At 33.8% G+C, this 143,028-nt stretch overlaps 15 protein-coding genes, 1 long non-coding RNA gene and 1 pseudogene across 19 annotated transcripts in view; 11 read left to right on the forward strand and 6 right to left on the reverse strand.

Annotated features, from left to right (window-relative positions):
* Window positions 1–597, forward strand: part of LOC146931798 (vascular-related unknown protein 1-like) — a 1,807-nt gene extending 1,210 nt beyond the window's left edge. For both annotated transcript variants that reach the window (XM_085703375.1, XM_085703376.1), the window contains one exon: window positions 318–597. In XM_085703375.1, the coding sequence (XP_085559501.1) occupies window positions 318–419 (102 nt within the window). In that variant the 3' untranslated portion in view covers window positions 420–597. The remainder of the gene's footprint in view (window positions 1–317) is intronic.
* A 10,928-nt stretch (window positions 598–11,525) lies between these two features.
* ETFALPHA (electron transfer flavoprotein alpha) lies at window positions 11,526–16,523 on the reverse strand. Its single transcript, XM_085703391.1, has 8 exons — window positions 16,417–16,523; window positions 16,118–16,303; window positions 15,115–15,326; window positions 13,675–13,838; window positions 13,261–13,416; window positions 12,775–12,827; window positions 11,850–11,990; window positions 11,526–11,735 (listed from the first exon to the last, which is right to left on the reverse strand). The coding sequence occupies exons 1-8, from the start codon at window positions 16,495–16,497 to the stop codon at window positions 11,658–11,660; spliced, it is 1,071 nt and encodes a 356-aa protein (XP_085559517.1). The 5' UTR covers window positions 16,498–16,523; the 3' UTR covers window positions 11,526–11,657.
* Window positions 16,524–18,396: 1,873 nt separating this feature from the next.
* Window positions 18,397–27,485, forward strand: LOC146931800 (protein disulfide-isomerase 5-4-like). Its single transcript, XM_085703392.1, has 15 exons — window positions 18,397–18,601; window positions 19,077–19,167; window positions 19,280–19,374; window positions 20,137–20,194; window positions 20,318–20,502; window positions 20,635–20,692; window positions 21,147–21,187; window positions 21,301–21,375; window positions 22,509–22,565; window positions 24,989–25,055; window positions 25,163–25,297; window positions 25,650–25,871; window positions 26,818–26,970; window positions 27,062–27,139; window positions 27,250–27,485. Exons 1-15 carry the CDS (start codon window positions 18,561–18,563, stop codon window positions 27,325–27,327), a joined length of 1,434 nt encoding a protein of 477 aa, XP_085559518.1. The 5' UTR covers window positions 18,397–18,560; the 3' UTR covers window positions 27,328–27,485.
* A 412-nt stretch (window positions 27,486–27,897) lies between these two features.
* On the reverse strand, window positions 27,898–28,963 carry LOC146931801 (early nodulin-like protein 9). The gene is made up of 2 exons (XM_085703393.1): window positions 28,709–28,963; window positions 27,898–28,601 (listed from the first exon to the last, which is right to left on the reverse strand). Exons 1-2 carry the CDS (start codon window positions 28,902–28,904, stop codon window positions 28,135–28,137), a joined length of 663 nt encoding a protein of 220 aa, XP_085559519.1. The 5' UTR covers window positions 28,905–28,963; the 3' UTR covers window positions 27,898–28,134.
* A 1,541-nt stretch (window positions 28,964–30,504) lies between these two features.
* LOC146931802 (uncharacterized) lies at window positions 30,505–32,221 on the forward strand. Its single transcript, XR_015006819.1, has 2 exons — window positions 30,505–30,783; window positions 30,968–32,221. It is a non-coding gene; the product is annotated as an uncharacterized LOC146931802 (long non-coding RNA).
* Window positions 32,222–33,479: 1,258 nt separating this feature from the next.
* LOC146931803 (rab GTPase-activating protein 22-like) lies at window positions 33,480–37,677 on the forward strand. Its single transcript, XM_085703394.1, has 10 exons — window positions 33,480–33,839; window positions 34,481–34,576; window positions 34,774–34,877; window positions 35,011–35,264; window positions 35,414–35,536; window positions 35,692–35,780; window positions 36,050–36,155; window positions 36,337–36,434; window positions 36,743–36,997; window positions 37,107–37,677. The coding sequence occupies exons 1-10, from the start codon at window positions 33,750–33,752 to the stop codon at window positions 37,206–37,208; spliced, it is 1,317 nt and encodes a 438-aa protein (XP_085559520.1). The 5' UTR covers window positions 33,480–33,749; the 3' UTR covers window positions 37,209–37,677.
* LOC146931804 (small ribosomal subunit protein uS13m-like) lies at window positions 37,653–39,870 on the reverse strand. Its single transcript, XM_085703395.1, has 4 exons — window positions 39,614–39,870; window positions 38,662–38,773; window positions 38,226–38,459; window positions 37,653–38,121 (listed from the first exon to the last, which is right to left on the reverse strand). The coding sequence occupies exons 2-4, from the start codon at window positions 38,719–38,721 to the stop codon at window positions 37,969–37,971; spliced, it is 447 nt and encodes a 148-aa protein (XP_085559521.1). The 5' UTR covers window positions 38,722–38,773; window positions 39,614–39,870; the 3' UTR covers window positions 37,653–37,968.
* A 3,572-nt stretch (window positions 39,871–43,442) lies between these two features.
* LOC146931805 (thiamine thiazole synthase, chloroplastic-like) lies at window positions 43,443–46,243 on the reverse strand. The gene is made up of 3 exons (XM_085703397.1): window positions 45,793–46,243; window positions 44,334–44,822; window positions 43,443–43,756 (listed from the first exon to the last, which is right to left on the reverse strand). Exons 1-3 carry the CDS (start codon window positions 46,198–46,200, stop codon window positions 43,601–43,603), a joined length of 1,053 nt encoding a protein of 350 aa, XP_085559523.1. The 5' UTR covers window positions 46,201–46,243; the 3' UTR covers window positions 43,443–43,600.
* Window positions 46,244–53,353: 7,110 nt separating this feature from the next.
* Window positions 53,354–56,457, forward strand: LOC146931806 (uncharacterized). Its single transcript, XM_085703398.1, has 4 exons — window positions 53,354–53,556; window positions 53,645–53,744; window positions 55,434–55,616; window positions 56,134–56,457. Exons 1-4 carry the CDS (start codon window positions 53,402–53,404, stop codon window positions 56,254–56,256), a joined length of 561 nt encoding a protein of 186 aa, XP_085559524.1. The 5' UTR covers window positions 53,354–53,401; the 3' UTR covers window positions 56,257–56,457.
* Window positions 56,458–58,254: 1,797 nt separating this feature from the next.
* Window positions 58,255–59,246, reverse strand: LOC146931807 (small ribosomal subunit protein eS28z/eS28y pseudogene; annotated as a pseudogene). 2 transcript variants are annotated; one of them, XR_015006820.1, is made up of 2 exons: window positions 59,193–59,246; window positions 58,255–58,626 (listed from the first exon to the last, which is right to left on the reverse strand). The product of XR_015006820.1 is annotated as a small ribosomal subunit protein eS28z/eS28y pseudogene, transcript variant X1 (transcript). The 2 variants fall into 2 exon arrangements; XR_015006821.1 differs by having other exon boundaries at window positions 59,188–59,246.
* A 1,707-nt stretch (window positions 59,247–60,953) lies between these two features.
* LOC146931808 (putative multidrug resistance protein) lies at window positions 60,954–66,359 on the forward strand. The gene is made up of 7 exons (XM_085703377.1): window positions 60,954–61,545; window positions 61,686–61,740; window positions 61,892–62,079; window positions 62,478–62,935; window positions 63,089–63,629; window positions 63,784–65,744; window positions 65,847–66,359. Exons 1-7 carry the CDS (start codon window positions 61,366–61,368, stop codon window positions 66,217–66,219), a joined length of 3,756 nt encoding a protein of 1,251 aa, XP_085559503.1. The 5' UTR covers window positions 60,954–61,365; the 3' UTR covers window positions 66,220–66,359.
* Window positions 66,360–66,444: 85 nt separating this feature from the next.
* On the reverse strand, window positions 66,445–67,431 carry LOC146931809 (protein NDR1-like). The gene has a single exon (XM_085703378.1). The coding sequence runs from the start codon at window positions 67,278–67,280 to the stop codon at window positions 66,603–66,605; it is 678 nt and encodes a 225-aa protein (XP_085559504.1). The 5' UTR covers window positions 67,281–67,431; the 3' UTR covers window positions 66,445–66,602.
* A 2,508-nt stretch (window positions 67,432–69,939) lies between these two features.
* On the forward strand, window positions 69,940–75,674 carry LOC146931810 (pentatricopeptide repeat-containing protein At4g04790, mitochondrial-like). The gene is made up of 5 exons (XM_085703399.1): window positions 69,940–70,543; window positions 71,021–71,191; window positions 71,876–71,940; window positions 72,950–73,057; window positions 75,408–75,674. The coding sequence occupies exons 1-5, from the start codon at window positions 70,069–70,071 to the stop codon at window positions 75,588–75,590; spliced, it is 1,002 nt and encodes a 333-aa protein (XP_085559525.1). The 5' UTR covers window positions 69,940–70,068; the 3' UTR covers window positions 75,591–75,674.
* Window positions 75,675–78,351: 2,677 nt separating this feature from the next.
* On the forward strand, window positions 78,352–83,409 carry LOC146931811 (mitochondrial 15S rRNA processing factor ppr3-like). The gene is made up of 4 exons (XM_085703400.1): window positions 78,352–78,586; window positions 79,875–79,994; window positions 81,049–81,144; window positions 83,096–83,409. Exons 1-4 carry the CDS (start codon window positions 78,458–78,460, stop codon window positions 83,114–83,116), a joined length of 366 nt encoding a protein of 121 aa, XP_085559526.1. The 5' UTR covers window positions 78,352–78,457; the 3' UTR covers window positions 83,117–83,409.
* Window positions 83,410–84,432: 1,023 nt separating this feature from the next.
* Window positions 84,433–88,086, forward strand: LOC146931812 (pentatricopeptide repeat-containing protein At4g04790, mitochondrial-like). The gene is made up of 5 exons (XM_085707699.1): window positions 84,433–84,452; window positions 84,560–85,119; window positions 85,505–85,685; window positions 86,475–86,563; window positions 87,893–88,086. Exons 1-5 carry the CDS (start codon window positions 84,433–84,435, stop codon window positions 88,084–88,086), a joined length of 1,044 nt encoding a protein of 347 aa, XP_085563825.1.
* Window positions 87,422–107,526, forward strand: LOC146931813 (pentatricopeptide repeat-containing protein At4g04790, mitochondrial-like). The gene is made up of 9 exons (XM_085703401.1): window positions 87,422–87,752; window positions 87,893–88,497; window positions 88,879–89,058; window positions 89,947–90,011; window positions 91,027–91,134; window positions 92,171–92,269; window positions 93,062–93,181; window positions 106,241–106,333; window positions 107,188–107,526. Exons 2-9 carry the CDS (start codon window positions 88,248–88,250, stop codon window positions 107,206–107,208), a joined length of 936 nt encoding a protein of 311 aa, XP_085559527.1. The 5' UTR covers window positions 87,422–87,752; window positions 87,893–88,247; the 3' UTR covers window positions 107,209–107,526.
* Window positions 107,527–108,224: 698 nt separating this feature from the next.
* On the forward strand, window positions 108,225–121,441 carry LOC146931814 (uncharacterized). Its single transcript, XM_085703402.1, has 3 exons — window positions 108,225–108,906; window positions 120,113–120,242; window positions 120,886–121,441. Exons 1-3 carry the CDS (start codon window positions 108,225–108,227, stop codon window positions 121,382–121,384), a joined length of 1,311 nt encoding a protein of 436 aa, XP_085559528.1. The 3' UTR covers window positions 121,385–121,441.
* The last annotated feature ends 21,587 nt before the right edge of the window (window positions 121,442–143,028 follow it).

A 143,028-nucleotide genomic window follows, 5' to 3' on the forward strand; every position in this document is an offset into this window, starting at 1 on the left:
TCTATAATTATAAGGCTTCCAAGTGCTATTTTTTCAAAGAAAGTTTTACTTTTCTCTATTCGGAAAGGGAAGGAAAATGCAGAAGAATTACATAAAGTTATGATTTAATAACTAACTAATTTTCATTCATTTTCCACTTTTCATTATCATTCTTTTGACCCTCCCTAGTGGTGTGTGTGTGTGTGTGTATATATATATATATATATATATATATATATAGTAATGTTTCACATGCATGTTTGGTTATTGAAATGTATATATGATTTGTGCATTTCCAACTAACAAGTTATGACATTATGTAAGTTTTTTGTATGTAGGAGAAAGGCAATACCTCAGGACAAAAAGAATCGAGTTTAAATGGGAAGGATAGTGACTGCACAGAACTAAAGAAGATAGGTGTCTGTGTAGTTCCTTTGTGAATGGTAGCAAAGCATCTAGGTTAAGTTGTTTATTTTTTTATTTTATTTTTTGTTAAACGTATATATATACTTCTCAAGAGGATCCATAATTTCTAGACATTATAGTCCCATGAGTATTTGTTTCCTCATGACATGTCATTGACCATTATTCTCAAAAACTTAATTAAGCTTGTATGGATTTTTTTTTTTTTTTTAAGAAAGAGCTTGTATGGATTTAATTGGTATGCAAGTAAAGATTTTTAACACAATCAATTAATTATAGTCATTGGATTGTTAAAAATTTGATTTTAATTAAAGCTATTTTAAAAGTAATATATACGATGGTTGTGATTAATTTTTTTAACTTAAAGTGTATCAAAATTAAACCATGAATATATGAGTGTGCGCGATATGAGTGTGCGCGAATGTTTTTATTTTATTTTTTTATTATATCATGCATCATTAGATTAGTGCACAGAAGGTCCCGTGAGCATAGCTCAGTTGCTAGGACAATGCATTATTATATACAGGGGCCGGGGTTCGAACCCCGGACAACCTACTTATTCACCTTGTAAGGTGAATTCTAGCCACTAGGCTACCTGACCAAAAAAAAAGATTAGTGCACAAAAGTAATCATTAATAATGCGCAATATAATTTTTTTCATAAGCAAAAATAAATACATATAACTAGGAACGTACTACATTTAGATTAAGTGGGATCCGAGGGAACCAACATGGTGTTGGGAAATTTAGGAACATGACCCTTAGGCTTTGTTTGCGAGTTGGGCTTTAGAGGGGAGGGGAAGGGAAGGAAAGGCTTATGGAGTGGTAAACTCTTGTTTGCGAGTTTTAAAAAAACAAGGGAAAGGTTTTGAGGGGTTTTGAAGGGCTTCAGTTGTCCCATTTTAAAGTTCCCCCAAATTGGGGGGTTTTGGAGGGTTAAACATACAAATTGACAATTTTGCCCTCATAATAATTCAAAATTCCAATTTTAGACATTACTGAATTATTACAATCCTTTTCAAAAACAACTTATTCAAAACAACTTATTTATACAAAACAACTTATTACGACCTCTTTTTCAAAAACCACTTATTCAAAAGAGATCGTATTAAGATGTTTTGCATAAATAAGTTGTTTTGAATAAGCTGTTTTTTTAAAAGAGGTCGTAATAGGCTGTTTTGCATAAATAAGCTGTTTTGAATAAGTTATTTTTTAAAAAAAGATCGTAATAATGTGTTTTTCATAAGATAAGCTGTTTTGAATAAGGTGTTTTTTTAAAAAGAGACCGTAATAAATTGTTTTTAAAAAGTGATTGTAATAAGATTTTTTTTTTATAAATAAGTTGTTTTTTAAAAATAGATCGTAATAATTTGTTTTTCATGAGATAAGCTGTTTTGAATAAATTAGAAGATAAATTACAAAATATAACACAATGTATTGATTGTAAGAGGAAAAAGGGTAAAATAGTAAAATTATAACATAAGCCCTCCATCTCCTTTCCTTGTTGGTTTATTAACTCCCAAACAAGGGGAAGGTTTTCCCTCCTTTCTCCTTTCCCTCCCTTTCCTCCCCTTCCCCTCCTTAACCTTTCCTTTCCTTCCCCTCAAAACTCGCAAACAAAGCCTTATGATACATTGGGATAAAAAAAAAAAATGGACGTCTTCTCGTCGATTTGATGATTAGTCTCATATAGTAGTTTTAGTGTGTCTAAGTCGCATTGATACATTGAGCATATATTGGGATCAGAGGTCTAATTGATGGGAGACAAAACTTCTAATTAAATATGTGTTCTATTTAATATGAGAAAAATAAATCTAAAACATTTGATACATTGTTGACATGCATGAAGATTAACGTTGTGTAATAAAAATTATTTAAAACGTTAATTTTGATACACATTAATAATGTATTAAATAATTTTATATTTATTTAAAGATTTATATATGCGATATAAAATTTCAATTTAACAGTAAAATTTGGAAAATATATATTTAGTAAAACATTATTTAACGATTTAACACTGATGTAATGTCACATACTTATGTCACTGTTAGAAGAGAAAAAAAATGGGTATTTTTAAAATAATAAAATGATATTGCTTGTATTTTTATATGTGTGTGCTTAAATAGCATGCTCAAATTTATTCCAAAAAAAAAAAAAAAAGTGTGCTCAAATGATTGTGATCAAGCAAGTATTTTTTTCCTATGCATATATAAGAATTAGGACATACTGCCTATGTAGGAAAGCGGAGAAGAAACATTTATTATATTGATTTTTTTGTATTAACCATCTAGTTCATATGCAAAAGGGGTCATAATAATTTAGAGTTCGGTCGCAAAATAAATAAAGTTTGACCAAAAATTCAAATTTTCCTAAATGATTTGATTTTTGATGGACTCATTAACCACTTAAGTTTAATTTTATTAATTTTACACATTGAGAGATTGTCTAATATGAACCCCAATTCAACGGTCGATGCTTTTATTTTTGGTAAGTTTTAATAAAGTATTATTTTGTTTTTATTTTTTACTATTAAAAATGGTAAAGGTTTACCTTTGACATTTTTTAGATATTGATATTAGACACACTGATCCAATCCAATCAATAGCGAATTCAGAATCAGCATATTCTGAAGATTGCAACATCGATTAAAGCTGCAAAAGGATTGTTTTGTTACTTAAATACCAATGAAATTGAATGCGTTTCATGGCGCCGTTTAGGGTAGGAGACTTGAATAGGTCTCCCACGGTAGGAGACTTTACAAAAGACTGATTTTTTTTTTTGTATTAACAAAAATGACTTGTGTCATCATTAAATTGATGAAGTTCATTGATCTTACCATAATCCCTCCATACTAGAATTTTTTCACACTTTCTTCAACCTCTCGACCAAAACAACAAACCCAAAAGAAAAAAAACACATTTTCTTCTCTTTCCATTCTCTCCTCTCTTCCGTCGCTGGAGACATCCTCCGTCCCACCCTCCGCCACTTTCGTTCACCTCTCCCTCCCTTTCTCTTTCCCTTACCTCCATCCCCATCACCGTGTTTTCCATCCTTTCCTCAAATCTCACCCCCATCGCAGCCGCTCGCTCCCCCGTCCACAACCACCATCGTCCTCGTCATCGTCGTCCTCAACCCCGTCGAAATCTGCCGCCCCTCCAAATATCAGTTCCGCCGTTGTAATATTCCTTTGATTTGGGTAGATCTACAAGAAAGAGAGGTGGAAGGAGGCAAAGACGGCGACAACACCTTCATGTCGTCTTATATTTTATTTTAATAATATAAGAATGGGAATAGGAAATGAAATTATGGAGGAATCTCAAAGTTAAGCGCTGCATCAAGACCATGACTCAATATTTAATGAATTTAAAGAAATTTTTGCAGTAGTACATATATGCGTCCTAATCTCTTGCAACTAAGGTGGAATAATAGTAGCACATAGATTATCATGCTCAACCACTTGTTGCTCTTCTCACTGTAATTTAATGGAGAACAATTAACCTTAAGCTTTATGGTGCCTTCAGAAAATTATTAAGAACAATGATTGAAGATTAAAAATCCAAAATAATAAGAACCATGATCTGTAACTAACACATTACATTTAGAGATTGTTGTTATTGGTGGTGGTGGTGGGCGAGTAAGCAGACACGAACAGGGAGGGGGTAGAGAGAAGGATGATGGAACATGATGTAAAAAAAAATCTAGTATTAAGAGAGTATGATAATACTATGGTCTTCAAAAAATATCAAGTACATCCAATGGTTGTCATCCATTTTACAAACAACAAAAAAAAAGTCATGTCTCCTATGGTAGGAGACCTAAAGAGGTCGCCTACCGTAGCCTTTGCCTGCGTTTCATATCATCTTTGAAGGAAAGTGCGGTTTAGTAGTACTGTGGAAACGTGGCATTTAGGGTGGGTGAGGGAAAGACACTACAAGAATTTTGGTTATTATTGGCCAACTAAATCCCACAGTAATGAATTAAATCCCTCAGTAATACACATTACTGGGGGCTTTTGTGACAAAAACGGTCCCTCAGTAATACTGGCGCAGTAATGTTACTGACGGAATATTCCCTCAGTAGTGTTAGGGAAGATTTGAGGAAGCAATACTGAGGGATTTTTCGCTCAGTAATTACTGACGGAATAATCTGCCAACTACGATCATCCATACCTGTAATGCATATAACATGGTCAATATAAAATAAAGATCACTAAAAAGTTTTAATTTCTACTTTTTTTAATTTATTTTTGAAATTGTTTCAATTGCTAAAAAGTTTTAATTTTTAAAATAAATTCACACACATACAAATTGAAGGAGTCAATAAATTATAAAATAAAATTTTACAAAATGTCTTTTTTAGAGTCAAGTTACAGTGATAACACTTTTTAAAATAATCACAATAATAACACTAAAATATTTTTTCCTAAATTAACTATATATACTAAAAAATTACAATTATTAAAAAAGTTTTAATTACTACTTTTTTTAATTTATTTTCGAAATTGTTAAAATTTTTAAAATAAATTCACACACATACAAATTGATGGAGTCAATAAATTATAAAATAAAATTTTACAGAATGTCATTTTTAGAGTCAAGTTACAGTGATAGCACTTCTTAAAAAAATAACAATAATAACACTAAAATATTTTTTCCTAAATTAAATATATATATACTAAAAAATTACAATTATTAAAAAAAATAAATTGTACAATTTTAATTTGACTACTAACCTTGTGTCAATTAGCTAGAGTCTGACTTTAAGCATTGCTCCCATCAACACCAATAAAAAGTGAAATGTATAGAATATCAACTATATAAAAATTTAAAATCTGTCAATATTACAATAATTAAGAAAATAAATTCAATACATCTAACATTAATAAAAAAATAGAAGTCTTTACCTTGAAGAGAAAAAAATTGTGTGGAAAAAGATGAAGAAATTTAGTAAGATTGTAGAGAATTGTTTTAGGAAGATATGTTTGTGTTGAATGAGATCGAGAGCTTCTGTGAAGGAGTACATCCAGTTGGAAAAAATAAATCTGCATAGCATTACTGGCGGATTTTATTCATTACTGACGGATTCGTTTATTAATGACAACCGACCATTACTGACGGATAAGCGAATTAATGACGGATTAATTGCTTCATTACTGGCGGAATTTGTGCATTACCGAAGGATTCGAATGCAACGTTATTACTGGCGGATATGGTGCATTACTGGCGGAATATTTAATTCGTTATACTATTACTGGCGGATTTATATCCCTCAGTAACACAAAGGCACATTATTGGCGGATCTATTGCATTAGTGGCGGAATATTTAATCCGTTATAATATTACTGTCGGACTTATATCCCTCAGTAACGCAAAGGCATGTGCTTTTACATTATTGGCGGAATATTTCCGCCAGTAATACATCTTAGGTTCTTTATTGATATTACTGGCGGATTTATCCGTCAGTAACGTTATTGAGGGTTTTTTTAATATTACTGAAGGTTTATTCCGCCAGTAATTACTGAGGGCCTAAATCCCCCAGTAATGCAATTTTGAATTGGTTAGTAATATTGGGAATTCTTGTAGTGAGAGTTTCCCATTATGGGAAAATAATTTTTAACTATTGGATCAAATGAAGAACACACTCTTATCATACTCCTTCACCACTAGATTACTTTTACACTCTCTTCCACCCTCTCTCTTTCATGTCCCCAGTTACCCACCACCACTATCACCACCACCACCAAAACACATTGTGTTCTTCAACCCAGACTACAATTGACTCACCACCACTAAATCACAATTATGGTCGGTCAACAGTTTTTTTTTTAACATTGTCTTCAACCTTTAGTAAAAAAAAAAAAATGTCTGCAAAGTTATTCATGTTCGAATCAATATTTTAACAGTTCTTGGTTTTTTAATTTTGTTTTCTACTTCATGTGAGATGTTATTCATCAATATCCAGATTTGCAAATTAACAAGGGTAATATTATGGACTTTTTGTGATGAATTTTTTTATAAGAAATCATGGGACTGTGTCATATTTGATGGTGGTGGTTGTGATTCGTGCTGGTTCCAAAGGTTGCAGCAACAACCACTGTTTAGCTTGCCAACGATTAACGCCGAGACAACCAGAACCACAACTTTTTTCCAACGGCGAGTACCAATTTTTTCAGATCTGGAATTTTTCACTAGGACGAGGAGGGTTGGAGTTGACGACGACGAGGGGAGTCGACGGCGAGGCCGAGGAAGGAGGTGTTAGTTTGATGAGGTGGTGGTGGGTCTATTGGTGTCTCAAGATTGAAGAAAGTGACACAAAATATATGGTGTGGACAGCCTGGAGTAAGATCAGTGTTCTGTTTTAATCTAATGGTTGAAAAATACTTTCCCATGATGGAAAACTCTTTCCCTCACCCACCCTAAATGCCACCCTGTGGAAATTGGAATGCATGCACATCAATCCAAAAGCAATAAGCAATAAGCACATGGAAATAAGTGTCTGGTGCTGCACAGATATTGATTTTAAATAAACTGATGAATATGTTAGATTGTTAGCTTACTCTATGTTTTAAAATAGGGTAGGGTTAACTTGTGCCCTTAGAGCACATGTTAAGAAACCTAAAAGAAGAAAGATTCTCTAAAATTTTGTGCATTTAAATGATTAAAAAGTTAAATATTAAATGCAATGCACAAATTCCAATAAATTTTTTCTATATTTGAATCATTAACTTGTGCCTTGAGGGCACAAGTTAACATTTCCCTTTAAAATACTAGGGTTTTGGAGTAAATAGGCAATTATCTATCAAAATTATAAGTTTTGTCAATTACCCTTTGATGATAACAACACTTCAATTATTTCTCTGAAATTCTACAATGTTAAGCAATTTACCTCCTCCATCAAATTCTTATGTTAGTCAATATGACGTTTTGAAAAATATCCATGAAATTTTGCACTTATGTGCAAAATGCCCCTTGCACTTATGTGCAGATACCCCTGAAGTTTTGCTTATAGAGCGCACAGTCGTGATTGTGCTTCAACTTTTGAAATTCTAATACTCCATCCGTTTCAAAATGAGTGTCGCTTTAGCAAAAATAATTTGTTTCAAAATGAATGTCATTCTCACTTTTCAATGTACTATTAATTACTTTTTTCCAATAGTACCCTTAATTATTACTATCCACACAACTTCCAAAGTATCATTTTGTACTTTAATTTATAATGATGACAAATGCACCAATAACTAGCGAGGTTATTTTAGTAAAAGTATCGTATCTTTGGACAACATTATTTCATTCCTTAATCTGTGTGCAATTGGCTAAAGCGACACTCATTTTAAAACGGAGAGAGTATTTTAAGATGTGCACTACTCAGACGGCATGCACAGCCTGTGCTACTGCTTTATGACTTTTTCGTTGAATTTTCTTCTCTTTCTTGTCTCTTTATCCTTGCTCTTGATCCAGGTACATTGGCACTTTGTCCTTGCTTTTGGTCATTTTACACGTATTAAGATATGTAATTAATTTCGTATAAAAAAAATTATAAGGTGTTTTACAAAATTGTCCATAATAAATGGTATAAGAAATATAAATTTGAGAATTGAAGGAAATTCAACGAAAAAAAGATATTGAAAAAATCAACCATTTTTATCCACTTAACGCGGTATTTGGCCTTTCCTTTTCCTTATCCATGTTTCAACCAAAGTCCAACCTCTCTCTCCTACTAATAATAAGAAAATATTGGAAGAAATTTGGAGAATATGTATAATATAGAATATATAACACAAAGATTTAGAGACATAATGTATAATACTCCATCTAATCTCTATTAGAAGTAAAAAAAATATTTTTCTTGATTTATTAAATAAATAATGTATTTGAACCATATTATAGATCAAATACATCATTTATTCAATTTATCTAAAAAGTTGTTTTTTTGTTTGTGTTAGTGATCAAAGAGAGTATTTACTTGTAACCAAAATTAAACTATATGTCTGGTAAGTAGGTAGGTGACACAACTTTATTTTTTTTGAGTGAGGCAGTGGTGGATCTCTTTAGGGACAGGTAGGGGCCATGGCATCCCCCAGATTTTCCTTACATACTATATTAGTTGTATCATATCAATTAGATTTCAACTGTTGCAGTGGAAAGGGGGTGGCGTAAATTGCTAAAGGTCTCTGATTCTACACTTCCACATCTTCTTTTTACATATTATTGTTACTTTTGAAATCGTTTAATATATATTCCATAGAAGTTTGGCACCCCCAACAAATTAATTCAAGATCCGTCACTAAAGCGAGGAGAGGTGACATCACAACTTATGAAGGCATTTCCAAGCTAGCATGAAGTAGGGAAAATTGAATGAAACGTACTTTTTTTTTTAAGAAATCAAAATGAGATATATTACTACCAGCATATTATATTTTCGGCATAAGATGTGTCGGAGAAAATACCTAAAAGATACAACACAAGTTCACAAAATAAAAATAGGTTAGCCAATACTCGCACAAAAAAAAGGTTTTGGCACCAAAATTATGAAAATTGTGAAGAAAAGTACCGAATTTGGCTTTATACCACTAGAAAGAAAGAAGTTTAATTTTCTCCACAAGCTGCTGAAAAGGAGAATTTTGAGAACCACGAAACAATCTATCATTTCTTTCCTTCCAAATCACCCAATTGCTAGCAAACCAAATCAAGTGCATAAAGGAGCACCTTGATTTGGCATAAGGTGAAGAAATACCAAACTGATGAAAAAGATCCAATATGTTAGATGGATAGCAGAATGAACACAAAGCCTAGTTCTTATTAATAATTTGGCAAATGCTAACATGTGCCCCAAGGGCACATGCTAAATGTTTTAAAAGTTCTTATTAATAATTAAGTTCTTGCTAACCAATGTCCTATGATATTTGTTAAGAAATTTATAGGTAGAAATTTTGTCTTAAAAATATAAGATATTATTTTTTATTAAGTAATGATTATATCGATTTTTTATATAAAAAAATAATAATATTTATTTTAGATGTTTAGCCAATCGCCAATACTCCTAAAACACTCTTTAGCATTCTTCTAACAAGTAAAGGCAATTGGCCAAACTGATATGGTCTATGCATATGTAACTAACTTTTTAAGCTGTAGTTAGCTAGTTTAGTGTAATTTTCAAAATGATTAGAAACTTTTGATGGAGAAAGTTGGCATTATTAAAGAGCATATTTTTGAATTGTGATATAGTCCGTCACTGCCTTCATTTAGCCATGCTTTTAGCTTACTCTATAGCTAATATATTAGTCATGCCTATATTTAATTAAGTATAGAGAGAGAGAGACTAAACAGATGAGATGACCCTATTAGAAAAAATTCACGAACTTAATGATATTTTTTAGGAATTTTAGGGATCGATGGTGAGTGCTGATGACTTTGTGATCCGTTCGAATTTTCATTGTACTTTTTCAACTGTTCAGTTTATTTGTGTTTAAGATCCGTATATAGGAATTAAAAAAAAAAATACTCATTAATATTTTTTTGTTCTTAAATATGTCATTGCTTCATGCAATTTCACCATATTTTAGCATTAATCCATGTATTTTTTTTTTACGTTAATCCCTGCATTTTGATTTTTTTTTTATCAATTGTTTCTTTTAAATAGGATCGAAGGGTGTAAATAAATTTAAATGAACATATAATAAACTTTTAAAACTATAAGTAAATAGTAATAGTTGTAGAAAAATGCTAACTTGTGTATTTAAAACACGAGTTAAAAAACTAAGTGTTTTATTGAGACTTGTAAATTTGGTGTTTTGAAAGTTTAATTTTTTTTAAGGTAAAATAAAGTATATTAATACCAACAAAAAAATCCTATTGACATAAAGAGTGCAAAAATTTATTTTTTTAATACAAAATGTCTTTTAATTCCTATTTTAGTTTCTTAATTTGTATCATAAGAGTACAAGTTAACATGGTCTATAATTATACTACATAATTTTAAATTGGGTTATATAAGATTTTGGTCCCTATAAATATAGCGAATTTTATTTTTTGTCCTCATAAAAAAAAGTGACATGTTTCGGTCCCTATGAAATTTTTTAGCAAGTAGCTTTAGTCCATATTAAATTAATTTTTTTGTAATTATGCTTTAACTTTTAAAATTTTCAATGAATATTATAAGACACTCTTTTACAAAAAACTATAATTTTTTAATTTCTAATGATTAAATATGAATTTTTGAAACGTTAAAATTTTAAGATAAAAGTAATGAAAATTTTGATCTAAAAATGAAATTTTGAGCTCATTTTTTGTGGAGGAAATTATTATAATGTTTTAAGGTAAAAAATCGTTAAAAAATTTAAGAGTTTAAACATAATTAAACAAATTTTAATTTAACAGGGACTAAAACTACGTGTTAATTTTTTTATAGGACCAAAATATGTCATTTTTTATGAGGATTAAAAACGAAATTGACTATTTTTATAGGGACCAAAAACTTATTTTGCATGCATTTGTGTGATTGGTCATTAATAGTTAATATATGACAATAATCAATGGTTGGCTCCTCAAAAAAAATCAACGGTTGCATTATGAAAATTCATTGTTTATAATGAGTTAATTAAACAGAATAAATCTCGGTTAGAGTTGTTCCTGAAAATCAGCATATGTATTCTCTATATATAGACACACAGTAGTAGAATAATTAGGAATCCATCCGGTACGAGTTAGGAATTCTTGTATCTATATAGTTGTTTTTAATTTGACAAATTATTGCATAGCTGTTAGCAGCCACAAAAGGGCAGTATCTTGTTTTCATTTAAATGAATTAGGTCACAAAGGGCAGTATCTTGTTTTCATTTAAATGAATTAGGTCACAGTTAAGAACTCCATAGAGGTACATATGACAATTCTTTTTAATGCTTATATGCCTGTCATGCTCAAGAGAATCATTCAGTTTTAGAAAAAGTTAATTTAATGAGAGCAATTTAGAGAGGGTAAAAAAAAGTGAAATGGCATAAAGTGATTTGATTTTATTCTTATTTATGCTTATATATGTGTCATGCTCAAGTGGTTTGATATTATTTTTTGAAGAAATTAAAAGTTTTTTACCCACTGTAGTAATAATGCAAAATGAGCCTTCTGGTAGTATAATGTTCCACTTATAGACTTCATTTTCTTCTACTTTTTCAGGTAAACAAATGCTATTGAGAAATTGTAATTCAAAGGATGATACATTAAGCAACTGTTACACTATAAACATATGCATGCACACATTTTATTTTTTCTCAGGAAGCTTTTCCAACAACTCTGGTAGCACCTCGAATAAATCTCCTACGAGTCCATAATCAGCAACCTATAATTCAGCATATCACATGAGGCAAAACTGTTTCAGGATTGCTCATGGCAAATAAAGTAGAAGCTGGACTTCAATAAATAGCCTTTTCAGTTTAAACCAAAAAGCAATTACCTGAAATATAGGAGCATCGGCATCGTTGTTCACAGCAACAATGACTTTGGAATCCCTCATCCCTGCTATATGTTGAATAGCTCCAGATACACCAAAAGCCATATAGAGTTCGGGAGCAACAATCTTTCCAGTTTGTCCAACCTTCATATCCAATTTGAAAATAGGAAACACGAATGTGAGAATAAAACTAGGCCAAGAACTAAAATGGAATTGAAGTGGCTATTGAAACTCAATATAAACCCAAATATAATGCATATTCAAATCCCTCAAATGATATGCCATTGCACGAACTTTAAGTATCTAGTCAGGAAAGCAGGAAAATATAGTTTCAACCAAGATAGCAGCTTAAAATATCTTATCTAGAAGGGATGTCTGACAAAATGGTTGGAATTGTGGGCTGTGGCCACTAAATCCGAGGGCCATAAATTCAAGTTGATGAATCAAATTAACCTCTAGCACAAGGCTACCTAATATAGATCCATACATCATATCCAACCCTTCCTCAGACCCCATACATAGCGATTGGACTAGGCTGCCGTTTTAATTTTCCAAATTACAAAACTTGCTAAAAGAATGAAAGGAAACATTAATGATTTGCATAATGCCATGCTGTACTTGACAGAAAATTAACTATATCAGTATATGTTCAGCTTTAATGTGTTTAATATTCCCAAAGTGATAATTGACCAGTAATTATCTATTCCTCTTTGTTCCACACAGATGTTTTTCTTTTTCCGACTTTTATGTTTTTAATTATCTTAACTTCCAAAGTATTTCTTATTTTGACAGAGCAGTGTGACAAATGACAATTAGCAGCATAATCATGGGAGAAACGGAGTACACCAGTAGCCAGGGATGTAAAAAGTCTAGTCCAGAGTGAGTTTCATGGGGTGGTTAATTTTGAATTTGAAAGGAAGTAAAATACCTGGAGATCATTAGCAACAAATCCTGCATCAACAGCAGCACGAGTAGCACCAACTGAACAAAGGAGATAATGAAGTTAGCAGATTTTACTTGATTCATAAAACAAACAATATGATACGGAAGCAATGACAATGAAACATGCTATCATGTGTTAAGGCATGGAATTATATATTAAAATATATTGTCATGCTAGCAAGTGCCCTAAGGGCATTGTTTAAGGAACCCACAAAAAGAAACTTTGTCTTGAAAATACAAGTCAAACACATGTAAAGTCATAATTACACAATTTTCAATGTAAAAGTTACTACTTTAAATTGCTTAAACAATGCCCTAAGGGCACTTGTTAGCATTTTCCTTAAAATGTTCTCCATGCCATCAATGAACTGGAATTTAAATTGGGGAACCTATTGTGAATCCAGTAAAAAAGAAATAACAAATCTCTGGCTATATAAATAAGCATCATAATAGCATAAATTAACAATAATACCAGCAGCACCAAGTTTCTTGGCTAGATTTTCAATCAACTTAAAGTTCTCAGCACTCTTTAGTGCTCGACCACCAGTAACTACAATTCGTGCATTCCCAAGGTCTGGTCCTTCGTCATCCCGAGAAGTTTGAGATATATACCTAGACTTGTCCAGATCTGCCAAAATAATGAAGACTTTAAGTTTGTTTTGCCACTTGCAATTGTTCACATATTCAAGTCTGAAGGGGAAGTAATCGATCAAATCGATGTAAATAACTAAGGATAATTATCCCTGATACAGATGATCCATTGATCTTTGTAGCATCAAACCAGGATCTATAGTCAACAGATAAATAAGGACACAAGCATTTCCTACTTGTGTTTTCAATTTGCCCAAAAACAAATTGTCAATGCACAAGAAAAAGATAAACAGACCTTCGTCAAAGGTTGAAAGATCAACCTGAGATATGGAAGCCTTATCAGATTTTGAGTCAACAGGCTTCTGAGAAACAGGAAAAGAAGTGGACCTAATTGTTAATATACAAGGACTGGCACCAGTATATCGGACTGTACAAAGTGCATTTCCTGCATATATTGGCCTGTGTGAAATTAAAATATAAATTTTTTCAGTCAGACAAAGAACCCAACATTTATATTTCATAAGCAGGCTCGTAATAAAAAACTCAAATACGAGAAGCAAAACATGCTGCACCAGTCAGCTGCCAAAACAATAAAATTAAAAAACTAAAAAGACGTCCCTACTTTGTTAGCCAACTTTTTAGCTCTATAAATATGCCTTAACACATGCAAAGTTATTCATTTTAATACTATCCCATTAGCTATGGAGGTGAAATTAACGGTAGAACAAATAAGCAAGTTACAAGGGCATCTGCTTGTGAAAGTCTAAACGGTTATGGTGTCTTATTTTAGTCAATCAATGTACATTAGATTCTCGTTTTTTTCTACTCATTATTTATTAAGACTTAAGTTTGGAATGCAAAGATCGTCTACTATATACATGAACCAAATTTACGGTGTATCACTTCAGTCCTCACCTAAGTCACAACTCATGAGTTCGAAATCGGCCTGATGTTTTGTATCAAGATCTAGAAGCTAGCTATGGCAAATACATCCCGATAGCAATACCTACCCTAAGTTTGACGGATAGGTCCTCAAACAGTCCAGGTTTACAGGTTTTTCATTTGTCTACCTCAGAATCCAGATTAATATCAGATCAAGTGTCATACTTTGTTTTTAAATAGCTATTACAAATACTAAAGAAATTACTAACATAGTTGACTATTGAGCTAAACTAAAGCTTATCATACTAAAATTGTGGGCGAGTGGAATACACCTAGATTTATAGTTGCGCTGCTGCATTTCTATTATTTTTATGCAAATATTTTTTCAAGGATTCATAATACATGACAACAATGAAGATTAAGAAAATGATAAAGACAGAATCTTGATTATATAATAGACTAACAAGAATGCTAAATGATAAAACTGTATCTTTTCTTCGGAGACACAGTCCAAAGGGAGTGAGATTTTCCATGAATCTATAATACGTATGTGACAGTTGCAAAGCAAGAGATAGATGGAACAGAAGCAGTATGTCTCCTTCATAACAATAGCCTAATCGCTAAACAGTCAATAACTCACAGAATAACAATACCAAACAGAGGGTCTTGTCAAATAGGCTAACAAACACAGCACAGAATTTGCTCAGTAAAGATAACAATTCCATGTCCAATCATGACTATGTAATAATGACCAGTGTCGAATTGTGCAATACATAATTATTATTTTTTATTAAAACAAAACAAATAGAGAACATGAAAAAAAGAGTGCCTCACAAAAATAAAGTTAACGCACCTTATAAAAGTATGAGAATCAGATATTCCTGTAACATCAGTAACTGGAGAAACATCTAAAAGAGCAGCAGCACGCGGCATGACATTTTTCCCAAAAGAATTTGAAGCTGCAATTATATGAGAGTAACCACCTCTTTGCTGAACCAAATGGACTAGTTTAGCCCAGGGTTCTGCCAATGGGTTCTTGAATGTATCTGAATCCGCCACGAGCACCTACACCACAAGCAGCATACCCAAGTAAACTATCAAAACTCCCAAATTTAAATCTCCCTTCCAACACATATCTGCACAGATACAATCTCCACCCCTTTCTCAACTTACATTTTCTTTTCCTCTTTTTATCATTTCAAGTTCAAAACAAAAGTTCAATCATTTTGAGCACATTAGCAACTATATCCAATAAAAACAGAATAATAACTAACATAATAATTTACCAAAAAAACAACATCAGCAATAATAATAATAAACTTCAGTATTATTTTAATTTATGGTGTTAACCCTCTGGTTCCTAGGGGAAGGGGCTCCTGATAATCTGGATTTCGGTTGTGAGGTAAGTATTGCCCGACAAAGAATTGTTCCACTCAGGAATTGAACTCGATTCTCCTGAACGATTCGTCCTTTGGTGGAGCTCATTAACCAACCGAGCCCAATTGCTTGGTTAATAAACCTCAGTATTAGAAATCAACGAATCTAAAGTCAAATCAATGTATCAACTTCCCCATCCAGCTCCCTTACAATCATGTCTTCACAAATTCACTCATTTGGGACATCAGTGATCGTTCAATCAAGATCAAACGGTCCAGATTCAAACTTGGTATTTTAAAATTATAAAACAAAAAATGAAATCTACATTTTTTTTTTGTGTGAATGCAGGAAATTTCCGACTGCACTGAATCCAATTTAAATCAAGTAACTAAAGTTGTTTATGTTCTAATAAGCCTAAGAATTGCATGGTTCCAGAGCATATAAGTAAGTAACTGAAAGAGGTGAAGTGAGTGAGTAACCTGAGAGATGGAAGGGTGGGAGGAAGCAGCGTTCGAAGCAGCTTGATGAAGAGAAGGACCAGAGCCAGCTAAGAGAAGAGAAACAGAAGAGTCATTGTTAGGAAGACACGTGGCGGCGTGGAGTGCGGAGAGAGAAGGAGGTTTGATGGCACCGTTATCGTGCTCCGCGATGACAAGAGTGCTACCCTACACTACATCGATCCAATTCAGCAACAACGACAAAGTGGAATGATATAAAGAAATTGAGAGAGTGAATGAATTATTATTATTATTATTATTATTATTATTATTATTATTACGTTTCGAGAAGTGGAAAAGGATGGATGTAAGAAGAAGGTGCGTTTCTTAATTGCTCCTCTGAGGATCATGCGAGTCGCCATTGTATTGTATTTCTCTTCGGAATGCTGGTTGGTGGTGATGATGCTGATTCTTCAGTTTAAGAATTAGAAAATGATGATGAGAACAAAAAAGATGATAGGGACAGTGACGTGTTCCTGTGTGTAATAATCTATCTTAATCTTAATTTCCATTTGCGACTTGCGAGTAGGCAGCTGCCATGGCATGTGATGCTGCCTCCGTGTGCGTGAATAGTCGTGTTTCACACGGAATTTTTTTATTTAGATGCACTAGATTTGATTTTTTTTTTTATTTTTTTACAGGGCCTTTCAATTGGCATAATGGTTTTTTTCAAAAGCTAAATTTAGTGATAATGAGTTTTTGTTCAAGACAATGAAAATAAAGTTACAAAGCATGGGTGGGTGGATAAAGTTTCTCTACAAAATCCTAAAATAAAAAGTTAAACTTGTCTCCATGAAGAGCTACTAATGGTATCTAATGACAGTAATAAACTTTTGACTTCCAACACCATTCATAAAAGCAAGTAAGGCGAAGCTTTCATCTTACTGAAACCTCATCTCCACGATAAAAAATCAAACCCTCCACTACAACAACATCATGAACACCATACCTCTCCACGACAACCTCAATCAAAACTTCAACCCCTAAAGCTAAACAAAAATCTCAGCCATAACAACAAAACAATGTATGAAGGCGACGACACCACCCCTACCTAAACAAACTCAATCCTCCCGCACAATGGAGCCAAAGTTGAAACATGCAGGCACAACAGATGTAGCGACGAAAAACCATCAACCATCCATAAAAACCTCTATATCCAACACAGAAACACGAGATCTAACAATGGATCAGACTAAATTGTTGCCACCACGTAGCAAACGAATAAAATTGTCGTTCAGAACCACGAAGCAAACCAAGATCCACAAAACAAACCGCCACAAAGAAATAGGAAGGGATGGTTCTTTCATTGCATTGATAGAAGTCTAACTAGAAAAAGATCTCTCTATAACTTTGAGAAGAGAATCGTTGTTTTGACCTCGACAATGAGACGCGTCAACACCGATTGAAAACAAACCGTAATAAACCTCAATATGTTATTTTTTGGAGGGAATTTTGAAGAAGATAGTTTATTTTTCTTTTTCAAATTAAGCGGAAAATAAAAATGACATATCAGAATATATTATTTTCAATTTTTCTAAAAAAATGTATTTTCAAATTATTTGTACAAACATCAATATGGTAAAAATTCGTTACGATGACGGTTGTTGTAGAGTAATTAAATACCGATTAATTTGATTTTTTTTAATAATATATGATATTTTGAAATTTTTTAATTAAATACAGATTAGTTAACAATATTTTTTTGAACAAAAAGGTATTATTAAAATATTAAATATATTTGCAAGAATTACAAACTCAAAAAGATTTTTTATTCTATTCAAATTTAAAGAGATGCTAAAAACAATATTTATTTTTGACATAAATTTATTTTTTCTTGATTGGAAAGTATTATTATTTTCTATTATAAACCACCATAATCATAGTCTTTCAATTTTGTAACAAAAAAAAATTAGAGTCTTTTCCTCTAGCAAACTACTCCAATGTATTCTTACGATTTAAGATATTTGGCCGCTATGAAAATAATCTAAATCAATCTTTAAGTTATTCAACGACTTATGTTAGACCTCATGATCTTTTTATCGACAACTAGACTTAAACATAATCCTTAATTGATGATTTTGTAGATCGAAATGGAATTATTTTCTAAACAAAAAGTCATTTTACCAAATCCTCTCATCACTGTATGAAAACAATTTATTTTCTAGATTAAAAAAATAATATTTAGCTGTAATAAATAAATATCTTTTAAGAGTAGTTTTTATTTATTTTTGTAATATTCTATTTACCTCAACAACAAAAAAAGAGAGAGAATAATCAGAACATTTTCGTGAGAGAGAGAGAGAGAGGGGGAAGAGAAGAAACGGAAACAGTAATAAGCTACAGCTGAAGGAAGAAGAGGTAGCTACTTGCGTTGGATCTACAATCTCAATTTCAATCAATCTCCGTTACTTTCTTCTTCGCCACCATGCTTTCTGCTAGCAAACTCAAATCCGTTGATTTTTACAGGTTACAACAATTTTCATTTTCGTTTCATCTCTTTCTATTTACCCTTCCCAACTCGCACATTTGAACCTCAATTACTTTTGAATTTTGCTTCTAGTTGTTTTATGCTTTGATCATGCATGAATTTGATCGTTTTTTCCTTTCAAAGAGATTCGAATCGAAAATGCACACCGTAAGAAATAATCAACATAATATTTGGTGTTATAATAAGCATAATTGAAAGAACTGAAGCATAATGTGCAAATTCGACTCTCCTATTATGCTTTAATTTCAACATTTCAAGTTTTTTTGTTGTAAATTTTATCAAATAATTTTCTGAATACATTATTACACCGACATAACCATAGGGGATGTGAATTTTATGAATATTGAATAATTCAGGAATGCATGTGTATGTAACTCTTTTTTTTTTATATTTTTTTACCTTTTATAATACTATTGAAATGTAAATGTTGTTGTTGTTGACTTTTGTCAACAGAAAAATCCCAAGAGATTTGACCGAGGCGTCGTTGTCGGGAGCGGGATTATCCATATTGGCGGCTCTCGCCATGATGTTTTTGTTTGGAATGGTTAGTTGCTTTATAATAGTTAGATTATCGAATCGAACATAATACTATTGAGTCTTTTACTGCATTGGTTTTTAACTTTCATTTTGATATTTGTCTTGCAATCTTGTTTCAGGAACTTAATAATTATTTTGCGGTTACCACCTCTACATCGGTGATTGTTGACAAAAGTTCTGATGGTGACTTTTTGCGTATCGATTTCAATTTCAGGTAATAACGGAAATAGGTATTTGTCGTATTTGGTTAAATATGTTGTTTCTGGAAGGCCGTTAAAGTTCACGTGTTAACTATTAGTATTAATTAGTAATATATGCAAATTATTGGCGGGGTTTATGCTTTTCCTGAGTTTTGACTTACAACAGAAAATGCAAGCTTCTGTCACTTGTATTTACAAATTGATGCTATTGTTTTCAAGAATACAGAAATGTTCAATAAGGAATTGTAAAGACTAACTTGTTAGAAGATCAATGAGTTATTTGTTACAGCATTGGTTAATTGAATTCATTAAACAACATGCTTTGTAGTTTGACATTTTAGATGCTTGAAATACTCTTGTAGGAGGAAGAGAGGTTAAGAGTTGTCACACCTTTCACGCTCATTTTCAAACTGAGCATGGCTAGGCCTTTTATTGACACATGATCATTTTAGTATCGGATCGTTGTTGAAATTGGGAGTGGGGTGGGGATGTAAGCTAACAATATAATCATTAAAAGGCTGGGGGTTAATTTTGATACTTGACGTGTAGTGATGGTTTTTGAAATTGACATGACGGCCAAACATTGCCAAGGCTATGCCTTCATCAATTACCCTTCATCTGTTTTTCTAAAAGTTCCATCTCACTCCCAACTTATTCAGAACTTGTAGCTAATCCTAGTAATATTATCAGTATGTTGATTTTATATTGAAGTTCTTTATAAACTTTATATTCCTCTATTTCTTTTTTTTGGCTGATAGTGTCAACTTATCTTGTAGTTTTCCTGCACTCTCATGCGAGTTTGCATCGGTTGATGTGAGTGACGTGCTGGGAACAGTAAGTTTCTACTTTATTACTTTGTTTTCTTATTCATTTTATACTAACTTTTTATATTCTATTTTATCTCTTGTTCCCTGACGTTTTGGTATTAGTCCCTCATTTTTTACCTCTTACTTACAGAACAGGCTCAATATAACAAAAACGGTTCGTAAGTTTTCTATTGATTCAAAGTTAAGGCCCACTGGCTCCGAGTTTCATTCGGGAACGATTGCAAATGCTGTTAAGCATGACGATGAAGTAGACACAGACTTTGTTGAAGGTTCTTTGCCACTCACATCACAGCACTTTGATAAATATGTTCAGCTGTAAGTGGACCAAGATTCATATTGATTCATTTGATTTTTTAGTTATGCAATAGCTCATTTTATAGATTTTTTCCACTTGAAATACACGGTTGTTATGCACCTTTTACACCATTTTTAATGATCTTTTTGCAGGTTTCCAATCACAGTTGTAAATTTTTATGCACCATGGTGTTCCTGGTGCCAACGTTTGGTAATTATTTTATCCTATTTTTTTTTATCTTTTCTTTACTTCAGGAAATAAGGGTTCTACCTGATGTATTTGTTATTTCCTACATTGGCTTCTGTTTCTTTTTCATTGATGTCTTATTCTTCCTCAAAAGATATATCTCGTTTTAGTTACAAGCCTTGTAGCGGTGTCAAAGTCTAATTCAATTGTTTAGTGCATCCTCACCATCAGATACATTTCAGTAGTGATGCATTAGATTAAATGATGTATTGATATGTCATGCAAAGAGTGCTAATAGCTGCATATAATTGGTCCATTTAAGATTATTGGCAGTTGCTTTCATACAATTATTTTTTGAAGAAGCTGCTTTCATACAATAAATTAATTATGTAAAAGTTATTTTCTTCAATGAATGATGGTGTGATTGATGTATTTCTGTACTTGTTACATGGATTTATCATCTACTCTTTTGTTTCAGAAACCTTCATGGGAGAAGGCGGCTAAAATAATGAGAGAGAGGTACTTTATTACTAAGTCGTTGTTTCTCAGTCTTCTTGAAAATTCATTGTAGAATGTCTACCCTCACTCTGCTAATTCAATGTCCCACATGCGTATCATTACATTTTATTTAGATATGATCCAGAAATGGATGGGCGTATTCTTTTGGCAAAGGTAGATTGCACTCAAGAAGGTGATTTATGCAGGAGGTACTATTGCTGTTTTATTTACTGTTTTTCTTACTTGTGGTTTACTTAGTTTTCTACTTATCGGAATCACACATAGAGACAAATACAATGTTGCAAAGCTAAGCCTTGAAAATAAGTGCTTAGATACTGACGAACTTGGAATGGAGAAAGAAAAGGGTGAGATAGACTTGGTTATCTAAGTAGAAAAAGAAGGTAGAATAAAGTTGTGGAGTGTAAAAAAGGGGGATAACAGTCTTTTGAAGAGGAAATGTTGGACAGAACTCGAAAGGAATATGCGTGAGTGGGTTCTTTCCATATTTGGCCAGTGCAGCAGAATGATGTGTCATATCATCTATTAAGAAGTGGATTTGTCAATTTGACCCTTATAATAATTTGAGTCTTTTTCATCAATTTGTCTTGCTCGTCACTCATTAGGTATTACTAGATACTAAGGTTAGAACTTTGAACTGTCAAAGTGCATATATATGCTAGTAACATTGCAGGGATACTTATATAAAGAAGATGAAAACATGAGTAAAAATAAGGAGTTTGTTGATAAGAGTGTATTAAAGAATGTGTTGCTAGCATTTCTCTTCGCTCAAATGGAATGTCTTTTAAAAGAAATCCATCAATTGGGACAATTGAGAATAAATCTTTGGTTTTTATACCGTTAATTGGATCTACTAGAAATTGCATGTTATTGATTCCTTTAGATTCAAGGTTTAGTTTCTGTTTGTGTGCCATGTCTTGTCCTTCCAGACAAGAAATACGTAAATGATTTTATAATCATGTTAAGAATCTGAAATGTTCTAAAAGATTTCATGTTATAGGTTTTGTAGAGATTTTTAGCATAGTTTGGAAAAGAAAACAAATACTCCCTCCGGTCCTATTTACAAGAGACATTTCAGTCAACAAAAGTTGATGTATCTGGTCTAATTTTTTAACCAGATACATCAACTTTTGTTGACCCAAATTTTTCTTATATATAGGACCGGAGGGAGTATCAGACACTTTCTTCTGTTCTTGCTAAATTGAACATGGAACTTTCGTTATTATAATTTTGTTATTTTCTGTCTTGGTTTGTTGCATTTCCACGCACGCTTGCTATTGTCCATCTGATTCTTTTGCCATTGTTTCTCATTTTCAATGTCCAGGCATCACATACAAGGGTATCCGTCTATTCGCATCTTTCGGAAAGGAAGTGATGTCAGGTAATAATTTCTGCAAGTAAAATCATTTTTATTTGTCCGTATTTGATACAAATTTCATATTTACATTGAATATTTGAATCAAAAATCATGTGTAAGTGTTTATATTATGCATGTCTATTAGTTTATTGTTACTATACAATTTATACTGCATTAATATCATTGAAGTTATCCTTGTGTAAAAATCTTAATAAATATGTACTCATCTGCTTATCCCTTTTTGGATATTTATATACGTATTCAGTTATTTGATTATATTACATTTGCCACATGTGTAATGCCATAGGTTTTTTGCCTTTCACAAAATATGAGAGTGGACTTAAAACTCATCTAGAATGTGTGTAGGGTTAGAGGCCAAATTGAAATCTTGTTAGAATCAGAATCAAATTTATATATTTAATTATAAGGATTAGAATCATAATTTAGGATTTGAATTAGTAAATTATATCAACTAGCATTTATTGTATTTATTCTAAATGCTATCGACATAATTAAATATGTAAATCACTTTAGAGGAGCCATATCCATAAATGGATTTGGATCCTCCAAAGTGTAAAGTGAGCAAATCAAGGGTTGTTATTTAAATAAACTCATGATTTGTTATGATGTACCTACAATATCTACCTGATTTATTAATTAACGGCTGATATTATTCACTTTACACTCTAAAGTGAGTTCACTTTAGAGGAGCTGGATCAATTATAAATAGAGGTGAGTGTAGTCTGATTTAGACACAGAAATCACAAACTTAACATAGTATCAGAGCTATGTGACAATTGGGGTTCATTGAAGCCGCTGCCGGCTGCGAGCTCCCACGAGAGAAGTCTTCCGGAAAGATTTTATATTGTTCAGTGCTTCTGCAACTCGCTTCCGTGAGCCTCCTATAAAAACTTGTCTTCGGTTTTGTCTTCTTCCAGTCACTGTCATCGCCACAACCATTTTGGCTGTTACTGGCCAATACTGAAATATCTCCAGAGGATTTTCAACGAGAACCCCACCATCAGGAGCAGCATCTTGATCCCCCGATATACGAATCCTTGAAGTTGAACACAACATGCTCAGATTGGAAAGAAATATCTTGTATTGTTTTATTTCAATTGCTATGGAAATATCAACTTCTGGTGAAAATTCCTGAAGGAATAGTAAACTGAACAAGAAATATCCTCGTTTGATTATATTGGGACCTCTTATTTGCTCTTCTCAGGCAGTTGACGTTTCCGTCCTGCTGCATGCCTTCACCGTGCTTCATCTAGTGTTTCTCTTTCTTGTCGATGCGTTTTTCTCTGCATCCAGGTGTGATTCAACCAGCCCTGTCTTCTTCAATGGAATTTTTTTCCAATAACCACCATAGCTAGCTTCATAACCTCCGGTGAGTCCAGACGTCTTTGCTATAGCGACCTCCAGCAGCACTATAACTTTTTGGCCAAGGCTACAGCCCTGTTGTTTATATTTTCTCTATAGTACATCTTCCGATTGTAGCAAGCAGAAGGGGAGTGTTAGAATCAATCAATCAAAGCTGTGTAGTTTATTATAAGGATTTAAATCAGTAAATTATACTAACACTCCCTCCGTCCCTAATCTTTGGTCCTTTAAAATTTGGATACATATTAAGAAACATGTTAGATAAGTTTAGATCCTTTTACCCTTAATTCATTTAATGAAAGTAAAATTTATTTAATGCATGCTTTTGGTTTTTGTAAGGGTACTAAAGGAAAAACATCATTAATTGTATATTGGTTTTCTAAAAGAACCAAAGTTTTTTGAAAAAATAAAAAACTAAAAGGACCAAAGATTATGGACAGAGGGAGTAATATTATAATTTTATTCTATTTATTCTACATGCTATTGTAAATAGATGTGGGTGTGAGAATGAAAGTGATTGATTGAATTATGTGTGAAAGGTAATGAGAATTCTTCACTGGCATATGATGCAAGTGTCACAAAATCATTTTGTGAAATTGGATACAAGCAGATAAAAATGAATTTGATTAAACGTAGATTTGTTTTTCCGCTATTGACTGAAAAAGAATATAAAACTGGTGTATTCCTATAGCATTTTGTGGAAACTATTTCTGTATTATGGTGCTGCTGTGTTCCCAGTAGATCAGCTGAATATAGAGAAATAGTACTGGTAAGTAAAGCTAAGTTGGTGAAATTATCAGGATTCACTGCTTTGAACTTCTCAATTACCACTTTGAGCGTCTCATGAATCAATTACTAGGAGACAATGTCGATTCTTTTATAATGACTGGTTCTCTCCTATGTATATAGAGGTTTTTCAATTCCTATTCAATCATATTTGTTTGATATTTCATGTGAGTGTGTGCGTACGTCCTGAATTCTGCGCCATGTTGGAGGTGACTGGATTTTTGATTTTTTGCATTCGGTGAATAAAGCTAGTTTGTTGAATGCTTTTCCTATTTCAGAAGCGACCATGGACATCATGAACATGAGTCCTATTACGGAGACCGTGATACAGAAAGCCTAGTCAAGGTTCACAATATTTAGTTTTGAGTTAAAATAATTTGAATCAAATTTAACTTTACAGTAGACTGGTTAATGCTTTCCCATGTAATTTAACCTGACTTCTCCGTTTGCAGACCATGGAGACTTTAGTGGCATCTCTCCCAACAGGATCTCAACATCTAGCTTTGGAGGATAAATCCAATGGAACAAAAAGACCAGCACCGTCAACCGGTGGATGTAGAGTTGAGGGATATGTGCGTGTGAAAAAGGTAAACTCGGTTAAAGTTTATCCTTCAACCTTATGTTTTAGAAAAACTCTTCTGTTTTTTTAGTTTTCTGATGTGACTTGAATTAAGTGGTCTTATATTTCGCTGGAAGTAACTGATATAATTACTACTTTTTTTGTTTTTGTTTTTGTTCTGATGTTTGCTTCTAATAGAGACTTCAGCTGTTCCATTTAAAAAGTAGACACTTCATCTGTTAATACTAAAATCACTGGCTTATTAAAAAAAAAAACCAAATTCACTGAAAAAGAATAGGGGAAGTAACATTTCTAGGTTTTCCTCCTAGATTTTCAATATAATATGTTGAAAGAAATATAAAATGTTTAGGACATTGCAGGTTCCAGGAAGCTTGGTTGTCTCAGCTAGATCAGATGCACATTCATTTGATGCTTCTCAAATGAACATGTCACATGTCATCAACCATCTATCTTTTGGAAAAAAAGTGACACCTAGAGCCATGATTGATGTGAAGCATTGGATACCATACTTAGGTATCAACCATGACAGGCTGAATGGGCGGTCATTCATCAACACTCGTGATTTGGAAGGGAATGTTACTGTAAGTTTAATATTTTATATCAAAAAATTTGATAACTCAGTGCAAACTTCACTATTGGAATTTGTATGGTTGCTATAGAATGTTGGATTGCATATTTTTACGGGACAAGGTATGCTGATCACCATTTGCAAGATTAAGAAACTGCTGATAGCATAGATGTCCAGAGCCTGATGAAGTTTTTGTTCTATTTTTTTCTCTCCTTTCTTTCATTCTATAATGTCTTACCGTGTACCACTCAAACCATCATAAACTCGGTTGGGCCTTAATGGTCCTTCTCTTTAATCCTGTCAATCAGCCAAAAAACTATCTATCTCATCTGGAAAATCATTTTGGTACAAATTACAATGTGGAATGCTTATAGATTTTTACACTAACTTGTTCTCTGCTTATTAAAGTTTCCCTATGTTGTCAAGTTCCTCAACTGCTTCACTCTTTCACTTCACTAAGCATAAACATGGGATGAACATTTAAATGTCCACGTTAGAATTTTAAACGCGTTGACTTAGACATATCTACTACTCCAGACTTAAATATAAGCAAAAAAGTACATGTATTTTGTTCAAATGTGCACCAAGTACATGTACATTTAAGTCCAGAGGGAGTATTTTCTTGAAGTGTATCTGCTAATATCACTCTATAAATGTCCAATGTTTTCGGTCATTATTATCTGTATGCTCCCCTAATGTCCTTCTGAAGCACCCACCAAGGAGACAACCTACTGAAAGAAATCAATATGCAGTGGAGACAATCAAACTTAGTTCTTCACTCATTTGTTTTTCATTACTGTTACTATGTTATCTCCACTGAGATAACACAATACAACTTCTTGATACATTTTGTTGTCATTAGATGATCCCAATCATGTTTATTTTTATCTGTGTGGATATTGATATTTGAGATTTATTGTGACCATGTTATAATACAATAATCTAATATGTGTCTGCAGATAGAGCATTATATTCAGGTAGTTAAAACAGAGGTAATAACCAGAAAAGGTTATAAATTAATCGAAGAGTACGAGTACACAGCACACAGCAGTGTGGCACACAGTGTGAACATTCCTGTTGCAAGGTTCCATCTTGAGCTCTCCCCCATGCAGGTCAGAACATGGAAGTCATGGTTCAAATATATATACGGACAGTGTGTTTAGTAAATTTATTTTAGATTTACAATGTATGTTTTGTTATCAGGTCTTAATAACAGAAAACCAGAAGTCTTTTTCACATTTTATTACAAATGTCTGTGCTATCATTGGGGGTGTTTTCACGGTTAGTATTTTCTATTATTGATTCTAGATACTTTAGTTTTATCCTCTTTTTTTTTTTTTTTTTTTTGTTGATTATACTATTGTTAACAAGTCTATTTTTTGTGATTTCAGGTAGCTGGAATCCTTGACTCGATTCTGCATAACACCATTAAGGCAATGAAAAAAATTGAGATTGGCAAGAATTTTTGATAGATAGGCGAAAATTTTGTATAGCACAATGCTTCTAATTTTGTTATAACCCGTCCTTGGGAGTTATGTAGTACTTTGATTTATATAGATATGTTCTAAATCATACAAATGTACTTTTCTAGTTGATACTTCAGTAAAATGATAATCACAGTTTACAAGGATAAGGGTTTCAAAGTGCATAATGCACTGAACTGATAAGGTATATTGGCAAAAATCCGTACGTCAAGTCCATATTTTCCATCGCTCCATTGAATATATATATATATATATATATATATATATATATATATATATATATATATATATATATATATATATATTTTAAATTATCCATAGTCAATCTAGAATGAATATAAGAGCATTGTTATTTTGGTTAATATACTTCTCTATAATCTCCCCTCTTCCTCTCCCATTTCCACCCTTTCTTTCTTCCCATTCCCCCGCCATCCCTCTAATTCTCGCCCCTTTGCCCGCCTCCTTTATATATATAACATCCACCCATGGTTCTTTTCCCTCACTAGGCTTGAGGGATGGCAGAGAAAGTCATAAATCAAATGGAAAGTAAGACTATTTTCCGTAAAAAAATGGGTTTAATTCATTTCATTTTCACATGTAACATTTTTACATTATTGATCAAGCAGCACACAAAAGAGTACATAAATTATTGCCAACTTATTTTTCAATCTTCACAAACAAATATCAAACAGCATCCCAACTTTGAACCAAAGACTCAGTTCATACAGAACTCAAAATATAGGAAATAAAGAATAGAAAAAACAAACAAATAAATAAACAACACTCGAGCACTCATAGATACTTGGATAAAATTAGAGCTGAAGCCATGAAAGTTCCAACAGAGCCAGCTAGACTGACAAAGTTTGAAGCAGCACCATTACGAGGAGGATGATCATGATCACTAGTAGCCGTAGGAGGTGGTGTTTGGTTTGTGTCTGGAGGTGGAGATTGACCCTCTTGGTTAGAAGGAGCTGGTGAAGGAGGTGATGATTGTGGTGATGGTGGAGTAGCATTGCTTGTTTGGTTGGTGTTTGATGAATTATTGTTGCTTCTGTCAGACAGAACAATCACTGTTACCTTCTCATTTTTGAGACAGTTGTCTTTATTTCCACTGATGAAGAAATGAGGCCCTGATTGGTTGAGTTTAAAGACTGTGTGACCATCAGAGAATTTTGCAACAGGTGAACCAGTGTTGCAACTTGCATAATCTTCACTCTTTACATAAAGCACAGAGTCTTTGCCAGATTGGTAGTTGAACACTGCAGTAAGCATGTACAAAAATTATGTTTTCACTCTTTAGATATAATTGAAAACACTCCAAAAATTTAATGTGATATAAATAGAAGTAGATTAAAGAAGAACTTACCTAGGGAGTCCCCAACTTGAAAACGGCTCTTTTCTGCCCATTGATTAAAAGGATTGTTGGAATCACTTGGAACACTCCAACCCTTTTGGCCACCAACTATGAAATCATATGCAGCACTCTTATGAATCATTAGCATGAGACAAAACCAGCTCAAGGCATGGACTAATTTATTAGACCTTAAAATGAAGGTAGCCATTGAAATTTGAGGATAACAAATCAATTGAGAAAAATGCTGGAAATGTTAAAGCTAGAGTGGTGGAAAGAATTGAGGCATCATTGGAGTATTTGTATTGAAATTGTGCAAACCGTGGAAAGGAAGCTATTACAACTTTTTATTATTCTCCCTTCTGATTTGGTTTACTTTGATTCTTGTGCAAAGTATAAGATCACTTTCATTGTCTAGAGTGTGAGCTTTTTTGAATATTTTTATAACTTGGTATGTGGGTTTGTACTTTGCTTCATGTCATCAAGAATATTCATATCTTGTGATATGGGGCTAATTAATTCCATACACTCTTAATATGAATCATTTTTTTTTAAGTGGCGGCAATGTTGATTAATTACGTGTCTGCATTTTTTTTAGGCAAATATTACGTTAATAGTCAAATTTATTCATGTCTCAGCTCAACCACTTAAGCTGGGTCTTGGAGTTTAATTTGGACCTTTACTCAAATTATGCAAGCTTTTTTCTAACCTTCTTTTGAGAAGTTTTTTACTGTTAAGTTTTATCTCCTTTATGATGTAATCCTCTTTAGTATACTTCATCAACTTTTTTTCGGCAATGAATTTCACCAGATACACATTGACATATATAGCATATTAGCAGTACAAAAAATTTCCATGACTAATTAAAAGGCTTTGCATGTTTTGGATGCTTCATAAGTCTATTACAGATAATCGTTTCTCCTTAATATTGTCAAAAAAATAGAGGAATTAGAAAAAAGGATTAGTAACAACAACAATATAGTATACTAGTCCGGTAGTGTTGGTTTGAGAACCTTGAAGTGTGCTCCTATCAATGTCTCGTATACTATATAAGAATCAGTTAAATTTATGCGAGAGGAAAATAAACCAAATTCTTTTTGCAATATCTAATAAAAAATTGGGTTAATATATGATGTTCAATTCCACTTGTGTGGTTGCTCTTGCTCGATGTGATGATCCACCCCAATGTTTTAAGGCTCCTCGGTAGTCTCGACAATGGTATTAGAGTCTAAATTGACTTGGTGGGGGATAAAAATTTCGGAGAGTTTCACAGAGAGAATATTGATGTGTTAGATTTGAGTTATATTAGTCTTACATTTGACAGAAGAGTAGATGTTGGACAACATATAAGTGAAAAGATCCTTATACCTAAAACTTTAAAATTTTGAATGAAGATGTAATGTTTAGACTCATTTGTGTGCTTTCTCGCCCAATACGTTAATCCAACTCAATGTTTAAGACTCCCTCAAAAGTTATAAATTAAGGTTGAAAATAGGCTAAATGATTCAATAGTATGCAAGTGTCAAACATTTTTTTAACTAATTTAACTACAAAATCATCTAAAAAACATTTTAAACTTGCTAGATCGACATAATCGACATACTTATAACTAAATTAGTTTTTTTTTAGTGTTAAAATAAGAGTTAGGATCCGTTGACACCAGGTGTCAACGAATTCGTTGACACCAAATCTCAACCGTTGATTTTATTTAATCAAAGGATAATAATAAAGTCCACATTCTATTTACCGTGCATCTTTTTGCTGAATCACACACTAACAAAGACCATCTCTTCCACGGACGGTTCATTGCTACTGGTCACTTGAGATCGTCATCCACAAACTTAAAAGAATCAAATAAGTTCCACAACATTGGATCCTTTCAAACTTAAATTTTAACTTTCAAACTTTATAGATCAATAGATCTTACAAGAAAGCTCCCAAATATTGAATTTCAATACAATAATTGCCTCAGTGGTTGAATACACGTTGGAGAATTTTAGTCACAAATATATATGTGTTGATACCAATGGATTATAAAGATGATACGGAGGTAGGCACATGTGGGCTAGAGTAAATCGCAAAAGATAAGAGTAAGAAATTAGAATTTAGAAAAGCAAAATCGGCCATATCTTGATTGATTTATGAATTTATGCTTTCACTAGCATCATAATTTCTAGAAAATTGGAAACATGATCGTATCAATAGTGATAAAATTCATGAGTTTTGGTAAAATTGAACCCTCTAACCTAGATTGAATTGCTTCTGTGTGTGCAGAAAAATCCAGATTTCTTCTTTTAGATATTAATAAAGGTGATTCTGTTTCTGTAATTAAGAAGAAGATTGAAAGAAATGATACACAATAAATAGAAATGTGACATTATGAGAAATGCTAAACACAAACTCTCAAACACACGCCTCTCAACACACGCCCCTGTGTTGTGCCACGTCGTCGCTTTCACCGGTTCAACAGGTAAATGTATTTATTTATTTTATTTTATTTTTTTATATAATAAGTTGGTCACACTTTTCTAGATTGCAATAACTACTGCACTGGTTTATGACCTTGATGATTTTGTCGCCATTGATAGAGTCTTTTTACTTATGTAATCGATTCAATGGCTGCCTTCTGTAATTGGGACGATTGTTATTTCAAGAGGTACGAAATACATAGGAACATGCCGATAGGGATAAAACCCATTACAACAAGAATGAAAAGTGAGTGGCCATGGCAGCACCGTGACATCTGATGGTGAATGTTGTAGTGCTCTTACATGGCAGATCTGATTTTGAGTGTATGTGGTTTAGGGGTGGGTTCATGGTGGTTTAAGAGTTGAGTTGTGGTGTTTTGTTAAAGGGGGGTGTTGGCTGCAAATTCGAGATTGAGTAGTTTTTTATGGTGGTTTTAATTGAGAAAAATGGTGGTGGTGGTGGTGGTTGGAAGGGGGAGAAGACCATTATAAGGTGGTGGTTGAACTGGGTGTTGAAAAAAGACGATGAATTAGTTGTTTTTATTGGAGGTGAAACCAAGTTAAAAAAAAAGAAAAAACTAGTAAAAAGAACCGGTAGCCAAATAAATGTGAATGACGTGGCCCAATCAAAGGGAGTGTGACATAGAGAGTGTGTTTGAGAGTTTGACAATAGCATTTCTCGTGACATTATTATTACTCTTTGATTAAATAAAATCAACGGTTGAAATTTGGTGTCAGACTAACATATATAACGTTACTAGGGGAGCTGCACTGTTTGGCTTTTATGGTTGGGAAGACTTCGCAACAGGTCCTACGTAGATGCCCGGCAGCTTCAACAAGAGAGTGTGTTTGAGAGTTTGACAATAGCATTTCTCGTGACATTATTATTACCCTTTGATTAAATAAAATCAACGGTTGAAATTTGGTGTCAACGAATCCGTTGACACCCGGTATCAACGGATCCTGTCTCTTAAAGATTTAAGTATATTAGCTTTGTATTAAAGACTCAAATCTATAAATTTGTTTAGTGGTAAATGTTTGCAAAACTAACATTTTTTAAGTTTTTGATATAAAAAAAATACAAACATCATCCCACATGCGAAATGAGGTGCAAATATATTTGTTCTTGGTTCTTCCAAATTTTCAATATAATTTTCACTATAGATGATGTATTAGAAACGAAAATTAGGTAAAATCATAGGCACCAACAACTTATTTATAAACATTCTACCATACAAATGAATTGATAACTATTACCATTATCATAACGCTCATTCAAGTGGGGAATTTCAAATCCAAAACTTTTAGCATCACTAAACATAATTTTAATAATAAAATTAAAACAATAAATTTTAAATTGTGTTCATTAGAATATTAGTTTATTACAAGTTGTGGATTAGTTTTTTTTTTTTAGTGGTGCATGCATTAGTTCTTTCAATAAACATAGGTATGAGTTGTACACATGACTTTAAATTAATTAGATTAACATGTAAGATCGATCATCCAAAAAAACAATATTATATTTAAAAGGAAATTTTTAGGTGATGAAATATTTCATCTTCATGTAATGTATAATGTTGATTCGATAAAAACAAGAGAAAACAAACAACTGAAATTTTGAAGCACTAAACAATTTTCTTATTTTTTGTCGAACCGACCCCAATTAAATCATTTTTTTCAATCGCAAGAACAATTGATGTCGCTCATCGTAAGTGGAAGTTTATAGTATTATTTGTTCTTGAGATTGAAAAAATGATTTAATTGAGGTCGATTCGACAAAAATACTCTAGATGAGCGACATCAATTGTAGTAACAGTTTTAAACTATTATTAAACATTGATATATTGTACCATATGAGACACATCTACTCTAGATGTCACCAATCAAGTATATTTCTTCCAAAGGTTTGGCATATACTAGGTCTTTGTTATGTACCAGCTTTGCTTTCGTTGATATTTTTCTATTTTTAATCATTCAAATTCCAATCCATTCACCCTAAAAATTAGACCAATTATATCTTCATTGTTATCCACTCCCAATTTGCAAAAACAAAGACCGTTTCCTTAAATAAGTAAACGAAAAAGACTCTTATGATAAGTCAACATGCATGCAAAAATACACAAGTAAAAAACAAGAAAAAAAACAGAAAATTTAAAAAAGGTGAGAGAGAAAAAATAGAAATTGTGCAAGTTTACGCATTAAACGGCAAGTGTTTGTGTTCGTGAGGTTGTGAATCATTTTTGACAATCACCATTGTTAATCCACAAAAACCATTAATTTTAAAAATTATAAAATACAAAAACACTAATAAAAAACAAAATAATAAACTATTTTTTTTGTGGTTTTTGTTTTGTGGTTTTTGTTTGTTTTGTTTTGTTAGGCTTTGAAGCTTAGCCTACCCTATTGACCTTGGCTGGATACCCTTTGAAATCTTCATCAAAGATTTTAAGGAATTTTTTTTCCTGAGTTTGGTTGATCATTTCAAAGGGGTCCAGCTTCTAGGTGCTGGCTGTTAAAGATTTATAGAAGAATCATTGCCTCTAATTTTGCATAAAGATATTTTCTGAGAATTCTTTAGATTTTTTGGGATGTGGAGAGATCCTGGAGTTCCTGCTGATTCTTTCTATGAAACCCGCCCGGAATGCACCGATGTTCCCAAGTCTAGATTTAGGATCAAGGTATGTTTTTAATCCATGTTAAGAGTTTTGCATTTTGTGAGATATAGTCCGATAACGTGTTTATAAGTTGTGGACGGTTTTCTATTGACAAAATATGTACATGCAAGTTTAGTAATATGTTTGCATGTCTGTATTGGATTGAAGAAAATATATGTTTTTTTATGAACAATGTATATGTAAGAATGATGGATTATTATTTTTATTTTAAATGGAAACCTTATAGAAGGGTGAACAATGGTTCTAATCATGATGATGGTGTTTTATCATAATGAATAGAAATATCTATATTGTGCCAAATATCTTTGGCTTGTAACGAGTTTTGAATTAATTAATGAATGCCATTGAGTTTCACATTTGATCAATGAACCCCATTTGTGCCTACAAGAATCCATTATTAGAAGTTACAATATATAAACACAACCATACAAGTTTGTGATAGAACTTGATAAATATAATTCTTGTCATGTTTATATCTTATGCAAAAGTAAAAACCATATCACATACACTAATTTTACTCTGCACCCTAATGCAGCAATCGTATGCATTTAGCTGAAAAATTTGAGATTCCTTTAGATTTAAGGTCTTTGTAACATTAATATATAATGTTCATTAAATTTGAACTAGTTTTTGTTGTTCTGCAGGCTGGTAAAACACTAAGTGAAAGAAGGTGGCGTGCTGCATTCTCTCCGGAAGGGTATTTGGATATAGGCAGGACTCTAAGCCGAATCCACCGTGGGGTAACTGCATTTTCAATCATAAACTCTTGCTTTAATATGTTTCAAGATATAAACTTTGATCTTTCTTTCATACTTCATTTACATGTTAATTAGGTTCATAAAGAAACTTTATCTTGTGAATAAAAGTTGGTGTAATCTTTGTGTATCATGAAATCCTACTAATAATTTGTCTTACATTATTGAAATTTTCAAACCAGGGAATCCATCCATCAATTAGAGGAGAAGTTTGGGAATTTCTACTCGGTTGCTATGAACCCACGAGTACATTCGAGGAAAGAGAAGAGATAAGGCAGCGCCGAAGGTAATCTTTTTTCCTTTCATAACTCCTAATTACTATCACATTCTACTCTGCACCTTAAGATTGTTGTGTTTTACATTATAAATCTAATTGATCGTTAATTAGTTTGTTGTATAACTTCTTTCTATATTTTCAGGATGCAATATGCTGAATGGAAGGAAGAATGTCGCCAACTGTTTCCTCTTGTAGGAAGTGGTAGATTTATTACAGCACCTGTAGTTACCGACGATGGTGTACCGATTCAAGATCCATTGGTTCTGTTAGAAAATAATCCAGAAAATGGAGTGATTGTACCTCCTCAAGAAGTAGGTGCTCCAAGCCCTAATAATACAGCAAAGAAGGTGACAGACAAAAAAGTAATTCAATGGATGTTAACTTTACATCAAATAGGTCTGTGAAATATTTTTTAGTTCTCAATGCACTATAATAGGTATACTATTGGATGTTTTTCACATGAAGAAATGTAATATTCTATCATCATAAAATAATTCACATGGTGAATTATCTTATTTTCTTTTTCTTATATAAACACATTTCAGGTCTTGACGTGATTCGTACCGATAGGACACTGGTTTTTTATGAGAAGAAAGAGAATTTGTCAAAATTATGGGATATTCTTGCTGTTTATGCTAGGATAGATAATGATGTTGGCTATGGTCAAGGTTAGTCATTAGATATGTGATTCATTTGAATGTAAACCTTTGACTTATTCATAGATTAATTTTGATTATGACTCACTTGTAATCTTATGAGAAACTAAATGTAACCAGAATTTGAAACTAATGTAAATTTCTGGTTATCTTTTTATAATTTGCAGGAATGAGTGACCTATGCTCTCCTATGATAATACTGCTCGATGATGAAGCTGATGCTTTCTGGTGTTTCGAGCGTCTGATGCGTAGATTAGTAAGTTCTACTCTGTATGATTTATTTCATTATTAGTATGGTCTTAATCATGGTCAGTCTGAAATGATTTCTTGAAAAGCAAGAAATCCTCATGTTTTGTTATTGTTTCATTGTTTTTTACCCAACTTGAAGAATTTTCTAGTGTATTGGAATACAATAATGAGGGCACAAAATGCAAGATGTGTTTAAATGTTATTATTTGTATCTACAATTTTCACTAAATTTGACTTTCTCCTTGTTTCTTATGATCTTTATTGTGATTTTTAAAGCGAGGAAATTTCAGATGCACCAATAACAGTGTGGGGGTAGAGACTCAACTAAACAATTTGGCTTCAATTACCCAAGTAATTGATCCAAAACTTCATCAACATATAGGTATTTCCTTGAATTTGTTCTTCAATGTTATATCATATTGTTTTGACATTTAAAGGTTGAATATTTTCCTCCATATATTATGTTACATGCCTTTTTTGTATTCTGTAGCAAAAAATTTCATAACTTAATGTTCTTAAAAATGTAAAGTAACTATGAACTGTCTTTTAATGTTGGTGCACAGAGCATATTGGTGGAGGTGACTATCTGTTCGCTTTTCGGATGTTAATGGTTCTATTTCGTCGAGAATTCTCCTTCTGTGATTCATTGTACCTTTGGGAGGTTAGCTTAGCTTCTTTTCTACTAATTTTATTCTATCTCATTTCCCATGCAGATGAACATTGAGTCACATAGTAGAAAATGTGCCCTCAGTATGCATACATTGTCCAATTTTTATTATGCCATTTTCTTCATTGCTAATCATGGCACATTTTCTTCATTGCTAATCATGTCAATTTTTAATAAGAGTTTGCATAAATTAGAAACAGTTGGTTGAAATCAAATTTTTAACTTCCTTCATATATCAAGTTTTCCTCATTGGAAATAATTTATAGTGATTGTAATAACTAATTACTTGAAGTATTTAACAGATGATGTGGGCTCTAGAATATGATCCCAACATGTTTTGGATGTATGAAGAATCTGAAGAAACTGCTGAGGAATCTAAAGCAAGATTAAAGTCAATACGTCATTATGGAAAATTTGAGAGAGAGAATATGAGAAATGGAGCAAAGAATACAGAAGAACCTCCTCTTCCCATATCTATTTTCCTTGTTGCTAGTGTGTTGAAAGAAAAAAGTGCAACACTACTCCAGCAAGCACGAGGACTAGATGATGTCGTCAAGGTTTGTTGTCCACAAAAAAGTTCAACTTTGTTTCTTTTTTACTAAACAAAATCTAGCTTTCTTTGTTCATATATGGATTGACTTTGGCCATTGATTTAATACTTTTCAGATATTGAATGACACAAATGGAAATCTAGATGCCAAAAAAGCCTGTATGGCAGCGTTGAAACTTCACAAGAAATATATGAAAAAGATGCAACAGTCACGTTAATAGTATTTATATTCAGATAATGTGATCAGGTTGCAGAACATGAGTTTCCAATATAATTTTCTTTTGTTATCAATTCATTAGACGAGGAAATTGAAATCATTGCAGGCCAAGAAACCGTAGCCTTAAATATAGCATATGGCATTTTATTTTCCGTTGATCAAGAGATGTGTAACTTCCTGCATGGTGCCCTTTGTTTGGGGTAAACAATATTGGAGTTCCTCATAAAATTTGGATTGGGTTTTACAGAATTCAGAAAGGAATTCAGCCATCAAGTCTTAGATGAGCAGCAACTGATTTTGTATGTTATGTTCAAAATATTTTTCTTTTGTATATCTAAAATAACAAAAGTTGTGCATGAAGTTATTCTGCTCAACCATCTGTTCATACTTTGTAAAATATGTGATACGACAAAAAGGGTAAACAAAAAGGGAATAACCATCCGTGTCAAGGAAATTGATGTTGACTAGCATTTCTTGCCTTCAACATGATTTATTCTTTCTCGCGGTGAAGTGATATATGTAGCTGTCATTGATTGGTCGATTGAATAAATCAATTCTTTAACAAAATTCAAAATCCAGCAAGACAACATCAATACAGATACTAGAACTGACATTCTTGCAAAGCAATGATAAGCCAATAAGCATGAAAGGGTAAGTTAAATGTGTGTAGATTTGGCTAATGCAATCAAGTGCCTAACAAAACTTATTTGATAAGCTCAAATCAGAGCAGTAACACAACTCATCTGTTACTTGAGCAGCATTTATCTTGAACCTCCGTAAGTACGCATAGTCCTCCTAGTGCGGGCATTTGTATGAGTTCGTTGTCCCCGACAGGGTAAACTATCGGCATGCCTGATCCCTCTGTAGCATTGAATACCCACCAACCTTCCCACATCTCTCTGAACTAACTTTTTCTGAAAGAAAAAGAAAAAACAAAACAATCTCAGACATTATACATTATATTATGGAACAAAAATAGAAAAGGTGCAAAATCAAAATGTAAAGAAGATGAGAATACCAAATCATTTCCAATCAAGTACTTGGAAAGCAATTCGCGAAGAGAATATAGTTCTCTTTTGCTTAGGTCCTTCACATATTTGTTCTCAACTCCAAGCTCACACACAATGTGATGAGCTTTTCCACGGCCAATCCCATGAATACGCTGAAGAGCATACTCAAGCCGCTTGTTATCTGGAATCTCACCTCCCAGACCACCTCCAATGTTTATATTCCGCACTTGCACACCGCGAAACTGTACAAAACCAAAACAGTGCAACTATAATGATTTTTAATTGCAAAGCATGCGGAGATGCATTAATCCCTAAGTTGAAGCTAAGAAAGAAACAAAACCCTACACCACGCAAAGTCATAAAAGTGCAATTGAGGGGCATAATGTTCTAAAACAAAAAAGGACCGCAGTCACAAACCCATAATAATGAAAAGAGAAAACTCACGGATAAGTTTTGCCGAAGGCAGGCAGCTATATTGGAAAACATTCCAGCAGAGCCAAACATCTTGGAATCGGATGATTTGGAGGCGCGCTTAGTTAAAAACCGGAACTGGGGTCTGGCAGCACACAAACTTGAGAATCAATTATCAATCAAGTTTTCAAATAAATAAGAATTGGTAATACTATAAATACATCAACAACCAAGTTTTATCCTACTAAATGGGGTCGTCTACATGGATCAAGCAACGCCATAATGCTCTATCATATACCACATTTCTATCCAACTAATTAATCTCTAGATCTTTCTTAATAGTTTTTCTTATAGTTTCTCTAGATCTTCCTCCGCCTCTAGTGATTGATCTACTCTCTATACTACATAATCTACAGGTGTTCTCTTTACATGTCCAACCACCTAAGCCTAGTTTCCACCATTTTTCTACTATGGGTGCTACCCCAACTCTCTCTGTCTCTAATGTTGTCATTTCTAATCCAATCCCGTCTAATCTCACCACACATTCAACTCAACATCATCATCTCTGCTACGCTTAATTTATTTTATCTTTTAGGTTTGGAACAAAACTCTTTTAAAAACATATCAAGCTTAAGAAAAACCCACATTCAATTTTGAAACTATCACAACATTTCAAAATGATAGAAAACAAAAAATGCATAGATATGTGACACATTTTGAAGTAAAAACCGTTGTGGCATTTTATCAAACACATAATGTGCACAATTGAACTGTAAATAATAACAACACCCAAAGTCTCCTACTTATTCTATGTCTTAGATGAACAGGAAAAAAATTGAAATGCAAAAAAAAAAAAAAAGAATCTGTATAACAGTAACATTATACGGATCAATTTTAATTCATTATCAACGAAAAATCATTCATAACAGATAAAAAATAATGACTCTACTATATTCATGAAATTTAATGTAAAGATCTTTCTTACAGAATGGAGCGGTTTTTTGAGAGATGAAGCTTGTTGGGGTGTGAAGATGAATCGAACCTGTTTTGGTGAAAGAAATGGAAGAAGAGAAAGTGAATAAAGACGGAGAACAGAGAGGTTTTGGAAGATCTGTAGAAATGGGTCGGGTGAGTCGACCCGGTCCAAACCGGTCCACAGTGGAGTTTGGGTTGTAAATATCACGGTTTATAAAAATTTCTGACTCAATATTTGGCAAACCTAAAAATTTGATGATGAGATATGAAATCGTAAATGTTTTATGGCGATTTTATACCGTTTATAATCCAAAATGTTGTAGGACGTGTTAGAAGTTAAAATGGTGGGTCAAAAGTTTAGAAGTTCTAACTCAATTGGCAAATGCCGAAATTGCAAAGCTGAACGTTATGACTTGGATTCGAACCCATGACCTCACAGTTGTGTGTGAGTTTAATTTCAGTGGTTTACCACTTCATCTAAGACAAAAAAAAAATGATGGGTCAAAAAATATATTCATACATAGGGGGTTGGGTTGATGATGAGATGATTACCTGTGGGTCTATTTCTTAGTATTTTTTTTTTATTATATCATTTCACTTATTTTATTTTATATTACATAATTGATTACTTTTTGTTAAAAAGGAATAATTAATTTTTTTGTTTAAAAGAATGTTATTTTGTTTTTTGATTTCTGATGTTTACTTAAACATTAAGTATTGCGTATCTATAAAAACGCGATCATTGCATCCCAATTATGTATCAATTGAATGAATGAAATATATAGTGTTGGACGAAATTGAGAGATGAGGTGATTACTGATATTGCATGTCAATATGTTGTGTGCTAATCGTCTTGCTGCTAAGCAAGTGTTACCTTGTCGGAGTTTCAACTTCTCGGTTAGTTTCCACTTATTTGACTTTAATTTCATGTTGTTTAATTTAGTCTTGCTCTATAAGGGATTGTTCCAACCCTAAAATTAAACAAGTGAGTTTTATGCTTGTAGTGATCAAGTTTGTTTGGTAATTAAATTTGATAATTTCAATCACATTACAATTAAGCATGAAAGCTATAATTAATCAAAATTAGTGAAACTAACTGGAATATCCTAGCATCTCAACAAAGTGGAAAATAAACAAATTCACGAAAGAAATGCTAATATAGATTTAAATCAAAGCAAAGAAGTTAGAAATGGATAAAATCTTACTTTAATTTGTGAGAGTCAGAGAGGAAGAAAATAGAAAATCGGAGGGAGAAGAAGCGGCGACGAACAGAATGGTGACTGCCTGTTAGCCTGTAAATTTAACAGGCTCATTTAATATGGTCGACTAAACATTGTACCAATTTGTTGTGTTAACAATGTCGAAGATGAATTACGAATGATAGTGGCTAGACGGAGAAGGATTCCACATACCTATAGTCAGAGAGAAAGAGTGTTGGGTTGAGGGTGGGCCCTGTGTAATTTTCAACTAAACCGAGGGCATATTTGTAATATTCTCTTTGTAGGTAAAAAATAAATAAAAGTATCTCAAGCTCAAATTTGCGAATTACAAATTTGCCCCCACAACTGAAAGAAAGTGGGTCAAAATAAGGAGTAGTACTTTTTCAATCTATGATTAGGACCAAATGATAAAGGAGCTCCCCTGAATCCGAGTTATTAATCATTCTCTCCTGAAACTAAAGTGTTAACACAAAAGAAATATTTATTTTTAGAGGACTGACACCACCTCTAATAAAAGTTTCATTTTTGTATAAGGTCTCTTTAGTAAGATATCATTTTGAATTTATAGCTTGTGTCTTATAAGCTCATTTGATTAAAAAAAAACTTATTTGATAACATGCCACAAGCTTATAATTTAATTTTACTAGCTTGTAGCGTTTTTTATAAGCTAATTCAAGTTGTTTATAGCTTATAATCATTTATCTCAAGTTTATCCTTGTAATTTTAATTGAATTTTTTTTTAATATTCATTAAATATATCACTTTTATGTCATTTCATACTTAGTTCAACCGTTAATTTTACCAAAAATTACCAATTCAGTCAATTAGATTATTTGTTATCAGCTGCCTCCTATTTTGTACAAAATAGAGTAATAATGAACTTGGGGTTTGAGGTATGTCAACAATGGTTCAAGTATTTAATTCCACTCTTATTGAAAGTGGTGTGGTTTCTCTAAGAAGAAGCATTTTGGCTGACATTATATAATTTAGAGATTTAATATAATTGAAAATGCTAACTAGTGCCTTGTATTACTGGTTAAGGAAACCAATATATTTGAGATTTTAAATTGCGAACGCTACCAATTTCAAGTCAAGAAAGGGCGGTTTACTCAAATTTTTTGGATGGCCAAATCCTCCCTTTGTCCTGCAATATCAATATTTTCCCTGTAGTAATCTTTTTATGAGAACTCTGTAGCAAATTCCGTTTTAAAGGGTATGATTGTTGTGATATATGATCATTTTATAATTTTGCCTTCAATGGTATTAGTGCGCTCTCTTGGAATATCAGGGGAGGTAATAATTACAAGACTAATAATAATCATCCCACTTTTCTCATCATTATGGAAAATCATTCTTCTTTTGTTAACAATTTTTTTTTTTTGAGAAACTCATGGTTACAGTAAAGTAGTTGTTGTTGATGTTCAAGGCCATTCAGGGGGAGCATGGATTTTCAAGCAAGATGGGAACAATTTAAATGTGCAAGTGGACTGTGTAGGATATTCACAAAAATGCTATCATTTTCAGCATTTCTTGAAGTACTAACAAATGGTAATGTACAAGTCTCTATGCTAACTCTATTCCATCCACCTGGGCAAATTTTTGGCGATATCTTTCTAATTTGAATTCGAATATTTCCGATCCTTGGTTGCTGATTGGTGAATTCAATGAGATCATTGCTCTATGAGAACAAAGAGGGGGAAACTTTCATCAATTTAGAGTTGATGGCTTAATTTATGTTCTGGATAACTGTAATCTTATCGATCCTAACAGTGTTGGGGGGATTTTAGTTAGCACAGGAACTGTAGGAGATCATAGAAACATTGCTAAGAAATTAGATAGGGGAATGGCTAATTTGCTTTTGATGCGTAGTTTTTCTCATATTTGGCTAAGGAATCGATCACAGACCAAATGTGAAGGCCTTGATCAAGTGCTAGTATAGAGGAAAATGGTAGGAAACCCTATCTAGGATGCAGAAATATCCAGTTGGATAATTAAAGATAAATGTTGATAGCTCTCATAGTCGCAGTTTGGAAAGCAGACCGCATTTGTGAAAAGATTCTAATGTATGTTGAGTACAAGTAGTGTTCTTGGGGCAAAAGATCCGGGATTTTAGCCTAACTGTTTACACACACAGAGGGCTTGCTGCGCCTTGTTTTTTTTGGGTTTTAGTTGACTCCATTTTTTTTGTTGATAGACGATATGACAAAAGTCTAGAAACACACATACACACAAATGGAAAAGTTGAAGTTCGAACTCCGATCACGGCGTTTGGCTTAACAATTTTAGTATTTTCATGGGTTGAGCTAAGACTCGTGAAGAGTTGACTCAATCTTTGTATTGTTAAGCATTTCATTTATTAAATGATTGGGGGAATTCTGTCCCCCTAATAGGGGTGGCACTTTGGTGACATTAATGTCACCGTGCCATTGCATCTGGACCACATATTGTCATTGCCATTGCATCTGGACCACACAACACATCTAATGTCACCCAATGTGTGGTCTAGATTTAATGTCACCGTGACATTAATGTCACACAAGTATTTCCCCCTTAATAGTATTCCCTTTTCATTTAAAAACAATCATAAATATTAGTGGAGGAGAAAGAAATGCAAAGGAGTTGGCAAACACATTCATTCATATTAACGAGAAAAAAACTCATACAGAGTCACATCAAACTGCCCATAATCACTGCTAAAATACAACAAAGACAAAGTATTATTTCTGGCTACTAGCACTTCGATACTATTAACTAAATAGTTAATATGATAACAATAATTAAGCTTCTGCAATATCAGCAGAATCAGCAGCAGCTAGGACAAGCTCAGGGTGAACGTTTCCTGCATGATCAACAGCATTAGGAAGTCCCAGTGCTCTCAAGGCCAAATGAGCTGCCTTCTGTCCTGAAATCATCATTGCTCCAAATGTTGGACCCTGCAATTTCAACACCAAAACAGTTAATAATGGCCAATTGATATATGAAAACAAGGTATTTCAACTTCTAAAACACAAACAAAAACTTAACAAATAAACTTGAAGCTAGCGCATTACATGAATCTCAGTTGGTTCGAAATAATCCAAATGAAATAAAGTAATAATCAAAAGAAGAATTGCAGAAAGAACAAGAAAGATTCCATGAACAATTGAACATAAAATTAGCAGACTAGGACCACAACTTTTTGATAAAGAGAGTTGTCTCATTAGGTATGATTATGAATTCCTATTCAGTCCCACTTTGGGGTTGGACCCATCAGCATGATTTTGAATTCCTATTCAGTCACACTTTGGTGTTGGACCCATCATATCAGTATGACACTAGCCATATCAAAATGTCTCTTAATAAGTAAAGAAAATCCCAACACTTGATTAGTGGTATTTAACTATTTAAAAATTAAACGACCAAATAGCGCAAATGATTGGTGCGCAATGTGTGAGTGTTGTAAACTATATTGTACCGAGTTTGATTCCTACTAAAAAACACTATTTGAATATGAAAAGGTGAAAAATTTACCATTCTTGGAGCACCATCAATCTCAGCAACCTCCATGCCAGTAACAATCATTCCAGGAACAACCTCCCTAGTGAGCCTAACAATAGCATCCTCAGCAGTGTTCATGTCGAGGGCCTTCATTCCGGGCACGGTATCAATCAAACCAATACTCTTGAGCCTCTTCACACCAGTGGCTCCAAAAGGACCATCATGGCCACAAGAGCTAACCACAACTTTAGACTCCATAACATTTGGGTCCATGCAGGATTGTGTGTCATGGTTCATTGAAACCAAAGCCCAGTTAGTGACAACACCACCAACTCTTCCATTCTTCACTATCAAATCCTCAGCAGCTACAGCATTGAAAAGCTTCACGTTTGGCCTTGCTAGTAGCTTGCTCATGATTGTGGAAGTGAAGAGAGCAGCATGCTTGATCACTACATAGTCGTCCTGCTCGTCATACTCAATTTCAAGCTCGTCCAAGAAATGATGTGCTGGCTTACGCACAACCTGCATGACACACATCAATTCACACAATCAAATATCACTTTCACATAATCACATAATCTTGGTTTCAATTTCATCATATTGTTATTCAAACAGTTCATTTGCTCGTTTCTATATAAGTCCACAAGAAATATTGTTCATCCCTAGGAACTCATTGAATAAGTTAATCCGTGACCCTTTAAGTCTCATTCATTTGATCTCCGGTCTAACTTTTAAAACAATGGATAAAATCTAACGGCAAGTTCATCTTTCCTCTGTGATTAAAAGTAGTTAAAATTCAAACAAAATCAATAAACAACCTTTCAATCGCAAACCGTGACGGAGAATCAGAGGACAAATATGTAATTATAATTATTAGAGGAAATATGAACACGCCAATGGTCATCTATTTTTTTAAAACGTTGGTTTAATCCAACGAATTAGAATAAAAAAACATAGATAACCACTATCGTGTTCATTTTTCCTCTAGTAAATTATAATTAGATATCTGTCATCCGATTCTCAATCAAGGTCATGATTAAGGAATCCTTTAGTTGAAAAAACAAACAAAAAAAACCACTTTTTATTATTTTAATAGTGGTATTTTTCAGATTTTTAAAAAATCTTTTGCAAAAAAAAAAAACAGTAAAATGATAAACTGCTCCTGGTAGCTTTTTAAAAAATATGATAGTAAACAAAGGGATATTAACCTGAGTTTTTTTAAAGCCAAAACAAACACACTTATAAACTATTGAACAATTCAAATCATAAAAAGTCAAACCAGAGATCACGTAGATTTAATCCCTGATCTGACTTTTAAAACTTTTAAAACATCACATAAAACACAACAATACATATATCAAACGAATCACAACAAAAAGTCATATATGGCCACTAATATGTAGTAATAATAATTGTGCTATAAAATAAAATCAAAACTATTAGATCACAGTAAGAAAATCAAAAGAGAATAATTAATCATCATATATTATACCATTGCAGAGAAGAGTTGGCCGCCGAGCCAAGCACCACCACCAGGACTCACAGATTGCTCAATGATAGCGATCTTGACGTTAGGATTCTTGCTAAGCTCATAAGCACATGACAAACCAGCCGAACCAGCACCAACGATGACGACGTCGGTATCGGCATGTGTCACCATGTCCGTCATGTACCTACGAGTCATCTCACGTGCCACAATTGACTCCTTGATCGGAGCAAATTTGAAGGCGTTGAGATCATAGGAAGGTGGTGGTGAAGGTGCAGCTGATGCGGAAACGGAGACGGAGTGTTTTGGTTTGAAACCGAGGCTTAGGGTTTGGTTGAACGAAGAAGGTTTCTCTGTAAGAGAAGAAGGGGTTGAGAGGAAGGAGGAGGTAATGGTGGTTGAAGCTGAAGCCATTTTTGATGTGAAGATGAACTGAAGTGTGAGAGTTCAGTGGTGTGGTTTTGGTGATGGCATGGGTAGGTTATTTATTGGTGAAATTTGGAGAGAGAAATTTTGTTATTACAATTTTCTAGAAAAATGCATGAACGACACGTGGCACAATAGATTGGAAGCAAGCATCAGCACAGAAAATTATAGAATTGGATGGTTTGGATTGAATTTCATACCACCACGATGGAGATTATTTCATTGATAAAATTGATGATAAGATATGTTGGTTTCCCTTAAAAAAAATAGGGTTAAATATGTGATTCGTCCCTGCAAATAGGGCTCGCTTAAAATTTCGTCTCTGCAATCGTTAGTCTTTTTTTTGCCCCTACAAAGTTTAATCAGTTAAAAATTCGTCCCTTGACCCAGTTAATGACTGCCACGTCATCAAATTAACAAAATGGCAGGAGAATTGACGAAAATACCCCTGGCTTATTTTTTTTTCCTTCAAAAAAAAAAATCAGTTTTTTCCCGAAAATTTTTCAGTTTTAATTTTAACAGTTTTTTTTCGAAATTTTTTTTTACTTTTAATTATTTTTTCAGATTTTTTTAATTTAAAAAAGAATTTTCAAAATTTTGAAAAGAAAAAATTTTTGAAGGAAAAAAAATTAGCCCAGGGGTATTTTGGTCAATTCCCATGCCATTATGGTAATTTTGATGACGTGGCAGTCATTAACTGGGTCAAGGGATGAATTTTTAACTGATTAAACATTGCAGGGGCAAAAAAAAAGGATTAGCGATTGCAGGGACGAAATTTTAAGCGAGCCCTATTTGCAGGGACGAATCACATATTCAACCCAAAAAAATATTAAGTTGGTTTGATCACAAATTAACAATTATGTCATGTGCTTAAAGCCGATAATCTAGACGACAATCTATTGTGATCCGAATATTATTTGTTTACTCGTCAGTCTTAAATGTCGGAAACTTGAATGACAAGCTATACCGAAAACTATTTTTTAAGAATGAAATATTAATTTTATCATCATCTAAACTTACAATTTTTGAAAAATTGGCACATTAAATAGAAATCAAGTATCAGCATAGAAAATTAGGGAATTGGATGGATTGGGATAGAATTTCAAAATAAAATTAGTTGTTCGATCTAGATTTAAATGGTGATCATCTGCTTAAAACTGATAATAAAATTTGTTTGTTCAATCTCAAATAAATGGTTAATACTACTATTTAAAATTGCATAGAATTGAACGACAATCTACCGTGATTCATAAATTATTTACTCATATATTGCATATTAAGTGTGTAATATCTATTTATCTCATCTTATTTGTTATTTTAAAATATCAATGAAACATTAATTTTTATTAATGTCTTCTTATTTATCTCAAAATTTTTTTTTGATGGTGGTCAGGGATCGAACCCCGGGGCTTGCATATTTTATACATTGTCCATATCAACTAAGTCAAGTTCACGAGGACTTATTTATCTCAATTTAATATGACATCAAACATTTATTATTTAGAATAATTCACTTAGTGATATTTTATTAACTTTGAAAAATTGGAATTACTTTTTTAAAAAAAAAAAAATTGGATTTACTTGATTGATGGGTTTTAACTCTAGTCGAATTGTTTCCGCATTACTCGAGTTTGATTCCTAGTTAAAATAATCATCGATTAAACTTGATACTCATTTTTATTTAGATCCAAACTCATCGTCGAACTGAACTATTAAGAAAAAATAATTTTATAAAAAGGTTTAATTCTTTTTATACTTGTTTTTAATTAAATTGTGATAACATTTTCTATATTTGAAAAACTACTATAATAACGTTGAGATTTTGAACATACCAAATTGATGGGTCATCAGCCATCTGTTCTGGTCAATTGCTTATTCAATATTAGTTGTATTTGGCTCTATATAAAATATATAATAAAAAATAATTATGGATTTGTATATTTTTTTTTGTGGACAAGTTATGGATTTGTATATAACAACTCCTTTTTTTAGACATGTATTATATGGAAAAAGGATCTAAATATTTTTAGACATGTATTATATGGAAAAAGGATCTAAATATTTTTATATCCCTAAAAAAATTATATGATTTTATGGAAAAATGTTTTTATTTTTGTACATTGGTTATTTAGCCTTAATTATTGTATTTTTATATTGCACGTTGATTATTTAAGCATAATCATTCGTGTGGTTGAAAAGCAAGGAAATACTTTTTTTTGGTACAAGAAAAGAGAGATATACCTATTCGAACGAAATGAAATTTTATGAGACTTATAAGTTATAATGTAGTAATAGTATTCACAATTAGCAAACAATGTTCACTAATTTATGTTTGGATAGAGAATTTAGGAGGAGAAGAGAAAAGATGGCTTGTTTTGTCTTTTTTAATTTACGGATATTGTACAATTTTTTTAATAAAACTGAAATGACATCGTAATAAAACGATCATGTAATACTCCAATCACACTCAATTTACTCTAAAAAATAATTTTATATTGTCCGTAATTTAAAAAATAAATGTAAGATCTCCTTTCTCTTTTGCTTTTAAACCCTCGATTCAAACACATCTGACATGGTTTCCGCCAAACTTGGTAACATTTTCTAAAAGTAATCCACGAGAAGAACAGTGAGAGTATACAAAAAAATCACAAAAACACGAAAAGCAGCAACTCGGAGAAAATCAACAGAGGCAAAAAAATACCCCATATACAAGGTAAGGGAGGATATCACAAATAAAAGCCAGATTTTTTGTTTTAATCCTGCAAAACAATAATTACTTACCTTTATCAATCAATTTTGCCAAAGACTCTTCTTGTTGTCGAAAATAGTGAGAGTTTCGCTCTTTTCATATAACCCAAACCGACGTCATCCAAACAGTATGCATCGAAGTCCTATTTTTTTTTTTTGTGGAAATTCAACAAATAGTCAAAGTGCAAAGCATAACCTGTCAACAGGAAATGGGACACTGATGATATACCCAACCGCTGTCTGATACGAATCCATAGATTTCAACAAAAAAAAAAAAACGCCTGAAAAAACAAATGATCAACATTCTCCTCGTTAACGCACCCAGCAAAAATAGAAATTTTTAAAGGAACATATTTATTTTATATTATTTCTTGATAGTCGTCATGTTGATGTGGTCCTGACGTTGTTAATAGTTGATAGGCATTGCAAACCCTTTTTAAGCGGTATATGCCACTGCTAACAATCAACCAACTCATCATGCAAAACACGGTAGATAATAGAGTGGTACATCCCCCTCCCCACATTTTCTCTTCCCAAGCAAATAATCATTTCCACCATTTTCAATCTTCACCACTTAAACTCCAATCTATAGCACACATCTCAACCGAGACATCATTACTTTCAGCCAAATCAAATAATCTTCTAAATCTAAAACACAACGCCCCTCCCTCCAACCAACCAACCATTTGTCCAAAAATGTGTATTTTCCCCAGCACCCACCACCTGCACCAATTTGTTATCAAACCACCGAGACCTACCTCAAACCCACCATTCCTTCTCCTAACCGCCGACAACTGATTCCCCCAATTAGATTGTTATCAAAGCCTACGACCCAACCAGGACCGGACCCATAAAAGAACGAGGGACAACCAACCCGCGATGGATCGCCGGTGATTACAGATTGTTGGACAGGTAAACCGACCCGGATGGGGTTTACATCCAAACCCACCAACTCAAAACAACCGGAGATCTGGAACGATGGTGGTGCAGAGGTGTGCCACTCCTCGCACCACCACTACATACATTATATTGAATAAAAAAAAAAGGTTTTGATTTGTAGGGCTAGGCGGCGGCTGGAAGACCAGAAAAGGGTGAGAACAGGCGACCATGATAATAAATAAGAAATGAATTTCTAATCTTATTAAGACAGTTTCTAACTCAACTTATACTTAGGATATAAATTACAAAAGCAAGTCAGTGTATGATTAGAAAATAGTTTATTTTATCATATCTATAAATTAGATGCATCAAACACGAGATTTAAGTAAGATATGATAAATTTATCATATTATGTTTCTATAGCATGACCATCATACATACTTTAGTTGCATTTAACAACATAGATTTGTACTTTATCTACCAAGTCCACGTCCTAAAATTGTAATCATTCTGGAATATTTGTTATTAAATGTTACAAATGGCATTCACTCACCCAATAAGAGAAAGAAATAACAAGTGGTTCCTAGTGTCCAAAGTTTTCTTATTTCACGAAAGAGCTAAGCCTAGCCAGTATCCAAATTAAGTGATGTGTATGGGTTTTAATCTTTTATTTTTTATGGGGCAGGTGATTGTTCCATGATTTTCCTTGTTTCATGCTCTTTACGTGATATAAACTTTATAAAGCCACCAAAAACAAAAAGCTTAAATTTGTGTCACCATATATCCAACTATAATGAAATGAAGGAGACGGGTTCTTTGTTTTAAGAGGGTGGATCACGGACTGCATCAAAATAAAACCGATGGTGTCGTCGTATCACATGTTTGGAAATCATTGAGAATTGAAGGTGGCTTTCAAAAGAAAATATGTTAGTACTGTGAAAACAAAAAACTTAGTGTCAAAAAAATAATTAAAAAGATAGTGTTATAGTACTCCTTAATAAGTGAGGACACGAAAATGAGTAATCGCAGTTATTTCTAGATGAGATGTTTCTAGATGAGTAATCACAGTTAAGCTGTTATTTGGACACAAAAAGAAGATATCATATGTCGGACATGGTATACAAAACATCTAAGTGTTGTTTTGTTCTTCCTTATCATCCGATAAGAGAGAAAAATATGTAATAAAATCAAAATTAGATGTTTATAGTTTTTGATAAAAAATTATACTGTATATTGTTTTGTATTGGCCTTCGATACCTAGATAAAGAAGTCCTTGTAATCTAGAATTGGACTGCAAAGAAAATAAATCTTATATAAAATTGTTCCACTAAAAATCAAATCGAACCACTATTGTTTACACCGTGATATCAAATTTGTGTTGAAAACATTTATGTAATCACGGTGTAGCTCAATATCTCAATAGTTAGCATAGTTTATGTATCTGTTTGGTATGGCTTTTTTGTCATCCAAAAGCCAGTTTGAATTGCCAAAAATGAGTTTACCCTTTTCAATGATGTTTGGACAAAACAAAAAGCAATTCTAGTATTTCACTTTTCAAAGCTAAACGTGAGTTTGAGAGAAGCAGGAATTTCAAGCTTCAGCGTTTCATGTAATCAATTCTGCAGCAAACAAACTTGATTTACCAGTTTTGCCCCTTTCATAGCCATGTGCATTTATGCAGTTTTGATTATATGAATCCCCTGTTTCATGTTTTAGGCTGCAGCCATATTTCATTATCTAGGTTAGAGATGAAGAAGCATTAATTGGACATGTTAGTATTTTTCTTACTTAACCCAGCCCATTAGCTTAAGTGAGTTTTTTTATAATGAGAATAACGCTTTTCTTTAAAAATATGTCAAATGATTTTATTTAAAAAAAAAAGACTCTCATAAACTGATATTACTTTAAAATAAATTTGTGAACCAATAAAAATTCATTTATGATTTTAGATAAATTCAAATGATTATCTAAATTAAGAATGAGATATTTAATTTTAAACGCAGTTAAATGGGTAATTTGGTCATTACTTATACAAAATCAATTTTTATTCAAACTATCCAAACAACATCAACTCAAAAAAAATCACTTTTAAGCGTATCCAAACATAAATCAATTCACACCCAACTCACTTTTAATCAAAATCAATTCTTTCAAACTTCATTCTATCAAAATCAATTCTCGCCACCGCCATGCCAAACACACTATATATTGTGAGGTCATGTAAATGACCCTTATAATTAATTTAAAATAAAGTCTAAGTTGTTTTTGAAGAATTGTGAGTAATTTACCATCATCAAAAACCCATTTGGGTTAGTCTAGTGGTATTGGCTTGGGATCTGGAAGTGTGCTCCTCTTCGAGGTCTCAGGTTCGATTCTCACCGGTGTCAATTTGGGTGGACTAATTTAGCTTCTTCAAAAAAATTTACCATCATCAAATAAAAGTACACGGATAGATTTGGAAGTGATACCAAAAAATCAGGTTTTAGCTCTATTTTTAAATTTACTTAGTGACTAATTTTCAATATTGTATGGTAAATTACTAGTAACAGATTTTTAAAAACTGTCTAAAAAAACTCAATCTAATATTTATCTTGTCTATATCATACATTTTAGCTCATGCTTCTTTACCGTCTCACTTTTGGCATCATGCACTACAAATGACCACTTACCTCCTCAGCATTCCCAACAAAAAGTTTGCTCCCCAAAGTCCCACTAAAACTCTATTAAAAAGACCTGACATACTCTCTCATCGTAGACTTTGTTTGGGAGTTTGGAGGGGAGGAGTATGAATAATTTTGAGGGGGAGAAATATAGGACAAAATTGAGAAATCTTTCACATTTTTTGAAAGAGTATTTGTTTAGAGAGTGATATATTAATACTTATGATTAAGTTATTTTTAATTTTAAAAATATTATAACAACATATATCAAATTTGAAGAATTTATATACACCCTCTCAAATCCTCATCCGATACAATTTTTTAGTTCCCCAAATGAGGAGGGTTTTATATTCTGAAGAAAAATAAACCACACAAACTTCTCATTTTTTTTTTCTTCCAAACCTCTCATCACTTCCCCTTCAAACTTGCAAATAAAGCCTTATAGTCATTGTTGCATGAGTTGCCAAGTCGTAAAATAATTATTTCTAGACACGTCATTTTGATGAATATATGTTTTCATGGTCCACTTTAAATGCTCTTCCAACCTCTAAATATGATTTTTTTGGATACAAACAACACACCCTTTCTTAACTCCATGCATCAACCTCTAAATATGACGGTCCACATTTAGGGATAGAACTTAAAAAACCCGGTCAAATGTCATTTTAATAGACATTATGAAGGTGAGTATAATTTTACTTTATTTAAATAAATTTATAGTAAGTTTTTTTTGTGTGTGTGTGGTAATTTATACTAATAAGTTTTGAAAAATAATAAATAAATAAATAATATTAAAAAAATAGAACAAAAATAGGCCCAAATCATATCTGAGCGAATCGCGCAAAGCGGAAGCTAACACTATCATCATCAGTCATCAAAACAAATCTGATTTCGCTTTAACGATGGCTCCTGTTGCTCCTCGAACCGGCGATGCGATATTTGCTAACATCGAACGCGTTAATGCGGAGCTCTTTACTCTCACATATGGTGCAATTGTTCGTCAATTGCTTACAGATCTCGAAGAGGTTGATGAAGTCAACAAGCAACTAGATCAAATGTACAATTCTCAATTCTCAATTTCTGTTTGTATTTCGGTTTTTTACTTTTCACCGATCTGAATTTTACTGTTCGGTTTGTATTTTCAGGGGTTATAATATTGGAATCCGTTTGATTGATGAGTTTTTGGCTAAATCTAATGTCTCAAGGTGTGTTGATTTCAGAGAGACTGCTGATGTCATTGCAAAGGTATTGTCGTATTGTTGTTTCGTTTCTTTAGATGCTGCGAAAATATGCGAAAAAGTTTATTACCATTGTGAACAAAAGCTTAGTAAGTTAGTTGGTTAGGTTAGGCTATGATGTATGGGATTAGAGGGATGCACCTTGTGCCAATTTATAGTGTCATGGCCTCTGTGAATCGGGAGACCCTTGAAGTTTGGGGACCGATCCTGTCATTAGGAAAATTCTTCCCCGAGTCTTCTAATAAAGATATAACTTCTCATCGAAATGAGTGATAGGTTGCCTTTGGGTTAGAGAGAAGCATCTTATCAATTGAGAGAGTGAAGGGTCTTTGGGCATTGTTACGAACTAACTGTCAAAGTTCTGCAATCTATCTGTAATATGGGAAATTTTCCTTAGATCTAGGATCAATGGCGATGATGATAATGGATGGTAGATTAGTAGAATCAATGGATGGAGAACTATAGTGTCTTTAAATCAAGACATAGAAGGAGATGAGGCACAACTCTATGCATTAGATAAGCCACTGCAGAGTTTGGCAGCAGAAGGGTATGAAATACTCTGCAATCGACACCGCTGGAGAAGGTGAAGAAGGACTTTAGACAATGGGAATCATGGGATCCTGGTCGGTTTGTTTTCAACTTATCTTATCTATGATATTCACCTTCAGAACATGGTGAATGTTCAAGGTACCCTGATAGTTTGTTAGGCTAGGCTGTGATGTGTATCAGTGAGAGGGAGGGATTAGAAGGAAGTTCCTTCTCTATTGAGAGAGTTGGGACCTTTAGGCATGTGGAGATGTAGACACTTGAAATTCTGCATAAGCCAAATTCAGATGAACAAGTATGTTTGTAGGTTTATTATTTTATTGAAATGAATGTTTTCGATATATACGATTCGAAAATATTAGACTAAGATGCAATAGAGGGGCACCTGCCACATATATTGCCATTTTCATTATTTTCCTCTTATGAGTTTGTAGTTGCTTTGCATTCATTCAAATCGGCAAAATGTGTTTGACTTGGGGGGTAGTCAACTGATTTCAGAACAATGATGAAATGCAGTCTGGTTTCGAGAGTATTGTTAGTTGTTACTTGTAAATGAAGATAGAATTCCCGAAACTAAATTATTCTGGTTTGAGCCCAACATAATGCTCAGTAAACATAAAAAGCTATCATTATGATAAAAAGCTATCATTATGGAGTGTGTTGTATATCTATTATAAGTTATGCCGTCCAAAAAAATGCGACTTAGATATATAATGACATTTGCTAATCACAAAAAAAGACATTTGCTTTCATTAAGAATGATGTTTGGCTTTTTTGTTTCCTTTCTAATCTTTCCACAAGTCCAAAGTATGTCTTCACTTTTCACGAACTATCTTTATAATATTATATCGTCTTGGCTCATTGTTGTTGGACGACCCTAAATTCGTATGTGTTAATTAGATTTTCTTGTCTTTTGTTTCACGTTGTAGTTGGTTTGTGCTACTTGTGTTTAATTTCAGTATCTAATAATTGGATGACTGTGAACACATTCTGATTGGTATGATATTTACAAGACGGACCTATGTGCTGCTACTTGGTTTTGTGACCAGCATTTTTTGTTTTTTTACGAATTTAATTATATTACTAGTCAAACATATATAAAGCAGAAGGTGTCTTTATTTTTATCAACCTTAATTGTTCGTTTATACAGGTTGGTTTTAAAATGTTCCTCGGTGTTACCGCATCCGTGACCAATTGGGATGCTGAAGGGACTACTTGTAGTATTATTTTGGAGGATAATCCTTTGGTAGACTTTGTTGAGCTTCCTGACAACTATCAAGGTCTATACTACTGCAACATATTAAGCGGAGTCATTAGAGGAGCCTTAGATATGGTAAGCTTCTATTTCTTATCTAATTTTACATATTATACTTTATAAATCTCCCATTCACCAGTTTTTTAATCAGCTCTTCTCTCGTTGCTTTCAAAACTTGAAAATATAATAGTTTGATTGCCAGTCTTCTGAAATTTGAGTGTTTTCTCAAATATGCAATAGATTACTCATGATTTTGTATGGTTTATCGTTGTTTGGAAAGGGACAAAGTTTTCAAGATTTTTGCTTTCTTAGCTGCTATTTCTCATCAGAACAAACCGTTCTTTATTTTCTGAAAGCAAGTTTCTTTACCTCCCCTTTCTTAGCAATGAAAGATGTCATGTTTAACTTTGAAAATCCATAATGTAATTGGGAAAACAAGTTAACAACTTTATCATAGTTATTTTTCCTAGAGGAAAATGTGACATGACATGCAATGTGGATCGGGTGAAATGATGAAGTGCAATACTAGTTGTCTTCTTTAGCATATGCTTCACTCGTTTTTTACTTGTTATGATTCTTCTACATTCATACTCAGGTATCAATGAAGGCTGAGGTCACTTGGCTACGAGATGTGCTTCGAGGTGATGATGTGTTTGAGTTGCAAGTAAAACTTCTCAAGCAAGTTCCAGAAGAGTATCCATATAAGGATGATGAGTAATATGTTTTGTAATGTTGTACTTCATAATTTCCTAAGTATTAGATTATCATCTTTCTGCCTTGTGTGCATTTTGATGAAACTATAAATACAACAGAAAATCTTTAATTAACTCATTATGATATTGCCTTTGACAGCGGGTTAGGATCTGTACTTATTTTCGAAAAGCCCTTTAAATGCTTAAAACTGTTCTTGTTCTCTTCATCCTTGTTATGTCATAGACTTGAGGTGTTTCACACCTATTGTATGATTAGCCAACACTTTTCACAATTGAAATTGATTTGTAAAGTTTAGAGCCCTTTGGCTTGAGAAAATGCTTTCTATTTTCTATCCAAACATTTACGATTCAATTGTTTCCATCTCAAAATAAAATAAAATAGTTCTACTATCTATCCACTTATTTTTATACTCTTAATATTAGCTTCCATTCATAAAAAATTATATATTTGTGAATGTATGTTTTCTTTGCTTGTGAAGAATATTTTTCTTCAATATATACTTATCACGGAAAATGTATTTTAATTGCACCACAACAAGTGATAATATTTCAATAGTATACCACATTTTTATGGATTAGTATAACTAAATAACAAGTTAAATATGATTATTGCTAATAAATTACCCCTTTATAACTAAGTGGTTCTACTCAAGTTGTTAATGGGTTTCAATTAAAGTTGAATCGATTGGGAACACCTTATTGTATTGGTCTATTTTGGAAGAAAAAAAAGGTTATACATCTTTGAAAGAGAATCACACCTAAAATGTGATTCTACTTATTTTATTTACAATAATACAATTTCTTTTAAAAAATCAATACCTATGCAAAATGGTCACAACTTATACACACAGAGGACTTAAAGACAAGCAGGTCATAATTTGAAGGAGGGAACCCCTCTTTGGAAAAAGAAGCCAAAGTGCAGCAACAGCTTCTGTCATCATTTCAAACTCCCATCCACATGTACTTACACATACTTGATGAAAACAACAACAATCCTTGTCAATTATCCTTAAACATTTGTTACTTAGTTGTCATCATGGATTGGTTTATTCTTCCCATTGAATGCTTTTCATTCTTAGTGCATGCTTATTATGTATATCACATTCTTGGATTAGATTGACTTCCCAAAACCAATCCTCAAATCCTATTGCAAATTAATTGAGCAGTGTAGTAATTCAATTTTTGCTTGTCTTTAGTTCTTAATGTTATATCCATTTTGCGTAAATTGGGAGATTTGGACAAGGCTAACTAAGGCGTTTGAAATCATAAACAGAAGTAGATGTCTCCACATAGTTTAACTTGCATTGCTTTGATCCATATGTCTCCACATAGTTTAACTTGCATTGCTTTGATCCATGCTTATGGTAAAGTTGCTTATGATTTGTTGATGGAAATGTTGGGTTTGGGCTGAAAGGTCAACTAGGTACTGCCTAATTGAAAGTGAATAGGTTTCTCAAAGGTCCGTGTTCTCAGGCTTATGCATAACTCTCTAAAACGGAAACTTTACCACTGATTTCATAGCCAAGATGGGTGTCAATTTTCGCGTAAAGTTGTTTGTCATACAAGAAACTCCTCCTTAATTGTTTTCTATTCTTCTTCCGACACTATACAACAAAAAATACAAGAAAATTGATACTTTTTTTTTTTTTTGATTGAAAAGAGGGCCAACGGCCCAAAGAAAATTGATACTTTTGCTTGAGAGCAATGGTAGTTAGACGACACAAAACTACCAGGGAGTTAATCTTTCTCACCTTTTCCTCAAAACTACCAATATGTATTTAATGTTATAGCCTGTTTTTCCCAGGAATTAAGTTTGGGACCCTTTGGTTTTGCCATCGAAAAAGAATGAATATCTAACCTATGGTACTCTATAGGCAATCAATAAGTTGCTACAAGCCTACAAAAATTAAATGGTTTGAGATTTAAGCCAGCACATACTTTAGAGTAGAAAAAACGTGCATATCAAATAAAATTAACCCACAACTACATCCAAAAACAGCAGATAGTCAAAGTAAAATTATATTCAAAATTCAACCAAATAAAAAGGTCATGCCACAACAGGTGCAAAATTTAAGTATTTGACAATAACATTTGACATCTACTAAATAATCCCCAAAAAACAAATGTTTATTGAATCCTGCACCAGACCAATCCTGCACCAAACCGCTGAGTTTCTCTAGCGCAACCTTCTTGCTTCTCTTTCAGACTCAAGCAGGGTGAGGGTGTCTCCTTCTCTAACTGGGCCCTTCACATTCCTCATGATGTGACGGTTCGGGTCGTCATTAAACTTGACCCTAACTTGAGTCACCTGTCCTCTAGAACCAGTACGACCCATAACCTTGACAACAACAGCATACTTGACTTGAGAATCCATTCTGCTCAAACACAAGCACATTTACAATGTCAATAAATGGGAACAATAAGGAAGGGTAACACAACATAACAAATCTAAAATCATGGCTCTGAAAACTCTCGAATTTCAGCAGAATGGTATATATCATTCAGCTGGTGGCTTCAAATTTAACATAACAAATGTATAATTAAAAACCATTTAGACTAATATGAAATCAGTTACACATGGTTGGGTCAACAATTTTGCACAAATAAAAAACGATTTTCAATTAGGTTAAACAGAACCAATAGATCTAGCAGAGAAAAACACAGCGATCATACCAATTTTCGATTCATGATAATTGGAATCATATTTGAAACATAAATAATTATACTTAATAAAAATTCGGTACAATAGCATAAATTTAAACACTAAATTTTCAATAACAAACACAATTCTGACAGAATCACACAACGATCAACAATAAAAAAAAATAATTAAAAAAAACAAAGAAAAAAGGAAAAGCAACACGTAGCTAAATAAGCAATTGAACAATGAGAATGAATGAAATTGAATAAGGAAGAGATAGAGATGAAGAAGAAACCTCACTTGGTTGCGGTGGCCGGGGGAAGAAGAACACTCAATCAAGCTCTGCTCTGCGGCGAGAAGACACTGAAACCCTACTTTTCGCTTTATGCTTTCTCTTATTTATTTATTATTTTTTTAAACCCAAAACAAATTCATGGGTTGGCCCAATATAATATACCTGAAAATTATACACATACTCCCAATTATTCTCCTATCCCCTCAAATGCATTAACTTCCCAAAATACCCTTAATTCCTTCAAATTTAACAAAATATTCAAAAACTATATGCCCCAAAAGAATAAAAAAAATATATATTTTATTGGATCTTTTTATTTTTGAAAGTTATAGTAATCTATTTTTTGACTTTAACTTAATTAAGTTCAAAATTGTAAATATTGTTAGAAAGCTCAAGTCATTTTTGGTCTTAACTACGATGAATGTGCGATTTTGATCCATATTCTTTTAAGAAATTTTGACCCTTTAACTTTTTGTCCTTCATAATTTGGTAGTTTTCTCTTAATTTTCTTCGATGTTTGTGCTAAGTTGATATCTATTTCTTTGAGTTGATTTTCAAAAATAATTGTTATATTTTTTTTACCCATACAAAAAATTTGTTATATATTTTTTTTTTAAACTTCAATTGTTATTACAATATTTTTTTTTCCCAATAGACTAATTTGTTTGTTATTGTTGACTCTTTTAATATATGAAGTTAATCTATATGCATTTATGTGTTTAATTACGCTTCAAAAAAATGTGTTTAATTAGTCATTGGTCTAGTGACCGATACATACTCAAATAAACATACTTAAAAAGGTAAAAGTATGGATACTCCAGATCTAGCCTGAACACTCACATAAAATATCATCATAGTCAAATCATTAGGTTGTAACAACAAAGAAAATCATTATACATTTCAATAATTCATATAAAACGATTTTTTTTTATAAACTTTCGAGCCAACAATCAGTTTTGTAAAATATTTATAAAAAAAAAATATTAAACAGTGTAATATTACATCGGTGTAATTCAATGTCTCTGACGTATAATATAATATGGTTAATGTTGATGTCAAGTGAAGGGAGAATCTCCAACGGCAAAATTGCTTTGTACTAAACACAAAACCTTGTGTAATATAATAACAGTCAAAAAAACATACGACTAATATAACCTTTCTAGGAAGGACGGCAGCATATTTTGATGTGACAAGATTATATTCCTTCGTTACAAATGGCACAAAAGTAGAGACAATTGGATCAGCCTAGAACAAAGTATGTACTTTCATAATATTTTATATACATACTATATAATATATCTGATTGAATAATTGATACTCCCTCCGTCCTGGAATAACTGACCTATTTTTTAAAAAAAAGTGTCCCAAAATAACTGACTTATTTCAATTTTCAATACAACTTTCATCATTCCCAATACAATATAACACTAAATAATACTACTTTTATCATTTCCAATACAATATATTCCACTTTCCCCTTTATTTATACACTTTTCTTAATCTGTGTGAAAAACCAAAGTAGGTCAATTAAACCGGGAGGGAGGGAGTAATATCTTTGTAGATTTTGGCAAGAATGATACGAGTGAAGTACAAAATTTGCACCTCTTATGTCACAATGACCCTACATAACAATGCAAAGGTAGGAAGACACTTCCAACAAACATGCCTAAGAAATATCAAATAATTGCCTTATTAAGTGGTCAATTGTACATGACTAAGTCCAATTGGTTACATTATAAATCTCATCCATCACCAAAGATGATAACAGGTGAATGATTCTTTGCAGGTATTTAGATTTGTATAAAACAAATTAAAAAGTGACCAAATGGAATAATTTGCCGAACTAAGTAACTAAGAAGAACATAACCACAATAACAAACAAATTAAAACAGCATATTATTATGTCACACAAACAAAGTTCAAGTTGAACAATATCTTAGGAATGTCAATTCATGAATCTTCAATATAGTAGTATATATATTAAGAACGGCTTTGTTTGTAAAAAGACAATAGTAAGAGTCACATGCTGGCTGCTGATTTTTCTACTTGTCTAAGAGCATCTTAATAAGTTTATATAAGTCTTTCTAAGTTGTTTTTTATACTGAGATTGTTGATCAAGCTTAGCGAACCTTTTCTGAAAAAAGGTATCTCTCCAAAGGGAGAGAGTCTATAGGGGAAATGGGGAGCAATAGCATGTTTCGGTACGCAGATGGATTCGATAAATTGTTGATGTTCTTTGGGACTCTAGGAAGCCTTGGTGATGGTCTGCAGAATCCTCTCATGATGTACATTCTTAGTGATGTGATCAATGCTTATGGAGATAAGAATAGCCGTTTAAATCAACATGATGTGAACAAGGTAAGCTTGTTCAATAAAATTACTACTCTTTTACCATTTATGTCTAAAGAGTCATGAAACTTTATTTATGTCATGATTTTATTTTTCGGACATGATTACTCAACAGTTTTTGATATAACATTTTAATTTCCTTTTTTCAGTTTGCATTGAAGCTATTATGTGTTGCAATTGGAGTTGGTATTTCAGCTTTTATTGGTAAGTTGCACACTTCATTGCTCAGCTCAATTTCCTTCCTTGTAGAACTCAACTCAACTTTGAATTAATGCAAACAGCATGGCTAGCATTTTGAAAATAAATTAACTAGTTTTCTTGATTGTTAACAATTTGATGATAATGGCTACTACAGAAGGAATATGTTGGAATAGAACAGCCGAGAGACAGGCTTCTAGAATGAGAGTGGAATACCTAAAATCAGTTTTAAGACAAGAAGTTGGTTTCTTTGACATACAAACTGCTGGTTCTTCAACAACATACCAAGTAGTCTCACTCATCTCCTCAGATGCAAATACAGTCCAATCTGCCTTGTGTGAGAAGGTTTGCCACAAACTTCCCGAAATCCTAAAAATTGTGTATATTTGAACATAATTTGGATGGTATAACATATATCATGTATATATTTGAACACTTGAAAATCATGATTGATGACGTTCAAAATCGAGGTTGATTACGTTAAATATATGGTTAATAAGTTGTGACACCTTGTAACTTTTATTAACTATACACTGAACATATTTAACCATATATTTGAATGGTGTAAACCATCCAAGTTATTGTCGATCTTTGTTGGTATATATGCATTTGTTTGGAAGGACCAATAAATCTAACCTTCAGTTGTATTTTGGAATCTAATTAGTTTTATAATTTCACAATATGATCAAGTAAAATTCTTTATCTTTTTGCTTTATTGATTTTTACTTTTTGGTTGATTGTAGATACCAGACTGCTTGACTTACATGTCAACATTCTTTTTCTGCCACATCTTTGCATTTGTACTTTCATGGAGACTTGCATTGGCAGCCATACCACTCTCCATCATGTTCATTGTCCCGGCCCTTGTATTCGGGAAGATCATGTTGGATGTCACAATGAAAATGATAGAGTCTTATGGTGTTGCTGGTGGGATTGCTGAGCAAGCAATATCTTCAATAAGAACTGTTTTCTCTTACGTTGGGGAGAATCAAACGCTAAAAAGATTTAGCACTGCACTTGAAAAAACTATGGAGTTTGGAATAAAGCAAGGTTTTGCAAAAGGGTTGATGTTAGGAAGTATGGGAGTTATTTATGTAAGTTGGGGTTTTCAAGCATGGGTTGGAACTTTTTTGATATCCGATAAAGGAGAGAAAGGCGGTCATGTATTTGTAGCTGGCTTTAACATCCTAATGGGAGGACTGTAAGTGATTTTATCATTACTTATATTCTAGTTTTATATTCACTTTTTCAATATTACATGTTATACTATTATGTTTACCTTCAAAACGTGGTTGTAACAAGACCGGAGGGTTAAGAGCAAAAATAATATGTTTAACTTTGATGAATTTTTCAGGAGCATTTTAAGTGCACTTCCAAATTTAACTGCCATCATGGAGGCAAGTTCCGCGGTCACTCGCCTTTACGAAATGATTGATAGGGTGCCAGCTATAGATTCCGAAGAGAAGAAAGGAAAGGCTTTATCACATGTAAGAGGAGAAATTGAATTTAAAGACATATACTTCTGTTATCCATCTAGGCCAGATTCACCAGTCTTGCAGGAATTCAATCTCATTATTCCAGCAGGTAAGAGGATAGGTCTTGTTGGGGGTAGTGGTTCAGGAAAATCCACTATAATTGCACTGCTTGAAAGGTTTTATGACCCTGTTGAGGGAGAAATATTATTGGATGGTCACAAGATTAATAGACTTCAATTGAAATGGTTGAGATCTAACCTTGGCTTAGTGAATCAAGAGCCTGTTCTTTTTGCCACATCCATAAAAGAGAATATATTGTTTGGAAAAGAAGGTGCTTCAATGGAAAGTGTGATAAGTGCAGCTAAATCAGCAAATGCACATGATTTCATTGTCAAATTACCAGATGGATATGAAACTCAAGTAAGTTGAAAAAAAAAGACTATTATATAAACTTGTTTTAATTGGAGTCAATTTTTTAATCTACATCCAAAATAACTTGTATCCTAATCTACATCCAAATTAAGCCGCTTTGACTTGAGCCTTATTATTGAAAGCTACTATGATTTTCCTATAGGTTGGACAGTTTGGATTTCAATTGTCTGGTGGACAGAAGCAGCGAATCGCCATAGCTAGAGCTTTACTTAGGGATCCAAAGGTTCTCCTGCTTGATGAAGCAACAAGTGCACTGGATTCTCAATCCGAAAGAGTGGTACAGGCAGCGATCGATCAAGCTTCAAAAGGAAGAACAACAATCATTATTGCTCATCGCCTATCCACAATAAGAACAGCCGACACTATTGCAGTGCTTCAAGCCGGGAAAGTGATTGAAACAGGTAGTCATAATGTGCTCATGGAAATCAATGGTGGGGAAGGCGGAGAGTACGCTCGTATGGTCAAGTTGCAACAAGTAACAACTCAGAATGATGAAATCAAGCATTCCAATCTTCAATTAGAAGGAAAGAGCTCTCACAGGATGAGCGTTCCACAAAGTCCAGGAATGAGTTTCAAATCAAGCACACCGGGCACTCCAATGTTGTATCCCTTCAGCCAGGGATTTTCCATCGGCACACCTTACTCATATTCCATCCAGTATGATCATGATGATGATAGTTATGAAGATGATTTGAAAAGATCAAACCATCCAGCTCCTTCGCAGTGGCGCTTGCTGAAAATGAATGCGCCCGAGTGGGGAAGAGGAGTGTTGGGAATATTGGGAGCAATAGGCTCAGGAGCAGTACAACCTATAAATGCGTACTGTGTTGGATTACTCATATCTGTTTATTTTGAACCTGATACCTCTAAGATGAAGTCTAAAGCTAGAGTCCTAGCTCTCGTTTTCTTAGGAATTGGTGTTTTTAACTTTTTCACTAGTATTCTCCAACACTACAATTTTGCAGTGATGGGAGAGAAGTTAACAAAAAGAATACGAGAGAAAATACTAGAAAAATTGATGAGTTTTGAGATAGGATGGTTTGATCATGAAGACAACACAAGTGCAGCCATTTGTGCAAGATTAGCCTCTGAAGCCAACTTGGTCCGTTCACTCGTTGGCGACCGGATGTCTCTTCTGGCTCAAGCAATCTTTGGATCCATCTTTGCTTACACTGTAGGACTTGTGCTCACATGGAGGCTTTCTCTTGTGATGATTGCAGTACAACCATTAGTCATTGGAAGCTTTTATGCAAGAAGTGTTTTGATGAAGACTATGGCGGAAAAAACCCGTAAAGCGCAACGGGAAGGAAGCCAACTTGCAAGTGAAGCTGTTATAAACCATAGAACCATAACTGCATTCAGTTCTCAGAAAAGAATGTTGGCACTCTTCAAAGCTACAATGACAGGACCTAAACAGGAGAGTATTAGGCAGTCCTGGATTTCAGGTTTCGGTCTTTTCAGCTCACAATTTTTCAACACTTCATCAACAGCATTGGCATATTGGTATGGTGGGAGTCTCCTAATAAAAGGTCTCATAGAACCGACACAACTCTTCCAAGCATTTTTAATATTGCTCTTCACTGCATACATCATTGCAGAAGCTGGAAGCATGACTTCTGACATATCTAAAGGAAGCAATGCAGTTGGATCGGTTTTCGCTATCCTAGACAGGAAAAGTGAGATTGATCCTGAAACCTTATGGGGATCAGATAAAAAAAGGAAAATAAGGGGCAGGGTGGAGCTTAAAAATGTATTCTTTGCTTATCCCTCTAGACCTGAGCAAATGGTATTCCAGGGTCTGAATCTCAAAGTTGAGGCTGGACGAACGGTGGCACTTGTAGGGCACAGTGGTTGCGGTAAATCCACTATCATTGGTCTGATTGAAAGGTTTTATGATCCAATCAAGGGAATGGTATGCATAGATGAACAAGACATTAAGACCTATAACTTAAGAATGTTGAGGTCACATATCGCTTTAGTGAGCCAGGAACCAACCCTTTTTAGTGGAACCATTCGGGAAAACATCGCATATGGAAAAGAAAACGCGACTGAATCTGAGATAAGAAGGGCTGCTACCGTTGCTAATGCTCATGAATTCATAAGGTACAAAAATAAAAACAAAATTTTTCTTCTTGAATCATTTTTTCTTCTTCTTTCATCTTAGTACTAACATTTTATTTGTGTTATTGGTGTTTGTCTTGGCAGTGGAATGAATGAAGGGTATGAAACACACTGTGGAGAAAGAGGAGTTCAGCTATCCGGAGGACAGAAACAAAGAATAGCCTTAGCAAGGGCTATACTAAAGAATCCAGCGATTCTTCTTCTGGATGAAGCTACAAGTGCACTTGATAGTGCATCGGAGGTTTTAGTCCAAGAAGCACTTGAGAAAATAATGGTTGGAAGAACATGTATAGCAGTGGCACATAGGCTATCAACAATACAGAATTCAAACTCCATTGCTGTGATTAAAAATGGGAAAGTTGTGGAACAAGGTTCACATAATGAATTGATTTCACTTGGAAGAAATGGAGCTTATCATTCTCTTGTTAAACTTCAACATGGTAGCTCCCCTAGGTGAATCCAATTAGAACTAGTAGTTGTAAAATATTATAGCCTTTTTTGTTTTTCTTGTTTTCTTTATCAGCATAATAATCTACATGTAATCATAACATATAGGATTACTCTATGAAATTCAAGCATGCAAGTTATGCACCATCTTATTGAATTTTTCTTTCTTAACCCACCGGTTTGTAAAAGAAGGAATCGTGGTAATATGGAGTTCGGCTATATGTCTGGTTCAAGATTGTTCCAACCAAAATTCAATCTCAGATTCTTCTTATGATCTGTCTTTAACCAGAGCTCATTAATCACTTGATTTCAATCAATCGATTAAAATACATCGAAAAAAAATAAAAAAATAACAAAATTATTAAAAAATTAAAATAAAGCACAGTAGTCAAGTCAAGTAAAAGCACTAAGAACCAAGAGAGAAACAAAAGTTCCAGAAAGAGCAATCCAGAACCCGCGAAACGGGGCAGCTTCAGACCCGACCCGAACTGGAGCATTACCAAGCCTGATCCCTTTAGGATTCACCTTCTGACCTGAACTGACATTAAGTTCCACATTTGCCCCTCCAGACAAACGGTGTCGTTTAGTATATACAAACAGAATCTTATACTTAACGCGTGTGACAAACTCCACCCTTAAGAAAACACTTCCTTGCACTGTACGGTTCACTCCACCACCACGTGCCTCGGCAGAACCCCATTTCTCAGCGTTTTTACCATGTCCTTGGTAGAAACCATCGAGAGTGGAGTTGGCCAGTGGACGCGTGGTGTTGACGTCGAGGAAGAGAGCAAATGTAAGACGAATGGCGTCATAGTAGACACCTTTGTCTTCGTTTTGGTTTGCGAGTTTGAGGTTGAAGATGATAGTGTTGTTGTTGTTGTTAGAGTGTTTGTGATTGGTTGAAGTGAGTGTTTTGTTGAGAGAAGGAAGGTAGAGTGATTGAATGAAGCATTTTGGTTGTTGAGTTCGGAGTGTGAGCCACAGGAAGAGGATGGTGAGGCCTGTGCTGGTGATGAAGCTAGTGCAGCAGGTGCAGCAGTTGATGCGGGGTTCCTGCGCGGGCCGCGCCATCTACGGTGGTTGATTGGTTAGTGTTGATGGATATTCAAAGATAGAGGATGAATGATGAAGAAGAATAATATCAAGAAGAAGTGAACAATTATTTTTGCTTTTGCTTTTGCTTTTTTCGTTTGTCTTTTTCTCTTGTGATGGTTTTGGAATATGAAATGTGTCCTTTACAAGTTTGTTGATTTTTCTTTTCTTCTTTTATGGGTAAAACTAATCTACGTCATACATGTATTGCATGATGGATGGATGGATTCATTAATACATAATGATTAGATCAATCATTTTTGTCATATGAAACTAGTTGCTCACGGGTCAGTCTCAATATTCGGTTGAGGCTTAAGTAAGAAATATTAAATAGAAATTAGTGTATGTCTTGATATATGAAATCACTGTGAATATATCAGAATCATGATGATTTACCATAATTTTGCAAAAACTACAAAGTGTAGCTTTTTGAAATTTTCATTCTGATTTTGACATATCTAGTGAGCATTCAAGATTTTATTATTTAAGTTGGCCACACGTCTATAATTGTTAATGATATTATTATTTTTTTGAGCAAGTTAATGATATTATTTAATAAACACTCTAATTCTCCAACCCAACACCTCTAAACAAATTTACTATTGACCTCACTAATAACTCTTTTTTTTTTTTTTAATGTAGCGTAGTCTAGTGCCTAGAAATTTATTGTTGTTTTTTTTTTATTCTGTTAGCTTTAACTATTCGTATTTATAAAAAGGAAAATGTTAACATATGTCTTTTGATATTTGATAATGTATCGAAAATAGAAATTTTATAATTTCATTAGTAGTGTGACCGTCTTTCTACCATTTTATTTTGCTAACGTTTGTAAATTATGAATGATGTTTTTTTATAAAATTTGATTTTGATTAAAAGTATAAATATAGTTTTTTTTTACAAAAATAAACGATATTCATTCATTTAAATTGATAAAGTACATCAATCAAATACGAATTCAAAGTCGCTAAAAACAAAAAAGATGAAACTGCGAACAAATACACATATCCATATAAAAGTATTATTATAAATGCTTGTAACTTTCAAATTATAACAAACTCAATAAACCACGATGTTTATTTATTTCAATGACACAGAAAATATAACAAATATAATATAAATTATTATCTTTTTTATTGACGCCAACCATAAACAATATTATATGCCTCTTAAAAAACACAATCAACATTATTAAAAAAATTATTATAAAAAAGTTTGTTTAAGGATATAATTTGGAAAATGAAAAAGTCATCTAAAAATCCCTTATCCTCTTTATATATAGTATAAATATAATTGAGTTAATGAGAAAATCATCCCAAAATCTTTTTTTTTCAGACTTTACTTACCTTTCGACCAAACTAGAATTAACATAATTGATTCCCTTAAAAACTACGTGTGTTTGATCTACTAAAAAATAAAGGACATGACATTACAACTCTAGTTGTACAATGTTTGATTTGTAAAATTGTTTTTGGGACATGACAAACAGGAGGCAAATGACAAGACAAAAACATAAACCTTTGTCCTCACTAAACAACATCACAACTTTTTGTCCCACGTACAAATTACTCCATCCGTTTCAAAATGAGTGTCGTTTTAGGTGTTTACACACATATTAAGAAATGTAATGATTAAAAGAAAGAGAATGGTTATTTTACCAAATTATCCTTATTAACTATTGGTTAGTTTTAAAAGTAATATTTTGGAAGTAGTGTGCAGAGTATTAATTGGAGGGTACAATTGAAAAGAAAAAGTTATTATTGCATTGGAAACTGAAAGTGACATTCATTTTGAAACAAATTTTTTTTGGCTAAAGCGACACTCATTTTGAAACGGAGGGAGTATCTAAAATACAAAAATAACTTTTTGTCCACAAAAAATCGTATAAGATAAAAAATTATCCAATACTATAAAAGTTTATCTTGTGTTGTGCCGTCTAGTACATACTGTTTAGGTTTTTTTTTTTTTTTTTTTGTGGTGGAGAGGGTTCGAACCCCGGACCTTCGTTATTTTAAAAAGAAAAGTTAATTTTTTTTTTTATTAAGACATAATTATGAGTATTTATGAATATCTTGGGGCACAAGTTAACTGTCTCGAGGCTACATATACCTTGAAGTTGGGTTGACCTATTCCTACAAAATCGCATTCTCAGAACGAGTTCATCATCATCATCATCTTCAACTTAACTTGGTTGCAAAGTTAAGATGCGCATCCTTACTGCCAGAAAACTATGTACACTCGGCTCTTATTTCCGTTCACATTTACACAACAATCCCACAAAAAACTTTTCCTCACTTTCATATCAACAAATCCAAAAACTCCATTTAGATTCTATTTTCAACCCTTCTCCCCAAGGTACATAAAACACATAAAGTTTCAATTTTTATCCCTACCCACTTTTTCATTTTTGCTTAGTTTTGCATCCGTTGTTGATGTTTTTGTGTTAATGGGTTTTTGTTTACCTTTTGTTGCAGAGGATTTATCTGATATATTGCTTGGCAAGTGTTTGTTAAATTCACTGTGAGACTGGAAGCCTTGTTTTTTTTACTGTGGCATGATGAGGAGAGTCGAGTGTTCGAATGTGTTTTCGGTTTTTGTTGTTATTTTATGTTAGTTATTGCTGTTTCTCTCTGTAGGCAAAGCTCATAGGGTAAAGAAGCTTGGTTATGACGAAGTTGACGCTGAAGAAAAAGTGAGGAGCATACCAGAGGTGCTAGATTCTCATAATTTTGCTTCGTTAGGGAATGGGAAAGCACGTGAGAGGAAACTAATGTTTGAAGACACTCGTAGGGTACAAGCTGATAGGATATTCAAAATGGTTACGAGAAATCTAGGAACAACTGCTTCGGATTATGTGCTTGACTGCTTGAGTCCAGAACTAGGTCTGAAAGAGTACAATGAGTCGATCCAATCGTGCATAAAGAAGGCTAGGGAGACTGATGATGAAAACGTTTCTACAGAAGAAATGAGTAAGACTTATCACCTTTTAAAATCAATGAGCGAAAACGGGTTTCAGCTAGAAGAGAAAACTTGTCGGCCAATTCTTGAGTATATAATTGACATGGGCCTTGTTCAAGAATTTCAACTTTTTAATGATTTTATCAAAGCTTGTAATCCCAGTTCAATTTCACGATTGGGTTACTATGAAATGTTGTTGTGGATAAGGGTTAACAACGAAGAAAAGATCCGGGATATATGTCAATACATTGCTTTTGAAGAGAGTAAAGACACTTCTGCTCTACGAGGTAGGCGAATCTGTTTTTCACGTCAATTCATTTTTATGATTTTTGTTTCATTGAACCTATGTACGAACATCCACTGCATAGTTTTAGCAGTATCATTATTAACATGTGACCATTCCATGGGTTCCTATATTTTTTTGTGCACCCATACATGATGGTTTTCATTTGATGTACTATTGGGAATGCTAGTGAGATGTTCAATGTGGTTAGATAAATACATCAGATACAAAAGTTCTATGGCATTGTAGTGCAATTAATTTTTATTTTTTCCCCTTCTACTTTTACTTGATGCCTTGGCTTTATTAGAAACATGATAAGAAAACAGAATTCATACTAAATTGTATTCCAAGTACGTTGCTGGCATCACGCTCTTCAGTAATAGAAATTATTGTGCTGGGCTTTGGAGTTTACAAATCACTGCATGTGGTAATTATGAACAAAATTATTCTGGAAACTTAGATGTATTCAATCTTATTGCAGAAAGTTACTTATTAGCTCTTTGTAAAAGTGGTCGCATTTTGGACGTGTTGAAAAATATAGACATGGAGAAGCATACATCGGCAAAATCTATGTCAAATATATTCCAATTCTTAGGAAGGCTACTGCTGGAATCAGATGCGGAGAATTTACTTTTGGATTTGACAGTACGTGGTATGTTTGTGATATTGTTTTCTTATTTAAGCTACTCTGTAGATGGTTATAGAGGTGGTAAACTGCTCTGTTTTTGAAAAAAAAAAAAAAAACATTTTTATGTCTTTCTTTTATCCCTAAAATTCTCTCCTTTATGTTTATAATGTATTTTCCGTCAGTCTAGATTTGGAAATAACGTTATTACATAGAACTTTTACATGCAATTTTTGTTCTATTGTATAGTCTACATTATAAAACGGTAAAACTTATAAGTTTCTGTTTTCAAAGCTTAGAATCTTCGCAAAGGTAATTATCTTAAGAACTATGCTTGCAACACATTCTCTAAACCAATATATTCCGTAGCCAAAAATTAATTGATTTTTAACTTAGAGGAAAATCAATATGTTCCATATCCTGTGTTCAATTCTAAGTCTAACTGCCAAGCGGAGTCTGCTATAAATTAAGACTCTAAAACTATTTTGTAGCATTGCTGAATAAGTTGGCAATGAATGTCTTATATTCTTATTCCAACGCTTTATTGTGATAGTTAGTGCACTAACTTAGGTTCTTCTAATTCTTTATAACATGTTTATCTGGAGTATTAATGGATGGTATAAACCTGTTATCCTCCAGAAGGCCTAAGTATTACCTTCTATAATTTTGTTCCCTCAGTGCATATTACTGACAAATTCTTATGTGATGCAGATTACGATGCAGATAATATTTCAAACTTCATTGCTAGTTATGCACTTAGCATTCCAAATTTAGCGGTGAGGAACTTCTCATGAATGCTGATGGTAAACAAACACCCTTAATGATATGTGATACTGGGAGGCAATTCTGCCTGTCTAAAGTTTGCTTTCTTGTAAATCACAAAATTTGTACAAATCTAAAGATTTTGAAGAATTTCAAATATGCCTATCCACTGTACACGATTCAAAACCAAAAATTAACATTTCCCATCTCAAAACAAGTTTTATAATATATGTATTTTAAATATTTCAAAGTTGATTTTTCCCTTTTTTGACTGCCTGCAAAAAAGTGATACTAAATCAAGGCACAGGTGCCTAGGTAGATAATATTCCCTTTAGACATGATAGCTTAATAGGCCAACATAAAAGTTATATTGCTTTTTTTATCGACTTTATTATTTTGTAGAACTATTTACTGAAAGTGTTGGGAGATACACTGCTCTGTATCTCCAAATAGTACGCATGCTGGAAAAGGATGAAGTGTAGTTGCAAGAGGTTCTCTTACTAGCCAAATCAAAAAATGTAGAGAAGAATTCAATTTGTTTAAACAAATTATCGACTATGTTTTATTAATTGAATGAAATTGACCCCGAAATTTGTGAATTTCTCCACGAGACTTGTGGCCTATTTTGTCAATGATTGGTATATATTTTCTTATATAACTTGTAATTTAATGTTCATGACTTACTTTTTATCCTTATTATTGATTGTGGAAGGGAAAAAATCCACCATTTCCGACATAAAATTCCATAGCGCTGTCATCCTTCACAAATTTGTCATAGCAGTTGTAAAAATATCTGCCACTGCAACCTGCGACATGGCTTCTATTTGACAACAATGCTTCTTATATAATAGTAACACACGGTGACACTATTTTTATTTCTTGTGAAGTATGAGCACAGTTAAGAGATGTCGGCAAGTTTTTTTTTGGTACATTTGATAAGGCTTAATCTTTTCCCATAGTAGTTGTATGTTACAACTTTTTTTTTTCTTTGCTGTTTTCTTATATGAAGTTGGTAATGTGAAGGTTGAGGACATGATCTTAAAAATAAAAAATTTGCACGATGTATTGGAAGTTTTGCCTTCATCCTCGACATATGAAAAGATCGTTTTGTACTGGTGTGGTATGCACAAGGTATAATTTTCTCCTTCATTCATTCTCATATTGTGGTTATAAAAAAATTTGTATAATTTTCTCCTTCATTCATTCTCATATTGTGGTTTTGAAATAATTGGTATGAACTAATCCATGAGAAGGAAAATAGTAACAAGATGAGTGCTCCCCTTTTAGAGCCCCCACAGAACACTCAAACCCTGCTTCAGGGTTTCAGGCATCCATTACTTGCCTTACTAGTCCAAGAAACTAACTTTTATACAATTGGAAGCAGTAATTAATTTATTTATTATTTTATATTAAATTTTATCAAAAGAACTTATTATTTCTAGTCTGCAGTAGTTTTCCCGTCTCCTTTTTTTCTCCTCCAAGTGACAAGACAATTTTTGGTTTTTCCCTTTTTGTACTTTGCAATACTACCCCTTTTGTTATCGACGGGAAATATTTTAGAATCACTAGCATCACCCTGTCCACTTGCATTTGTAGGCTTGACTAATCTCATGGATTTCTATTTGTATGAAAACAACAAAAAGAATGCTAAGTGACATCACCCAATATTTTATGCTCTGCAATTTAATGATATGCGGATAAGGCGTTTGAGGGTATTCAGACTTGTCTAAGGAACTGGTTAGGAAAATTATTCTCTGGTAGGAGCCACAAAGCTCTATTAAGAGTCTTTGACTCTGTTTTTTCATTTATTGTTCCTTCGTTGTAGAGCTCATGTTTATCATTCAATAATATAAATATTTACCTTATTTGATTTTGTGGGTTCTATCAATGGCCCGACCTGCTGGATTATCGAGAGGAGCTAGCGGAATAGCGATCTCGCTCATGACACTGGAGATGTCTGAACTGAATGGTTGGATATGTTGGATGTGAGAATCACCGCAGTGGAACTCCTTGCGACAAACAATGGATGAATTCTGTCAAATCATAACAACAGAGTCCAAGTTGATAATGAGAAGGAAGTAGATCCAGAGGAAATGAGTCTGAGGCTCAAATTCTCCTAACATATTTCGTAGCTATAGAAGTAACCGTTTGGTGTGTGCATCGCAAGGAGAAGAATGAAGGGAAAACGAAGGTTAAGTTTAAGGGTCGAGTGGAGCAGACTGAGAAGATGCAGGAACAGCCATAATCAATGGCGACAACCCTCCATATGTGTATTTCAAGATGAAAGGCAGTGAGAGAATTTGAGGCTTGCGTCGAATCGAGGAAGTCAGGGAAAATAAAGGTACCAAGCATGTTGGTGGAGAGACAATATGCGCATAGATCCTGTGGTGACCCTACCACAACGAGTCCCGCGCCCAAACCGCTGAGTCTAGGAGATTCTGTGAACAGGGAGGGACATGAGAAAATGAACATGTTGGAGAGGGAAGTTTGCAGTTGCAAGAGGGTCGGACCAAGCCATTGTGAACCTCGAAGCTTCCAGGCACCATTACGACAACCTCGGAGTGGCCGAGTCTGACGTCGTTGTCACTGGTGCAAACGGAGGCATACACTGCTTGCGAGGAAGAAGACAGATTGACAGAGAAAGGAGTGTGTTCCGTGAGTTAGGTCCAAATCTTGACCTAATGGGCAGAGCCCGTATTTAGTTTAACTTCTTGAGGTTTGTATCTAGTATTTGGGCTGGTTTTGACCTGTTAGTAGCCTATGTTTTGTGATAAGTCTACTATCCTTTTACAAGAGAATAAAAATGAATGCTTATTGCCTCTGATGTATCTCCAGTTTCGCAAAAGACAAGGTCATTTTTTGAGGACAAGGTTGTTTATAAGACGGTGGCACTGATAGGACATCTATGCATATTCTAGAAAAAAGTGGCACCATGGGGGGGGGGGAGAGTGAGTTTGTTAGTAAGGTTTCATAAGAGGTATGTGATTCTATTATATAGAGGGTAATATATGGATAGGCTGGTGTGTAAGGGTATTCAGACTTGTGTAAGGAATTGGTTAGGAGAATTATTCTCTGGTAAGAACCATAGAGCTCTGCTAGGAGTTTTTGACTTTGGTTTAACTTTTCATTTGCCGTTCCTTCGTTGTAGAGCTTCTGATCTCATCTTTACCATTCAATAATATACAAATTTACCTTATTTAAATTTGTAATTGAAGACATCACTGCACTAGTGCACTACTGTCATACATTTAAATTTTACAAGGACCCCACCCTACATAAGTGCATTATTGTGATGCTTGATTTCTATGCAATAAGTATTTTTTGTTTTTGTTTTCGCAGGCCTTTGGGCTCTGACTAGACTGGAAACTACATTTCATTTTTTAAAAAACTTTTAATGCACGTGGATGTAGCTCTTGATATTGTTGATAAAATCTGTGAAACTTTTCACTAAATGAATATTGTATTTACTTTCATAATGCAGTTTGTACGTGCATACATGATGGTTAATGAATTGCAGAAAATGAATTTAGAACCTACGACAGCCATGTACAATGCAATACTGGCAGGATATTTCCGCGAGGTATCATTGTTGGATTTTGTAGATGCCTATTCTTGCTCAGATTTTCAACTATTTCTCGAACTTGATAATAATGCTTTGCTTTAACTTCGAATATAATGTGACAAGTTTTGCCATTTCCATTCTTCAAAAAAAGTTTTGCCATTTCGAACATTAAGTTCAAATAAACTCTCGTCTTACATGTCTACTCTAGAATCTAGAGACTTCCTAAAGTAGATTGCATAGACATATTTTCTCTCATAAGCATGATATTTATATATATGGATTAATAAATAGTACATACAGGTATGAATAAACCAAGCTTCTGTCTTAACACTAAACTTGAAAATTGGAGATATCGGTTGTTTGATGAACAAGGGAATAAGCTTGTCATCCATTTGCAGTGCTTTGATCTGACTTGAATGTAATTTCTTCATCTGGTCTGATTGCTATTTTGGGAAGTGCTTAAATTGGTTCTGAAAATAAGACCACTGCCTGAAACACCAGGGCTATTACTGTTGTGAAGATAGACAGTGTTCCTATCATTGCTCTTAAATAGAAGTCAAAATTTAGATGAATTTCATAAGAATTGGATCAAATCAAACCATGACTTACAAAGAAATGAGTTGTCCAATTAAGACATGAAACTGAACTTCTTCCCACACTCCTTCAACAAAAAGGTCATACCCTACATAGCGAGGATGGATTTTTTCTTCAAATTACATAATTACGCATATATGTCAGGTGAGGACCTGCAGTGCAAATTACAATACTCTTTTGAAGAACAGGGAATGCATGACAACTTTCTTGCATTTAGGAAGTAACAGGATCATGATCTTAGTATAGTTTTCATATACGCTAATACTAAAAAGGATAGGTTCTATACAATATGATGCAAGTCATAAATAAATAACATAGGTGATTACATAAGAGTGAGTTTGTTAGTAAGGTTTCATAAGAGGTATGTGATTCTATTATATAGAGGGTAATATATGGATAGGCTGGTGTGTAAGGGTATTCAGACTTGTGTAAGGAATTGGTTAGGAGAATTATTCTCTGGTAAGAACCATAGAGCTCTGCTAGGAGTTTTTGACTTTGGTTTAACTTTTCATTTGCCGTTCCTTCGTTGTAGAGCTTCTGATCTCATCTTTACCATTCAATAATATACAAATTTACCTTATTTAAATTTGTAATTGAAGACATCACTGCACTAGTGCACTACTGTCATACATTTAAATTTTACAAGGACCCCACCCTACATAAGTGCATTATTGTGATGCTTGATTTCTATGCAATAAGTATTTTTTGTTTTTGTTTTCGCAGGCCTTTGGGCTCTGACTAGACTGGAAACTACATTTCATTTTTTAAAAAACTTTTAATGCACGTGGATGTAGCTCTTGATATTGTTGATAAAATCTGTGAAACTTTTCACTAAATGAATATTGTATTTACTTTCATAATGCAGTTTGTACGTGCATACATGATGGTTAATGAATTGCAGAAAATGAATTTAGAACCTACGACAGCCATGTACAATGCAATACTGGCAGGATATTTCCGCGAGGTATCATTGTTGGATTTTGTAGATGCCTATTCTTGCTCAGATTTTCAACTATTTCTCGAACTTGATAATAATGCTTTGCTTTAACTTCGAATATAATGTGACAAGTTTTGCCATTTCCATTCTTCAAAAAAAGTTTTGCCATTTCGAACATTAAGTTCAAATAAACTCTCGTCTTACATGTCTACTCTAGAATCTAGAGACTTCCTAAAGTAGATTGCATAGACATATTTTCTCTCATAAGCATGATATTTATATATATGGATTAATAAATAGTACATACAGGTATGAATAAACCAAGCTTCTGTCTTAACACTAAACTTGAAAATTGGAGATATCGGTTGTTTGTTGAACAAGGGAATAAGCTTGTCATCCATTTGCAGTGCTTTGATCTGACTTGAATGTAATTTCTTCATCTGGTCTGATTGCTATTTTGGGAAGTGCTTAAATTGGTTCTGAAAATAAGACCACTGCCTGAAACACCAGGGCTATTACTGTTGTGAAGATAGACAGTGTTCCTATCATTGCTCTTAAATAGAAGTCAAAATTTAGATGAATTTCATAAGAATTGGATCAAATCAAACCATGACTTACAAAGAAATGAGTTGTCCAATTAAGACATGAAACTGAACTTCTTCCCACACTCCTTCAACAAAAAGGTCATACCCTACATAGCGAGGATGGATTTTTTCTTCAAATTACATAATTACGCATATATGTCAGGTGAGGACCTGCAGTGCAAATTACAATACTCTTTTGAAGAACAGGGAATGCATGACAACTTTCTTGCATTTAGGAAGTAACAGGATCATGATCTTAGTATAGTTTTCATATACGCTAATACTAAAAAGGATAGGTTCTATACAATATGATGCAAGTCATAAATAAATAACATAGGTGATTACATAAGAGTGAGTTTGTTAGTAAGGTTTCATAAGAGGTATGTGATTCTATTATATAGAGGGTAATATATGGATAGGCTGGTGTGTAAGGGTATTCAGACTTGTGTAAGGAATTGGTTAGGAGAATTATTCTCTGGTAAGAACCATAGAGCTCTGCTAGGAGTTTTTGACTTTGGTTTAACTTTTCATTTGCCGTTCCTTCGTTGTAGAGCTTCTGATCTCATCTTTACCATTCAATAATATACAAATTTACCTTATTTAAATTTGTAATTGAAGACATCACTGCACTAGTGCACTACTGTCATACATTTAAATTTTACAAGGACCCCACCCTACATAAGTGCATTATTGTGATGCTTGATTTCTATGCAATAAGTATTTTTTGTTTTTGTTTTCGCAGGCCTTTGGGCTCTGACTAGACTGGAAACTACATTTCATTTTTTAAAAAACTTTTAATGCACGTGGATGTAGCTCTTGATATTGTTGATAAAATCTGTGAAACTTTTCACTAAATGAATATTGTATTTACTTTCATAATGCAGTTTGTACGTGCATACATGATGGTTAATGAATTGCAGAAAATGAATTTAGAACCTACGACAGCCATGTACAATGCAATACTGGCAGGATATTTCCGCGAGGTATCATTGTTGGATTTTGTAGATGCCTATTCTTGCTCAGATTTTCAACTATTTCTCGAACTTGATAATAATGCTTTGCTTTAACTTCGAATATAATGTGACAAGTTTTGCCATTTCCATTCTTCAAAAAAAGTTTTGCCATTTCGAACATTAAGTTCAAATAAACTCTCGTCTTACATGTCTACTCTAGAATCTAGAGACTTCCTAAAGTAGATTGCATAGACATATTTTCTCTCATAAGCATGATATTTATATATATGGATTAATAAATAGTACATACAGGTATGAATAAACCAAGCTTCTGTCTTAACACTAAACTTGAAAATTGGAGATATCGGTTGTTTGTTGAACAAGGGAATAAGCTTGTCATCCATTTGCAGTGCTTTGATCTGACTTGAATGTAATTTCTTCATCTGGTCTGATTGCTATTTTGGGAAGTGCTTAAATTGGTTCTGAAAATAAGACCACTGCCTGAAACACCAGGGCTATTACTGTTGTGAAGATAGACAGTGTTCCTATCATTGCTCTTAAATAGAAGTCAAAATTTAGATGAATTTCATAAGAATTGGATCAAATCAAACCATGACTTACAAAGAAATGAGTTGTCCAATTAAGACATGAAACTGAACTTCTTCCCACACTCCTTCAACAAAAAGGTCATACCCTACATAGCGAGGATGGATTTTTTCTTCAAATTACATAATTACGCATATATGTCAGGTGAGGACCTGCAGTGCAAATTACAATACTCTTTTGAAGAACAGGGAATGCATGACAACTTTCTTGCATTTAGGAAGTAACAGGATCATGATCTTAGTATAGTTTTCATATACGCTAATACTAAAAAGGATAGGTTCTATACAATATGATGCAAGTCATAAATAAATAACATAGGTGATTACATCTTAAGCTTGGAAGGTAGCAGTCAGCAAGTTCTTGCTCAATGTTGACTCTAGTGGCTGCTTGTGTAAATGTACATTTAACACCTTGTATTGTATTTGTACAAATCACTTTTCGCAACATATCTTGTTCTATATGGCTGTCAACAATGGTTCAATTATCATTAGGGTGTTTTCAATTGGGGATCTGCAGAAGGATGACATTGTTCTTCTGAGTATATTTACTTCTGTCCCTCCATTTTTAGTTGGACTGTGGGGATTGTTTATTTAATTATCTTATGTACTTCTTTCTCTTAATAATTTTTCGGTTAATGAAAAGGCATTTAAATGAATATATGGAATCTGTGTAAAACTATTCATTCATTTTCTCACCTTTTCTGAAAATGTAGAAAGGCCTCAGTGGTGGGTTGAGGGTCATCAAACACATGCAAGATGCCAACGTAATGCCTGATTCAACGACTTTTCACTATTTGGTTGGCATTTGTGAAACAGAAGACGATATAAATAAGGTAAGTTGAGTTGAATAATTCCATATATCCAGACTTTTAACTCTTTGGTTCTGTAGTTTTGAATCAAGTATTCCTTTCCCTTTGTAATCTGTAAATTTTAATGTCAACGTATTCTACACGATTATACTTCTTGAAAATGGGTGGTTCGTGTTGGTAAGCCTGTGAGTAGTGTGTGTATTCATTGTGTAGGTTAGTCAAATCATTTTATTTCAACAATTGAGAAATTTTAATTACTCTTATATATTGAGCTTTAATTCAATCCAAAAGCTAGCTGAAGGGGCAATGATTTCCCAAACTTTATAAGGATTAATTTTTCCACATCCCTAGTTGATATGGATTTCAATTCTAGGTCTCCAAATGCTCATGAAAGGAATTTAAAGCATGAACAATGTGGGGTAATAATATGGATCTCAACACACCCGCTCATATGGAATAACAAAAATCTTGACCCAATATCAGATTTATAATAGATTTGGTTTTAATCTTAAAATTTGAGTTTTAGGCCTAACTCAACCCTAAAATCTAGCTCATCATTTATAATTCTATCATGTCTAGTCTTACAATGCATCCAATGCAATATCTTCATCTCTGCTACATTGTTTTATCTCTAACATTAATATTTGAGACATGCATTTCATAAAATATCTTTTATTTCTCTTCCTTTTACATGGTTTCCATGGCTTGATGGGAGGCAACCTTATTGAGTGTCTGCCTAACTGGCCCACTGCAAGTGCTACCATTTACTGCCTCCACATTGGCCACTTCAAAATGCTTTGTGATGACAATGAAGAGATAGTGGCCTAAGACCACTCCACGATTCTCTTTTTGTGGTATTTGATTTGTAGGGTACTTCTGAGTTCGGACAACGTGCATGCCAACAAATATTAATATGATTGACTGTTAATATTGCTCATTTGATACATACGTTCTAGTAGGCTGCATTAATGCTGTGTTGATGAAATGATTAAGCAATGATATTTCTGTAAATAGAAATTTCGAGTGTAAGATTTGATGTGTCAATAATTGAGTTGCTATTTGGATTATTTTCTTGTAGTATTATGAAGAACTGATGCAATCTGGAATCCACCCTTATTATATGTCCCTTATTAGAGATGCAGCTGCTTGCTGGGAATTGGAGAAGGCAAAACAGGTATAGGTTCAAGAAGCAAGATGCATTTTATAAGCTTTGAATAGCAAGCTGATCAAACTTGCATATTGATATTGATGAGTAGCTAGATGTAGAAGTCTGAGTTTGTGTAACCATAACTAACTTTTGAACTGGACGGCCTTAGGATCGTCTTTTGAAGTCCTCTTTGGGATGAAATGTGAAAATTTTATGCGAAAGTTTAAAGCAATAACAAGATTTCTCTTCCATTGTAAATAAATCTGGGAACGTTTGTACTCTGCTTTAAGTTCTGCTTCAGTTTTCTAACGCCAGCTGCAGCTACGTACTAGGTCATATTAGCTATCTCTTCTAACCATAAATATTCTGTCTTTTTTTCCTTTCTCAGACTATAAAAAAAAAGGGCAACCCGGTGCACTAAAGCTCCCGCATACGCAAGGTCCGGGAAGGGGTACCATTTGGTGTATTGCACGCAGCCTTACCCTGATTTTTACACAAGAGGCTGTTTCCAGGTCTTGAACCCGTGACCTTCTAGTCACATGACAACAACTTTACCAGTTGCGCCAAGGTCCTTTTCCTTTCTCAGACTATATTTCATAAAATTAGACATCATCACCAGTCCAATTTTACATATTCATCAAAAGATCTAATTTATTTACCAAAAACATGAAAAGAAAGATAGAAATATGATCTTCGACAGGCTATTCATTCTAGTTTGGACAATATATATTTACGATGGACTGTCTTTTTTTAGAATCAGCAAAAATTTATTAAGGCGCGAGTGTGTAAGAAACACAGCAAAACACGCAGGCAGCACAAAACAAACACGGGTCTCTGATATACCAGAAGACCAGAAGCCGAAAAACCAGCCAAACAGCAAGCTAAAACCAAACAGAAAACGCGCAAAAACCAGAAAAAAGGAAAAACACCCCAGCTGCTACTGTCACGGACATGAGGCTGCCATATACCAATAGGACTGCAGACCTGAAACAGAGAAGCAGAAAACTAGCATACCCCAGCCTCAAACTCCAAAAAACACCTACACCGGAATCCTAACGCAAGAGGCACTCTTTCGGATTCCAGCACCATTCATAAAACAAACATGCCGGCGCCTTGACACGAGTCAAAGTCCATCTCCACGACAGAACCTCGATAGCTTCCACCATCTCCTCAACATTACATATAATATTCTTGAAAATACGGTCATTTCTTGCCCTCCAAATACACCAAACCGCAGCATGCCAAATTAACCGGTAGCCATTACGGATCCTCTTGTTGGTTGAATTACCATTCCGACATTCCCAATGTATGAACAAATTAGGGGGTGACAGAAAATTAAATCCCAGCCAGCTAAACAAACCATCCCACACCCCTCTGGCAAACTCACATTGGAGAAATAAGTGATTTGTCGATTCAATGTTCCCTTCACACAACACACAATTCAAGGAAGCCTTTGGAGGTAACACGTGCCTATATGATAAGTTCACCTCTGTCGGAATCCTATCATGGAATAACTTCCACGAGAAGGCCACCACTTTGGAAGGTGCCTTACTCTTCCAAAGATTTAGGAACACCCTCCCTTGGTCTATTTACGATGGACTATCTATTTAGACAAAACCTGTTTTTTTCTCCTATCCTTAATCAGCTTAGGTATTGTGAACTGTGAATATGCTAATGCTCAACATGGAGGAAATTGTTAATGCCGATGTGTAACTGACTTTGTGTTATTATTAAGACCATGTTTAGTATTTTGGTACATTTGATGGTCTGTAATAATATTTTAAATGTTGTGTTGTGATGGGTTGATTTTGTTTTGACTAATGTGATGTGTATTGATTAAAATACTATTATTGTTTTTGCTGTTTTGTGTGTCATTTTTTTTTACAAGGTTGTATGTTATGTTTATGATTGTTAATATTTGTGATGTGTTGAATATTAAGTGATACTATACTATTATCTTTTTTCTATTTCTATGAAGTTTTGCAGTCATGAAGCTTGACTCTACAGTAGATGAAGCACGTAGACGATTTTGTATAGACGACTCTTTGATGGATGAAGAACTGCATCGTAGCTTCGAAGGACATTCTTCTTCAAAAGATTTTAACTTCAGTTTATTTATTTTTTGATGAATATGAATGTACTCAGATCAAGGGAGCTTGTTTCTACTGTGATATTTTGTACCCAGCCAAATTTGCTTCATTGATCCATTCAACTTATTGCTTCTTGCCCTTTAAATTGCCCCTGTAACAAAATATCAACAATAAAAAAAAGGTTCACTTGAAAATAAAAAAATTACTAGCGTAATTGATCCGTGCTAAGTACAGGTTAATTTTTCATTAAAAAATATAGATTATTTTGGACCATTATAAATTTTTATTTTATTAGTTTTTTTTTAGGGGAAATTTTTATTTTATTATTGTAAACTAGTGAATATATCTTATTGTAAAAAAAAATATGACAAACGTGATTTTTGCTTATAAACATTTAAAATATAACAAAAAAGACAAATATTTTAGTTTCATGTATTGTGACGAACAATTTTATAAAACGATCGTTAGAGTCTCCTTAAAAAAAAAACGATCGTTAGAGTCACTTTAAATAATCATGACTGCTCTATTTCTCAATTTAATAAAAAAAAAATATAACATAAAGATCTTGAAATTAAGTTGAAAAAAAAGTTCAAAAGTATTATATTTTCATCGAGATATGTATATATTTTCAATTAAAATGTTCATTCTCGTATGTGATCTTATTATTCTTATATTTTTATTCAGATACTAATATATTTTTGTGTACAATAATCCATTCAGATGTTCATTATATTAGTTAAGTGAAAATAAAAAATAAGACAAAAAATATATATTTGGAATATCATTTTCTCTAAAAAAAAGTATATGTCTGGAATATCACATAAAGTTGAAAATTAATATACTTGGACAACTTTTTTTTTCTTTTCAAATAACCTATTGGTTAAAATATCACCTCTCTCTTAAGATGAATAAGTAGGAATTCAGAGTTGACATGCCGACATCTGCATATATATCCGTGCCTTATAAAGCAAGTGACGCAGTAAAACTTTTATTTACAGTAAAAGTGAATGCCATGCACGCAAGAAAACTATGCACTCTCAGCTCCTATTTCCGTTCACATTTTCGCAACAAAACATCACTTCCATATCAAAATACCCATTTTCATTCTCATTCCAACTCTGTTGATCATGCAGACCATTATTTTGCTCTTGGTAGTATGTTGCGCGGTAAGTGTTTGTGAAATTTACTGTGAGAGTGGAAGTCTTTTTTTTTTTTTTAGTGTACCATGATCAGAAGAGTGGAGAAGTTGAATGTCTTTTTTATTTTTGTTGTTATCTTATGTTAGTTAGTGTTGTTTCTTTCTGTAGCCTCTTCCGTAGAGAAGGTTGATTGTGAGGGAGTTGATGATGAAGTAAAGGAGAAAAGGGGTGTGGAGATACCGCTGATATCAAGAAACGGAATGAATCGTTTCGTGAGAGAAAACACAAATGGATTTTCAAAGACACTGGTCGTGAACGTGAACGATCTGACCGGTTACTCAAAATTATTGGTAGAAAACTAGGAGTGGTTACTACTGCTAATACCTTTGGCCGCTTGAGTCAAGAAACTGGTCTAGAAGAGTGCAATGCATTGATCAAGTTGTGCATACAAAACGCTAGGGCGACTAATGATGAAAACGTTTACATAGAAGAATTGGGTAGGACTTATCACCTTTTAGAATTAATGAGGGGAAGAAGGTTTCAGCTAGAAGAGAAAACATATCGTCCGATTCTTGAGTATATAATTGACATGGGCCTTGTTGAACGATTTCATGTTTTCTATGATTTTATCAAAGCTTCTAATCCCAGTTCAATTTCACAATTGGATTACTATGAAATGTTGTTGTGGATAAAGGTTAACAATGAAGAAAGGATTCGGGATATTTGTCAATACATTACTGTTGAAGAGAGTAAAGACACTGCTGCTTTACGAGGTAGGTGAATCTGTTTTTCATGTTAGTTTATCTTTTGAATTTGTTTCGTTTAACTTATTTCTGAAAATCCACTACGTAGTTTTAGCAGTAACATTAACCTGTGAGAATTCCATGGATTCCTGTATTTTTGTCCACCCTTACATGATGGTTTTCATTTGATGTGTGTGCCATTCATATAGCATGTAGTGGGAATGGGAAGTCTATGTGCTTAAATAAATACATCAGATAAAAAGATTTATCATTTATGTCACTGGTGCAATATTTTTTTTTTCCTACTTTTACTTGATGTCTTAGCTAAATTGCTGGCATCTAGATATTCAGTAGTAGAAGTTATTTTGCCAGGCTATGGTGTTTAAAAATCACTGCATATTCAATCATGTTGCAGAAAGTTACTTATTAGCTCTTTGTGAAAGTGGTTGCAAGACGCAGATTTCGAACGTGTTGAAAAATATAGACATAGGAAAAGCTTATATCTACAAAATCTATATCAAATATATTCCAATCTTTAGGAAAGCTACTGCTGGAATCAGATGTGGAGAATTTACTTTTGTATTGGAGAGCACACGGTATGTTTGTGATATTGTTTTCTTATTTAAGCTCCTCTGTAGATGGTTATATAGTTGGTAAACTGCTCTGTTTTTGGAGAGTAAAAAAAATTTATGTCTTTCTTTGATCTCTAAAATTCTGTTTCCTTGATGTTTATGATATATTTGCTGTCTATCTAGATTTGGAAATAACGTTATTACATAGAATTTTCAAATGCAATTGGAGAAATAAGTGATTTGTCGATTCAATGTTCCCTTCACACAACACACAATTCAAGGAAGCCTTTGGAGGTAACACGTGCCTATATGATAAGTTCACCTCTGTCGGAATCCTATCATGGAATAACTTCCACGAGAAGGCCACCACTTTGGAAGGTGCCTTACTCTTCCAAAGATTTAGGAACACCCTCCCTTGGTCTATTTACGATGGACTATCTATTTAGACAAAACCTGTTTTTTTCTCCTATCCTTAATCAGCTTAGGTATTGTGAACTGTGAATATGCTAATGCTCAACATGGAGGAAATTGTTAATGCCGATGTGTAACTGACTTTGTGTTATTATTAAGACCATGTTTAGTATTTTGGTACATTTGATGGTCTGTAATAATATTTTAAATGTTGTGTTGTGATGGGTTGATTTTGTTTTGACTAATGTGATGTGTATTGATTAAAATACTATTATTGTTTTTGCTGTTTTGTGTGTCATTTTTTTTTACAAGGTTGTATGTTATGTTTATGATTGTTAATATTTGTGATGTGTTGAATATTAAGTGATACTATACTATTATCTTTTTTCTATTTCTATGAAGTTTTGCAGTCATGAAGCTTGACTCTACAGTAGATGAAGCACGTAGACGATTTTGTATAGACGACTCTTTGATGGATGAAGAACTGCATCGTAGCTTCGAAGGACATTCTTCTTCAAAAGATTTTAACTTCAGTTTATTTATTTTTTGATGAATATGAATGTACTCAGATCAAGGGAGCTTGTTTCTACTGTGATATTTTGTACCCAGCCAAATTTGCTTCATTGATCCATTCAACTTATTGCTTCTTGCCCTTTAAATTGCCCCTGTAACAAAATATCAACAATAAAAAAAAGGTTCACTTGAAAATAAAAAAATTACTAGCGTAATTGATCCGTGCTAAGTACAGGTTAATTTTTCATTAAAAAATATAGATTATTTTGGACCATTATAAATTTTTATTTTATTAGTTTTTTTTTAGGGGAAATTTTTATTTTATTATTGTAAACTAGTGAATATATCTTATTGTAAAAAAAAATATGACAAACGTGATTTTTGCTTATAAACATTTAAAATATAACAAAAAAGACAAATATTTTAGTTTCATGTATTGTGACGAACAATTTTATAAAACGATCGTTAGAGTCTCCTTAAAAAAAAAACGATCGTTAGAGTCACTTTAAATAATCATGACTGCTCTATTTCTCAATTTAATAAAAAAAAAATATAACATAAAGATCTTGAAATTAAGTTGAAAAAAAAGTTCAAAAGTATTATATTTTCATCGAGATATGTATATATTTTCAATTAAAATGTTCATTCTCGTATGTGATCTTATTATTCTTATATTTTTATTCAGATACTAATATATTTTTGTGTACAATAATCCATTCAGATGTTCATTATATTAGTTAAGTGAAAATAAAAAATAAGACAAAAAATATATATTTGGAATATCATTTTCTCTAAAAAAAAGTATATGTCTGGAATATCACATAAAGTTGAAAATTAATATACTTGGACAACTTTTTTTTTCTTTTCAAATAACCTATTGGTTAAAATATCACCTCTCTCTTAAGATGAATAAGTAGGAATTCAGAGTTGACATGCCGACATCTGCATATATATCCGTGCCTTATAAAGCAAGTGACGCAGTAAAACTTTTATTTACAGTAAAAGTGAATGCCATGCACGCAAGAAAACTATGCACTCTCAGCTCCTATTTCCGTTCACATTTTCGCAACAAAACATCACTTCCATATCAAAATACCCATTTTCATTCTCATTCCAACTCTGTTGATCATGCAGACCATTATTTTGCTCTTGGTAGTATCTTGCGCGGTAAGTGTTTGTGAAATTTACTGTGAGAGTGGAAGTCTTGTTTTTTTTTTAGTGTACCATGATCAGAAGAGTGGAGAAGTTGAATGTCTTTTTTATTTTTGTTGTTATCTTATGTTAGTTAGTGTTGTTTCTTTCTGTAGCCTCTTCCGTAGAGAAGGTTGATTGTGAGGGAGTTGATGATGAAGTAAAGGAGAAAAGGGTTGTGGAGATACCGCTGATATCAAGAAACGGAATGAATCGTTTCGTGAGAGAAAACACAAATGGATTTTCAAAGACACTGGTCGTGAACGTGAACGATCTGACCGGTTACTCAAAATTATTGGTAGAAAACTAGGAGTGGTTACTACAGCTAATACCTTTGGCCGCTTGAGTCAAGAAACTGGTCTAGAAGAGTGCAATGCATTGATCAAGTTGTGCATACAAAACGCTAGGGCGACTAATGATGAAAACGTTTACATAGAAGAATTGGGTAGGACTTATCACCTTTTAGGATTAATGAGGGGAAGAAGGTTTCAGCTAGAAGAGAAAACATATCGTCCGATTCTTGAGTATATAATTGACATGGGCCTTGTTGAACGATTTCATGTTTTCTATGATTTTATCAAAGCTTCTAATCCCAGTTCAATTTCACAATTGGATTACTATGAAATGTTGTTGTGGATAAAGGTTAACAATGAAGAAAGGATTCGGGATATTTGTCAATACATTACTGTTGAAGAGAGTAAAGACACTGCTGCTTTACGAGGTAGGTGAATCTGTTTTTCATGTTAGTTTATCTTTTGAATTTGTTTCGTTTAACTTATTTCTGAAAATCCACTACGTAGTTTTAGCAGTAACATTAACCTGTGAGAATTCCATGGATTCCTGTATTTTTGTCCACCCTTACATGATGGTTTTCATTTGATGTGCCATTCATATAGCATGTAGTGGGAATGGGAAGTCTATGTGCTTAAATAAATACATCAGATAAAAAGATTTATCATTTATGTCACTGGTGCAATATATTTTTTTTCCTACTTTTACTTGATGTCTTAGCTAAATTGCTGGCATCTAGATATTCAGTAGTAGAAGTTATTTTGCCAGGCTATGGTGTTTAAAAATCACTGCATATTCAATCATGTTGCAGAAAGTTACTTATTAGCTCTTTGTGAAAGTGGTCGCGAGACGCAGATTTCGAACGTGTTGAAAAATATAGACATAGGAAAGCTTATATCTACAAAATCTATATCAAATATATTCCAATCTTTAGGAAAGCTACTGCTGGAATCAGATGTGGAGAATTTACTTTTGTATTGGAGAGCACACGGTATGTTTGTGATATTGTTTTCTTATTTAAGCTCCTCTGTAGATGGTTATATAGTTGGTAAACTGCTCTGTTTTTGGAGAGTAAAAAAAATTTATGTCTTTCTTTGATCTCTAAAATTCTGTTTCCTTGATGTTTATGATATATTTGCTGTCTATCTAGATTTGGAAATAACGTTATTACATAGAATTTTCAAATGCAATTTTTGTTCTATTGTATAGTGACTATAGTCTACATTATAAAACGGTTGCACTTATAAATTTCAGTTTGCAGAGCTTAGAATCTTTGCAAAGGTAATTTAATTATCTTAATTATCCTTGCAACACACTCTCTAAAACACTCTTTCCAACACACTCTAATTAGTTAAATTCAAATGGGTCTAACTAAATTTAGTAGGGCCTGCCTACATGATTTAGTGGGACCTATTTGAATTCAAACCAATTGGAGAGTCTGTTTTAAAATAGTGTGTTAAAGTGTGATCCTAGCACTCATTTTATTTTAACATGGAGGGGAGGCAAGGTGGAAAGACGTTGGAATGAGCACAGTTCAAAGGATAAGGAGTGGGCAGGGGGATAAACCAATATGCTCCAGAGCCAAAAATTAATTTATTTTGAACTTAGAGGAAAATCAACATGTTCCATAGCCCTTGTTCAATTCTAACTGCCAAATAGAGTCTGCTATAAATTAAGACTCTAAAAATTTATTTTGTAGCATTGCTGAATAATTTGGTGGTGAATGTCCTAATTTAAATTATTTCAATGCTTTTTCACATATTTATCTGGAGTATTAATGGATGGTATAAACCTGATATTCTCCAGAAGGCCTAAGTATTACCTTCTATAAAAAATTTCCCTCAGTGCATATTACTGACAAAGTTCTTATGTAATGCAGATTGCGATGCAAATAATATTTCAAACTTCATTGCTAGTTATGCAGTTAGCATTCCAAATTTAACGGTGAGGAACTTCTCATGAATGTTGATGCTAAACAAACACCCTTGATGATATGTGATACTGGGAGGCAGTTCTGCCTATCTAAAGTTTGCTTTCTTGTACATCACAAAATTTGTAAATCTAAAGATTTTGAAGAATTTCAGATATGCTTCTGTCCTTTTTACATTATTCAAAACAAAAATTGAGCATTTCCCATTTCAAAACAAGTTTTTGATGTGTGAATTTAAAATATTTCAAAGTTGGTTTTTCCCTTTATTTGACTGTTGGCAAGAAAGTGATACTAAAGCAAGGAAGAGGTTCTTAGGTAGATAGTATTCCCTTCAAATATGATAGCTTAATAGGCCAAGTTAAACTGTATGCTGCTTATCTTTTTGACTTCATTATTTTGTAGAACTATTTACTGAAAGTGTTGGGAGATACACTGCTCTGTATCTCCAAATAGTGGGATGCTGGACAGGATGGAATGTAGTTGTAAGAGGTTATCTCGCTAGCCAAATTGAAAAATGTAAAGAAGTATTGAATTTGTTTTACCATATTTTCGACTATGTTTTATGAAATGAATGAAATTGGCCCTGAAATTTGTGAATTTTCCACGAGACTTGTGGTCTATTTTGTCAATGATTGGTATATGTTTTCTTATATAACTTGTAATTTAATGTTCGTGACTTACTCTTTATCCGTATTATTGACTGTGGAAGGCAAAAAATCCACCATTTCCGACACAAAACCCCATAGTGCTGTCATCCTTCACAAATTTGTCATAGCAGTTGTAAAAATATCAGGGACTGTAACCTGCCATGACACTGGCATGGCTTCTATTTGACAACAGCACTTCTTATATAATAGTAACACACGGTGAAACTGTTTTTATTTCTTGTGAAGTTTGAGCCCAGTTAAGAGATGTCGACAAGATTTGTTTTTGGTACATTATATGAGGCATAATCTTTTCCCACAGTAGTTGTATGTTACAACTTTCTTTTCTTTGGTGTTTTCTTATAGCATTGTTGGTAATGTGAAGGTTGAGGATATGATCTCAAAAATCGAGAATTTGCACGATGTATTGGAAGTTTTGCCTTCATCCTCAACATATGAAAAAATTGTTTTGAATTGGTGTGGTATGCACAAGGTATAATTTTCTCATTCATTCATTCTCATATTGTGGTTATCAAATAATTGGTATACACTTATCCATGAAAAGGAAAACGATAACAATATGAGTGCTCCCCTTTCAGAGCCCCCACAGAACACTCAAACCTTGCTTTAGGGTTTCATGCATCCATAACTTGCCTACCAGAGTCCAACAAACTAACTTTTATACTATTGGAAGCCGTAATTACTTTTATGCTATTGGAAGCAGTAACTAATTCATTTATTATCTGTATATTAAATTTTATCAAAATAATTTATTATTTCTAGACTACAATAGTTTCTCTCTCCTTTTTTCCTCCCCCAAGTGATGACAATTTTTTGTTTTCCCTTTTTGTACTTTGCAATATTACCCCCTTTATTATCGACAGGAAATATTTCAGAATGACTAGCATCTCCCTGTCCACATGCATTTGTAGGCTTGACTAATCTCATGGGTTTCTATTTGTAAGAAAAGAATAGAAAGAAAGCAAAGTGACATCAACCAACATTGTATGCTCTGCAATCTAATGATTGGACACCTAGCCATTTTCTAGAAGAATGTGGTGACATGGGGGAGATAATGAGTTAGTTTGTGTGGTGTCATATGAGGTCATGTGATTCTATTAGTGTGAGGGTATTCAGACTTGTGTAAGGAAATGGTTGCGAAATTATTCTCTGGTAGGTTGCATAGAGTTCTATTAAGGGTCTTTGACTCTGGTTTTAATTTACTGTTCCTTCGTTGTACAGCCTCTAAACCCATCTTTATAATTTTGGCCTGCTAGTACCTTATGTTTTTTTTTTTGGTTACAGTACCTTATGTTTTATGATAAGCCTACCATACTTTTATAAGAGAATCAAAAGGAATGCTTATTTTTTGTTTCTGTTTTCGTACGCCTTTGGGCTCTGACTAGACTAGAAACTACGTTTCATTTTATAAAAAACTTTTAATGCCAGTGGATGTAGCTCATGATATTGTTGATAAAATGTGTGAAGCTTTTCACGAAATGAATATTGTATTTACTTTCATAATGCAGTCTGTACGTGCATTCGTGATGGTTAATGAATTGCAGAAAATGAATTTAGAACCTACGACAGCCATGTACAATGCAATACTGGCAGGATATTTTCGCGAGGTATCATTGTTGGATTTTGTAGATACCTATTCTTGCTCAGATGTTCAACTATTTCTCAAACTAGATAAAAATTCTTTGCTTTAACTTTGAATATAATGTGAGAAGTTTTGTCATTTCCAACATAAGGTTAAATAATCTCTTGACTTGCATGTCTAGACTCTAGAGACATTTTTTTCCTCATAAACAAGATATTTATATGGATGGATTAATATATAGTACATACAGGTATGAATAGACCAAGCTTCTTTCTTAACACCAAACTTGAAAATTGGAGATATTGGTTGTTTGTTGAACAAGGAGTTAAGCCTGTCATCTATTTCCAGCGCTTTGATTACATCTTAAGCTTGGCAGGTAGTAGTCAGCAAGCTCTTGCTAAATGTTGACTCTAGTGGCTACTTGTGGACATTAACATTTAACACCTTGTATTGTATTTGTGGAAATTAGGCTAGGTCATTTTCACAACATATCTTGTTCTATAGGATTATTCACTTCGAAATCATATTAATATAGTTTCTATACATGATGTCTTAGTAAGAATATGGTTGTCAACAACAGTTCAATTATCATTCCGGTGTTTTCAATTGCAGATCTGCAGAAGGATCACATTGTTCTTTTGAGTAAATTTACTTTTGTCCCTCCATTTTCAGTTGGACTGGGGGGATTGTTTATTTAATTATCTTATGTACTTCTTTCTCTTAATGATTTTTCATTCAATAAAAAAAGCATTTAAATGAATATATGGAATCTGTGTAAAATAATTCATTCATTTTCTCACCTTTTTCGAAAGTGTAGAAAGGCATCAGTGGTGGGCTGAGGGTCCTCAAACACATGCAAGATGCCAACGTAATGCCCGACTTGCAGACTTTTAGCTATTTCGTTGGCATTTGTGAAACAGAAGACGATATAAATAAGGTAAGTTGAGTTGAATAATTCCATATATTCAGACTTTTAACTATTTGGTCCAGTAGAAAAGAATGAGAGGAGAATAATTTCTTGATATGTTCAAATGTACAGGGGAATTGTCTCTTTAATAGAGAAAGAATTAGAATCCTAATTAATTGCAGAGATCCTACATAATTACAGGTTAATGACAATAGTTGACTACCTAATAATACAATAACTGAAAAATAAACAATATAAATGGTATAATATTCTAATTAATATTTTGATTCTGCGACACTCCCCCTCAAGCTGGCTTGAAAATGTCTTCCATGGACAGCTTGCGAGTTATGTAGTCAAAAGGTTTCTTGGGTAGTCCTTTGGTCAAGATATCTGCCAATTGTTCTGTAGTGGGAATATAAGTCATACATATCTGTCCCCTTTCTATTTTTTCCTTGATGAAATGTTTGTCAACTTCAACATGTTTGGTCCTGTCATGTAGGACTGGGTTGTGTGCAATAGATATTGCAGACTTGTTGTCACAATACAATTTTATAGGTGGAGAATTATAAAAATTCAATTCTTGCAGTAGCTTTTCCACCCACAACCCCTCACAAATTCCATGAGCCACTGCTCTAAATTCAGCTTCAGCACTACTTCTTGCTACAACACTTTGTTTCTTGCTCCTCCAACTAACCAAGTTTCCCCCTACAAAAGTACAATAACCTGATGTTGATCTTCGATCAGTTATACTTCCAGCCCAATCTGCATCTGTGTAGGATTCTACTTGGAGATGTCCGCGATTTTTATAAAGAAGTCCCTTCCCGGGTGATCCCTTCAAGTATCTTAAGATCCTGAAAACAACTTCTTGATGTTCGGGTCCTGGTGCATGCATGAACTGACTCACCAAACTTACAGCAAAAGCTATGTCTGGACGCGTATGAGATAAGTATATCAGTCTTCCTACCAATCGCTGATACCTCCCTTTATCTACCATATTTCCAGCTTCAGCAGGCTGCAATTTTATGTTGGATTCCATGGGTGTCTCAGCAGATTTACATCCAAGTAATCCAGTTTCTTTTAAAAGATCCAGAACATACTTCCGCTGATTCATAAAAATACCCTCCTTTGATCTTGCAAACTCAATTCCAAGGAAGTATTTTAGAGGACCAAGTTCTTTGATTTCAAAGACCTTAGCAAGTTTCTCCCTTAAGCTTTTAAGCTCCAAGCTATCATCACCTGTTAATATGATGTCATCCACATATACAATCAAAATAGCAATTTTATTAGTGGCTGAATGTTTATAAAACAGTGTATGATCAGCTTGACTTTGGATGTAACCAAGTCCTTTTACCACAGTTCCAAACCTCTCAAACCAAGCTCTTGGGGATTGTTTCAAACCATACAAAGACTTCTTCAATCTACAAACTTTATTTCTTCCCAATTTTTCCTCAAATCCAGGGGGAAGACTCATGAACACTTCTTCCTCTAGCTCTCCATTTAGAAAAGCATTCTTTACATCAAGTTGATGTAAAGGCCAGTTCAAGTTGGCAGCAAGGGATAAAAGAACACGTATAGAGTTGAGTTTTGCAACTGGAGCAAAGGTCTCTTGATAATCTATACCATAAGTTTGGGTAAATCCCTTAGCTACTAACCTAGCCTTGTACCTCTCCACACTTCCATCTGCTTTGCACTTGATGGTAAAAACCCACTTACAACCCACCTTCTTTTTGTCATGTGGTAGGCTCGCAATTTCCCATGTTTCATTTTTCTTGAGAGCATTAAGCTCATCTAGGACTGCTAATTTCCAGTTGGGATCATCTAGTGCTTCCTCAATGTTTCTAGGCACAAACAAATTCGTGATTTTAGAAGTAAAGGCTCGGTAGTTTTGGGAGAGGTTTTGGTAGGAGACATAATTGGAAATGGGATAGTTTGTACTGGTTTTAAGTGATTTCTTGGTGCAAGTTCTGGTTTTTTTCCTAACGGCTATGGGTAGATCAATATTAGAAGTGGAAATTTCAGAATTACCTGTTTGTTCTTGAGGCATCTTTGTTGAACCATCATCCGGGGTTTCTAGTTGATTGGATGCTGAAATGATGGACTGACTTCTGACCTTTTGAGGATATTTCCGAGCATAAACACGAAGCTCTTGTTTTGATTGTGGTATTTCCTTTCCTATTTGGGCACCACCTAAGTCTGGGACAAGGTTTCCCTTATCAATTTCAGGATCTGTTTCCACATGTTCTACTTCTTTATGTGCAATTGTGTGATCAATTAATTCTATATCCTCAATGTTAAAAACAGGATTTGGTAAAGGTTCATTCAAATTGTTGTCACTTAAAAAATTGTCTTCATTAACACTCTCCCCCTGAAGGGAATTTTTGTGATAGAAAGATTGTAGTTCTAAAAAAGTGACATTCATACTAACATGAACCTTCTTTGTGTTAGGATTGTAACACTTGTACCCCTTTTGGTTGGGAGAATAACCAACAAAAATACATTTTTCAGCTCTTGGATCTAGTTTAGAACGAGAGTTAGGGGCATACATAAAAACAGTACATCCAAACACTTTTAAAGGTAAGTCGGTATGCAATCGACATGCTGGAAAAAAAGTTTTGAAAACATCCAATGGTGTGCGATAACTTAACACACGAGTGGGCATCCTATTTATGAGATATGATGCTGTTAGAACCGCATCCCCCCATAAAAATTTAGGAACATTGCTCTCAAACATAATGGCACGAGCTACCTCAAGAAGATGTCTATTCTTTCTTTCAGCTATGCCATTTTGTTGAGGCGTATTTGGGCATGTTGATTGATGCTGAATACCTTTATGTTGAAAAAACTCTCCGAGGTTTTTATTAAAATATTCAGTACCATTGTCACTTCTCAAAATGGAGATTTTTGCATCAAATTGAGTTTCTATCATTTTTGAAAAACATTTAAATATCTCTGGTACTTCAGATTTATCCTTCATAAGATAGACCCAACATAGCCGTGTATGATCGTCAATAAAGGTCACAAACCACCTTTTCCCAAATTGAGTTGTAATTTTAGATGGACCCCATACATCACTATGGATTAAATAAAAAGGTTTGGATGCATGATAAGGTCGAGAGGAATAAGGAGTTTTATGACTTTTAGAAAGAACACAACTTTCACATTCAAAAGAAGAACAATTAACATTTTTGAATAAATCTGGAAACAAATGCCTAAGATATTGAAAATTAGGGTGCCCTAGTCTATTATGCCAAAGCATTATTTGATCCCTAACAGAGGCAGAACTGATACCACTAAGGCCATGAGCCACTTTATTCTCAAAAACACCCTCAAAGTAATAGAGTCCATCCATCATTTTAGCACTGCCAATCATCTTCCCCGAATTCCGGTCCTGAAAAATACAATGAGTGTTAAAAAACTTTACATAACAATTTGAGTCTTCGCAGATTTTACTAACAGAGAGAAGGTTATATGAAAGTTTTGGTACATGTAGCACATTTTTTAAATCAATGTGCGTAGATAAAGGAATTTTTCCTTCTCCTGCAATTGGTGAAAAACTTCCATCTGCAATTTTAATTTTTTTATTTCCAGGACAAGGTGAATATGTTTGAAATAGAGAAGAAAGGCCGGTCATATGGTCAGAAGCACCTGAATCTATGATCCATGGTGCAGGCATATTTGAGGTGCAACTTAGAGAAGTAGGGGTACTAAAATTACCTGTTTGTGCCAAAGAAGCATTAGGAATACCAGACAAAGAACTAGATTTTAGCAACCTTATGAGCTCCTCAACTTGATCCTGGTTGGGCAAGGATTTTTTAGCCTCATGTGCTGCAGGAACAGATCTGGGACCCGGTTTGCCATTTTTCAGATGTGCTGGTTTCCCATGGAGTTTCCAGCAGGTCTCTCGGGTGTGACGTGGTCTGTTGCAGTAGTCACACACGACGTTAGATGTGTTCCTCTGATTTGAAGAACTTTTAAGGGCAGCAGTATCCGCAATCAAGGCATTGGTCTCAGGAGGATATGGATCAGATTTTGCCTTTCCCATCATGACACTCCTGCGAGTTTCCTCCCTTCTAACTTCAGAAAACATTTCTCCTAGTGAAGGTAAGGTTGATCTTCCAATGATCCTTCCACGAACTTCATCTAACTCCTCATTGAGACCGGCAAGAAACTGGAAAATTCTTCCTTCTTCCACTGTTTGTTGATGGTGTTTCTCATCGTCGGTTGAATTCCACTTATAGGTGTTGAAGAGATCAAGTTCTTGCCAAATCCGTTTTAAGGAATGAAAGTATTTTGTGACATTTTCATTTCCTTGCCGAATTTCTCTAGCCTTCAATGTAAGTTCATAAATCTGAGACTTATTTTCCAGATCAGAGTACATTTCTTTCACACTTTCCCACAATTCTTTTGCTGTGGAATAACACATATAGTTGCTGCTGATTTCCTCTTCCATGGAGTTTACCAACCATGTCATTACCATGGAGTTTTCAGCATCCCACACATCATGTTGTGGGTCACTAGCATCTGGTTCTTTGCGATCACCAATAAGATAACCCATTTTTCCTTTGCCACGGATATACATCTGGACAGATTGAGACCACCTAAAATAGTTCGACCCATTGAGTCGAAAAGAGGTGATTTGGATAGAATGGGAATCACCGCCATAAGCAACCTTCTGCTCATTTTTAGGCAGCATGTTTTTGGGAGTTCTATTCTCCTCTTCACTATTGACTGAGGAACTGTCAGTCATGGAAGTACAGAGGCGCAGGCTGCAGAGAAATTGCTCTGATGCCAAGTAGAAAAGAATGAGAGGAGAATAATTTCTTGATATGTTCAAATGTACAGGGGAATTGTCTCTTTAATAGAGAAAGAATTAGAATCCTAATTAATTGCAGAGATCCTACATAATTACAGGTTAATGACAATAGTTGACTACCTAATAATACAATAACTGAAAAATAAACAATATAAATGGTATAATATTCTAATTAATATTTTGATTCTGCGACAGGTCCTGTAGTTTTGAATCAAGTATTCCTTTCCCTTTGTAATCTGTAATTTTTAAAGTCGACATAGTCTGCACAACTATACTTCTTGAAAATGGGGGGTTCGTGTTGGTAAGCCAGTAAGTAGTGTCTATATTCATTGTGTAGGTTAGTCAAATTATATTATTTCAGCAATTGGAAAATTTAAATTATTACTCATATATTTTTAGCTTTAATTCAATCCAAAAGCTAGCTGCTGGAGGGGCGATGATTTCCCAAACCTTATAAGAATTCATTTTTCCACATCCCTAGTTGATATGGATTTCCACTCTCGTTCTCCAAATGATCATGAAAGGAATTTAAAGCCTGGGCAATGCGGTGTAATAATATGGATCCCAACACACCCGCGCTTATGGAATAACAAAAAACTTTGCCTAATATCAAATTTGCAATAGATTTGGTTTTAATCTTAAAATTTGAATTTTAGGCCTAACTCAACCCTAAAGTCTAGCTCCCATTACGAGGGATTGCCCATGTAACGCCCACTTTTTCATAATTAATATTTAAGTGATTTATGGCTTTTATTTAGAATATTATGTGAATTATTATATATATGTATATATATATATATATATATATATATATATATATATATATATATATTGGTAGAAGATATGTTAATAATATAAGTATTTTCTTAAGTGGGGGAGAAATATTGTTATTAGTAGAAATAATTAAATTACTAGGGGAAAGAGTAAGTTGTGGTGAGAAGAGCAATTAGGGAAAGAATAAAAGTCTGTAATTGGGAGAGAAAATTAGAACGCGTACAACAGAGGAAAGAAGAGAGAAAGAAGAGAAAACCAGAGAGAACCCTAAAGAACGAAGAACGCGGCTGTTGGATTTCAGAATCATAATCTAAGGTAAGGGTGAGACTAACTCTCATTATTAACAAGTTTTAATTCATAGAAGTGATCGATTGTTGTAGGTTTTAGGGATTGGGATTAGGTCAAAAATCATTAAAAGTGGAAGAATTAGGTGAATTTTGATGTAGTTTGATGTAGACAGATGTTAATTAGTCATAGAACACGTTTAGGTGCTGATTGGTGATGAATTAGAGAGCTGGGTAGTGAGAATTCGAGTGCTGAGATGTGTTGCAGAGCTCCGACAGAACCCTGTTCTGTCATCGCTCGCAACTGCGGGCGTTCCTACTCGCACCTGCGAGTAACCCTTTTAGCTCGCCACTGCGAGCAACGTTGTACGCAACTGCGAGTTGCCCCGTTGAACTCGCCACTGCGAGTTGTTTAGCTCGCAACTGCGAGTTAGTGCAGTACAGACCTGATGTTGTGCGAAATTGTGTCCTTTCGCCCGTATCTTTGATGAATTAGTTCCTGATGTTTATATTATAGATGATGTTGCTAAACACGATGTTCCAGTGATGCTGTTTTGATGTAATGAACTGATGTGGATCAATTGCTAATTAAATTAACATTAAAAATGAAGATTGTTGCATTTAGAGTCGAGTTGTTGCATAGTCGGCGATGGGGGCTTAATGCCTGACAGGTTTTTATGACCTTAGCGATGGGGGCTTAATGCCCGACGGTCCAAATATGACCTTAGCGATGGGGGCTTAATGCCCTGGTGGTACCACATGCATGTTGTTGTTGTCTAAGTTGTTGTTGATGTTGTTGTTGCATTGTAGAGTCATCATAACTAAAAATGAATGATGAATATTGTGATGATGTTGCCGTTTTGATGCTGTTGTTGCTGTCCCATTATTTATAATGACGTAAATGAAGTGAATTAAGATGAATATGTTACCTTCGAATAACTATGAAGTTGTGGATTACTTAACCTCGTTAAATGATGGCTAAATGATGATATTAATGTTAGATATATGCTGTTGGTTATCTTTTATGAATTATTATTTGTTTTTAATGAATGTGAAATCTCACCCCTTCTGCGTATATGTTGCCTCGACCGTGGGTAATGTGCAGGTATTAAAGACTAGCTGTGTTCGTGAGTAGACTCCTCACTTCGTGTCGTCTAGGATGCTCTGATACGTAACGGGATGGGGTTGTCTGATGATTGTTTTCCTTGTTACGTATTTTATTTAATAAATGTTGAATATTATGAAGACTATTTGAGATGTTAAGTTGTGGCCTTTTATGCCAAGATTTTATGTGACGTTGCGAACTAAATTTCCGCTGCATTTGATTATTGAATTTTATAAAGACAGGTTGCTTAAATAAATAGTATTTTCCCATCATTATATTGTTGTTAAATGATGTATTGATGTATGTGACGCTCCGTTATGTTGATGAACTCTGATAATTTTAATGAAATTTTTAAGTTGGGAAAACGGGGTGTTACAATTGGTATCAGAGCAGGTCGGTCCGTCCGGCCAAGTAGTTGAGTCGCGTTGTGTCAGTTGACAGTTTTTGTACTGTCATTATGTTGTCCTAATTGTTGTTTGTTGTTTGTTGTGCAATCCCTGGTATGAACTGGTTGGAGTACAACCATGTTCGTATTAATTGTTTTAGTAAGTCAGTGTACTCTTCTTCAGCCGAAGAAGAAAGTGGAGCAGAGTTTTTGTCTACTAAGCAGCTGAAGCAGTTAGCACGTGATGGAATTTTGATGTTTTCGTTAATGGCGTCACTATCTATTGAGAATTAAGCAGTGAGTGATAAGTTGCAAATTGTGTGAGGATTTCCCGAAGTTTTCCTGAAGAGATTGTTGGTTGATCTTACCGGCACATTAGGAAGTGTCTGCCGCCGGAGAGAGGTCGAATTTTCTATTGATCTTGTTCCGGGAACAAAGCCTGTGTCAATGACACCTTATCGTATGTCAGCTTCTGAGTTGGCTGAGTTGAAGAAACAGTTGGAAGATTTGATGGATAAAAAGTTTATTAGACCAAGTGTTTCACCTTGGGGAGCGCCAGTGTTGATAGTAAGGAAGAAAGATGATAGTATGAGGTTGTGCAATGATTTCCGACAGTTGAACAAAGTAACTATAAAGAATAGGTATCCACTTCCTAGAATTGATGACTTGATGGATCAGTTAGTGGATGCACGTGTATTCAGCAAGATTGACTTGAGGTCGGGTTATCACCAGATTAAAGTAAAAGATGAAGATAAGCAGAAGACGGCTTCTAGGACACGATATGGACATTATGAATATAAGGTGATGCCTTTTGGTGTTAGTAATGTGCCTAGTGTGTTTATGAATCACATTTTTCATGCATTTTTGGATAGCTTCGTGGTTGTGTTCATCGATGATATGTTGATTTACTTTAAGACAGAAGAAGAACATGCGGAACGTTTGAAGATTGTCTTGCTAGTGCTGAAAGAGAAGAAGTTGTATGCTAAATTGTCTAAGTGTGAATTTCGGTTGAATGAAGTAAGTTTTCTTGGCCATGTTGTTTCTGGTAGTGGTATTGCAGTTGATCCATCTAAAGTTGAAGCGGTATCACAATGGGAGACTCCGAAGTCAGTTACAGAGATTAGAAGCTTTTTGGGTTTAGCGGGTTACTACCGACGATTTATTGAAGGATTTTCTAAGTTAGCACTTCCGTTAACGCAGTTGACGTGTAAAGGTAAAACCTTTGTGTGGGATATTCATTGCGAGAACAGTTTTAACGAATTGAAGAAGCGTTTGACGACGGCTCCGATTTTGATCTTGCCGAAACCTGATGAACCTTTTGTAGTGTATTGTGATGCGTCCAAGTTGGGTTTGGGAGGTGTACTTATGCAAGATGGTAGGGTGGTTGCGTATGCATCAAGACAGTTGAGGACTCATGAACGAAACTACCCTACTCATGACCTTGAATTAGCTGCAGTTGTATTTGCACTTAAGATTTGGAGACATTACTTGTATGGTTCGAGATTTGAGGTGTTTAGTGATCACAAGAGCTTGAAGTATTTGTTTGATCAGAAGGAATTGAATATGAGACAGCGAAGGTGGCTCGAATTGTTGAAAGATTATGACTTTAGTTTGAATTATCATCCGGGTAAAGCTAATGTTGTTGCAGATGCCTTGAGTAGGACGACTTTACACTTGTCGGCACTGATGGTTAAAGAGATGGAATTGCTTGAACAGTTCAGAGACTTGAGTTGGTTTGCGAGATGTCGCCAAGGAGTGTGAAATTGGGGATGTTAAAGATCAACAATGAATTTCTGGATAGTATCAGAGAGGCACAGAAAGTAGATGTGAAGTTGGTGGATTTAATGGTCGCAACCGATCCTGCTGTAGACAGTGACTTTAAGGTTGATGACCAAGGAGTGTTGAGGTTTCGAGGAAGAATTTGTATTCCTGACAATGATGAGATGAAGAAGATGATCCTTGAGGAAGGCCATAGAAGCAGTTTGAGTATTCATCCAGGAGCTGCTAAAATGTATCAAGATTTGAAGAAAATGTTTTGGTGGTCAGGTTTGAAGCGCGATGTGGCACAATTTGTGTATGCATGTTTGACTTGTCAGAAGTCAAAAGTTGAGCATCAGAAACCTGCTGGGTTATTGACACCGCTAGAGATTCCGGAATGGAAATGGGATAGTATATCCATGGATTTTGTGACGAGTTTGCCGAATACCAACAAAGGGAATGATGCAATTTGGGTGATCGTAGATAGATTGACGAAGTCGGCTCATTTCATTCCGATTAATATTACTTTTCCTGTGTCCCAGCTAGCAGAGATTTATGTTAGAGATGTCGTGAAGCTACATGGTGTCCCATCAAGCATTGTGTCGGATAGAGATCCGAGGTTTACATCGAGGTTCTGGAAGAGTTTACATGAGGCCTTGGGCACTAATTTGAAGTTAAGTTCAGCATACCACCCGCAGACGGATGGACAATCGGAAAGGACAATTCAGTCGCTGGAAGATTTGTTGAGAGTTTGTGTGCTTGAGCAAGGTGGAACTTGGGATAGTTATCTACCCCTGATAGAATTCACGTACAACAACAGTTACCACGCTAGTATTGGAATGGCACCCTTCGAAGCATTGTATGGTCGGAGATGCAGAACTCCGTTGTGTTGGTTTGAATCCGGTGAGAGTGTGGTATTGGGACCAGAGATTGTCCAACAGACTACTGAGAAGGTGAAGTTAATCAGAGAAAAGATGAAAGAATCACAGGATAGACAGAAAAGTTATCATGATAAGCGCAGGAAGGATCTTGAGTTTCAAGAAGGAGACCATGTGTTTTTGAGAGTCACTCCGGTGACGGGTGTTGGACGTGCATTGAAGTCAAAGAAGTTGACTCCGAGGTTTATTGGCCGTATCAGATTTCAGAAAGGGTCGGAACGGTTGCTTATAGGGTGGGTTTGCCACCACATCTTTCGAACTTGCATGATGTGTTTCATGTATCGCAACTTCGGAAGTATGTGCCGGATCCATCCCATGTGATTCCAAGAGATGATGTGCAGGTAAGGGATAACCTTACAATCGAGACCCTACCGGTGGGAATAGAGGATAGAGAAGTGAAGAGGCTTAGAGGCAAGGAGATACCTCTTGTGAAGGTTGTTTGGGAAGGAGCAGCCGGTGAAAGTTTGACTTGGGAGTTGGAGAGTAAGATGCGGGAATCTTACCCAGAGTTGTTTGAACAAGGTACGTTTACGAGGACGTAAATATTCTAAGTGGGGGAGAGTTGTAACGCCCACTTTTTCATAATTAATATTTAAGTGATTTATGGCTTTTATTTAGAATATTATGTGAATTATTATATATATGTATATATATATATATTGGTAGAAGATATGTTAATAATATAAGTATTTTCTTAAGTGGGGGAGAAATATTGTTATTAGTAGAAATAATTAAATTACTAGGGGAAAGAGTAAGTTGTGGTGAGAAGAGCAATTAGGGAAAGAATAAAAGTCTGTAATTGGGAGAGAAAATTAGAACGCGTACAACAGAGGAAAGAAGAGAGAAAGAAGAGAAAACCAGAGAGAACCCTAAAGAACGAAGAACGCGGCTGTTGGATTTCAGAATCATAATCTAAGGTAAGGGTGAGACTAACTCTCATTATTAACAAGTTTTAATTCATAGAAGTGATCGATTGTTGTAGGTTTTAGGGATTGGGATTAGGTCAAAAATCATTAAAAGTGGAAGAATTAGGTGAATTTTGATGTAGTTTGATGTAGACAGATGTTAATTAGTCATAGAACACGTTTAGGTGCTGATTGGTGATGAATTAGAGAGCTGGGTAGTGAGAATTCGAGTGCTGAGATGTGTTGCAGAGCTCCGACAGAACCCTGTTCTGTCATCGCTCGCAACTGCGGGCGTTCCTACTCGCACCTGCGAGTAACCCTTTTAGCTCGCCACTGCGAGCAACGTTGTACGCAACTGCGAGTTGCCCCGTTGAACTCGCCACTGCGAGTTGTTTAGCTCGCAACTGCGAGTTAGTGCAGTACAGACCTGATGTTGTGCGAAATTGTGTCCTTTCGCCCGTATCTTTGATGAATTAGTTCCTGATGTTTATATTATAGATGATGTTGCTAAACACGATGTTCCAGTGATGCTGTTTTGATGTAATGAACTGATGTGGATCAATTGCTAATTAAATTAACATTAAAAATGAAGATTGTTGCATTTAGAGTCGAGTTGTTGCATAGTCGGCGATGGGGGCTTAATGCCTGACAGGTTTTTATGACCTTAGCGATGGGGGCTTAATGCCCGACGGTCCAAATATGACCTTAGCGATGGGGGCTTAATGCCCTGGTGGTACCACATGCATGTTGTTGTTGTCTAAGTTGTTGTTGATGTTGTTGTTGCATTGTAGAGTCATCATAACTAAAAATGAATGATGAATATTGTGATGATGTTGCCGTTTTGATGTTGTTGTTGCTGTCCCATTATTTATAATGACGTAAATGAAGTGAATTAAGATGAATATGTTACCTTCGAATAACTATGAAGTTGTGGATTACTTAACCTCGTTAAATGATGGCTAAATGATGATATTAATGTTAGATATATGCTGTTGGTTATCTTTTATGAATTATTATTTGTTTTTAATGAATGTGAAATCTCACCCCTTCTGCGTATATGTTGCCTCGACCGTGGGTAATGTGCAGGTATTAAAGACTAGCTGTGTTCGTGAGTAGACTCCTCACTTCGTGTCGTCTAGGATGCTCTGATACGTAACGGGATGGGGTTGTCTGATGATTGTTTTCCTTGTTACGTATTTTATTTAATAAATGTTGAATATTATGAAGACTATTTGAGATGTTAAGTTGTGGCCTTTTATGCCAAGATTTTATGTGACGTTGCGAACTAAATTTCCGCTGCATTTGATTATTGAATTTTATAAAGACAGGTTGCTTAAATAAATAGTATTTTCCCATCATTATATTGTTGTTAAATGATGTATTGATGTATGTGACGCTCCGTTATGTTGATGAACTCTGATAATTTTAATGAAATTTTTAAGTTGGGAAAACGGGGTGTTACAGCCCAAATCTTAGAAGGGATAATTTGGCCTCTATTAGATGTGGGATATCAACAAATACTTTTGTCTATATGCAATTCGTCATCTATTGTTTAGTTGAGACAATGATTTAATAAAAAGTCTCATGTTTTCTCTTGAATACCATGTGTTGTATTTGTGACCTGCAACAAGCAAACCTTGTCCACTAAATGGGGTCAGCTACATGGATCGAACTACATTATGATGTTCTATCGTATATCATATCTCTATCCAACTCATTAATCTCTAGATGTTAATAGTTTCTGACTAGTTTTTCTAAGTCTTCCTCTGCCTTCAGTGATTTGACTACCGTACATCAGATATACTCTCCTCACTATAGAATCTACATGTCTTCTCTCTACATGCTCAAACCACCTAACCTAAGCTGAGTTTCCACCATCCTTTTGAAGATAGGTGCTTTGTAGTGTGCTTCTGAGGTCTGACAATGTGCATGCTAACAAATATTAATATGATTAGCTGTTAATATAGCTCATTTGATGCATACATTCTAGTAGGCTGCGTTAATGCAGTGCTGATGAACTGATTAAGTAATGATATTTTCCGTAAATAGAAATTTCGAATGTAAGATTTCATGTGTCAATAAAGTTGCTAATTGGATAAAGTTGCTAATTGGACTATTTTCTTGTAGTATTTTGAAGAAATGAAGCAATCTGGAATCCACCCTTATTATATGTCCCTTATTAGAGATGCAGCTTGGTGCGAATTGGAGAAGGCAAAACAGGTATGGGTGCAAGTAGCAAGATGCATTTACAAGCTCTGGCTGATCCAACTTGAATATTGATATTGATGTGTGGCTAGATGTAGACTTCCATGTTACGATGACTTCCAACAATTTTTATATGACTGAGTTTGTGTAACCATAGCTAACTTCTGAACTTGAAGGCGCCAGGATGAACTTTTGAAATCCTTTTTGGGATGAAATGTGAAAATTTTATGCGGAAAGTCTGAAACCTGCTAATTTAGCCAACTTAAGTTCTGCTAATAGCCCATAACAAGATTTCTCTTCCTTTGTAAATAAATCTGGGAACGTTAGCACTCTGCTTTAAGTTCTGCTTCAGTTTTCTAACGCCAGCTGCAGCTACGTACTAGGTCATAATTAGCTATCTCTTCTAACTGTAAATATTGTCTTTTTTATTCTAGATAACTAATGTTCGTGCCTTCCTTTCTCAGACTATATTTTTTTAAAATTAGACATTATCATTTATCACCAGTTCAATTTCACATATTCATCAAAAGATCTAAGTTATTTACCAAAAACATGAAAGTAAAGATAGAAATATGAGCTTTGACAGGCTATTCATTCTAGTTTTGACAACATATATTTACGATGGACTATCTATTTGGATAAAACCTGTTTTTTCTCCTGTCCTTAATCAGCTTAGGTATTATGAACTGTTTTTTCTCCTGTCCTTGATCAGCTTAGGTATTAGTAATGCTATCTTTAGCGTTACACTTATAATTATTAATATTTGTGATGTATTGAATATTAAGATTAAGATACTATTTATAAATACTGCTGCTTTGACTAATGTGATGTATTGAATATTAAGGACTATTATTGCTATTTCTATGAAGGTTTCCAGTCAGGAAGTTTGACTCAACGCTAGATGAAGCACGTAGGAGATTGTGTTGACGACTGTTTAATGGATGAAGGAACGATCTGCATCATGAGAGTCGATGAAGAACTGCTTCATAGCTTTGAAGGATATTCTTCTTCAAAAGATTTCATCTTTAGTTTTTTTATAATTTTGATGAATATGAATGTACTCAGATCTAGGGAGCTTCTTTCTACTGTGATATTTTGTACCCAGCCATATTTGCTTCATTGATTCATTCAACTTATTGCTTCTTGCCTTTAAATTGCACCCTTGTAACAAAATATAAGCAATAAAGTACATTTGTTTGTTCAAAAAAGAAGAAGTGATAAAGTACATTTATTTGGATCATATTTTAGATCAAATAAATGTATTTTTTTTCCTTATATTTTATTAATTAAAATTGCTCCTTTAACATTGTTGATTCGTTCCACAAAGATGTATGTGGGTCCCCCCCTCCCCCTACCCCACCTCTCAAAATTTCAGAAATATATGCTTGTTTAGATTTTCAAATCCAGGACTTGGTTTTGTGCTTCGGATTATAGAATTACGACGTACTAGAAAACATGAGAATATTTGGTTATATAGCTTCCTGATATGTTTTGTTTTTTTAAGTAAGCTTCCTGATATGGCAGTAGTTGATATCTATGAGTTGATATCATGATGAGAAAATAGTAATACCTAGAAGCTATTACTAGTTGATACACAATGGCAGTAGCTTATAATTGCAATGACACTAGTTGATGCCATGATCTGAAATAGAAGCTATTGAATTTGTTGACCATCACAGAAAATAATTGCAGCCACTATCTATCTCCATACCTTAGTATAACCTTGTTGAATTTGTTTTCTAGGTTCTTGAACGACAAAGGGGAAGTTGTGGAACGATTTATTGCTCTACATCATGTCAAAGATACTACTTCCGAGGCACTAAAAAATGCTCTTTATTATATTCTTGATCGTTACAAGTTATCTATTTCAAGGATACGAGGGCAAGGATATGATGGGGCATCAAATATGAGAGGTGAATTTAATGGTTTGCGAAGAAAGATCCTAGATGAAAACCCTTATGCTTTCTATGTCCATCGTTATGCTCACCGCTTGCAATTGGTGATTGTGTCTGTTGCTAGTAGTTACTCATCTATTAATGATTTCTTTGAGTACATCTCCTTGATTGTAACAACATCTAGTACATCTTGCAAGAAAAGGGATGCTTTGACGGAGGCACAACACAAAGATATTTTGCATGGACTTGAGAGTGGTGAGATATCTATGGGAAGGGGTTCACTCCAATCATCTACTCTCGCTAGACCCGGGGATACTAGATGGGGTTCACATCATACTACCTTGCTTCGTTTGGATCAAATGTGGTCCTCCGTGTTAGTGGTGCTTAGTATGGTACATGAAGATGGGCGTGGACCATCTCAAGCGGCGGGTTTGATAGAAAAAATGGAGAGCTTTAAATTTACTTTCATTTTGAAGTTAATGTTAAAGTTGTTTGGTATCACAAACGAGCTTTCGAAAATCTTGCAAAGAAAATATCTTAATATTGTGCTTGCCATGGAATTAATTAATGTCGTCAAAACTCGGTTGGCCACATTGAGAGATAGTGGTTGGGATAATTTATTTGTTGATGTACAAGAATTTTGTGTTGTTAAAGGTATTCCGGTGCCAAATATGGATGAAGAAATACCGGTTCGTGTAACACCCCGTTTTCCCAACGTAAAAATTTCATAATTAAAAATCAGAGTAATTCCACTTTAAACTGAATGCTACACTTCTTAAAAATTCATAAACTGAATAAATAACAATTTATTCTTCAAAATCATTTAACATAAGTAATTCAAAACTTCGCAGCGGAATTAGTTCATTCAACATAAAAAGTCTTTGCCACACAGGCCTCATCAGAAAATCTCATAAGTCTTAGTTCAATATTTATTCATAAAAGTTCATAAACAATACGTAAGGAATAGAAGTAAAGTCAAGTCCCATCCCGTTACGTATCAGAGCATCTAAAGACACACTGTGAGGAGTCCACTCACGACCACGCCTAATCTTGATTACCTGCAAGTTACCCATACGAAGAGCAACATTTTCAAGCAGAAGGGGTGAGATTTCTCAAACAATAATATTAAGCTCATAAATCATAAATTACATTTAACAATATAAATATCTTATAATTTAACAATTATAATCAAATACATAGACATCATTTCATCTTAGCAATATATCATCATATAGCAGTCACAATCATCGTCGCATATCATCATACTAAAAGGCATCACAAAGTAATTCGTTAAAACATCACAACTTAACAACTTGACTTGACAATGCATCTAGACTTGACTATGCAACTCTTAACGTCTTAAACCATCTTGAATCATCATGAAAATGCAAATGCATGTGGTACCAATCTAGGGCATAAGCCCTCGTCGCTTATGAGCATAAATATACTCCTAGTGTAACGCCCGTCTTAACTATTTAATTAATTCAATGAAGTTTAGAATATATTTATAAATATATGCTTATATGATTTATAATTTGAGTAATTTATGTGATTTATGATTTGAGTAAGTTATACGATTTATGAAGAAATTATGTGGAGTATATGATGTTGTGAAGTTGTTATGTTGGTGTGACTTATTTTATTATTAAATAAAATAAGATATTAGAAATAAAATAAAAATATTAGAAGTTGGGCTGTGAGGTGGAAAGAGTAAGTTTATAGGTGAGATGAGTAATAAGAGTAAATAAATAATACAGACATAAGTGGGAAACTACGTGAAACGCTTTTGGAGAAAAGGGAGAAAAGTCAGAAGAGGAGAACCAGAGGGAGAGGCTATCGATTCTGCAATTACAAGGTAAGGGTGAGACTAATTTTCAATATTATTAAGGGTATAATTCTATAGGATGAATTTAGCATGATTAGGTTAAGTTTTGGTGAGAATTGGGAATTAGGTTTAGGATCAATTTTGATGAATGAATCAAGAACATATGTTAGATTGATGCAAAATTAGTGTACAGACCTTAGATATGACTTAAGATGATAATTAGATGCTATTTGGATGAAGGAATCGTGAATATAGGTGAAAAGTTGTGATTTTTAGGTTTCTGGCCGTACTGACATTCATCGCTCGCACCTGCGAGCAAGAACGCTCGCATCTGCGAGCTAGAACCCAGAACTCGCAACTGCGAGCAATGCAACTCGCAACTGCGAGTGACCTGTGAGCTCGCAACCGCGAGCAGAATAACTCGCCACTGCGAGTAAATACGTAGGAACCCAGAATGCACACTTTGCTCGCCATTGCGAGTGAAGTTACTCGCCACTGCGAGTTAGGCTGTTAGTTGCCCAAAATTGTCCCGATGCGATCCTTTCGCACGTGTAGTCTTGAGATGACCTTAGAAATTAGTTAGAGAGCTGTTTAGGATGCTTTCATAAGCTCCAGAAGTCTGTTATGGTGACTGACACTAGAAGTGTTGCTGCATGAATGTTATAATGATGTTTTATGATATTTATATTGATGTAATTAATTCTTTATGTGAATGTTAACACATTCAAGCGTTGTTAATTGTTGTATGTTGCTGCTGTTTTCTGTTGTCGACTGTTAGTGTCTTGAGGTTGCATGAGTCGGTCTATGTTGTTGGAATTTAAGAAGTCGTCCATGATTTATGAGTCGTATGAGTTGTACACGTCGTTGTCTAAGTTGTTGGAAGTTGAGTTCATTGCATACTCATTAAAGTTGGGGGCTTTAGGCCCGGCAGCCTTTGTGCTCATTAAAGTTGGGGGCTTTAGGCCCGGCAGCCTTTGTGCTCACTAAAGTTGGGGGCTTTAGGCCCGGCAGCCTTTGTGCTCATTGAAGTTGGGGGCTTTAGGCCCGGCAGCCTTTGTGCTCACACGTTGAAGAGCCTATTATGCTCATTTTGTTGCTGATTGGTACCACATGCATTTGCATATCAAGAAGTTCATGATGTCTAAGTTGTCGAGTTGTTGTCGAGTTGATAGAGTTGCATGGTCAAGGATGAGTCGTGTTGTTAGGTTGTTGTTGAGTTGATAGAGTTGCATGGTCAAGGATGAGTTGTGTCGTCAAGTTGAGTGTTAAGTTGATTATGATTTGTGATGAAAATTAGTAATGGTATTTGATGATCGTATTTGTTATGTAATGAAAAATATGCCAATTGTTAATTGTTGATATGTTATTAATGTTTAAGTTGTTAAATGCATTTTATTGGATTATATGCTTAATGTATTGATTATGAAATCTCACCCCTTCTGTGTATATGTTGCCTCGACCGTGGGTAATGTGCAGGTAATAAAGATTAGAGGCGTTCGTGAGTGGACTCCTCAGTTGGTGTCTAGGTGCTCTGATACGTAACGGGATGGGGGCTTGCTTTTACTTCTATTCCTTACGTGTCTCTTTTATGAACTAATTTATGAGATTTTCCAATAAGGCCTGCGTGCCAAGACTTTAAAATGTTGAACTATTTTCCGCTGCAATAGTTTAAGATTTTTTTTTATGATGTTGAATTTGAAGGATAATTATTATTATTATCCATTTTATGATTTAAATGAAGTATGTGACATTCCGTTGTGATCAAAATACTCTGATTTTAAATGAAATTTTTATGTTGGGAAAACGGGGTGTTACAATTGGTATCAGAGCAGGTCGGTCCGTCCGGCCAAGTAGTGAGTCGAGTTGTGTCCTTAGCAGTTGGAATACCACTATTATGATATTCTAAACGTTGTGTGTTGTGCAGAGAAGAGACCTGGAGGCTGCGAATCTTATTTGCTATAAGAGGACTAGAATGGCTGGAAGAAATGATGCTGCGATTGCTGCTGCTTTGGAAGCTGTAGCCCAAGCTGTGGGACAACATCCAAATGCTGGTGCTGGTGCGAATGCGGATGTGAGGATGTTGGAGACCTTTCTGAGAAATCATCCTCCTACCTTCAAAGGAAGGTACGACCCTGATGGAGCACAGACGTGGCTCAAGGAGGTTGAGAGAATTTTCAGAGTTATGCAATGTACCGATGATCAGAAGGTGCGTTTTGGAACGCATATGCTGGCTGAGGAAGCTGATGACTGGTGGGTGAGCCTCCAACCTACCCTAGAGCAGGATGATGCAGTTATTACTTGGGTTGTGTTTAAGAGAGAATTCCTAAACAGATATTTTCCTGAGGATGTTCGCGGGAGAAAAGAGATCGAGTTCCTTGAGCTAAAGCAAGGAAACATGTCGGTTACCAACAGATCCCTTTGTGGAGCTGGCTCAGTTCTATCCACACTACACGGGGGACAATGCTGAGTTCTCCAAGTGTATCAAGTTTGAGAATGGTTTGCGTGCTGATATTAAGCGAGCCATTGGTTACCAACAGATCTGTGACTTTTCTGCTTTGGTGAGCAGATGCAGAATCTATGAAGATGACAGCAAGGCTCATTATAAGATTATGAGTGAGAAGAGGGGTAAGGGCCAACAAAGTCGCCCAAAGCCTTACAGTGCTCCTGCTGACAAAGGAAAAGGAAGAGCTAATGATGAGAGGAGGTCTAATAAGAAGGATGCTGGTGCTGAGGTTGTTTGTTACACTTGTGGCGAGAAAGGCCATAAGAGTACTGCTTGTACTAAGGATATTAAACGGTGCTTTCGTTGTGGCAGTAAAGGACATACACTTGCAGAGTGTAAGCATGCGGACATTGTGTGTTTTAACTGCAAAGAAGAGGGTCATATTGGGTCTCAGTGTACGAATCCGAAGAAGACTCAGACTAGAGGGAAAGTGTTTGCTTTGACTGGTACTCAGACTGAAAATGAGGATCGTTTGATCAGAGGTACTTGTTATATTAACAATACTCCTTTAGTTGCTATTATTGATACTGGTGCTACACATTGTTTTGTTGCTTTTGATTGTGCTTCTAAGTTGGGTCTTGCTGTGTCTGATATGAGTGGAGAAATGGTCGTCGAAACTCCAGCTAAGGGTTCGGTGACTACTTCTCTTGTTTGTTTACGATGTCCTTTGTCTATGTTTGATCGTGAGTTTGAGATTGATTTAGTTTGTCTGCCTCTGAGTGGAATGGATGTAATTCTTGGTATGAACTGGTTAGAGTACAACCATGTTCTCATTAACTGTTTTAGTAAGACGGTGCGTTTCTCTTCTGCTGAAGAGGAAAGTGGAGCAGAATTTTTGTCTACTAAGCAGCTGAAGCAATTAGAACGCGATGGGATCTTGATGTTTTCCTTAATGGCATCCTTATCTTTGGAGAATCAAGCAGTGATTGATAAGTTGCAGGTGGTGTGTGATTTTCCTGAAGTTTTCCCTGATGAAATCCCTGATGTACCACCGGAAAGAGAAGTTGAATTTTCTATTGACCTTGTTCCGGGAACGAAGCCTGTGTCTATGACACCTTACCGTATGTCAGCTTCTGAGTTGGCTGAGTGGAAGAAACAGTTGGAGGATTTGCTAGATAAGAAATTCATTAGACCGAGTGTTTCACCTTGGGGAGCGCCGGTATTGTTGGTTAAGAAGAAAGATGGAAGTATGAGGTTGTGCATTGATTATCGACAACTGAATAAAGTAACTATAAAGAATAGATATCCACTTCCTAGAATTGATGATTTGATGGACCAGCTGGTGGGTGCACGTGTGTTCAGCAAGATTGATTTAAGGTCGGGTTATCATCAGATTAAAGTAAAAGATGAAGATATACAGAAGACGGCCTTTAGGACGCGATATGGTCATTATGAATATAAGGTGATGCCTTTTGGTGTGAGTAACGCGCCTGGCGTGTTTATGGAGTATATGAATCGCATTTTCCATGCATTTTTGGATCACTTTGTGGTTGTGTTCATCGATGATATTTTGATTTACTCTAAGACAGAAGAAGAACATGCGGAACATTTGAAAATCGTTTTGCAAGTGCTGAAAGAGAAGAAGTTGTATGCTAAATTGTCTAAGTGTGAATTCTGGTTGAACGAGGTAAGTTTTCTGGGCCATGTTATTTCTAGTAGTGGTATTGCAGTTGATCCATCTAAAGTTGAAGCAGTATCACAATGGGAGACTCCTAGGTCAGTTACAGAGATTAGAAGCTTTTTGGGTTTGGCAGGATACTATCGAAGATTTATAGAAGGATTTTCTAAGTTGGCACTTCCGTTAACACAGTTGACGTGTAAAGGTAAAGCCTTTGTGTGGGATGTTCATTGTGAGAACAGTTTTAATGAATTGAAGAAGCGTTTGACGACGGCTCCAGTTTTGATTTTGCCAAAACCTGATGAACCTTTTGCAGTGTATTGTGATGCGTCCAAATTGGGCTTAGGCGGTGTACTTATGCAAGATGGTAAAGTTGTTGCTTATGCATCAAGACAGTTGAGAACTCATGAACGAAACTATCCTACTCATGACCTTGAGTTAGCTGCAGTCGTATTTGTCCTTAAGATTTGGAGACATTACTTGTATGGTTCGAGATTTGAGGTGTTTAGTGATCACAAGAGCTTGAAGTATTTGTTTGATCAGAAAGAACTGAATATGCGACAGCGGCGGTGGCTCGAATTGTTGAAGGATTATGACTTTAGTTTGAATTACCATCCGGGTAAAGCTAATGTTGTTGCGGATGCCTTAAGTAGGAAGAGTTTACATATGTCTGCCATGATGGTGAAGGAATTTGAACTACTTGAACAGTTTAGAGATATGAGCTTAGTTTGTGAAATGTCGTCTCGGAGCGTTAAGTTAGGAATGCTGAAAATTGATAACGATTTCTTGAAAAGTATTAGAGATGCACAGAAGGTTGATGTTAAGTTTGTGGACTTGTTGGTTGCTAGTAATCAAACTGAAGATGGTGACTTTAAAGTCGATGATCAAGGTGTGTTGAGGTTCCGAGGTAGGATTTGTATTCCAGACAATGATGAGATAAAAAGGATGATTCTGGAAGAGAGTCATAGGAGTAGCTTGAGCATTCATCCGGGAGCTACAAAGATGTATCATGATTTAAAGAAGCTGTTTTGGTGGTCAGGATTGAAACGTGATGTGGCACAATTTGTGTACTCTTGTTTGATTTGTCAGAAGTCGAAGGTAGAGCATCAGAAACCTGCTGGGTTGATGACACCGTTAGATGTACCAGAATGGAAATGGGATAGTATATCCATGGATTTTGTGACAAGTTTACCGAATACTCCTAAGGGAAATGACGCTATTTGGGTGATTGTTGACAGATTGACGAAGTCGGCACATTTCCTTCCGATTAATATTAGTTTTCCTGTGGCTCAGTTGGCAGAGATTTATATTCGAGACATAGTGAAATTGCATGGTGTTCCTTCAAGCATCGTGTCAGATAGAGATCCTAGATTTACTTCTAGATTTTGGAAGAGTTTGCAAGAGGCTTTAGGCTCTAAGTTGAGATTGAGTTCGGCTTATCATCCTCAAACAGATGGTCAGTCGGAAAGAACGATTCAGTCACTCGAGGACTTGTTGAGAGTTTGTGTACTTGAGCAAGGTGGAACTTGGGATAGTCATCTTCCGTTGATAGAGTTCACTTATAATAATAGCTATCATTCAAGTATTGGGATGGCACCTTTCGAGGCTTTGTATGGTCGGAGGTGTAGGACTCCGTTGTGTTGGTTTGAGACCGGTGAAAGTGTGGTTCTAGGACCAGAAATTGTTCAACAGACTACTGAGAAGGTGAAGATGATTCAAGAGAAGATGAAAGCGTCGCAGAGTCGACAGAAGAGCTACCATGATAAGCGTAAGAAAGACCTTGAGTTTCAAGAGGGAGACCATGTGTTCTTGAGAGTTACTCCAACGACCGGTGTCGGTCGTGCATTGAAGTCAAAGAAGTTGACTCCAAAGTTTATTGGTCCTTATCAGATATCCGAGAGAATTGGCACGGTGGCTTATAGAGTTGGCTTACCACCTCATTTATCGAATTTGCATGATGTGTTCCATGTGTCGCAATTGAGGAAGTATGTTCCAGACCCGTCCCATGCGATTCAGAGTGATGATGTGCAAGTTAGAGACAACCTTACGGTAGAGACCTTACCCTTGAGGATTGATGATCGCAAGATGAAGACGTTGAGAGGCAAGGAGATTCCTCTGGTGAGAGTTGTTTGGAGTGGAACGACTGGTGAAAGCCTGACATGGGAGCTAGAGAGTAAGATGATGGAGTCTTATCCAGAGTTGTTTTCTTGAGGTAAATTTTCGAGGACGAAAATTCTATAAGTTGGGGAGAGTTGTAACGCCCGTCTTAACTATTTAATTAATTCAATGAAGTTTAGAATATATTTATAAATATATGCTTATATGATTTATAATTTGAGTAATTTATGTGATTTATGATTTGAGTAAGTTATACGATTTATGAAGAAATTATGTGGAGTATATGATGTTGTGAAGTTGTTATGTTGGTGTGACTTATTTTATTATTAAATAAAATAAGATATTAGAAATAAAATAAAAATATTAGAAGTTGGGCTGTGAGGTGGAAAGAGTAAGTTTATAGGTGAGATGAGTAATAAGAGTAAATAAATAATACAGACATAAGTGGGAAACTACGTGAAACGCTTTTGGAGAAAAGGGAGAAAAGTCAGAAGAGGAGAACCAGAGGGAGAGGCTATCGATTCTGCAATTACAAGGTAAGGGTGAGACTAATTTTCAATATTATTAAGGGTATAATTCTATAGGATGAATTTAGCATGATTAGGTTAAGTTTTGGTGAGAATTGGGAATTAGGTTTAGGATCAATTTTGATGAATGAATCAAGAACATATGTTAGATTGATGCAAAATTAGTGTACAGACCTTAGATATGACTTAAGATGATAATTAGATGCTATTTGGATGAAGGAATCGTGAATATAGGTGAAAAGTTGTGATTTTTAGGTTTCTGGCCGTACTGACATTCATCGCTCGCACCTGCGAGCAAGAACGCTCGCATCTGCGAGCTAGAACCCAGAACTCGCAACTGCGAGCAATGCAACTCGCAACTGCGAGTGACCTGTGAGCTCGCAACCGCGAGCAGAATAACTCGCCACTGCGAGTAAATACGTAGGAACCCAGAATGCACACTTTGCTCGCCATTGCGAGTGAAGTTACTCGCCACTGCGAGTTAGGCTGTTAGTTGCCCAAAATTGTCCCGATGCGATCCTTTCGCACGTGTAGTCTTGAGATGACCTTAGAAATAAGTTAGAGAGCTGTTTAGGATGCTTTCATAAGCTCCAGAAGTCTGTTATGGTGACTGACACTAGAAGTGTTGCTGCATGAATGTTATAATGATGTTTTATGATATTTATATTGATGTAATTAATTCTTTATGTGAATGTTAACACATTCAAGCGTTGTTAATTGTTGTATGTTGCTGCTGTTTTCTGTTGTCGACTGTTAGTGTCTTGAGGTTGCATGAGTCGGTCTATGTTGTTGGAATTTAAGAAGTCGTCCATGATTTATGAGTCGTATGAGTTGTACACGTCGTTGTCTAAGTTGTTGGAAGTTGAGTTCATTGCATACTCATTAAAGTTGGGGGCTTTAGGCCCGGCAGCCTTTGTGCTCATTAAAGTTGGGGGCTTTAGGCCCGGCAGCCTTTGTGCTCACTAAAGTTGGGGGCTTTAGGCCCGGCAGCCTTTGTGCTCATTAAAGTTGGGAGCTTTAGGCCCGGCAGCCTTTGTGCTCACACGTTGAAGAGCCTATTATGCTCATTTTGTTGCTGATTGGTACCACATGCATTTGCATATCAAGAAGTTCATGATGTCTAAGTTGTCGAGTTGTTGTCGAGTTGATAGAGTTGCATGGTCAAGGATGAGTCGTGTTGTTAGGTTGTTGTTGAGTTGATAGAGTTGCATGGTCAAGGATGAGTTGTGTCGTCAAGTTGAGTGTTAAGTTGATTATGATTTGTGATGAAAATTAGTAATGGTATTTGATGATCGTATTTGTTATGTAATGAAAAATATGCCAATTGTTAATTGTTGATATGTTATTAATGTTTAAGTTGTTAAATGCATTTTATTGGATTATATGCTTAATGTATTGATTATGAAATCTCACCCCTTCTGCGTATATGTTGCCTCGACCGTGGGTAATGTGCAGGTAATAAAGATTAGAGGCGTTCGTGAGTGGACTCCTCAGTTGGTGTCTAGGTGCTCTGATACGTAACGGGATGGGGGCTTGCTTTTACTTCTATTCCTTACGTGTCTCTTTTATGAACTAATTTATGAGATTTTCCAATAAGGCCTGCGTGCCAAGACTTTAAAATGTTGAACTATTTTCCGCTGCAATAGTTTAAGATTTTTTTTTATGATGTTGAATTTGAAGGATAATTATTATTATTATCCATTTTATGATTTAAATGAAGTATGTGACATTCCGTTGTGATCAAAATACTCTGATTTTAAATGAAATTTTTATGTTGGGAAAACGGGGTGTTACACCTAGGGCATAAGCCCTCGTCGCTATTGAACAAAAGCTCCTAGGGCATGAGCCCTCGTCTCTGGTTGAGCAAAAGCTCCATCGTCGTGGTTGAGCAAAAGCTCCAGGGCATGAGCCCTCATCTTTAAATGAGTATGCATGGACTCAACATCTTACATCTTAGAAACTTCATGAACATCTTAAAACTCTTTGACTTAGACCGACATTTACATCTTAAATAAGATCGACAGCAACATATGCAGCACATATTAATTCATAGCATATCAACATCATAATATAACACATCTTTAAATCACACATCTTCATATAACGCATCTTTAAATCAAATATCTTCAAATAGCTCATCTTTACATAACACATCTTTAAATCATACATCTTCAAATAACAAATCTTTAAATCATACATCTTCAAATAGCACATCTTTATATAACAGATCTTTAAATTATACATCTTCAAATAACACATCTTTAAAGCACACATCTTCAAATAACACATCTTCATATAACACATCTTTAAATCATATACAATTAAAATAAAATAAAAACCAATCAATACAAAATAAATTAATTTATTTAGCATTGCTATTATAGTTTAAAAATCTATTTTATAATATGACATTCCCTACATATCGATATAAAATATAATCATATGGCAAGTTTAATTGGTTTCATGCCTATTTCATCAACCGCATAGTCTTTACTTGTTCATCATGAAGCTTAATCTAATTCTTCTCTCAATAGTTCCGCCGTTACTCTTTACCCAACTATTCTTCTCTCCCTTACCCATATGCCCATACAACCCTTATGGTGAATAGAGACTCCCCTCTTACAAACTCCTCCTAAAACAGGTTAGATGCAATCTAATGATCTACAGACTTAATATTAGTGAAAGATAATCTCACCCTTACCTTAGATTGTTTTTCTGAAATCAAAAGCAGCCTAGGGTTCTCTCTCTCTGAGTTCTCCTCTTTCTCCTCTTTCTCCAAAAAGCGGTTTAACGTAAAAACTCTTTCTAACCTAAGCTTCCTTATTTATAATACTAATCACTCTTCCTAAATCTATTTAGGCCCAATAACTTATTCTTCTTTCTATTAAAACCTCCAATTCTACTTACACTAATAATCCTCATATTCTAATAAATAATATTTCTCTACTAAATATATAATAATACACCAAATAACAAATATATATCTATAACAAATTAACAAATATATTTCTGCACCAAATAACATATATATTTCCTCACAAAATAACAAATATATTTCTACACTAAATAACATATATATCTCTTCATCAATTAACAAATATATTTCTACACAAAATAACCCCACAACTTAATTTTTATTTTATTTTCGAATCTTATTTTATTAAACAATAAAATAAGTCACAACGTCTCATAAATTTCTCTAAAATCATATAAATCACATAAATCTTATAAATCACACTAATCATATAAATATATAAATATATTCTAAAACTAATTAAAATAATTAAATAAAAAGGAGGACGTTACAGTTCGGGGTCGTTCAAGACTAGAAGGGAGGGCTGTCACTAATCTTCACCATTACCAGGCCGAGATTTTTTATGTTGCTATTGACAAAATGTGTGTGGAGATGGATCATCTCTTTAGTGAAGGAACAGGGCCGTCCCTACAAAAATGAAGGCTCGGCTCTCAAATAAAAATAGGCCCCTAGTCGAAATAAAAATACAATTTTTTTAAACAAGCAAAAAAAAATTATAATGTTTTTTATTTTATATTTTTAGAGAATAATTATATGTTTGTTGTTAGAGCTTATTGGAAGAAGAGGAGATAGTATTTAGGATATATAAACCTCAAATCCATAAAAATTAGGCAAAAAAGAGGCCCTATAATGCTGAAAAAATAAATAAATGATAAAAAACAAAAATCAGCCCTCACAGGAGTTGAACCGGAAAAAAAAAAAGAGGCCCTATAATGCTGAAAAAATAAATAAATGATAAAAAAAACAAAAATCAGCCCTCACAAAAATAAATAAATGATAAAAAAACAAAAATCAGCCCTCACAAGAGTTGAACCGGAATACATAAGTTCAACAGGAGTTGAACCGGAATACATGAGTTCAACATCTCCAAGATTTATCACTGGAGCTCGCCTTCAATTTTTGTTAATACTACAATGTAATCTGTATATATTATATTTTCAGTGCATTATATATAAAAAAAAAAAAAAAAAACTGGGCCCCAAAATTGGGGAGGCCTAGCTCAGTAGAGCTGTTTGCACCTCCCCAGGGACGGCCCTGTGAAGGAAGTAACATTGTGCTTAATTGCTTCTCATGTCTTGACCCCAAGAACTCTTTCTTCAAGTTTGATGTTGATAAGCTTGCTCGTCTTGCTGATATTTATCATGCAGACTTTTCTGATGATGATCGTGGAACAATAAGGGAGCAACTTGACACTTATGTACTTCAAGTGAAAAGGCATGCTTCTTTTTCTTCTTGTGACGATGTTCAAAGTTTGGCTATGAAGATGGTTCAAACTGAGAAACATTTGGTATTTCCATTGGTCTACATACTCATTGAGTTGGCTTTGATATTGCTGGTGTCGACAGCATCCGTTGAAAGAGCCTTTTCAGCAATGAAGATTATCAAAACTAAATTGCGCAACAAGATGAACAATGTGTGGTTAAATGACTTGATGATATGTTACACCGAGCGAGAGATATTCAAGTCACTTGATGATGTTGATATTATTCGAACATTCACCGGAAAGAGGTCTCGGAAAGGGCATTTACCTCCTAATTTTATTTAGCACGCTATTAACAGGTTATATTTCATCTCTCTTATTTCAACATGTACTTTTGTAGAAAAAATGACGATCCTCTTTTATTTTGATATATGACTATTTATATATATTATATCACATGTGAATTTGCGATAAATTTTCCGCCCAGGCTCGGTAAATTTCCTGGCTCCGCCACCGCATGAGATAGCACTTTATTAAATCAAATTCAACAACAACATAAATTTAAAATATAGATATAAATTAAACACAAGAAAGATTATGGATGAATCAAACTAGTTGTACACTCACAAGATGAAGCGCTTCCTTCATTGAGTTCAACATGCACGTCCTGAACGAGTCAAATTTGTCCGAATAGTATGAACAAGTCTCACTAAGATGCATCTAACTCGATTGATTCATTGGAATAATATTGATCAAATATAGAGAAAATGGTTCTTATATCGATGTTGTTTTGAAGTTTCATTTTGGTGAACCAAACCCATCCATTTGAGCCGATTGACGGACGACGATACTCAACATTGACCATGCTTTTAGTATCGTCGCAGCTCAGAAGACAATCCAGTTGTTCCCTCAAATTACGCAATGTAAGACCATGAATGATCGTAAACACATTAAGTTTAAATTCATTTCTACTAGGTAGTGTGTTTTTTTTTTTGAGGAATACTAGGTAGTGTGTTGTTGTGTTGGAAATGAAAATGAACCGAACACGCTAATTTATACACATTTATGTGCATTGCAGACCACAAAAAATGACGATGCATTGTATAGTACACTAATCCATATATCTTTATTATGTATTTCTTACTTTTGAATTACAGAATATGAACGTGCAATGTGCACATTTTTCATCACTTTTGTTTATAGCGTTTTATTTTTGTCAGGATTGTATAATCCGAACATAAAAAAACGTAAAAAACACGTTCAGATTATAAAATCTAAAGTGGTAAATGCATTTTGCATCAGGTTTGATTCTAGAGTTTTATATTTGTTCAGATTTCTATAATCCGGACGTGTAAAATTTTCCAAAATACACGTCTAAACTATATAATCCAAACCTATATTTTAATGTGAAGTCAAAATTCTGCAAGATATGAACTTGTATTTCATTGTGAAACCTGATATATCAATCAGTAAACAGTTACCATGTCATATAAACAGATTTTTGTTCGAAGTCATAAAACCATAAACATAAAAAAAAAAAAAAAAAAAAAACATAAAACCATTGAATAATTGTTCAAAAAATATATAAAAAAAACATCCACAAATTATCCATAATATTACTTACAAAATACAAGCAAAAAACATCCTATCGTGTGACGCTTCCCCCTTCCAGTAATGGAAGGCACCTTTAGGCTTTGTTTGGATGACAAAAGAAAGTGAAAGGAAAGAAAGTATAAGGAAAGATTATGAGTAAATAGGCAATTACCCTCCTGAAATTGTAAGTTTCGTCAATTACCCCCCTCAAATTAACAAAACTTAAATTACCCCCCTGAAATTGAACAACGTTAATCAATTTACCCCCTCCGTCAAATTTTTCTGTTAGTGAACATGACGTTTTGCAAATATCCCCTGAAGTTTTGCACTTATGTGCAAAATTCCCTCTGAACTTGAAAATTTATATTTTTTTTTTGTGTAATGAGAACTATTGTTGTTCTTTTTTATTTATTTATTTGAGGGGAAATAGGATAGAAAGGTAACATAGTGATTTCCTTGATGATTGATTTATTAAATTTAATATGGAGAAGTGAATGAATGATACCATCTTAAAAATAGGAACTAATTTGAGGTTTAATCTTTTCTTTTTCACATGAATCCTGCTCTTTGCCCAACACATTTTGCTCGCGCCCAACTGAAATATCGAAAATACTCTTGCGTGAGTTAACTCACGCATGTGTTAAATCTGCGCAACTTAACTCACGTTGCGTGAGTTGACTCACGAATGTGTTAAACTCAACGTGACTCGACACAAACAGAGAAATTAACACATGCATGAGTTAACTCACGCTAGTTTTCAAATTCAAAAGGGAGCAAACTTACGCTATTTTTATTTACATGGTGAGAGGTTGTGCTTGCTATATATGTGGGACTACTAGCTTATTGTTAGGAAGAAGAGAATCCAATGTTAAGAGACCAAACACACCAGTAAAAATGGGCAATCCCTCCAACCATACTCATAATCTCATTCACCTTATCATATTTATAATCATCTAAAAAATTCATTTAATTAGTTAGTACTCATTCATAAACCATTAGCTACTGCTACACCAACATAGAACATATCCTCAACCTCTAATAACCCATCACCATGTTTCATTTGCTTTGCTTGAATCATTACTGAAATTTGTTCAATGTTAGAAAAAGGAAATCGATGCATTTGTATAATTTATACCTTTGTAGTGTTATTTTTTTTTGTCTTAAATAAATATCCACAGATAATTAAGAATTCAACGAGTAGGTAGATAAAATTTTGACAAGCAATAGTTCTCATTACACCAAAAAAATATAAATTTTCAAGTTCAGGGGGCATTTTGCACATAAGTGCAAAACTTCAGGGGGTATTTGCAAAACGTCATGTTCACTATCAGAAAAAATTTACGGAGGGGGTAAATTGATTAACGTTGTGCAATTTCAGGGGGGTAATTGAAGTTTTGTTAATTTCAGGGGGGTAATTGACGAAACTTACAATTTCAGGGGGGGGGGGGGGGGGGTAATTGCCTATTTACTCGAAAGATTATTGAAGGAAGGAAAGTGAATAGAAAGTGAGAGGAAAGTGAGATGATTGTTTGGTTGTTTGGTAGAACTGAAAGTGAATAGAAAGTGAGAGGAATGAAAGTGATATATTTAGTAAATGACACAAATATCCCTACATTATAAAATACTTTCAATGTAAAAACATATGTTAGTATTTATATTAATATACATGTGTATATTTATATAGTATTTTAAAATAAAATAATATTATAGCATTTATTTATTAATTAAATTAGTGATGTTTCATTCTTATTAAATATTTGTTGTAAAATACATTTTGTACTTCCTAGTATAACACTACTGCAAAAATGGAAAATAAGTCACGCACGTCACCCAAAGCAAGGGCATGCATGTCCAATTGAAAAATTGAACAATCTTTCCTACTTTCCTCTCAACTTTGGACCGAAAGGTTTTATGTTGTAGGATCCATCAAAATTGATCTTTCCTCACTCTTTCTTTGGAGATCCAAACCATGGAAGCCCAATTTCCAATAAACTTTCAATCTTTCATAGCATCTTTCCATCCTTTATCAGCTGTTCCAAACACAGCCTTAGTCTCCTTGAGAATTCTCATACGTAAAATATAGTTATTCCTTTCCTTCCAATATTACTCGTACTATGTAATGTAAATGCACACATATTTATAAAATTTATTTAATTTTTTAAATTGAAAATAATTCCTTGATTGTTATGAAATGCATTTTATATTTTTATATTTTGTAATTTTCCTTGGTCGTAATGAAATACATACTTTAATATATACTATTATCATATCAAGTTTTTGTTTAAGTATATTATATCATTTTATTTACTTTGGTAGTATTTTATTCATTTTATAAATTCACATATTTATTTTCGATCACAAGTTCTTTTCATTTTCTCTCATATCAAACTACTAAACAATCTCTTCTTTTCTCTATCATTCCTTCAACTACCAAACAAAGTATAAAGAGGATAAAACTTGTCATAGTATATTTTTCTCGGAAATTAAAAGTTGCTTTTATTTTTTCTTGGTTTAAACCAAGTCTTGAGAAGTTTTTTGAGAACTAAAATGGATCTTCACTCTGACTAATAAGTGTAGGACAAAATAAAAGTTAATACACCATTTCATATTAATAGTAAAATAAATAAATATTAAAATTTATTTATACGCTCGAGTTTGATATGGTTCAATTCCAAGAAAATAATTTGAAATTTAATTCAATTCGAACAATTTTTACCAAAGGATATAAAAAACATAAATTCAATTGGTTTTGTAAGGACACAAACATTTATAAAGAAAATTTTATAAGGATGCAAATATTTCAATATTTTTACAAGGACAAAAAAACGAAAGTTGATAGTTTTGTATGGGTGAAAAACATATTTTATACTTTATATTATATAAGTTTAAGTATAATTTTGATCCTCTTATTTTTACCGATTCACGAATTTATCTCCCATTTTAAAATTATCGAGCTTAAGCCCATCCATCATATTTTTGTACTTAAAATTGGTAATTTGACATAATTTAAATGATGTGACATAGGAAGTGATGATGAAGTAGTGAAAATAAAATAAAATAAAATAAAATAAAAACTTCAATTTCACCATTTTAAAGTATAAAAATCTGATAGACGAACCAAAACTGAGTAATTTTAAAATGAACTATCAATTTTGTGAATGAGTGAAAATAAGGAGAAATTGTCATTTTCATTGATTTTCGATATAAACACCAAGAGAAAAAAGGGGTTTCACCTGGGTGACATAGTTTTTGGTAAAATTAGTGTATTTTAGATGAGAGAATGATGGATGAATGATTAAAATAATTTTTTTTGAACAATCAATTAAAATAAATTATTTAGATGAGAGAGATTGATTGATTAAAAGAGATAAACACAATGTCACAAATGGAGAAAGTCTTTGTTGGGCACATACCCAACACTTCAATTTTGGGCACATACTCACATAAAATTAACAAAATTAAATAAAAAGTATTTAGTCACATCAATTAATATATTATAATTTTATTTTTCTTTAAAAAAAAATTTTGTAGTTTTATGTGTGTGCCTAAAATTGAAGTGTTGGGTATGTGCCCAACCAAGACTTTCCCGTCACAAATGTCACCAAAAGCTGATGGGAAAAATCTTCCTTGCACACAAACACAACACGTCATTCTTGGACACAACAAGTAAAAATTTGACACATGTCAAAATCTTTTAAAACCAGTTCTTACAATAACCGGCTTAAAAAGTCTAAAATAAAATATTGGAATATAAATCCAAAGGGAAAATTGGTTTTACCACCATTTGTTTTATGCCCAAATTATCAGGATATCACACTGGTAAAAACACAAATTAAGTGGCACGAAAAAAACAGCAAGATACTATCTAAAAGAAAATTTTGATTATTTTTTTTTAAACAAAATATAGAATTAGCTGATTCTTTAAGAAAAAAACTTAAAAAATTAGCAAGATAATGGAAGGTCTTATAAATCCATTTGGAAAAATAATACCTCAACCATTCATATTAGAACCTAATTATAATAATATAATTAGAATGAGAAACCAAATTAATTGGTTAAGAGAAACAACATATTGGTTTCTAATAATTGAAAATGATTATTCTACATACTGGGAGTATGAAAACTTTGCAAATCTTTTAAGCCTTAAAATACAAAATTTTATACATGGCTAATAAAGGTGTAAGTGAAAATATACAAGATATTTTTGAAAATCTAACAATACTTCAGGAACAGTTAGATAAAATAGTAGAATTTCTACTAAAAGAGTTTGAAGAAAAACTCAATGGAAAATTATCTAACTTAGAAGAAAACCAAAAATTGTTAGATGAAAAACTTTGTATAAAAATAGATGATTTGATCGATCTATTAAAACTCTTACCTATTAGAGATAAATGTCTAACCCTAGAAGAATTACAAACTTTTGTCAAAAAAGAAGGGGGAGATATGGTAGAAATTTCAGAAAAAATTGAAAAATCAGAAAAAGAAATTAACTTTTTCGCGCCATTGCCCTAAAAATGGACGAAACAGAAGAAGAAATAGCAAACCAGCTAAATGAATTACAAACATTAATGGCTTCTTTAGACATTAATAGAAAAAATCAAATAACTGAAGAATCTGATGACGAAAACAAATTCGTCTACGACTTTGGATCAGAAAGTTCTTTCAGTATGGAAGAAGAACCACAAGTAGGACTTGTAAAAACTAATGAACAACCAGAATCATCAGAACAAGGACGTAAAAGAGGACGTCGAGAAGGTGAAGAAGAATTTATCGATCAACAAATTATTCAAAACAAAATGGATGATAGAAAATTTAAACAAATACCATCTAAATATATACCTACTATAAATCGTCACAAAGAAGATAATGTTTTAAATATTGACTGCAGTGAGGATATTAAAAAAGAACTAAGAAGTTGGTATCATGATCACATGGTAACAATCCAATTAGACCCTACACTTGGGAAACTAAGTCCGAAAAGTATTTTCAACTACTTAAAAACAAAAACCATAGGAAATGCTTGGAGTTTCATGTCTGAAAAATCAGACTCAGAACTTCCATCAACAACTGAAGAAGTTATAAATCATGTTTATTCAATCTTGAAAAAAGAATTTGTAGGTTTTGATGCGCCAGAAGCAGAATCAGACCTAGAAAATACAAACATTCATAGAATCTTTAATCTAAGAATCTGTGATATGTGTTATGTTGAACCATTTATATGTGAGTTTAGCAAATATTATTATGCAATATCTCCACAAAAGAGATTACAATATAATCTTTTAGGATTATTCTACAATAAACTTCCATCATCTGTAGGAACAATAATGGAAAAAGTAATCCAAGAACACCTAGAAGTAATCGTAGGATTAGACGATACTCTAGGAACAAGGATAACTGCATTAAGGAAATGGATATCCGAAAAATGCATGGAAAAAACTGCTAAAAGAGAAGCAAAAATAAACGTTTGCTGTGATAGAATTCAAAACAAAGTAGGAAACTACGGTTGTAATAAACCTAGAAGAAAGAAAAAGAAAAAAGTTTTTAGGAAAATAGATCGTTCTGAATATAAAAGAAAAAAGAAATTTCCTAAAAAATTCAATAAACAAAAATATTTTAGGAGAAATAAAAAATATCCTTAAAAGAATTCATGTCCTAAAGGAAAGAAAACATGCACATGTTGGTTGTGTAATGAAGAAGGACATTATGCAAATGAATGTCCTAAAAAGAAAGATTCTAAAAAAGAAACCTTGAAACTAATTTGGGAAGTAGGTTTCGAACCAATAGAATCAGATATAGATTCTGATGAAAGTAGTATTTTTGAATATACGACTGAAGAAGAAATTGAAGAATGAGTAGAAAATTTTTAAAAAATGGAAACCCTAATGCAACATTTATCCAGGTAACACTGAATAAAAAGAAAATTATGGGTTATATTGATACTGGTGCAACTTTATGTTTTGGTAGGAGATCCATAACAAAGGAAGGATGGATTAGACTACAAAAACCAAAAGAAATTATCATTGCTGATAAGGAAAAACACCAAATTTGGTTTGTTCTAAAACATGTTTTTATAAAAATTGAACATAGATACTTTTATGTAAGATCAATTTATGAACATGACTCTGGAATAGATCTGATAATAGGAAATAACTTTTTAAAGTTATATAATCCTTTTATTCAAAAACTTGACACTATAACATTAAATTGGTTTAATGTCAATAACCTAGAAGAAAGTGAAATTGTTACAACAAACATTATAACAAAAAATGAAATTTTAAAAGCAATTTCAGAAAATCTTAATATACTTAAATGTATATGGGATAAGAGAAAGTTTTACTTAACAGTCGAACAAAATTTAGAACACCACCTAAATCAAGTTTGTTTTGAAAATCCATTAGATTCTGTGATCAACAAGATACATGATTTAATTACTATAAAACTTAAAGACCCTAAAAAGGAAGTTAAAGTTTTATATAAAATTCCTTATTCCCCTGAAGATAAGGAAGAATTCAAAAAAGAATTATTAGAAAAAGGTCTAATAAGAGCTTCTATCAGTCCACATTCTGCACCAGCCTTCTATGTCAGGAAGCACAATGAGATAAAAAGAGGTAAGGCTCGAATGGTAATTAACTATAAGAAACTTAATGATGCAACCATAAGTGATTCTTATAAGTTACCAAGAAAAGATTACATTTTTGAAAAAATAAAAGGATGTAATTGGTTTTCATCTTTAGATGCAAAGTCTGGATATTGGCAGTTAAGGTTATCAGAAGAAACAAAACCTTTAACAGCTTTCAGTTGTCCAGAAGGACATTTTGAATGGAATGTTTTACCATTTGGTTTAAAACAAGCACCATCAATATATCAAAGATTTATGGACAATACTCTTAAAGGTCTTGACCATATCTGTTTTGTATACATTGATGACATTTTAATTTTTACTAAAGGAAGTAAAGAACAACATGTCAAAGATGTTATAACTGTTTTAAACAGGATAAAAGATAGAGGTATTGTTTTATCAAGGAAAAAGTCAACACTTTTGAAACAAGAAATTGAATTCCTAGGTCTTATTTTAAGAGAAGGAGGAAAACTCGATTTATCACCACATGTTCAAGAAAAAATTCAACTTTTTCCTGATCAATTAGTGGATAGAAAACAAATCCAAAGATTTTTGGGATGTTTAAATTATATTGATAATGAAGGATTTTTCAAAGATTTAGCAAATGACAGAAGAATTTTACAGAAGAAAATATCTGAGAAAGTGCCATGGAAATGGACACAGGAAGATACTGAGGCTGTAAAATCAATCAAAGAAAAAATAAAAGTTCTACCACAACTATAAAACCCAACAGAAAATGATTTTTTGGTTGTAAATGTTGATGCAGATCAGTTTACTTGGGCTGGAGTTATGAGAGCTCTACCTAACGGTAAACAAAAACTGGGATTAAATCTCAGTGGATATGTTGAGGATGAAACCCCACAACAATCCTATACCATTGTGGGCGCAACCTCACAGTTAAAATCAGATTTCCCTATTGGGCGATCAGATATAAAATCGGTCTCGACTGATACAAAACTTGATTATTCAAGCAATAACATCCGAATTAAGGATAATGAACTTGTCTTGTGCAAGTATATTTCAGGATCTTTTAAAGACGCTGAAACAAGATATCATATCAATGAGAAAGAAACCCTTTCTTGTTTAAAAGTCTTAGAAAAATGGAGAATGGATTTAATTCCATCAAGGTTTTTATTAAAAACTGATTCAACTTATGTTAGCGGATTTTGGCGCTACAATTTAAAAGTTGATCATAAACAAGGGAGACTTGTTCGATGGCAAATGCGCATCCAAAAATTCTATCCTTATATTCAACTAATAAAATCAGAAAATAATTGTTTTGCAGATACACTCACAAGAGAATGGAGCAAGCTTTGAAGGTGCTTCAAAACAATTTAAAGCAAAAAGACGAGCAGATAGAAATCTATCGTCAGAAGCTTCAAACTCTTTCTTCCGAGAGGGGGGAGATGATAAAAATGATTGACGAATTTTTGAAAATCATGAAAGCAACAACAGGAGAACCTGCTGAAGATCAACCTAATGAAGTTCCTAAAAACAATGAAAATTGAGACTTGTTAGGCCAAGATTCTGGAAAATACAACTACTATGTAAAATACACAGCTCCAGAAGAATCAAAGATTCCCATTGAGTCAGTAGAACCTAGTGGTTGGAATTCAACAACTAAACCAGAATTAACAACCTCAGATAGCAAAAAATCTTGGGGTGATATAGCTGAAGAAGCAGAAGAGTCAAAAAACGACTTTGCAGAATCAAACGTTGTCGTCGATCCTATTGATGAGCAACTAGGAAAAAATGTCTATGTTATTTTTGATGGCCCTATGAAAGGGATCTATAGTAACTGGGCAATTGCAAAACTCCACATTGATGGAAAAAATGTCCGTCATAAGGCATATCCAACTATGGAAAAGGCAAAAGCTGCTTACAACTCAGCATACAAGGAGATTACAAATTCAATTGACATGGTTCAACCATCAACAATGGAGGTCAAAAAGAAAGTCTCTGTAGACACAATTCTCAACTTTGAAAGATTAAAAAACAAAGAAAAAACATTTGACGATTTCATCGGAAAATGGAGATGGTTAACTAGTTACAAAGAAGAACTCGCTCTAGAGTGCTTCTATCCAGTAAACATCAAGCTAAGTGCAAAAGCAAATACCGTACCAGGTATTTCAAAAGAACTCTTAAAAGATTTCTATGATATGGGTTTACTAAAAACAGTTTACCTAGAAGAAGAAGTAGGACGATGGTTCCAAGAACTTAGTTTCCTTCCAAAAGAAATTGGAGATATAGCTAAAAGATTCAATGATCTCTTTGCAAAAGGGAAAGAAATATTCCTCCAATTTGAACAAGCATACCCATGGTATGATCCAGCAAATAATGTCATGGCAACTGGACCTAGAACAGTTATAAAAATAGGAATTTCAAACAAGACCTATTTACCAGCAAATCTAGAAAGTATTGGATGGTCTGCCCATTCATTCATTTATCAAATGAAACGCTTTTATGATAATCTTATTAGGTATGGTTCGTCCATTACCAATTTCAAAGTCTTATATTCATCAGACTTATGTCTTATGGTTTGTGACTCCAAGAAAAAAGTGACAGATGAACACTTGAAGCAAGTTCTGCACTTTGAAGATCTCTTCTCAGGATTTGACCAAGGCTTGTACAGAATTCCTGAAGAAGTACAGAAAGAATGCTGTTTGTATTTCCAAAAATACAAAGGGCATATGTGTAAATGGTGTGCCTCATCAAAAGTGTCGGCACTTGAAGACAAAGCTGAGGAAAAAGCTTGAAACGTGTCATGTAAATGATAAAAGTGTACAGTGGTACCTTATCATCTGAGTCAGATGGGGACCACTTAGAGATAAGAATCATATCACCTCATGTGATAATGCGTTTGCTTTTTCTTTGCGTGTTCTGATTGTCTTTCTTTTTTAGCTGGCTTGGAAAAGGACATGTGAACCACTTGTGAGTCCTTTCCGCCTATAAATAAGAGCTTTCAGCTCATTGTAACATAAGAGTAAATGAACTAAGTTTTTTTGTATGAAATTGTTCTCTTAAACTCTTCCTAGTTTTTAACTAGTTGATTCTTGAGCTACTGCTCTGGAGGAATCACGTATTTCTTAGAAATACACCCCAAATTATTCAAAAATATAACCTTAGGTTATACCCAAAACAAATCAAAAGATCAAATACATCAGAAGCTTTGAGCTAAAACCAAAAACAACAAACCTTCCGGTTAATCAAGTAGAATCAACCGTTTTCAAAGAAAACCAACAACTTACAAGTTCAAGCAAAACAATCAGGTATGAATTTAATAACGATTTCTTATAAAAATACTATTCAGTATCATATTATTGTTAACACAAATAATTTTACCATAAAATTATCAAACTAAAATGGAATTTAGTGTAATTAAAGAAGATGCATCAGGTTTTAGAGCCGATGTATTAATAGATCATATAGAAAAGGTAGATTTTACCTTAAAACCTGAAGAAAATTTCAGAGAAAAACAAAAGAATATTATTTCTTTATTAAAAGAAAAAATATCCAGAGAAAACATTCTAAAATATGGAAAATTAAAATTTGACATAAATCTACAGATAGGTTTAAGTCTAAAAGATATAGATCTGAATAGATCCATAGTAATCCATTATAGACTTAAAGATCAAGATCTTATGAGATCAGGAAATCATCCTTTTACTGTATGTTATAAGATGAATTATGCACTAAGCAACTCTCATCATAGCATAGAGTTTAGTGGAAAGGAAAAGATACAGATAGACGAACTATTTACATCATTTTTAAAATTGGAATCACCAATTCAAAAATCATTAGAAAAATCAAAGTCAATTATGACTATTGATAGAACTCCTTTATTACGGAGTAATAGTCTAAGACCAAGACAAAATTCTTTGACAAAATTTTTAGCCCCTAGATCTTCGTTTGGGAATGAAAAAAAAGAAGAGCTTAAAAAAGTTATTTCAGAATTAAAATCAGAGGTTTCAAGCATTAATAAAAAACTATAATGCCTGGAATAACAATAAAGAACGAACTAAGTTTATTCAAAATAAGATTAAAAACTTTAGTTGATAAAATAGAAGGAAATTTTCTAAGAATAGAAATGAAAAATACCCTTTGGGGAATCCGTGACTTAATAATTCAACATATTTCATGTATAGAAGAAATATTAGAAGAATTGGAAGAAATAGAAAATATTTCTACCCAACAAAAAGAAAAGGCTGAGATCTTATTATGGCCTGCTGAAAAATTAAGTTATTTAGAAAACCTTTTGAAAAAGGCAGAAGAAAATTTCACTAGTAATTCTGTACCGAACCAATAATGCCTGGATTGGGACTTATAATAGAATTAAAACTTTTTAAAGAAAGGCTAGAAAATATAGTCTGTGATATAGAATATTACAATCAAAGAATTGTTCTAAGACAAATTCTTTTTCATTCTAAAGAATTCGTACAATATCGTATAGAATATATTGAAGACTTTCTAAGAGAAATAGAAGATTTAGAAAATCTTACAAATATACAAAAAGAAAGAGCTAAAACACTCTTAAAACCATTTCAAGGTTTAATCAAAATCGAACAAATGTTAAATCAAGTTCGAGAAAATTCCGCTGGCGATTCTGCCCCAAACCTGGTATCAGAGCCAGTAATACAATCCTAAGGGACGATAGTAGTTTTATAAACCAAAATTGTGGGTGTGCGGCTCTGTCTTCTCATAATTTGTCTCAGATGTTTTGCCGGTTAGGTTAAGCGAATAGCACAGGTAACCTATATAACTAGTGATTACTAACTAGGCATGTAGTCTCTATATGAGCATTTGGTTTAAGGCTCTATTTGATACCATCATCAATCTACCCACAGTCCACTAGTGTATTAGGTTAATATATCGGTATACATACACATTAGGAAGCCTTTCGTATCTCTCATAATTACTACTCTACGTACAATTTTTTTTTTATAAATAGATATACTTTGAATAATCCTGAATATAAATAAATTACCAAGGAAACACATAAAAAAACTATTATAGTAGAGCAAACACACAATAAAAATAATTTATCACAAAAATATTAAGATAGAATAATAGGAAATTTGGGCTGTTACAATTTTCCCCTCGTTAAAGAAATTTCGTCCTCGAAATTTAAATAAGCTTGCTAATATCTATCTAAATTTCCTCAAGGATTAAAAGGTTCATCAAAGTCGAGAACAAAAACAAGTTTGCAATTATTTCATATTTTGAAGAACCATACCCAAAATCATACTTGAAAACCCACACAACATGTGGTCATTTAAAATTTAAGAACCAGCACATTTAATTGTTGAAATTTTTTTATTTTTTATTTTTTATATATTTTTCTTTTCTAAAACAGCAAAATTTATCGAAAGGACTCAATTTCAAGCACAAGAAGTAAATAAATTACAACCAACGTTAAAAAAAGAAGAAAAAATCGAACCAACAGAGAAGAGAGCCAATCAAGCTAGGCCCCTAATAGGCTAGTACCAAAACTACTACAACGACACCAACAAATTATACACTCATCACAAGGCCAGCCACACAAAACACAAGTCTAAAACATAAGAACCAATAAGCACAATTAAAACATAATTTACTTTAGAAATCTGAAGTACCAATTGAACAAGGTTTTAGGGTCTTATTATAAGAACAAAAATCATTCAGACAACCAATAACATTAGAAAATACTATTATGTAATTTAGTTGAATCGCATATAAATATTAACGCAAATAATTAAATCGTTGGTTCCATTAGCATGATCAAGTCACAATTTAGGTTACATTGTATAAAATAAAGAAAAAAATACTCTTAAGTAGAAAGTACTTTTTCTTTTTCTTTTTCTTTTTCTCATAGTTAGACTTGTTCAAGACTACACACACACATTGACACTACACAAGGTAACATGTATAAGATACTAGAAGCACAATTTTATTTTATTTTCAGGACAGTATGTGAAGCTCTTGCCTAAGCTCCATTCATCATGCACAAGTTGTATGTTCCCGGATTTAAGCAAATATGGAACGTAAGAATTATGCAAATCTTTGTAGAATCGTAACTCATTAACAGTAAAGCAGAGTCATAAACAAATAGGATGCTACTTTATTATAATTTGTTTTTTTAAACCATGCAATTAAAGAAACAAAATAGGATACAAAAATCACATAAGAACAAAAATCACAGTAGGTTTATACCTAGTAGTATTAGCAGCATGGCAATTTCTCATTAGGAAAATTAAAATAAGAACAAAACACATATGCAACACTACAAAAGCAGTTGACTCAACTCACACATTTCATGCTTGACTCCACAAAATACAGTGAAAAACTCACAATTTTTTTTTTCTGAATGCAAAATAGAACAAAACAAACATACACGTAATTGATGAGAAAAGACACACAAGTACAGTACATAAATCGTATTATTATAATTTCTTTCTGTGTCAAAAAAAAAAAAATATTCTTCTAAAAAATAAGGACAATACTCACGTGACTAACACATATTACCCACACGGTCTGATTGGACAGACCTGCTCTGATACCACTATGTGACACCCTAAATCCCAAGAATAATTATTGTTATTATTTAATTAAAAATAGAGTTTGATTCGCAGCGGAAAGTGTCAAATAAAAACTTCTCTAATGATATAGGAATTCTTCCACAAAATTTAGGATATCACATTGACTCATAACAAACATAATTCATATATCACTTCATTAAAAATTATAGTAATAATAACATCGAATCTTTTTCTTTTGAAAATGTTTCATTTTACATCATAGACAATGGTTTTCTTGCACAAAATTAAATAAGTAAGCATATCCCTTTTCCCGTGTCACTATCAGAGCGGTGCTTTTCCCCAAAATAACCGACGACACAAGACAAGTCCTCACGAAAGGCATGCACTTGACTCCAAGACTCATAACCTATATAACTACGGTTTCGCAACCGCAGGGCCAAGCCAGCAAACACAAACAACGAAGGGGTGAGTTCCGAGAACATGTAATAGTATAAAAAAATGAGAAGAACGCGTAAGCAATTAAGTCAAAGTCGTTTCACATCACAAACATAATATTCAGAACCTTGAAGAATATACTATATCGTCTCAATCTATATTAGTAGGAAATATCATTACAACTTAAGAACCAAAAAAAAAAACTTCACAAACACAATGTCACAATTCAATTCCAACTAGTCACAACACATGTAGTCACCAATAACCGTCTTCATAAGAACATCAACAAATAATCACCTTCATCGTCTCACACAATTACATTAATAGACATCACAAAGTAATTCGTTAAAACATCACAACTTAACAACTTGACTCGACAACACGACTCAACTTGACAATGCACTCTTAACAACTTAACAACTTAAATCATCGTGAAACTTCTTGATATGCAAATGCATGTGGTACCATTCAACAACGTAAATGAGCGTAATTAGGCTCTTCAACATGTGAGCACAAAGGCTGCCGGGCTTAAAGCCCCCAACTTTAATGAGCACAATGGCTGCCGGGCCTAAAGCCCCCAACTTTAATGAGCACAATGGCTGCCGGGCCTAAAGCCCCCAACTTTAATTAGCACAATGGCTGCCGGGCCTAAAGCCCCCAACTTTAATGGGTATGCAATGGACTCAATCTTCCTATAACTTAGACAACAACGTGAACATCTTATACAACTTCATAATCATGGACAACTTCTTAAATTCTTGCAACTTAGACCGACACTTACAACTTTATGACATTAATGGTCAACATCATCAAACGATAAGCATCAACATCTTAAACATCGCATCAACATAAACATCATAAATAACACATATTTAAATCACACATCTTCCAAATAGCACTTCATTATATAAAACATCTTTAAATAGCATCATTATCAAATACACATCATTAAATAGCACTTCAGTTATACATCATCAATTAACACATCAATTTCACATCATCAAGTAATTCACAAATTACACTTAGTCAAATAATACATCAACTATACTTCTTAAATATCACATCTTTACATACCACATCTTTAAATCATATACATCTTCAAATATCACATAGTCAAATAATATATTTCATTTACACTATCAGATAGTAAGAATAATTTCAATTATTATCTCTATAAAATCACTTAAAAAAAATAAACTATTATTTATACTAGGCATACAGCACCACTACAATTCCAACTTCTAATACATAACATCACATCTATATCAATCATTAAATAAGTCATCAATCTAAATAGTTGCAGCAAATCAAGCATAAGCACCCACAAATTTATCCATGACTTCAAATACCACATATTCACATAGTGTAAATCAAGCAACACCTTAATAATGTTTCTAATTCTTCTTTTAACCTCCCACATCTAAATTTGCACATTAATTAATTATTCTCTCAAGGGCTACAACCGTCGCGGTGAGCCCCGAATGAACTTTGGGAAATACGGCTTTCCCGTTCATCCCAATTAATTTACACTCATGATCTCGAACTCTTCTCTCTCACCCCATACCTGGTTTGATGATCTCATACGATACATAAATTCCAGCTGCGACGAAAGATCCACGATCCACACAATGAACTGGGTCAAACTGAATTGGTCAGCGGCGAGTTTGCAGCGATATCAAAACGCGAAGGTGAAAATATAGGATCCTATGGCGGAGATGAAAAATATATGATTGTTTCTCAATCCTATTATGGTAGTTCAGTAAATCATAATTTCGAGGTGACGATAGTAGTTTTATAAACCAAAATTGTGGGTGTGCGGCTCTGTCTTCTCATAATTTGTCTCAGATGTTTTGCCGGTTAGGTTAAGCGAATAGCACAGGTAACCTATATAACTAGTGATTACTAACTAGGCATGTAGTCTCTATATGAGCATTTGGGAAATTTTACCCTATACCCCAACATTCATACCTTCACCCTTACAAATTATTGATAATTCCAATTTTACCCTTTTAACCTTAACATTTTACACATTCAATTTTCACCCTTACTTTCAACATTTGCAATTTCAAGATATGTTCACCCCCACATCGCATCTCAGTTTCGATAATTTTTCAAAAAACAATAACTAACATATCCGGTACAATATTTTATTTCAGAAAACTACAAAACTTTTTTTTGGTATCTTTATGATTTCCAGCAAACTTAAAAGATTAACACCGGAAATCTTTAGTCTTTTCTGGTTTAGCTTAATTTTTGTATAATTTCCAGAAAACTAATGTCATCATGGAATTCTTTATAATGTTTATAATTCTGGAAATCTTTATAAAAATTTTATGGTTTGTCTTAATCTTTTAGTCTGATGGATAACATTCTGAAATTCATACCTGAAAGCTTTATAAATCGAATCCAGTATGTTTATAAATTCCACAAAACTCATGTATACTATCATGATTTTTTCTTAAAATAGTTCCTTTTTTTCTTACAAAACTATATTCAAATTAAATGGCAAAAAGGGCTAGTAATAGATATATGAGTTTTCGATTGGCTATTACAACTGTAAGCTTGACTTGACTAGTAACAACATCTGCCTATTTTGAAATGGAATCATCCCCATAAGTTTTCCAGTAAACCATATCTGAACCAGAATCATCGTTACGCGTTTTCCGATAACGAGATCTGAACCGCAATAGTTGGAATGCGTTGGAACTGAACCTATACCAATTGGAGAAAAGTCATCCGATAACCAATTTCAATCGGAAACTGCTGGTTTGGGGTTACGCTATACGGTTTTCTATGTTTCTCCGCTACATCCTCCTTCGTTTTCTCTTGTGCACATCGGAAACATTAGAATTTTTTTGAAACAAATGAAAAAAAAAATGAGGTTTTTAGATTTATATACGAGGGTAAAATAGGTAGTTTATGTAAAATGTATGGGTGAAGGTATAATTGTAGGGGTATATGGTATAACGTCCGAGCATTTGGTTTAAGGCTCTATTTGATACCATCATCAATCTACCCACAGTCCACTAGTGTATTAGGTTAATATATCGGTATACATACACATTAGGAAGCCTTTCGTATCTCTCATAATTACTACTCTACGTACAATTTTTTTTTTATAAATAGATATACTTTGAATAATCCTGAATATAAATAAATTACCAAGGAAACACATAAAAAAACTATTATAGTAGAGCAAACACACAATAAAAATAATTTATCACAAAAATATTAAGATAGAATAATAGGAAATTTGGGCTGTTACAATTTTCCCCTCGTTAAAGAAATTTCGTCCTCGAAATTTAAATAAGCTTGCTAATATCTATCTAAATTTCCTCAAGGATTAAAAGGTTCATCAAAGTCGAGAACAAAAACAAGTTTGCAATTATTTCATATTTTGAAGAACCATACCCAAAATCATACTTGAAAACCCACACAACATGTGGTCATTTAAAATTTAAGAACCAGCACATTTAATTGTTGAAATTTTTTTATTTTTTATTTTTTATATATTTTTCTTTTCTAAAACAGCAAAATTTATCGAAAGGACTCAATTTCAAGCACAAGAAGTAAATAAATTACAACCAACGTTAAAAAAAGAAGAAAAAATCGAACCAACAGAGAAGAGAGCCAATCAAGCTAGGCCCCTAATAGGCTAGTACCAAAACTACTACAACGACACCAACAAATTATACACTCATCACAAGGCCAGCCACACAAAACACAAGTCTAAAACATAAGAACCAATAAGCACAATTAAAACATAATTTACTTTAGAAATCTGAAGTACCAATTGAACAAGGTTTTAGGGTCTTATTATAAGAACAAAAATCATTCAGACAACCAATAACATTAGAAAATACTATTATGTAATTTAGTTGAATCGCATATAAATATTAACGCAAATAATTAAATCGTTGGTTCCATTAGCATGATCAAGTCACAATTTAGGTTACATTGTATAAAATAAAGAAAAAAATACTCTTAAGTAGAAAGTACTTTTTCTTTTTCTTTTTCTTTTTCTCATAGTTAGACTTGTTCAAGACTACACACACACATTGACACTACACAAGGTAACATGTATAAGATACTAGAAGCACAATTTTATTTTATTTTCAGGACAGTATGTGAAGCTCTTGCCTAAGCTCCATTCATCATGCACAAGTTGTATGTTCCCGGATTTAAGCAAATATGGAACGTAAGAATTATGCAAATCTTTGTAGAATCGTAACTCATTAACAGTAAAGCAGAGTCATAAACAAATAGGATGCTACTTTATTATAATTTGTTTTTTTAAACCATGCAATTAAAGAAACAAAATAGGATACAAAAATCACATAAGAACAAAAATCACAGTAGGTTTATACCTAGTAGTATTAGCAGCATGGCAATTTCTCATTAGGAAAATTAAAATAAGAACAAAACACATATGCAACACTACAAAAGCAGTTGACTCAACTCACACATTTCATGCTTGACTCCACAAAATACAGTGAAAAACTCACAATTTTTTTTTTTTTTCTGAATGCAAAATAGAACAAAACAAACATACACGTAATTGATGAGAAAAGACACACAAGTACAGTACACAAATCGTATTATTATAATTTCTTTCTGTGTCAAAAAAAAAAAATATTCTTCTAAAAAATAAGGACAATACTCACGTGACTAACACATATTACCCACACGGTCTGATTGGACAGACCTGCTCTGATACCACTATGTGACACCCTAAATCCCAAGAATAATTATTGTTATTATTTAATTAAAAATAGAGTTTGATTCGCAGCGGAAAGTGTCAAATAAAAACTTCTCTAATGATATAGGAATTCTTCCACAAAATTTAGGATATCACATTGACTCATAACAAACATAATTCATATATCACTTCATTAAAAATTATAGTAATAATAACATCGAATCTTTTTCTTTTGAAAATGTTTCATTTTACATCATAGACAATGGTTTTCTTGCACAAAATTAAATAAGTAAGCATATCCCTTTTCCCGTGTCACTATCAGAGCGGTGCTTTTCCCCAAAATAACCGACGACACAAGACAAGTCCTCACGAAAGGCATGCACTTGACTCCAAGACTCATAACCTATATAACTACGGTTTCGCAACCGCAGGGCCAAGCCAGCAAACACAAACAACGAAGGGGTGAGTTCCGAGAACATGTAATAGTATAAAAAAATGAGAAGAACGCGTAAGCAATTAAGTCAAAGTCGTTTCACATCACAAACATAATATTCAGAACCTTGAAGAATATACTATATCATCTCAATCTATATTAGTAGGAAATATCATTACAACTTAAGAACCAAAAAAAAAAAACTTCACAAACACAATGTCACAATTCAATTCCAACTAGTCACAACACATGTAGTCACCAATAACCGTCTTCATAAGAACATCAACAAATAATCACCTTCATCGTCTCACACAATTACATTAATAGACATCACAAAGTAATTCGTTAAAACATCACAACTTAACAACTTGACTCGACAACACGACTCAACTTGACAATGCACTCTTAACAACTTAACAACTTAAATCATCGTGAAACTTCTTGATATGCAAATGCATGTGGTACCATTCAACAACGTAAATGAGCGTAATTAGGCTCTTCAACATGTGAGCACAAAGGCTGCCGGGCTTAAAGCCCCCAACTTTAATGAGCACAATGGCTGCCGGGCCTAAAGCCCCCAACTTTAATGAGCACAATGGCTGTCGGGCCTAAAGCCCCCAACTTTAATTAGCACAATGGCTGCCGGGCCTAAAGCCCCCAACTTTAATGGGTATGCAATGGACTCAATCTTCCTACAACTTAGACAACAACGTGAACATCTTATACAACTTCATAATCATGGACAACTTCTTAAATTCTTGCAACTTAGACCGACACTTACAACTTTATGACATTAATGGTCAACATCATCAAACGATAAGCATCAACATCTTAAACATCGCATCAACATAAACATCATAAATAACACATATTTAAATCACACATCTTCCAAATAGCACTTCATTATATAAAACATCTTTAAATAGCATCATTATCAAATACACATCATTAAATAGCACTTCAGTTATACATCATCAATTAACACATCAATTTCACATCATCAAGTAATTCACAAATTACACTTAGTCAAATAATACATCAACTATACTTCTTAAATATCACATCTTTACATACCACATCTTTAAATCATATACATCTTCAAATATCACATAGTCAAATAATATATTTCATTTACACTATCAGATAGTAAGAATAATTTCAATTATTATCTCTATAAAATCACTTAAAAAAAATAAACTATTATTTATACTAGGCATACAGCACCACTACAATTCCAACTTCTAATACATAACATCACATCTATATCAATCATTAAATAAGTCATCAATCTAAATAGTTGCAGCAAATCAAGCATAAGCACCCACAAATTTATCCATGACTTCAAATACCACATATTCACATAGTGTAAATCAAGCAACACCTTAATAATGTTTCTAATTCTTCTTTTAACCTCCCACATCTAAATTTGCACATTAATTAATTATTCTCTCAAGGGCTACAACCGTCGCGGTGAGCCCCGAATGAACTTTGGGAAATACGGCTTTCCCGTTCATCCCAATTAATTTACACTCATGATCTCGAACTCTTCTCTCTCACCCCATACCTGGTTTGATGATCTCATACGATACATAAATTCCAGCTGCGACGAAAGATCCACGATCCACACAATGAACTGGGTCAAACTGAATTGGTCAGCGGCGAGTTTGCAGCGATATCAAAACGCGAAGGTGAAAA

Source organism: Medicago sativa, chromosome 4, assembly GCF_051527215.1.
Source record: "Medicago sativa cultivar Bolivia chromosome 4, Bolivia_mono, whole genome shotgun sequence".
In the NCBI taxonomy this organism is placed as follows: Eukaryota; Viridiplantae; Streptophyta; class Magnoliopsida; order Fabales; family Fabaceae; genus Medicago; species Medicago sativa.

Coding starts and splice junctions, on each gene's coding strand:
- LOC146931812 (XM_085707699.1), top strand. CDS start 84,433: ATGATCAGAAGAGTGGAGAA. Junction 85,686..86,474: donor TTTGTATTGGAGAGCACACG/GTATGTTTGTGA, acceptor ATTTCTATGAAG/TTTTGCAGTCATGAAGCTTG. Junction 86,564..87,892: donor GATGGATGAAGAACTGCATC/GTAGCTTCGAAG, acceptor TTCTTTCTGTAG/CCTCTTCCGTAGAGAAGGTT.
- LOC146931803 (XM_085703394.1), top strand. CDS start 33,750: ATGTGGAGAGATCCTGGAGTTCCTGCTGATTCTTTCTATGAAACCCGC. Junction 35,537..35,691: donor TGATGTTGGCTATGGTCAAG/GTTAGTCATTAG, acceptor TATAATTTGCAG/GAATGAGTGACCTATGCTCT. Junction 36,435..36,742: donor ATTCATTGTACCTTTGGGAG/GTTAGCTTAGCT, acceptor AGTATTTAACAG/ATGATGTGGGCTCTAGAATA.
- LOC146931804 (XM_085703395.1), bottom strand. CDS start 38,721: ATGTTTGGCTCTGCTGGAATGTTTTCCAATATAGCTGCCTGCCTTCGG. Junction 38,460..38,661: donor GCCTTCGGCAAAACTTATCC/GTGAGTTTTCTC, acceptor GGTTTTGTACAG/TTTCGCGGTGTGCAAGTGCG. Junction 38,122..38,225: donor ACTTGATTGGAAATGATTTG/GTATTCTCATCT, acceptor TTTTTCTTTCAG/AAAAAGTTAGTTCAGAGAGA.
- LOC146931801 (XM_085703393.1), bottom strand. CDS start 28,904: ATGGCTACCTTCATTTTAAGGTCTAATAAATTAGTCCATGCCTTGAGC. Junction 28,602..28,708: donor TCAAGTTGGGGACTCCCTAG/GTAAGTTCTTCT, acceptor TGCTTACTGCAG/TGTTCAACTACCAATCTGGC.
- LOC146931813 (XM_085703401.1), top strand. CDS start 88,248: ATGAGGGGAAGAAGGTTTCAGCTAGAAGAGAAAACATATCGTCCGATT. Junction 91,135..92,170: donor ATTGGTGTGGTATGCACAAG/GTATAATTTTCT, acceptor TTCATAATGCAG/TCTGTACGTGCATTCGTGAT. Junction 106,334..107,187: donor AATTGGAGAAGGCAAAACAG/GTATGGGTGCAA, acceptor ATTTCTATGAAG/GTTTCCAGTCAGGAAGTTTG.
- LOC146931808 (XM_085703377.1), top strand. CDS start 61,366: ATGGGGAGCAATAGCATGTTTCGGTACGCAGATGGATTCGATAAATTG. Junction 62,080..62,477: donor AATCTGCCTTGTGTGAGAAG/GTTTGCCACAAA, acceptor GGTTGATTGTAG/ATACCAGACTGCTTGACTTA. Junction 62,936..63,088: donor AACATCCTAATGGGAGGACT/GTAAGTGATTTT, acceptor TGAATTTTTCAG/GAGCATTTTAAGTGCACTTC.
- LOC146931805 (XM_085703397.1), bottom strand. CDS start 46,200: ATGGCTTCAGCTTCAACCACCATTACCTCCTCCTTCCTCTCAACCCCT. Junction 44,823..45,792: donor GCCAACTCTTCTCTGCAATG/GTATAATATATG, acceptor TGTGTCATGCAG/GTTGTGCGTAAGCCAGCACA. Junction 43,757..44,333: donor TTGATGGTGCTCCAAGAATG/GTAAATTTTTCA, acceptor TTGAAATTGCAG/GGTCCAACATTTGGAGCAAT.
- LOC146931800 (XM_085703392.1), top strand. CDS start 18,561: ATGCTTTCTGCTAGCAAACTCAAATCCGTTGATTTTTACAG. Junction 18,602..19,076: donor AAATCCGTTGATTTTTACAG/GTTACAACAATT, acceptor TTTTGTCAACAG/AAAAATCCCAAGAGATTTGA. Junction 20,195..20,317: donor TGAGTGACGTGCTGGGAACA/GTAAGTTTCTAC, acceptor TCTTACTTACAG/AACAGGCTCAATATAACAAA.
- LOC146931810 (XM_085703399.1), top strand. CDS start 70,069: ATGTTTGAAGACACTCGTAGGGTACAAGCTGATAGGATATTCAAAATG. Junction 70,544..71,020: donor AGACACTTCTGCTCTACGAG/GTAGGCGAATCT, acceptor ATCTTATTGCAG/AAAGTTACTTATTAGCTCTT. Junction 73,058..75,407: donor ACTGGTGTGGTATGCACAAG/GTATAATTTTCT, acceptor TTCATAATGCAG/TTTGTACGTGCATACATGAT.
- LOC146931814 (XM_085703402.1), top strand. CDS start 108,225: ATGAGAGGTGAATTTAATGGTTTGCGAAGAAAGATCCTAGATGAAAAC. Junction 108,907..120,112: donor GGATGAAGAAATACCGGTTC/GTGTAACACCCC, acceptor AGGACGTTACAG/TTCGGGGTCGTTCAAGACTA. Junction 120,243..120,885: donor TTTAGTGAAGGAACAGGGCC/GTCCCTACAAAA, acceptor CTGTGAAGGAAG/TAACATTGTGCTTAATTGCT.
- LOC146931809 (XM_085703378.1), bottom strand. CDS start 67,280: ATGGCGCGGCCCGCGCAGGAACCCCGCATCAACTGCTGCACCTGCTGC.
- LOC146931806 (XM_085703398.1), top strand. CDS start 53,402: ATGGCTCCTGTTGCTCCTCGAACCGGCGATGCGATATTTGCTAACATC. Junction 53,557..53,644: donor AACAAGCAACTAGATCAAAT/GTACAATTCTCA, acceptor TTGTATTTTCAG/GGGTTATAATATTGGAATCC. Junction 55,617..56,133: donor TTAGAGGAGCCTTAGATATG/GTAAGCTTCTAT, acceptor ATTCATACTCAG/GTATCAATGAAGGCTGAGGT.
- LOC146931811 (XM_085703400.1), top strand. CDS start 78,458: ATGAATATTGTATTTACTTTCATAATGCAGTTTGTACGTGCATACATG. Junction 79,995..81,048: donor CAGAAGACGATATAAATAAG/GTAAGTTGAGTT, acceptor ATTTTCTTGTAG/TATTATGAAGAACTGATGCA. Junction 81,145..83,095: donor AATTGGAGAAGGCAAAACAG/GTATAGGTTCAA, acceptor ATTTCTATGAAG/TTTTGCAGTCATGAAGCTTG.
- ETFALPHA (XM_085703391.1), bottom strand. CDS start 16,497: ATGGCGACTCGCATGATCCTCAGAGGAGCAATTAAGAAACGCACCTTC. Junction 16,304..16,416: donor CCTTTTCCACTTCTCGAAAC/GTAATAATAATA, acceptor GATGTAGTGTAG/GGTAGCACTCTTGTCATCGC. Junction 11,736..11,849: donor CCGATGCTCCTATATTTCAG/GTAATTGCTTTT, acceptor GCTGAATTATAG/GTTGCTGATTATGGACTCGT.